Source organism: Pieris brassicae, chromosome 11 (genome assembly GCF_905147105.1).
Source record: "Pieris brassicae chromosome 11, ilPieBrab1.1, whole genome shotgun sequence".
Lineage (NCBI taxonomy): Eukaryota > Metazoa > Arthropoda > Insecta > Lepidoptera > Pieridae > Pieris > Pieris brassicae.
The window spans coordinates 2,311,139-2,414,415 of NC_059675.1; the positions used below are offsets into that span (position 1 = coordinate 2,311,139).

Consider the following 103,277-nt stretch of genomic DNA (forward strand, 5'->3'; position numbering starts at 1 on the left):
TCCTCGATCAGTCTTAACTACTGACTGACCAGCACAAAGGCCCCAGGAGCTAAGGTTGAGACTTGAGAGTAATATTTATCTTTAGTGGCTGTAATAAGTCTGTTCAGGGTATGACATCATCGCAATTAATGAAGGTGTCGCTACAGGTTCGAATAGTCTGTTATGTCAATGAGATATTTTTTATGACAGCTCGCTTACTGTATATATATGTCGCATTAAAGTAGTTAAATCAGAGAGTTAATTGAATCTCTAGACAGTTAATTAAATGTCGCTATTCTATCAAGTCGGTAGCATTATAATAAAGCAGCATCGAAAACGTTTAAATATCTGTCTGACCGAAAGCCAGCGTGTTGATTAACAATGTAAAACAAGACTCCGCCATGATTATTTCATTTGTTATTGTTATTTCGGTGTAATCGTGAAGAATTGAGAGCTTAGAAATTCCATGTTTTGCTTTATTGTATGGCTTATGGGTAGATTAGGTTAGTCTTGTTGCCTAGGAACGTTTAGGTAACTCGTTAAACGTTTCTTTCACTCACTTGTCTGACGGAATTTTACCAACTTGTTTGAATATCGATTTTTAATTAACTGTCTAGAAATTCAATTAACTCTCTGATTTAACTATTTTACTGCGTCATATATACTCTCAGGGGCGAGACTGGGTGTGACTCCCCTATTGGCATACGGGACTAGTATTTAGCAGTAACTCACGACTCTGCATCCTTCTTAGGCCGGGTTTAGTGGCAAACAAATGGAAAATACCTTATTTTATTGGGATTGACCTCGCTACTCATCTCGCAGACAAGTTTTTGGCGATCACGCGATTACGTAACGCTCCTATAACCAAATGTAATGCAATGTAACGAAATAACTCAATAAAGTATAATTTCCCTAATGGAGCGGTTTGTCGGCCAATGACATTTTTACGGTCAATTTGGTCTAATTATTGCTTTCTTACATAATAATTATTACAACTTTTCGTACTGCGTTAGATACAAAATAATTTCAGACAACACGCCTCAAATACATAATATTCAAAATACATTTTGAAGTGTCCAAGTGTCTCTAAGTGTCCTTATAATGTTTAAAGATTGATTTAAATCAATCATCGGATATTAAAAGCTGACTTCATGTAATAGAGAAAAAAAGAAACTACTAAATTTTAATTAATAACCGATTATCAATTAATTAAATAATTGTAAAAAAAAATCTGAAATTAGATCCATGTCGCGGAATTTATGGATGTTGTAAAAAAACAGATTTCTGAATTGTACACAGCGTTAATTCGAGGGAAGTTAAGGAAGCGATGATTATTAAGAATGATAATGATGCACCGGTTACATGACCGTGTCGAAACGACTGTCATTGTTACAGTTCCGACTATGTAATTGTTTCATTTGTACGTAACACTTAATATTATTATTGTTACACTCAATGTAAGGAGAACGAAAATGCAAGGAGTGACGTGCATATAGATATATAAGAAGTAATTACTTAAAACTCTAGCCAAAAATGTATATATTATATAATTGAACAATGTTATGAATCCACTTAACAATAATTTTTCTATGACTATGAGCTTTTGTGTCAAAGACACAAAGGTTGACAAAGATAATAAATCTTGATTGCAAAGTTAGTAGCGACTTTTATTTCGAAAACAAACACTTGATACCTATGCAATCCGTTTCTTGCAGAGTTTCGTTATAGATCTAAGACAATAGCATTACGGAATATTCGGACCAACATGATGGATGTTTTAAGATTTTTAATGTTTCCATTGCTATTGAAGGAAAGACTTTATTGTTATATTATTATATATGTATATAGGGGGTGAACTAAGGTGGCTTCTACCAGAGCCAGTTGAAGGACGCCTTCTCTCCGGTCACAAATGCCTGCATTCGATCAACGTTATTTAATAGGTTTTAGAATATACAGGCTGTAATAATTAGATATATTATATCAATAACCCAACGTTTTGATTGGCTACCTCGTTTACTCTTCTAGTGGCTCGTGTACGAATGCAGTAGTAACTTAAACCATCTTTTCCTCTGATGGGAAACAAAATTTTTTTCGAAGCCAGAAATTAATTTGCGTTTATATTCGTTAAAGAAGATTTTATTTAAACTCACGTTAACTAAAAAAAATATTATTGATCCGATACTCTAGATTTTTCGTCAAATGTTTGACTGACAATGGAAACGTTTCACATCATGATCGATTACGAAATGAGATTAAAGCTTGTAGCGATCTGTCTGTACGTGTGAACTTTGTTACTTAACAATTGGACTTATTTTTTAAAGAACTGGTCAGTTAGTCCCACGGCATCAAGTAATCGCGAATTGTGAACGTTATACAAAAACAAGCCAATCTCTTTTCGAATGTGTGGAATGTGGATACGTGATCTGACGCCCACACTTATGACTCAAGGAAAATTCATTTTTAAGCAGTATTTAAATTATTTTGTACTTCCACGTATATAACTTTTTGGATATATCTCAAAATATGATTCATATTAAATAATCCCTTAAAATGCAAAGGGAATTGTACGACTTCTGGTTAACTTACTTTTTTGTGTAACAGTCGGCAAACGTACAGGAGGCTTGTGATGTTGAGTAATATTTAAAACATAACATTGCCGGAAGGGTCGCAAGTGTGATGCCGGCCTAAGAACTAGTAAGGTTCAGGGGCTAGCTGTACCATATAGTGGTGGTGGGCGACAAAAGCTGCCTTAAGAAACGCTCAGTTATAAAACGGCGAACGTCAAGGCAACACGAATGGTATTGCCTTGAAGTCCGATGATAAAACTCAGTATCGGGAATTAATCCGAACAACTCCTGAACACTCATTCTCTCTTACTTATACAGATGTAGTATTTTTATAGAGTAGTTGATATTTTCGTTACAAAAGCCGGCTGTATTTATAACTTACAAAAACGTGAGAAGACAGGCCAGTTGATAGTTATCTGTCACACTCTGTCGTAACCGGTATGTTACCTAACAGTGGTCGCATCCTTTCACCTCGCCTCGACCGCTCATAGACATGGTCAGACCTATCTCCATACATTTATTTTATATGATAATTGGTCAGTTATAAGAACATGGAATTAGTTAATAATTATATCCGATTACCAATATGTGGTCTTACTGGAAGAACGTGTTTGAATTATCTCATATGCAATATTAGGGTGTTATTTCTAAGTTTAAAAAGAAAAAGAAGAAATAGAGAAAGAAAGACATAGACAAAGTCAGTTGGAAAAAGCTGGAAGTATTTTACTCGTGAAGAGGTTCCGATCGACGGTACCTGCTCAAGGGAAATATAAGAATCAAAGCTGTATATTATAATGTTTTTTGGTCATGGTTGGAAATTAAACGGGCTTTATTATTATTATTATTTATGAGTTAACTATTATAAAATATACTAATATATAAAACTGAAGCTTTACCTAAACTCTACATTTAATTAAATTAAAAAAAAATACAATGTTATTGAAATGTTTCGTCCCTTAATCAGAGTAAATTAAAATTTCGGGGATTTCAGTATAACAACTGAGTGTCTGCTCTGTGTGGTAGACAGTAACTTCATTATATGAATGCCTGAATCTACTAAGGGAGCAAAATCGATGTTACTCTTGTATTTTCGCCCGCTATGCAGCAGCGCCAGCTGTTTTGCTCATCCGAGAGAGGTAAGTCATTTTATTTTAATTAAAACTAATTTCATTTGAAAGAGTCACGAATGAGTTGCATACTTTCCTTAACAGAACCGGAATAACAAATTTAATAATAAAGAACTTTTTGACACTACGGACTGTAAAAGACAAAACCATTCAAGACAAAAATTACTGAATTAGTGTGAGTTTGTATAAGTCTTAAGTGCACTTACCACCGAAGTGGTTTTTTTTACACAAGAACAGAGACTTACTACTCTTAATAGAGATTGGAAGCCGTGTTATTGCACACTTTCTTATATTAAACATCCTTTATAGTAAATTAAGTAAGTACCGTTATTAATATTTAATAAATAATAATTAATGTATAAAAAAATAATAAAGAACACTTTAATATCGATATGATTCCTGGATTGGTTACGCACTCGAGCGCATCTAAAGCATAAAATAATGTAGTGATAACCATAACTCCGGGATTAATGACTTTAAATTATGTTTATTGACCCTTAAATAAACCAGGTGCGTCACACAAGGACGCACTTTCACCACACCTTTCGATTCGCCACGCGTCTGCCAAAGGAATTTGAATGACCGACGTGTAATGGCCATTCTGAATGAAAAATTATCACATAAAACAACGCTTTATTCGAAAGTTTGAAACCTGATTTCAATGTATAGATCGGTAAAAATGGCGCTCCTATATACTAGATAGAGTCACGGACGCCAGATAGCACAACTTGATATCTACACTTTAGACATTTCTTAATTTTTATGTTTTAAATAAATAAAATCATCACGCTTGACTACATTCGTATTTTATAACTTGTTATCTTATCATAGAATAAATGACGTATAGAGAGACACTGTAAGCAACACAAACATGACTAAACAGTTGAATTTGAATGACGTAATTACTTGAACCATAGATGTTGTATATTAATTGTAGACTGTCGAACCTAGCGAAGGACCAATAAATTATAGAGAAAAATGTTATTTTTGTAACAAGTAAACTCAAAAACTACTAAACCGATTTCAAAATTTCGTTCACCATTAGAATGCTACTTTATCCCATAGTATCGTAGGCTTATTTATTTATATTTAAAAAATGTTCAGCCCTCCGAAGCCGAGACATGCCAATAGTATGATATTCTATTTTTTTTAGGTATAATTATTTAGAAACCTTTTCGTTTTATCTTGTTTAAATTTCGAACTTAAGAATTTGTATTGGACCTTTATGCAATTTGTCCGAGTCAAAACCGCAGACAAAATTCGAATGCCCATCCACTTATGAAGACGATTACGTAACACTGAATCATAAAGATAAACGAAAAATATTTGTTATAACAACAAACAATTTGAGGTTGTAAATCCGTGATAAAGTTAGATAATGGTTAATTGCGTAAACTATCCCTTTCACAAAGCTTTTGTGGCAAACACGTAACTTCATTTGTAAAGTAAGAGCTTTTTCAATCACTCTAATCAGGTGATAATTCTTTGTAGTCTAAACATTAAAAGATGAGCTGGTACTCATTATTACAATTGAAGTGGCGTAAATGTATGTTGTTTTTATTTTTACTTACACCTATTCCCCATCACGAAAGAAGCTTTTATATAGCTTTGATATATCATTTATGTACTTTGAATTGCTGGCTATATTTCATGGGAAGCCGCACCTGGTGCCACAGAATGTTCTCATATAATATTCTCCAGGTACATTCTGTTTTCGGGATGTGTCATTATTATGCGAATTCTGATAATGACACACGCCAGAAAGTCCAACAGCATCCGTAACGATGTACTTTCGGACATCATATGTAAACTTATCCAATTTCTAAGACAAATTGGTTTTGGTAATGTGCTGTAAATAAATAAGACTTGGCTTGCCTACCATTTATAACCTAAAGAGTCCTAAATAAGCCGTAGCCAAATAATCTGCATAAATTTATTTTGTTGCAAATTATATCTACGAAGGTTCATTAAACAAAGGAATGTAAAAGTACTTCTTATCGCCCTCATCAAACGAGGTTACAAATTGCAATAGGCGAGATTAATAATTGCAAGTAGTTCACGCACGATCTCTTTTTAATATCGTGTCTATACATCACGACTTGCGAATCAACGATCGAAAGGAACTTATACATTGGTCGAATCGATTTATTAAAATACATGCATATCTCTCCACGACTTCTAATGTATTGACAATTTTGCTGCTTCCGTAACGTGTTCTAAAATGTCCTGTATTTAATAGAAAAATAAAATGTACAATTTTCCACATAAACTCACCTCCACGTTGATTTATATATATATAAAAAACAAAAAAAGCAGGTTACATAAGTTATTAGGCAACTGTCAGCCTTATCGCTAACAAGTTTCTTCCAGACAACAGGCTTCTAGTATGGAACAATAAAAAAAGAAACACCTACACCTATGTATAAGAAGTGTATAATTAATTAACAAAAAAATCATTTAACTAAAATTAAATAAAGTATAATCTAAAGAAAAAATATAAATAATATATATAAACAAAAATGTAAAAGCTAACCCAAACGTTAATTGAGTAACAATTAATATACTTATATAAGTAGTAGCTAATTATGAGGAAGAAGAAAAATGATCAAACTTCTTTTTAAATAAATTTAAAGACTGAGCTCGTCTGATATCAAGTGAGACATTCATATACGTTGCACTGTAAAGGAGTGAAAGAATTTATAATCAAAAAGGTACGTCTGTAATTCATCAATCACATGCTCCCCGATTTACATAAAAACTTTTAAGAAAAATGTCCAGTACAGTAATACAAGAACTAATAGACCAAGAATAAGCAAAGACATCCAGCCAGTTTCTAGCTGCCTTATTTACTTAAGAATATTATTCCTAAACAAACACTTTTTACATATTAACTTTCTCGAAAACTAATTAATCGTTATGAAAATGGAGTAATAGCTTTTATATTTTACACAAAGGAAGGCATCGTTTTGTTTCTTTAAATAATAACGTGAAATATTCAACACATTGCACAATCTTTTCACGAGATTGTCTCGTTTCGTTAATTTCCAAATTGTCGCTTAATCGTGGCCTAAAACGAAACTGAAGTGTTTATGCAACCTCATTTTGAAAACCTTCTTTAGTGTTTTCACTTGACATCGTTACATGGCAACATTTTCGTATTTTTTTAATAAAGTGACTTTTGTTTCTAATACGATACAAATATTGTTTGTCGGAATTCATGACTAACGTGGTTTCTACGTCCCATTCTTAAAGGACTAAGCCAGAGAAGCTATATACTTATGTCTGTTGTATATATAACATTCTGTATTTTGAAAAAAGTTTACCACATCATACATAGTACTAAATCTACGGCGTATTTTACAAAATGTTCCATCTATAGTGTATGACAATTGAAGTAAACATAAGTGTTACAAAAATAAATTTAAAACATATACAAGATAAAATAATCACACAATAAAATTGCCAGAATTTTTTGGTAAAACAGAAAAAAATATAATTTCCATCATTGGATCATAATCTGGAATGCCAACAACCTTCAATCGCATATTATAAGTAACTTATGAAATTGTAGCTAATTTTAGTGTTAATTTAACATAAAATTCGTGACGGATACAAGGTTGTTCAGCGGCTTTCCATCATTAAAATTCGTTGAACACATCTCTAATAACCAACAGAATAGTAATGTATGTTACTAAATATTTTATTAGTTATTACAAAATCTCGGTAATGTGGTATGAACGAATAACTTCGTATTCTTGCAAATATGACAATATTATTACAAGCTTCATTTAAGTTATTGTAAAAAATAATATTATCGTTTAAATTACACAAATATACAGTATTAACAATATTCTCAACATACATAGTAATCATATGATAATTCTATATACCGAGGTAGTTTTAGATTTGCCGCCAATTCACAAAAACAAATGACAAATGAATGCAATATACCACATTAGGTTACCAAAGAGTTCTAAAATTGAAATTCTATTTTTTTTTTCAGTTGTCATTAGCAAATGTTTCTAACTGGCCCGTTCTAAACATTTTCAATGTTACCCACGTATTATCTAATTCCATCCTTCAATGTATTACCCAAGCGCAAAAGCTTGACGAAGAAAGGGGAGAGTTGTGTGTTGCGCGGTGCCACTAAAACGATCTTCAGAAAAGTGTGAGACTGAAGAAGAAGAATGCAAGAATAGTAATACTTTGTATGTAGGAAATTAAACCCAACTTGAAACGCATCTAGGATATATATGAGAAATGTGATATATCGACTTTTACAAGTCTTTATTATTATAGACTATATTTTTATCTAAATAATGTTATGTCTATCTTTACTAAATCAACATCTAATCGTATGTATACTGACCATAATTGCATATATAATCGGCTTTTGACCCCGCAACATATTACAAAACTGAAAGTAGTCTGGCTGCTTCAGATAAACATAATACTTACGTCATTCGATCGGGAAGACGCAAACAATTATGTTAGTATTGGAAATATCAATATGCTGTAATGAAAATGAGGTAATATTATACAGGTAACTTTTAAATATAGCTTCATGGTGGGATGACCCATGACTTCGGTTGCGAAAATGTATGAAAACAAAGTTATATAGAAAAATTAAACCTACCTTACCTTGGTACCTTATTTATATATATCAACAAACGCCTGGATATATCTAATAACTACGAAAACGATTTTAATAAAACTGAACGTTCAGTTAGAATATTTTTATTTAAAAATTTAATTCATTATCAATATGACTTTTAACATATATATATAATTCAACTCTAAAGTCTAAATATTACCTAGTTCTAACATACACACATATTTTTGTAGTCGGTTGTAATTTTTTTGTCTGAATTTTTGTTCGTTTTTTGAAAGATACGGTTAAACTAGAAGATGACAAAGTTTAGAAATGCTGTTACTTCTAGCAAAAGATTAAAATGGACAAGACACATTATGAGAAAAGACAAAGATAAATGGACGAAAAAAGCGATGGAACCGCTTGACTGAGGTTCCTCGCCATGACAAAAGAAAACGAGGAAGACAAATAAAAAGATGGAAAGATGATATAAGTAGAGCTGCTGGCCCTATGTGGCTACGTAAAGCTAGATACTGAGAAGTGTGTAAATTCTCTATGACCAAGAACAAGCTGTAAAACAGAAAATAACTGACTTACCGATTAATTATTTTATATAGTTCACATTTTTTTGTAGTCGAATGTGTATTTTACAGCAATAAAATCTATTATTATTTAATATTTATAAAGTAATGTACTTAGCCTAGACACTTTTTTGTTAGTTTCTTTGATAAGTTGCTTCGGGCGGAAAAGACCATTAACGATTTAGCGCATTAACCGCATACAGACGTGTCTTCGCAATCCGAAAGGTATCAAACCTTGGACTGCTTATCGATACTTCACTTATGGCCAATCTCAATATCTTACTTGAAATTTTAATCTAATAAAAAGTCCAGCTTCTAAATACTAGAAAAGACTTATGAATACTAAAGTACTATTAAGTTTGTTATGGAAGAGTTGGGAACCCTAACATAGGTATTTTTACTATATGCATAATGAGTAAATAATTGTTTTATTTTTTGTTTATTAAGGTTAAAAATACTTACTATACACGATGTAAGATAGCTATTTTACTACAGCATGGCTGTCAAACTCACATACAACTTTCATATAATAAGAATATTCAAACGCTTAGCAAAAACAGTTCAAAAAGTGCACTCGTGGATTGATTCACATTTGACAATTTCAAAGTTACTAAATTTTATGGAATAAGTAAAAAAATATTGCATTTTAATTGATATATTATTATATTTTATAAATGTAACTGGAATGTCATATATTTTCTTAATCAGTTTATAGAAATAAATTTTTATTAATGACGCCAATATATTTGACTTGAACGTCGATTGCAAAGCTATTTAATACAACCCTGCTAATAGTGGTGATTATCACATCTGTATGTTCCCGCTTGAAGACGAGGTGCAAAGAGTTCCGAATAAAACCTCCATACTTTACCAGAAAAAAACTTTTGACTGCACAGATTACTCTAAAGTTAGCTTCTATAAAAGTATGTACTACTATTGTCTTTGGTGTATGCAATTCATTTAAAATTGGCTTAAAGGTCTCGTTACCAAGCCATAAAATTATTAAAAAAAAAAAAATTAAAATTGACGTATCAACGAGATTTTGACCAATGGTTGACAACGGCATACACACTTGTAACGTCAAGATGAAAATAATGTAATATATTTTTTTTATAGAACAGGGGGTAAACGGGCAGGAGCCTCACCTGATGTTAAGTGACACCGCCGCCCATGGACACCCTCAATGCCAGAGGGCTCGTGAGTGCGTTGTCGGCCTCGGGAAATACTTCAGTGGGCAACTAGTTCCACATAGCGGTGGTGTATAATTGGTCAAAACTTTATTTTGTAATTTGGTTAAAATTCTGTAAATACGAGTTTTAAAATGTAAAATAAACCCAAAACCCACAAGTTATTGAAAATTGGCTTAAAGAAATGATTAAATCTACTCCTAGCATTTTGACCTTTTCAATCTTATTTATTTGACTTGTAGTGAGTTCGTGTACATTACTCAAATGCTTGAAATTTACTCTCTTAGTCTTCTTTAAATAGTTGCAGCATATTCTCATAAACACATAAATACACAAAACAATTTATAAATAGACCGTTAACACACAATTATATTTTAATAAATTCGAAAAAACGTTTTTACTAAAAATAACGATTACGCTAATAAGTTACCAAGGCAAAATTCGTAACTCTAGTACCGTCCATCGGTGTAAATTGAGATTGGTAAAAATTACACAATAGTCCACATTATAATGTTGAAAGCATAGCTGCAATTACTCATAACGGATAATGAAATAGTGGCAAGTGAGTCCTATTGTTTTTCATTCCGAGCTCCGAGAAATAATTTACTTCAAATATTCAAAACGAGCCGAGGCACAATATAGAAAACAGTGTAACCCATATATTAATCACAAGAATAACGATTCTATAATCTTTAAGTTGTTCCAGATACTATATTCTTTACTATGGTATTAAAAATGTCAACAGTTATAAAGCAAATTATTAGTTGTTACACTTCTAAATTAATTTAAAGCGACCAACTTTTCGGTTCATTATGATCTTAATCAATAAAAAACAAGAAACTAGGGATCAGGGATCACACAGTCAAAGTTAGTATAACTTTACCTAAATAAACAATATATATGTAGTTATATAAAACCTAATGATTTACTTCTTTACATATAATATTTTCATACAATCATGAAACGCTTTTTGTCTTAATAGTTTCTTACAAAACAATATACTAACGATGAAGAAAGATATTCATGCCCCAGAGTTATAACCCCCCTAGGTTTATAATCGCAGGAAATCCGCCGTTGACGACAAAGCTTAGGACTATATAGACTTTAACGTAGGGACCTCGACAATATTATTTTGGCTTTTTTATTGTTAAGAAAAGAATTACCTTGATTTAAGCTATAGTGTATTGCATTGCAATAACGTATCTTTAGACAATTAAAATCCACTTAACGTTTCTTAACTTCAAATAATATTTAATGGATTTTTTATATACAGTACATACAACGACCACTATTTAAGCGTCGACTTGTTTAAGCTATCGCGGGACATCCTTAATATTTATTCATAATATCCATAGCGATAGCATAACCTGCATCATGAGCAACCCCCTTATACACACACTCTCGTAAATACTCTGACTTTTTACACCATCACACAACGCAGCCGGATTGGGTGTTAGGTTTTTTTTTAATGTAATATTAGGCAAACGGGCAGGAGGCTCACCTGATGTTAAGTGATATCGCCGCCCATGGACACTCACATTACCAGAAGGCTCGCAAGTGCGTTGTCGGCCTTTCAAGAATTGGTATGCTCTTTTCTTGAAGGAGTCGAATTGGTTCGGAAATACTTCAGTGGGCAGCTGGTTCCACATAGTGGTGATGCGTGGCAAAACTGCCTTAGAAAACGCTCAGTTGTGGAACGACGGACGGACGGACGGATAATGAAACTCAGCTGCGGGTACCCGAACCGACCTAGTCCGAACAACTCGTCTGAACACTCCCCATGGTAAATGCGGTAGAAAATGCATGCAAGAGACCCAACATCTCTACGCAACGCCAAGGGATCAAGCCGCACGGAAAGTTATTGGTCGCTGGTACTGATGAGCTCCCGAACAGATGTTTTTTAATAGATTTTTCCTTTCTAGGTTTCGTAAATGTTTATACGTATATTTATAAGTAATATCCATTTTTAATATAATTATGTTTTGTTATATATAATTTAAGGTAGTAGGAAATAAAATCCTTTAGCTTGGAAAATCCCATCGCAGAATGATCCTGGAAGACATCCCATTTCAAAGGAAATAATTGGTTGGTTTGTACAACATCTATACCTACATAAGGATACAAAAATGTATCTCCTTAAGTGGAAGTCAAGATTTCATTCCCTATTTTCTTAGCCAAGTTTAAAACAATATGTTTAATATATGAATGCAGTGACGGGTTACCAGCACTTGGGTTGCTTTGGTTTTCGACGTTCGGTTTCGCGGTCATTTGAAAGGAAATGTTAAATTAGCCTCCAAGCTTGGTGTGCTGTTGCCTCCATCGCAACTGTATAAAGCGCAAATTCGGCCCAACATGGAGTACTTTTCTCACCTCTGGGCGGGAGCTCCCCAGTATCAGCTCCTTCCACTTAACAATCTAATTCCAACCGTCGACAACCTGTTCTACTTTCAACTTTTCGAGCGGCTAGATCCCTTGGCGTGCGTACAGATGTGGAGCCCTGCATTTTCCACTGCATTAACCATGGAGGGCGTTGCACGGACGTCGAAGCAGATAGCGAAAAACCCGAATCACCTCGACGTCCGCCTTTCCACAAATTAGCTTTTTTCAAGACAGTTGTTGCCGCGCACATACTCATACTCTATTCTGCACACAGCCGCCAACTGTTTGCGAACCAATTGGACTTAAGGTCCTTCAAGAAAAGAGCGTACCAATTGTGTAAATGCCGGCGAAGAATTCCGAGCCCTCTGGCATTGAGTGTCCATCCTAAGGCACGACATCAGGATTGAAAGCACCATTAGGCTAAAACTTCATATTTATAACCAAAGTTAAATAACTTTTCTCTTTCCTCACTGAAAAACTTATTTATTTAATATAATTATAAGTATTTCTAAAGCTAGGTTTAATAATAATAAAATAATAACACATAGCCAAAAAGGAATACAGTACGAAAAACTAAATAAAACCATAAGACAAAAATACAGGTTTACAAAAATTATATTTTACTAAAAATTATAATTGACCACACGTTGGAGTACAGTAGTTTTTACGAAATGTTACTTATTATATTATAAACATTTACGTACGTAGAGATGGATTGTAAATAAGATTCTCTATCAGTGTATTTCGTTATACGTACTGAGGCAATCTAGAAACTACACGGCTAGATTTTGAAAGATCGTTTCTTCATTTTCATATTAGATTTCATTGAATCAATTCTCACGCGAAAAGCGACGTCTGATTAGATTTTCTTATCGGCTAATTAGACAGTTTTCGTAACGCTGTGTGAATAATTTTAATCTGTTTTTACAATTTTTAAACGACCTTATCCTATTTTCCTCTTGTGCATAGAGTACGTTTTTAGCTTTACATAATCCGAATGTGAAGGTTGGATGGAACTTTCTTTGGGGGGGAGGCTGTATGCGCACAACCACAGACGCAGTTGTAAAGAAAGCGCGCGCGATCGCGCCTGTGTCGTGCCTGTTTTTTTCTATTCCACCCCAAAGTGTATTTTTGGATACCATGAGGCTTATATTTTGGGTATGTTCGATTTTTAAATATATTATTTTATTCTCATTCTTTCTTGGCGCGTTATTGCTTTCTAGTGAAAGTTGACCAGAGCTTAGGGCTTGTTTGCAACTTGTTATTGGTTTTGGAATTTAATGGACTATAAATATTCAATAGATATTGTGACATCCGTCACTTTCTTCTGTTAAATTTATGTCTTTGTGCAAAGGTGTGTTTGATAAGCATTTATTTTTAATTTTCATCGCGTCGAAGATAGATTTTTAATAAAATAAAAAAAATATTAAAAATACATTAATAAAATTAAGAAAAAGTACGGATCAATATTTTTTTTAACATTTATTAGTATGGTAAAGTAAAAAATAAAAGAACAAAATGTATGATTGTATCGTAACTATATGAAAGGTCTTCATTTCATCAACTTTATTGGAGCCTCTTGACCGTATGCGGTTATAATAATTTAGCAGACTTATCCTTCTTAATAAAAAACATCTTAAAAGTTATCATCTTTGGAAACCATCGTAAAAGATATTCCTCTTAACGAATTGGATATTTATTAGGATTAATGCTCATTCAAAAATCATGTTCGGAACAAATTAGAGAATTTAACAATCATCTAAAAATATTACTTTTAGCGTAAAAAATAATTAATGTAATTATTATAGTATTTTAACTAAGGTAATATTTCTGTCAAGTGTTAACGCTGTAACGAAAAGATTGGTGGGGTTAAAACGTATTATATCACTTGACACTCGCTGAAAACCTGTCAATAAAATAAAAATCCTTTCAAAAAATTAACACATGCAATTTGCACGAGAGGTCGAAAGTTGAATTGCATAAACTTGCAAATATTATGACAAAAACTAGTTACCCAATATAAAAACGTCCTTTCTACGTTGCGTCAACGTGTTTGAGGAAGTGTGTCAGCGCTCAGCAGAGAATTTGCGAACGGAACTTGTATATGACCGTGTTCCACTTCGCTGGCGACGCTATAGCGATGGAGGTTGCCAAGTGCCAAAATTTACACACAAAGGTACAGTGGATTTAACACTGGGAATCGGGAACCCAATAGTTTACATAAGAGAGAACGATAAAGATGTGTCGTTACTGGGATGGTTTGTAATTTGAACTCACCTCAAAACTCATTTTTTTAAAATTCAATATGCGATTAATGACTTAATCGGCAAGATGCTTGTACAACTTAATAATCTTTTAAAGGGAAATATTTTACATATGACAGCTGGTCTTATTATAAAATTTTAACTTGCTATCAAATGTCAGTCATGTTTCTAAATTAGACGTTGCATATAAATTCGAAATACATTAGACGTGCTGATGAGGTCATTTCAAATAAATATTCAAGGAGAGGTTTTGGTTCTTTTTTTTACAGTTTTGACAGTTGACAGCTTAACTCTATGCTTCACTAAGTCTCTGGCGGCCTTATTGACCTCGAAATAGAATGGCAACATTGTTACCAAACTAATGAATGTGTTGTACAAATTAATCGTTGATATTTTGTTAGATCGCTGGACGATCACGCTTATAATCGCGATGTTTTCTCTTGTTTTCAAACTATTTGGATTTGTAATAGTAAATGATAAAACCAGAAAAAATAATTGGCTTAAAAATACTTAGTATATGCAATAGATGTAATCTAAGAATCAACTTAATATGTCATAATGAGAACATGCAACATCAATTTACATTACCTCATCTCTAAAATCGAGCTGAAATTACACTCAATTATTGTTACATCAGGCTTTGTCGAAACATTGAAATACTTGCATTCACTATGCACTTAGTGAATAAGAATGGGGTGTATGAAAACTCCATCCTATGATAGCGTAGCCTAGCGTAATAGCCACTATTAGTTCTTATTAGTTTCTTCTTACCCATATCTACTGCATATGTACTTGCAGCCGAACAGCACTCGATAAAGTGGACTTTAGACAAAAGACAAACAAATGTTATAATTATTATTATTACTTTAACTCTAAGTCCAAACTTTCTGAATTGGATTATCGTTGATTGTAATATCGAACGACTATATTGTCTTCATTTTACTCGGGTAAATCAAATTTACGTAAAAGCTTTAAGAAATATAAACGTAAACCTTTATTACGTTATTTATACACCTGGACGGTTGATTTGCATTTCAGCAAATGTGGTCCGTAGGTACTAAAATAATCCCCAATGTCTACTCTCTGATTGATAAGGATGTAGAACTTAAGCTACCAATATCGTTTTATTTTTGTTAATAATATTAAAAATAAACTATAGTAAATTGCCATTATAGTAATTTAAAAACTTTTATCAAACGAATTTTAGGTGTTATAAAAAGTTTATCAAACTACCTGCCTACCTGTTGCCGGAAGTACCAACACAGGTGCGTGATATAAATCCTTAATGGTTTTTGTGATACTTTTATGTGGAACGATTTTCAAGGAACTGAATTAGAAATTCAATTATTCATTCTTAATAGATAACGCTACTCTCAATGAATTGCCATTAAAATCAAAATATATTCAACTGGAATGTCGAAAAATTACATGCATTTATTTTGTCAATGCAAACATTACTTAGTTAATACAAGTAATAAATAATAGAAGTCGCCCACTTTGAATTTATAAAAATATCATATTAAATTCATAATACCGGGAAAACAAAGTACAATGAAGAAAGGGAGACATGAATTAGTCACGAGGCTGACTAAAACAGTTCTTGTCAATTAAGAATCTTTTACTAGATGTTAAAATCTCTAACGACGGTAGCACTGCCCAGATATACGTTTAAGCAACACGAAGAAAAGAGGAATTGGTATCGAAACCAAAATCAGATTGATACGGGCTCTAGTATTCTCTATCTTCCTCTACGGAGTAAAAACATGAACTATCCTTGCTCAAGAAAGGCAAAGGATTGGTGCCTTTGAGCTGTGCTGTGTTTTTGTGCTGGAGGCGACTGTTAAGAATACCGTACATCGTACATCGATCTTAACCAAACACCGGATTCAGACTGCTTGTGGAACGAATTATATTATATTTCGGCCATACAATGCGCAGAGGCGATGAGAACTTGGAGAAACGAATCGTGGTTGGTAACATAGATGGACCGATCAAGTGAAAGGCTCATCGTCCTCAAAACTATACGCTGTAATATGAGAGGTACTGGTCAGAAGTGGTAACAAATAGTTCACTCCAAATGTTTCCTTTCTGACTCCGCCGCTCTAACCTAATGACTGAACAGAGACTAGATGTTAAAAGGAACTATGACGTATCAAATCATTTTTAATAGACCAATACCTTATTAAAAAATATGTCCATAGTTGTATAACCAACACTCGTCGGGCGTGTTTGCTTATCTTGCCGAAGCCGCGCACAAATTATTTGAAGATGTCAATTAGGTGTGACACCCAACTATTTAATCAATTACCATCTAAAATTCGCAATATTAGCTTGTTTAACAAATTCAAAAGGGCATTAACAATACATGTCAGAGTGAATCTACTGGACTAAAATTGGAACGTGTGTCTCCCGCTCGTATATACATTTCGACATGTTAATAAAATATAGTTTTGTAATGAGAAATAAAGTTCTTTAAACATTATCTATAATCGGAATTAGGTTAATAGTGAAATAGAGTTGACAAGTTATAGAGACAGTGGGTTAATAGTACCGTTAAATTGTGATTACGTGTCATCGACTCGCTCTAGTTAGTGGACAAAGTCAAGGCCGGCAAGTTTGTTACAAAGGGTTCAATGTACGGCTTGGTAGTAGTTTACTAGTCGTTAACACCATGTAACACCATCTGATCTTCCATTTTAGGCAAAAGCTTCTTACTGTTACCATTAACTTGACTCATGTATTGAGTGAAGTTATAAAAAATCACTTATTTCCCAATAATAATTTTATAGACAATTTTCTATTTTTAGCGAATCTTCGCCATCTTTTGAGTGCGAAATGAATGCAAGTATTGTATTAATATTCAGAAAACTGACTTTCATTTCAGTCTGCATAATTAAATTAAATACAATTTTTTAAAAAACAAGTAACATTTCAATTAATTAAAAATTATTCGCTATCATTAGTAATGTTAAAATTGGGCAATAATTTGATTTCTATTAGATTATAATTAAAAAACCATATATTTCAGACTTAATGTCGAAAGCTAATCACTAAGCATTAGCATTTTTATTGAAGGAGAAAGTGATAAAAAATCTGGTTTAAATTCACGCCTAGATAAGTTATTGATTAAAAATAAATATTTAAATATGACGCAATATATTAATTATGTATTAAATACTGAAATCACGAAAGCTTCAAAGATCTCACCAATAACTATAGTAATGTGACCTCAGAACGCCCTCATCCTTACACAACATATACATATCATAAACAGCTCGTTCGATGCCATTTTTACAGAATTTTTATTTATATTGTATATCATAAACTTAGAACAAAGTAAAAACAACAACAAAAACAAAACATAAACGCTATACGAGACGCGTTCGCATTCTTTAAATAATTTATTAGCTAAATTTTTGAGTATTTTCATTTAAAATACTTTATTAACATTCTTATGAATATACTATAACTCTCGTGAACTGCCCTTATGCCCTAACTAAAGTATGACCAGCATTAAAAAAAAACAATTGTGGTAGTTTTATGAACAACCATAAATCTTACTTTGTAAAGTCTTTGCATTTAACATTAATTGCTACAAATTATGTTAAATTAAGATAACAATCATTCATCATTACAATTACATAATTTGACGTCACGAGCCTTCTGGGAAAGTAGCTCTCGCCATGACATCACATAATTGTAAATTAAGACGAATTATTATCATTATGTACCTTACGCATTTGTAATACGAGACATCCGTGGGATATCTATGGCACTTTTACTTTTTTATTAAGCGCTAACTATTCGAATATTCACTTTCGTCGTCTATTGGCTATGGTTGTGTAATTCTTACGTGTGTTCACCATACAACATGATAGACATCATTGTGATTCGGATAATCAATGTTTTGACAGGTTGAGAGCTAAATAGAAAGGTATTTCACAATTTGAACGACTTCAAAAAACCCGAAGAAGAAAATGGTTTTCATGTCTTTTTGTAAGTTCCATAACCCTCGAAAAGTACAGAAACATACATACAGAATATTTGGGTAGAGGCAAAAGGTTATGTGCCATGTAAATATTTTTCCTTAAAATAAATTTAAACAATAATAATGACAAAAACAAACTATACATACAGTGTAGATAAAATTGTTTTTATTGAATTAAAACCTAGATGTATCATTCATCATATTCATAGTGTTAAATTATCTCGTGGCTGACGCGAAAATCACTTAAACAAAAGTAGAAAGTTCATTAATTCAATGACTTTAAATGCATAATGAGATTATGAGAGGTATATTAAACAAATCATTACGATGCAGTTGTTACCTGTTATGGAGTTGTAATTAACCCCTACTTATCGCTTAGTCGTTCACTATATCGCGAGTAGCCGTGGTTGATTCATTTTGAAAGAGATACAATTCAATTAACCAAGAAAGAGTGTTTCAGCGTTTCGTTGTCCTTCAAGAAAGAGCGTTTCAGCCTTTCAAGATTCTTGAAAGGGCGGCAACGCACTTGCGAGCCTTCTGGCAATGTCCATGTCCATGGGCGGTATCATTTCACATCAGTTGAGCTTCCTACCCGTTTGCCTTCTATTACATAAAACAAAAGAAGTTCAATACGATGAGTTCGTTTTATACGTTTATTTGGTATTTAATACAGAACTAAGGAGGTACACTTCACTGGAAAAGATCTTTGTAATTACTAAAACTTTAAACCTCAAATATGTATTTAATATTTTGTTCTTATCAGTACGCTTGCTAGTGAAGTCGGCCGCGCTGTGTATTGGCTTGGAGTAAAATTCAGAGACTCACTGCAAACTATTACTTCCGTATGTTCCAATTCGTTTTTCTTATGGGAGCCAGCGTGAGAAACAGTCTACTCTTTGAGGATTGACCGCTGTTAAATATCAATCTTATTATATTAATCACGTAATATTATCGAAAGTAGGCCGTCCATCAGTAGTGATCCAAATACGTATGCAAAAGCAATTTCCGCAATTATGAAAATTGGCGATTATCGAAGTGTGTCATCTCATGGAAAATACTAAGTGACTATTAAACTGCAAGTTACTGAAGAACCTTTCTAATACATAATTTTAACAGTATTATTTTTATGATAACATTTTACATATAGATTATTAAAATTTTATTCGGGAACACGAATTTAAACATCAATTGTACTATGGTTTAAGTTAAATTTATTTATTAGTTATATGGATTCTATCAAGTATACAATGTTTACTATTAAAAGTTAAATAAACTACAATTGTTAGTTTTAGTTAAATTTAGTTGTCCACGGACAACTTATCTTGTGTACAATATCGCAATTGGATGATAGTTTGTACACGATGTTTGGTGGTCCTGATGGTGGAAGAAAAAGATGAGAAGCAAAAAACACGCAGCATGTCAAAGCCCCTCATAAATCATTCGTATGCTTTGTTATAAATATTATTAAAAGCTCACCAACCAAGCTACCTTTAAGAACCCGTAGACAATATAAAAATAATGGGATACAAATTTATTTTAAAATTAGCCCGTCAAGGAATGCATGTATGTTAGTGGGATACTATAAATATAAGTCAGAAAATACGTAAGCTTGTAAATTTTCACTCTCGCTCCAAAACGGACCGCGATCGGACTCGTCCGGCCGGAATGCAGTAGAAAGCACGCGTCGCAATGTGTACTTAGGGTTGACAGCTAAAAAAATATAGAATTTTGGTAAATAGAGCATTGGGAAAATTGCCATATGGCACCTGTTAGTCGCATTATCTGTCTTATAATTATAATCTGGATTATAATTATCCACTAGTAAGGAAAGGAAAAATGCTGTTTTCGTGTCCGCTCTATATAAAATAATTGATGGAAAAAAAGGGGGAGGCATGCTTAAAGACGCTGTAGTGTTAGTAAGTGAAATGTAAATCGAATCGAATCGAATAAAACGAATTAAAAAGTAATGAATAAAAAATTAAAGCAAATTTAAGTTTTGTCCTTGTTTGCTGCATTTCCTCGCTGTATTATACCTATTCGTTGAGCGTGGAGAGCACCAGCTCTGGGGTCACTGGTACTATTTACCAGGCGCCAACTTAAATCTTTAATTTGAGCATGAGCACTTGAGTCAAGGGCCAAGGGTATCTACTCAAAAGGGTAAAAATTCGAAGTTGGTGGAAAGACTTATATATGAGCCGTTTATTATTTTCCACCTGCAGCGTCAGCTTTTGTGCTTGTCCGAGGGAGCTAAGACGGAGCTAACGCGCAACTAGTATCCCATAACAAAGCCCGTCCCATCCTCCAAACCTAACGCGATAAAATAAATAACCTGAAGTATTATTTATATAATATCACATCACAAAAGATCTTGTCATGAAGATGATTTTTTTTCAATTTCGTTTTTCCATAATTCATTGTGAGTATGAATTGTTTCTTTAGTTGAAGGTGAACTATTTTTTATTAAAGTTTTATATTTAGAATGTGGCAACCCTACATATAGGTGTGTTTGCAGACGTGGCGACGCTAACCGAAATTGAGACCCCGTCATTGATGACGCGTTACATAATCTCGTGGTTTGTAAATAATATTGGATGAAAGTTTTTGAGGTCCTATAGCGATATATATTAGAAATATAATTTGATAATCTTAACCTATATAAGCCAGGAAATGCTGCAGTATGAAAGGTACACTGCCACAGGGACTAAACTTTTTAAAATTGTTTATATTGCTCATTATCAATTTTAAATTGTTATTATTAACATGACCTGTCGTCTAGTATTGTCTTTTATTAACATAGCTTTTACACATTAGCTATGTATTATTATTATAAACTTATAATTATTTACATAATTTTAAATTTTCCGACGTTTCGCGTGCTTTACAGCGTGCGTGGTCATTATGTAAATAATTATAAGTTTATAATAATAGTACATAGTTTTAATCCGTTTAAAAAGTGTTTTCTTTATCTGTCGTCTTTTTTCTTTTTAATTATGACTGTTTGAGTCTCAGAGCCAACGGAGAATCGCAGAATTTTTTACTAGAACATGAATTTTAATTCGACCACATTTCTCAAACCAAACTTTGTACTTGTATAGTTGCCCTCCCCAACCAACTTCATTCCGCAATATGACCATGTCAGTAGGAAGTACACTTAAACTTTGCTGTAAAAATAAGGCATTCCGAGATTAAGAATTTTAAGAGAAATCCTGTTACCCCTGAAACTAGTCTCTGAACTGAAAGTGTCGGTTGTAAACAACATGCTTAATAAAGGCATATCACCGAATATGACCGAATTCGTTAAGTTTGTCATAAGCAAAAGGACCTTTGTTTTACGCTTACATTCTGGTAAAGCTCTTATCCCTGTAACTGATAACAAAGTTCTCCACGGCTAGATAATATATTGTACGCAAGTGTAATAAAAAGATTCTCTATTCCATAACCAGTGGTGTAACTATACCATCTGGGGCCCGTGGCAATTTCTTTTGTTTAATTTAAGTTTAATTTTAATAAAATTCGAGATTTTCAGCATACTCAATTACACGTTGTATATGTCTCACTAATGCCACAATAATCACTCCTCCCTTAGGCGAGAGGGAATGGTTTGTCCACACGCTAGCCCAATGCGTATTCCATTCATCAATAGGACATAATATCTCAATGCATTTTTCATATATTCGCTAGCTTTTCGGTGAAGAAAACGTGACGAAACCTGCATACATTTACAATGAAAAAAAAAAATTGAGCGAGCGCGCGGTCCTCTTTCTTCGGGGGCCCGTGGCACTTTGCCAGCCCTGCTACCCTATTGTTATGCCACTGTTCATAACTCTCATGGGTTAAATGTAACACAACTGGACTCGTATCGCAGTACTGACAACATTACTTAATAGATGTTTTCTTTTAGTTTTATGTGATAATAGTAATTTTTTTTAACTCTTTAGTTTATACGGAATTTAAAATTAGTACTGTGAAGCAATTTTAATCAGCAAGATTAATTGACCTCTTGTGGGTTTTTGGTGTTTTCTGAACTTTTAGTTTATATATAATTTATTAAGCGATATTAAAGGAGAAAAAAAATGTAATACAAAAAAACCGCAATGGTCTTTATTACAGCCTCAGATTTGAACTCAAAACCCCATGATCTGAATGTATAGATGATAACTGCTGATGACACATACTTATTTCATTGGTGTTCTATGTGAAATCAACGGTCTACCAAGAATGTGACTCAGATCTCGTTAGAAAGTGTATCCTTCGGCGCATTTACTATATCCTCTTTGAATGATATAGGAAAAACAAAACACAGCTTTGTCTAAAATCAGAGAGAGAAGAAATTAAAAGCCTTAGGTAAAACCTTAAGGCAAATCATAATTTTGTCAATATTGTTTGCTTTATATTAAATACTGAAAAACTTATTTCACATATTGAACTTGAACAAAAACTGAATCCGTCAGATTAAAGGTCTTTAATTTGAGCTTTTACTTTTACGTTTTACCGTTTACCAATACATATTTAATTAACTTTTTTAAGGTCACCTGCGTTTCTATGAGGCTGTTCGTGTATAGAATATATTTTCCGGCTAAAATCCATGCGCTAACTTTCTCACAAGTCACACAACTCAAAACCTTATTAAACGACTATAAACATTTCAAAATGACAGCTTCATTACTTTTAAGTGGATAAATAGGTACCTTAATAATGACACAATGATACTTTCATTATAATAATAGTAATAAATTTATATTTCTATCATATCATTCTTTTTAGATATCTTTGAGCCCTTTTATGGCAAAGGCATCCTCCAAATCTCGCCTTATTGTCTGCAGTTTTTGTCCTTATGTTGCCTACCCACCTTTTAAATTTCATTCTACTTTTGCGTATATTGAAGGCTTGCGCGCCAGTTTAATTCTTTCTGGCTCCAGATTTCTGTTTATTATTACCCTTTAATTCACTTAAGTACTACTATTAAATAACAAATAAAGACATATTTAATTACCGAGTAATTATACCATTAATTCGTCTTATTTAAAGCAGTTTTCTAAGTGAGATCAAAACCTCGGAGATTTAATGTTCCATAAGATTTATACATAACTTTCTTCTAAATTCATACCCTTAAACCCAACCAAATATATATCATTGAAACGTAAAGCGGCATTTAATGCTATGAGAACAGGAATAAATAACCGTTTGTTATAAAATTATAATTGGTCTAGGGTCTAGTGATTTGAATACAAACAGGATAATGTATGGTTGGAAGAGAGAGAAGTCCAAAGGTCGTGGTATTCTTGGTTAAACTATGATATATATGTAACTATGATATGTATGATTGTAGTATATATGGTATGATATTACTACAATCAACCTACGTCAAACGTAGTCCTCTAAACTTCATTATTATACAAAAGTGTGGTGCACTGAGAACGAAACATTTAGCGTCTATTTGGGTTAGGGGAAAAAAAATTAAATATATAGACAACTCGTGTCAAGTTTGGGTAAATAAAAACAAAATTCTAAACGTCTTCCTGCTTTAGATTTTTGCCTTTAAAAGCTTTTTATGATATTTTTACGCGACGCGGATGTTATTTCGTCTAACATTGAACGATTTTGTTGTAAATATTTTGTAACCTAAACCAAACGTAGCAATGATACGGAGTATCAGTATTATTTTCATTAGCATATCAAGTTATTATTTGAAGTATGCCACAAGATTTTGGAAAGTGTCTACAAGTGTAATACAAGGTTATGCGTTCTTTTATAATTAATTTCAGTTAAGCAATATCTTTTAACGCAAGTCTTAAACATATTTATGAAATTCATATTATTTCTATATACCTAATAACGTAGACTGCTTTGATGTATATAATAATAATAAAAGCCTTTTATTTCAAATACTTTTTTCGCATTCTATTAAGGTGTCCTTTTTTGGCAATGGCTTCCTCTAAATCCCGCCATTCCTGTCGGTAAGACTTTATTATGTATTTTAAATGCACTAATATGACATGTACATACGGTTATAAATTTACATATATATAAGTTTTTTTGCAAATAAATGTAATTATTGCCCATACATATTGTTAATATTATTTAAAATGAAACGACGATTGAATGCAAACTGTACCTAGCTGGTAAATGCTTGATGTCTTCTGTCAATTGGTTGTCTTACAGATGCATTAATTTGTGTTTCATAGCTGTAGTATAAGGTCCGATATCTTTGGTCTCTAAAAAAAACTGTTCAGTTTTGACACAAATATATGTTGGTGATACGAAGTTCACCGGTTCATGTCGTCATTAATATAAATTATTTCTGGGATGTCTAAAACCGAATGGTCATAACGGAAATGGCAATTTTTACACCTTATTTACATTGACTAAGAAATGGTGAGCTAAGATAAAAGTGAATGTTTTTAATTGCAGTTAATAACTGTAACCGAGAGAACAATGGGTGTGAACCGCGGAAGTGCGGTTACAGGGGCTTTGATGTTTTGCCGTAAACCGACTTTGACTTTAGTTTTAACAGTATGAATTTAGTAATCTCAGGGATAATTTATTAAACTTTTCCCTATTCTTATAACGTCTATTTGATGACTGCATCTAAGTAATAATAATAAATAATAAATAGTTTATTTGCAAAAAAAGTGGTAAGTACATTCGGATTGATTATTTAGCCATATAAAAATAGGCATGCAAATGTCATTTTAATTATCGTATTAATTATGAATTATTTATATTATCTATTATGTTTCCCCTATCATACATCCTTCCATAGACCTTTGTATGCAGCTATGTGTATTATGTAAACCCCTAAAATCTGTCGGACTAACTCAAGGTACATAAATCACATTTAGCAAGACTTTAGTGTACTAATATGACATGTACATACGGTTATAAATTTACAAATATGTTATTTATAAACGTTGTAATATAATAAACATATAACAATAACAAACGGTAACGAAATTAGGGAATGCAATCCCGTGTAATTTTTGGGGATCAATCCCGAAGCATAATATGACGAGATCCCGTTCAAGATTGACGGGATTGGGCTGCAATGGTCAGCGATTCTACACACATCCGCTCGGGACGCTTAACGCGACATTGCACATTACATACGGTACATTGCAACGGACATTAAATGCCGGTTAGCAGATAGCACTCTTAGCACTTTGTTTTTTAAGAAGTTCCAAAATCACCCGTAACTACTTTTTAATCTCCTTGAGCTATACCTACTTTTGTTTTCTTTCAAATAATATTTTATTTTAATTAACCTCACTATCACGATTTTTTTCATCGTATTCAGTCATGTGAATTATTTTTTTTAAACTATACGAGATCCCGAAAATTTTATTTATATTTCTAATCCCGCGGGACCTCGAGTCGGGATTGCATTCCCTAAACGAAATATTCTCAAACGCTCTAAGGCACCTTAGAGAGCAGTGGTGGCGTTGCGTCAGTGTGCGCCTCTCATCCCTGAGGTCGTAAGTTCGATCTCCCGACTGCGCAACAATCGACTTTCTTTTCTTGTGCATTTAACATTCGCTCGAACGGTGAAGGAGAACATCGTTTCCATCGACTAAAAGTCCTCGGCGTGTGTCAGAGGCTCAGATCTAAAAAGGTTGTAGCGCCATTGATTTATTTTTATTTTATTTTAAAAATCAGCTTGCCGTTAATAATCCAGTGGCCGAGTAGTTATTTGGCTAAACATCGCAATGGTCATATTTCACCGTCCGTGAAGTTGTTATAGTTTTGAACGTTTTTTGTTTTTAAACGCTCCTCAAATAGTCGAATCACTGACTTGTCAGCCCGAAGGGGTCCTTTTGATGGCTGATATCGAGAGTTTTCATACCAATGCTCATTACTCACCGGTCGGAGTACTATGTTAGCATTAGGTATACCTTTGTCACAAAGCTTTTAAACAAGGTATTTTTGTAATTAAAAACAAGTTCAAAATATTTTAAAAATATGACTTGTTGCCCCTTCCAAAAGCTAGTTTCATATGGAGATGAACGGGCAAGAAACTCCATACTTGCTTTTTATAGTATTTACAATATATTGTATACAGTGATTTGATAAAATTATACGTGAACACCATGGAACAAAAACACTACTATACTAAAATAAAATCGGCGCATAATAAAAAACAATGCAGCAGATAACTAAATTATTATGTAGATACATGGTGGTCACGTATTTCTATAGAGTTTACATTATTCTTTAAAAAAAAAATAACATACAGTCAAACAGCGTAAAACGCAAGATCTTTAGAAATTATTATCTCATTACTTTAAAATCTCAACGTTCGAAAACGAAATAGTAGATCCAAGTACTAAAGCTAAACTCTAAACTGTACGACATTTGTATGTAATCAAAATTACATCAATTCAATCGTAAATAAATCACAAATATAATTGTTCTCTTGTTATGCAAACAAGGTTTTTGTTATGTGAACTAAAGTGTGGGACCACAGATTAAATAATGAGGTGAAATTTAGATATTTGCGTTCGACAACTGCCATGATACAAGCCACTAAGGTGGCATGGTATCGGATTTGATTCTCGACTGAGAGATGAAAAATGGATCAGCCCAAAAATTCTTTTTTAAGGATCCCTACTTACTACCTACGTATTAACTTAAAGGACTGGCGTCTCCCGCCTGACCCGGGCGACAACTACTCCGGAAAGACACTACGAGAAAAAAACACAAAATACCTGCGTGTAGTTTTTGTTCTAAAAAAAATTTGTGGCGCTACAACCTTTTTAGGTCTGGGCCTCACATTTCTGTATCTGTATCATGATCATTTGTTAATCTCATAGACAAGTAGGTGATCAGCTTCCCGTGCCTGACACACGGTGCCGAATTTTTATGTCTAAGGCAAACCGGATTCCTCACTATGTTTTCCTTCACCGTTCGAGCGAACGCGCACATAAAATTCCATTGGTGCAAAGTCGGCGATGGAACCTAAGACTTCAGGGATGAGACTCTCACGCTAAAGCCACTAAGCCAATACTGCTGACTAGTTTATGTTATTATATGGGTTAAATATGAGAAAACTTAAAGAACATTCAAAAGAAATCTCAGATCAAAAGAAATTCAAAAGAAAAAGAAAAAATTAAAAAATCCCACCAAAATGCTTATGAATAAAACTGGATTAATAATCACAAATTTACTATTTTTTAAAACTTATATTGCTTTCCATATCAAGTAATTGCGTATAAGACACCTATTTGATTCGACGTTTACCTATTTTGATTCTGTGTACAAAAATGCTTCTGTATCCTTATTAAGTATCCAGCACCCACCCACCCTGCATTATTAAAACCGGGTTCAAGAGGCTTATGTTTACTTTTATTGGAATTCCAACAGACTTGTGTATTGAAACTGACTATGGGTCCATAATATTTAATCATATCACAAAAGTGAAATATACTTTAAAATTTGAACTTAAATTACCGACAATAACACGGTATAACCTTAACATTTTACGATAAGTGCCGAGGCGTATGCGTTAATATTACCTTTGCTTTTCACAACACTTTCACCTTCTCTTACGCCACTGGTCACGTCAGTATTATAAATACTGTTAAATATTGACCTAACTTCACGTAACTTTTAGCTATAAATATTGTTTCTCTATTTTCAGGTTGCAGCCTTGGCTGTATTAACCCTGGCAGACGCCAAAAACTCGACAGCGAAAACGAAACCGAAAAGGCAGTTAGATAACATTCGTACACCACAAAACCTACAGTACTCCCTAGTTCTACCGCATTCCAGAGTAGCACATTTTAGATCTCTTCCCAGTACTCGAAGAGTCTCCAATGCATCGCAAAGAGCAGGAAAGCTACCGCCATATGCGGTCCAAATGGAACCGGTGGTGCAGTATTCTCAAAAGGATCCATTGTATGATCCGAGACACGATCGTACAGAAGAATCAGTCGTAAATAGAAATGATATTGCTCAATCGAAAATTCTTAACGTGAATGATCAGAGCGGTGAAGATTATGGACCACCATACGGTAGCTTACCTACAGCACCGTTATACAGTAGCGAAAGTCAACATTACTATGAAGCGCCGGAACCGATTATAGAAATTATTATCAAAGAATCTAATGAATCTCTTCCCGCACCACCTCCCCAGCCTATACTGAAGAAAAAGAAAGAACCAGTCCAGGTATTCTACGTCAAATACAGCAAAGATCCACATGCTAAAGATAAAGTTATTTATGAGAAGCCAATACCCGCAATCACGCCACCATCCAATGAAGAAGATGAACATCACGAACATTATGTAACAGTAACTCCTGAACCATACTATGCACCAACACAAACAACCACTCTCAGAGCTATTATTAAACCAGAATCGGAAATATATCATACCGATAGTAATGTCAAGGTTACTTTTGGCAATGAAGCTCGTCATTATACTTATCACAGGCGAGAAGAAAGCCCTTCAGAAAAACACGAAGAAACAGCACCGAGACCAGTCATTGCTTTACCAAATATTCAACCAACTCAAATTTCTTTAGAACGTTCGGTGTCATCAAACCCTCAGTATCAAGAACATCAGCAAAGAGCTAGTATTGCAGGTCCTCAAACGTATCACGCAGGTCATAATGCTCAAAGTCGTATTCAATTCCAACAGCCTTTCTTGAGTCAAGAACCTCAACTGCCAAGACAAAGACCACCAGTAGTTCCATTTAGACAACCAAACCAAGGTTCCTTTTCATCTGTCCCTAACCGCGCTACTTTTTCAAATTCTCCGCCTATAAACCATTTTAACTCAGGTCCGCCAATACCTGGCCCAATCGGGCCAATCCTACCGACACCTGCAAGACCCACATTTCATTCAAGACCTACAATCTCTCCTCCATTTCCTACTAGACAACATAACCCTTCAAGAACAACGTTCCATTCTGGACAACAAAGACCTCACATTCATTCACAATCACAACAACCATACTTTGATGAAGCCAAATATCTTCAGGAAAACTATCACACAATTACAACAGATCAAATAGATTCGTCAAAACAAACAATACTCCCAAATAAACAACAGTCATTCAATGTTGGATCAAAACCAAGCGCAAATCCCATTATTTTTAATGAGCAAAACCGTCCACAGCAGCTTATTCCATATAATCAACAACTGCCACAACAACGCCCGCAACAACATTTCGATACAAACAAACAAAGTTTTGGGGTAACTCCTACGAGATCTCCTTTCTTCAATTTAAAACCATCTCCCCCTCAATTAGAAGCAAACCGTCCTTTCCAACGTCAACCTCAACAACAATTTAGTTTTCATCAAGGACCCCAGACACTACGCCCTTCGGCCCAAGGCCCTTCAATTAAAAATACACATAATCAAAACGTTTTTACCAGTCAAAATGCTATTTCTCCTTCACCATCACCAATACCTCAAGCTCAATTTTTACCACAACCGTCATCCCCTCCACTATTTAGCTTCCATCCACAACCTTCGCCAACACCTCAACAAGATTTACCATCGGAAGGATCCCAGGGCCAACAAATTGCGCATGAACAAGATGTTGCTCAATTTATACCAAGAGACAGTGAATTGGTTCCAGCTATATCTAAATATGAACAGCACATAACTGTTAATGAACCTACGGGACAAACAAATTATAACAATGGATTCAGTGGATTTAACCAACCATCACCCACTCCAAATTACCAACAACAATATGTTACAAATTCACAACAACAAAACCAACAATTATATCAACGTCAGCATGATCAACAGGAACTTCGTAAACAACATGAACAAAGAGAAGAGCTGAGACATCAGCACCAACGCCAACAACAACAACAGCAGCAGCAGCAGAATCAACAGCAACAACAACGTCATCAACAGCAACAGCAAGAGCAACAGCAACAGCAAGAGCAACAGCAACAGCATCACCATCAACAACATCAACAACAACAACATCAACAACAACAACATCAACAACAACAACACCAGCAACAAGAACAAGAACAAGTACAAAATCAGCAATATTTAAATTCTGAACAGGAACAAGTGAGACAACAATTAGCTTTTAACGTACGTAAACAACAAGAAGAGATCCAACGTCTTCAAAATCAACTCATAGTTCAACAACAAAACTTGCAGCAACAACAAAGAAATCAGTATGAAGATCAGTATTCCCAACAGCAACATAGTTCACCATCACCACAATACGTCGAAGAAAGATCTCGTTCCCAGGCAAATTACGTAACAAGTACCGCCGCACCACAATATTATCAAACGAGTGCAAGAACTGTGGAAATTAAACCAACAACACAGAGGTACGTTTCCTCAACGAAAAGTCCAACACCTGAACCTAAAAAGGAGAAGAAAAAACCCACTATAGAACTTCCAGATGAAGTTCCTGACGATCTACGTCAACAACTGCTATCCTCGGGCATTTTGGATAATGCTGATATCAGTGTCCTTGATTACGACAAAGTTGGTGAAACACCTTTAGAGTCCTTACCTCCAGACCAACTTGCAAATTTCTTTAGCGCAGGAGGAGGGCAGCAAATAGCCGCAAGCGAAAACAGGCCAATTGTAGTGTCACCAAATGGAGACCGTATTGAATCAAGAATCGATGATTCTGTTGATGACGATGATCAAGATATATCCGCATCGGAAAACGTTGAAAGTGTGGTCGCCCCACCTTCCCAGAATGTTGAAATGAAAGTGGTCCACTATAATCCTGATACTGCGGAAGGTCAAAAGGTTGCAAACGATTACGTCAAAGAAGATGCAACCCAAGTAGATCCAGTTGCATTAAATGATAAGAAATATAACAGATACTTACCACTAAAAGTAAATGGGAATCAATTTCCTCTACCGGATATTGTAAAAGGGAGAAAGGTGACTTCAGTTGTAGTTCTCGCGCCAGTTCAAACAGAGGCAATAAGTATCGACCATCGTAGATCAGAACGTGCTGCAGGAGACAGTCTTAGGGGTCTAAAGTTTGTGGCTGGAGATAGTCTGCACAATCTGTTGAAGAAACCTACAAAAGATAACTTTCAGAAATGGTTTGACGTTGAAAAGAAAACTGAGACGGATCAGCAATCGGTTGTTCTCCTAGTAACTGAGTAAGTATTGTTTATTTAGTCCAGATTTAATAACGCCTACTTTAAAATGATCTTTGTAATGTTATATTAGTCAATTAAAATTGCAGTTGTACGTATATACCCTTACCCTTTCTCATCCGTTTATTGTATTAGTGTAACTGTACTGTGTACTTATATTATTGTAACGTGAAAACTGATATTATTATTGTATTAATTAATCAATACTAATTTATAATAAACTATATTAATTTGTTCATTCCTATCAATTTTACAGGAGCGAAGACCCACAAGAAGATAAAGAAATATTCATGTACGATATTTCTTCAGGCACCGTTAATAAATTAAGCGGAGAATTATCCAACGCTTTTGTTGAAGCGGCGGAAAACAATTCTCTCAGCAAAGACATTGAGCAGCTTGCCATCGAAGGAGAAGGGACACCAGAAAACTTCAAAAAAGACACAGAGTTAGCAGCAGAGGGGTCGGAAAACGTGCCATTATTTGTAGATATATCGGGATTAAGTTTAGACCAAAAGGGCGGTCAAGTCTCCATCAGTTCAGGATACAGTAAAACAAAGAAAGGAAGACATTTGAGAAGACGAATTTAACGAATCGCACGCGGCGACTGATTTATTTTGTAAATAGTTTAGGTTTAGTACTAAATTATGAAGGAGTGATGTTTTGTACTTAGTTGTAACTTTTTAATAAAAGTGATAATCAAGTTGTATTATATTAAAACAATATGATAAATGTGTTTTTTTAATAAACTCTTTATATATATTATATTATTCAGGAATATCATATTTCATATTATATAATATTCAAGTCTCGCTACCAAAATTAAACAATATATTTTATTAGTCAATAATAACGTTAAACTAAATGATAAAGCTAATTACTCAATTCAATTTCAAAGATTCTTTATTTTGTTACACAAAAATTTATAGTGTTACATATCCAATATACATTATTTCCTGGAATGTAACTTAACTTAACTTAACTTAATAATTAGACAAGTTTTGCTTTTTTAAAAACTTAAACTAAATTTAACAATGAGGTAAACTACCTACCTGGGAACTATGCAATCTTTAGATGAGATTTGCATTTTCGACATGCCTAGATTGAATAACTAAATAATATAACTTATAAATACGGTAGCACCGAGAACAAAAAGTAAAGCTAATTACTAAATACGACAAAATCTTAAGTTTCATAAAGTAAATATAAATTAATTGTAAATTGTACGACAAAATGCCTATTTGTATGAAAAACTTTCTTAAAAATCTGATAATACAATTATTAAAACTGAAAAATAAAATTAAAATCCGCTACCAGCTGCAGTCTATATAGAGTTTGTAAATAATTATCTGTGAAAGATCTAAAACACTCATCATATAGAAATGAATTGCAATATTTTTATATACCTTTAAACAGGTCAACAATCACAGGTAAAGTTAACATAATCCTGCATTTATTGACATCTGTCATCCTCAAATTTAATACGTCTTCCTTAAAAAAAGGAATATCAACGTCAACGTCAACGTTTTGTAGTTGAGCTGGTGACCCGGTGAAATATTTGTTGCAGTGTAAATTCTTCGTATTTATTTTTGATGAGTTATTTAAGTTTATTTTTGTGATAATCATGATGGAGGGTTCATTAAGCAAATGGACAAATGTTATGAAGGGGTGGCAGTATCGCTGGTTCGTCCTCGATGAAAATGCTGGTCTGCTATCCTATTATACGGTAAGTGACGTTTGTATTATCTTTTTGTGACGATTATTTCGGATTCTAGATCTTGACTTAGGTATTTGAGCCAAGAAGTTCTTAATTAATTTACGAATGAAAACCACTCAAATAATATCCGGACCGATAAATATTTTCAAAGACAAAGCGTATTAGAGCACCCAAAGCAAGAACAATGTACATCTTGAGCAACTCCCGCCCAATTTAATTTGGATTTATTTTATAACTGTTTATTCATTCGGCTCTCTTAATAGTTTAATTTTTAATATGGGTTAAGTATTTTTCAAATAATAAAACACAACATAAAAATATATAGAGATCTAAATAATAACATATATATTAATAATATATACTAACATTACTACCAAACAATAATCAATTCTATACATGTAAAATATCTATTTTCCTTGGGGTATTAATTTTTTTTTTAAATCCAACACTTACTATACATGGTTTTTAATTTTATAATTTTTTTGGAAGAATTTGTAAAACATATAATATACAAATATTACATTTGGAAAATACATAACTGTTATACCAAGTGGAGCTGGGCAACTGGGCAGGAATACTTGAGCACTATAGACTATCATGATTGTAAATTGTACCTGCAATAAATAAAGTCAGTTATCAGAATGTGGGTGTCCGTTTGACACCCACATTCTGTGTTTTTGTTAATAAAATCCTGAATAATAAATAATATGAAGTTTTCATGTGTTAAATATAACATTGAAACTTGTATTAATTGAGCACTACAATTTGCCTGTTCACTTGCTTGCCAGGCCATAATATATGTTTGGTAACAGTATCTCTCCTAATAAGATAATATCCATGATGTTTATTATATGAATGTTGTGCAACCACAATTGTTTAACTCTATATAACAACATTGAAGGGACTGTTCATTTCATGGCATTATAGAGAGCTGTAGTTAAATGGAGAGAAGTAAAACAGATAATCCATGACTTATACTTATTAGTTATGGTCAGCAACAGTCTATATGTGTAAGTAACCCCAATTTGTAAACAAAAGAATGAATTTCATAGAAAGTTTGTATGCATGATGCTGCCAGTTGTGTTTATTGCAAGCTAGCAAAGTAAAGCGACCAAAGAACGTACACAGCTTTTAGTAATTTTAGCAACTTAAAAAGTACTTTATTGCTCAATTGATTTCGACACTTTAGGGAGTTTGTCAATTAATCGAAGGATGTTACATGGAGTTTACACTGTATATCAATATAGTTTACTGGTAAAGACTAAAAGCAGTAGAAATACTTACCATTTGCATGATCGTAATCCATTTTTTATACCTAATAAGATAAGCCTTAATGTTAGGGCTTCCTTCCGATGAAAGCAAATAGTAGGTGTACATAATCACATGGACGGAATTGTTTATCATTGGTGAAAATGATGTTATACCACCTAAAAATTAATCAAATATTATCATTTTTCTGTGAAAGAAGAGAATAGCTTGTATAACTCTTTTTAATTTATTTGTTACTAGCTGACCAGGCAAACGTTGTTTTGCCATGTAATTGTTTTTAGAGAATATCTAGTGTAGAAAAAAAAAATAGCTCTTCTATCACCAATTTTTTTCTAAACTATTAAAATAATAAAGAGTAAATTTTTATCCAAAAATAAAATAAAATAATTTGGCATACCGCTTGTCACTAAGGGGTTTGAAAGATAGATATTAGCCAAGTCTCAGACTTACTGTATATACATAAAACATTTCATAAGAATGGGTCGAGTTGTTTCGGAGGAGTATGGGAACGAACATTGTGACACGAGAATTTTATATAATAGAAGATTGTATTTTAGTAAAACATGTTTTTTTAAGGAATTTTGCTCTTAGAAATACTAAAAGAATTCTTACTTGTCATTGTCTTGTATCTGAAATTATTTAGTAAGAAAAAAAATTGAGCCCGATGGATATATATTTATATATTGTATGCAAATAAAATGCAATATTTTCTAACTTTTCACACACAAAATAACTGCTTCAATTAGATCAAAATTGAATGTATATTAAGTATGATAACATATTCATATTAATTTCATCTTTATGATCGTTAACTTACGTAAAGACCGGCAAATAACATCTTTTATGGCCTGTAACGCGATAAAAATAGCGTTAATATGAAATCTGCTGTACAGTTATGACTTCAATTTGACGTAGGTAAATGTAACATTAAAAAATAATCATGGAAATTAAATAGCAATTTCCTGACCGAATTTATCATTTACCAATCATAAAAAAACTCCTGCGCCCTTTATATTGCGCGAAAAGGTCATGGCTAATTCTAATTTTGATTTAGATCGTTACACCGAATCTGTATTTAAAACATTAGTAGATCTTGTTTGTGTATTAATTTATTTAGAAGACGTCCTATAACTGTCATAGATAATATTTTTATTTATTTATTTATTTATTTACACTTCGTTACACTACAAAATAAAAATAAAAATTAACATAATTAAATCAAAAGGAGGGCAACTGGCGGCCTTATCGCTTACGAGCGATCTCTTCCAGGCAACCACTGTGAGTAAAGAAAAAAATAAATGTATTAAATAAGATAGGCAAGTAGTGCAAAATACATGTAATACACAGTTATTAAACAAAACTAAACAGGAATAAAATATTAAAGATACATTAAAGAGTAAAAAGACACATAAATCACGATAATTTAAGATAAGTCTCACGTCAGTTAGTAGTTAGTAAGAAAGTTCGGGATACGATGTGGTCAGGTAATGTTTGTACAGAAGAAATTTAAAGGAAGATAAAGAAGGAGCTAAGCGAATAGGGACGGGAAGTGAATTCCATAGCCTAACTGCGGAGACCTTAAAGGAATCGCCAAGAAAGGAGGAGTTATGAGATGGGATTTCAAGGGTATAATTTTCGGAAGAGCGTAAGCTATAGTTATGGGCTCCCAAAAAATGGAAATCATTTTTGAGATAGGAAGGCGTTTTAGGGTTGAACAGGATGGAATATAGGAGATGAAGAACATGAGCATCGCGTCGCTGACGAATTGGCAACCAGCCTAGCCGCTTACGGAACGCAGAGATATGATCGTACTTTCTTAGACCGAATATAAATCTGATACAGAAATTTTGGAGACGATCCAGTCTATTTAGCAATTCCTCGTTAAGATCGGAGGAGCAGGAATCGGCGTAGTCCAGTAAAGGCAGGAGGAGAGATTGCGCCAGTGAGGTTTTGGTACTAAAGGGAAGAAAATTACTAAGACGTCGAAGGATACTGGAGGCACCGTATAATTTTCGGCTAACTTCTTTAACATGCTGCTCCCAGGATAAATTTTGATCAAATAAAACCCCCAAATTTTTTACTGTACGGCTAAAATTTAAAATTACACCATCGATATGGATAGGGGATATCCTGGCCCAATCAATTCTCGTCGTGAAATAGGGGCTGCCAATAATTAATACCTTACTCTTTTTGGGATTGATTAGAAGACCAAATTTTTTACTCCAGTCAACTATCTTTGCCAGCTCATTGTTGGTAGATTGTATGGCTTGCGGGAGATCATCGAGACTTGATTGTACGTAGATTTGAAGATCGTCAGCGTATAAATGAAAATTAGTTGAAAGTCGGAAAGTTAAGGAGTTAATATATATAGCAAAAAGAAGAGGAGAAAGTACGCCACCTTGCGGAACGCCAGATTCAATCAAACTCCACTGAGATATGCAATCGCTTGTCTTAATACACTGGCGGCGCCCATTAAGATAATTAGAGAACCAGTTAACAGCATGAGAAGAAATATTAATAGATCTAAGCAACCCCATTAGAATTTTAAAATTAATAGTATTAAAAGCGTTGCTGAAATCTAGCAGTGTGAGAATTGTGAGTTGTTTGTGGTCCATGCCTTCGCGAATATCATCGGCTACTCTGACCAGAGCAGTAGTAGTGCTATGTCCAGGTCGAAACCCAGACTGAAGTGGATTCAGTATGGAATTTTTGTTTAGGAAATTATTTAATTGCTCATGTATGAGGCGTTCAAGTACCTTGGATAGAAATGGCAGAATCGAGATGGGTCGAAAATCAGAAAAAGTACTAGGATTAGCCTTTTTGGGGATAGGGATGATAAGTCCATCCTTCCAGCAAGAAGGAAATTCACCTATAGAAATGGAAAAATTAAAAATATGTGTGATTACAGGAAGTATAAGAGAGAGAATAGGTATGATCATAGCACGACTAATCAGGTCAGAACCAACAGCGTTGGAATGAATAGAAGAAATACTCGATTCAACTTTCTGACTAGAGAATTCATCGAAAGAGAAAGATGGAAAACTAGGACGAGGGAGAGATGATATATACTCAAGTGTTAAGTCCAGATCGATATTACTTGAAGTGGAGTGAGAGGTAAAATGGGCGTTTAGGCTGTTTACGTCGATATCGGGAGTCATGGCAGTACGTGGTGGCTTACCGATACCCAGAGATTTTAAAAATTTCCATATTTTTGAGGGATCCCCATTAGACACTGAGTCGTGAATGTGTCGTCTCTGCGCATCGCGACAACGCGTGTTGCAACGGTTGCGCAAGGTTTTGTAAAATACATGTTCCTTATCCGTTTTGGCTGTTCTCATCTTGGCCTTAGCACGGTTTTTTTGTTTAATCAAAGATTTGATTTCATCGTTGAGCCAAGGAGCAGGTAAATGCTTGATTTTAACGGGCCTCAAAGGAGCATGTATATCATAAAGATTAGTGATGGAGGCATTTAGTAAATCAACTTTACCATTGAGGGTGGGACACTCGTAAATCGTGCTAAAGTCAATTCTGGCCGCATCTATAAGCAGACGCTCGGTGTCGATCGCAGCAAAATTACGCCTAAGGACTACGGTGGGTTTTAGTTTAGGAGGTTTAAGATTGAGAGACAAATAAATGAGGTCGTGATGAGAAAAAGCAACAGCAGGAAGTTGGCCATGGTTGGTAACTAGGTCAGGAGAAGAGGTAAATATAAGGTCCAATAAGGAAGGAGTGGAGCCTGGGACTTTGTGTGTGGCATTAAGTGGCAGGTTATGAAGATTATAAGATTCGGTGATGGAGAGCAACTTTTTCGATCGGCAGTCGTCTTTGATTAAGCAGGTATTGAAATCACCCATAACTATTATGTTTTTATAGAGAGGCGAAAATTTTTCAAGAGTGTTATCAAAGCCTGCGAAATAATCGACTAAAAGAGAAGGAGAGTAAAACACTCCAAGGAGAATTTTAGTCTTACTGAGCATGACCTCGACCAGAAGATGCTCGCATTCATTAGGTGGTGGTGGTTGAGGAGACATACTGATAATAGTGTAAGGGATGTGCGATCGTAGGTAAATAGCGACGCCACCTCCACGCATTCCAACTCGATCATTTCTTATTAGGTTGAAGCCGGGGATAGAATAGCTGAGGGAGGACAGGGTTGGACACAGCCAAGATTCTGATATAAGGATAGCGTGAATTTCGTTGGATACAAATGTTGTCAACAAGTCCAAATGGTGAGCAGGAACGCTTTGAATGCTCTAATTAATGCTAATATGGATGACATTCAAGTGTCGCGATTGGTCTTTAAATAAAGCTGTGAGGATACTATGCAAGGGAGGGGGAGATATCTCAGCGCTATGGAATGATTCGAAATCCGACGAAGAGACCGATGCAAATTCAAGAGCTTCACTATCGTGATTCATGTGTTAGCCAATAATATTTATGTATAAGTCTACTAAGTATATAAATTTTTAATTTATGTACAAAAATGATCCTGTGTTCACACTCAATCGCTAATATTAGTGAACAGAAAATATAGTCACACACTTTAAGAAAACAAAAACAAATTAACTTAAAGGGGTTCAATAAACTAATTGTAACTATTTCCAAAAAAAAAAAAAAAAACAATTTAACAAGGGAATTTATATATAGTTTGCAGTGATAAATTACTGTAAAAGCTTATTATAAGAGAATAATTTTATGAACTGTGGAAATAGATACAATCTATCATTAATTGACAATCACAACTTTTGACAGTGTCACATCACTTGCTAGTTATTAGTTATAATCTGTCAGTGGGGTCTTTAAAAACACTAAGTAAACAAAAGTTAAAGTTATGAGATACTAAATAATCATATTTTAAAACAAAAAAGAACTGTTTAACACTTAAAATTAATGACATCAAACCAGTTGACAACAAAGTTGATTATAACCATGGAACACCGACACTGAAGTTAATGACCCTTCCTTGGAACCTTCTTATTACGGGTCATGTCTCTTGTTCGCTTTGCATCATCAGCTGCGGACGATGACGGGATGCTGCCCGGGACTGAACCAAGTTCCTTCAACGAAGAGATGCGGCGAAGTTTCCCATCAGCCCCAATCACTTGTACACGTCCATCCTGGGTCCAACATTTTGAGACACCAAACCGCTTTCTCGCCTCCATAAATAGTGAGTGCCTTGTTTTTGTTAGGAACTCAGACAAGGTTATACCAGTGCCTTTAAGGCTAGTCTTGGCAGCCCAGATCCTTAACTTATCGGCATGTTCACGAAACTTTAATAATATAGGCCTAGGCTTTTCATTGGATCTTAATCCTACTCGATGGCAACGGGTAAGGCACTGCTCCGTGACATTTGGACACTTTAAAAGGATGGATATCATATTTGCAATGGAGGCCGGGCTTTCATCCTTCGCTTCATTTACTCCATGCAGCAACAGACACTTTCGCCTACTACGCATCTCTTGCTCATCCTGCACTCTAAACAGAATCGCCATCTGAGACTGGAGATTCTCTAGGCAGAATAGAACAGAACTTTTAAATGTTTCAAACTCCCTAGCAAGTGGAGTTTGTTCCAGCGATGGGGACCTATTCTGAGCTGCAATAAGGCGCTGCTGGAACTCCTCCATTCTGGTAGACACCATTTCGGATACATCCCTTAAAGACTTTTTAAGATCCTCCATAATAAGGTGCAAGTGAAAAATTAATAGTTCAAATGAAGGTACTTGAAGAAGTGATTATCAAACTTTAAGTTAATTTTAGTTAAATAAAGGATATTATTAAGGAAAAATTGCGATTAATGTGTTGTGGAACATTAATTCATCAATGGAACTGTAAGTAACAAGGTTCAAACCCAAATACTATTTTATTTTAGTACAAATCACAAGACACACCAATACACGTTGCACTACCCACTTGTTTTAATATATATTTATTGTAAGTTTGTGTATTAATTTGATATGATCGTAAAATCCCCTTTATACTAAGCTTATTTATCTTTCAATAAACTTCATAATCTACACCGATCCTGTCCTTTGTGGATATACAATTTAAATAGTATGTATTTATATATACATACGTTAATCACAGCGGAGGTTTTTTATATTTAACTTATGAGGGTAACACAATTTTTTCTATCAAACTAATCGAAATATTAGGAAAATACGTAAGAATACTTTAACAATGATTATTTAATTATTTTCAAACAACGTTTAACGGTTATAAACGCGAATTTATTGCATGTTTATCTAAAATTATTTTATTATTTGTCGCTTGTATCGTATAACGTACGAGTGACCGAAACATAGATAGAAAACAAGACACAGGAAACAAAATACATATCTGTTTATTAAGTTATTATTAAGCATAACTGACCACCCAGCTACAAATGTCCTATGTTTAGGTAGCCACTCCCTTACTATATCAATTTACAAAGTATTCTGGTTTCCTGCAAGCCTAACTAATAACAAGATTTTATTTATGAATATTCCCTTTGGGAGGAAATCGGCTATTAGAGATTTATGTAAACATAGTTCTAACTGGAAACCTCCAGTTGAAGCGATGCCTTTCACGAATGGTTACGATTTATTTATTCAGCACGTTTCGTCATATATTGCAGAACGCGCTTCACTTGTTTTAGGCCTGACGTCAGTGTTTAACTCGCCTATTGTAGTGTGAATAAACAATACTTTTTTGCTGATGACTTGCTTTGTTTTAAGTTATGTGTACGCTGATTAAGCTAATTGTTGACGTCGTTTTATTTAATTTAGAATTTATATTAATAAACGGTAGGTGTCCAAAAATGTTTTGTCTCGTTTTTAATATTTGCTATTAAACCTTATTTTATAAGCGCAAAACGTTACCAAATGAAGGCTAATATAGGAATTATTTGTAGAAAGCATATACTATGAAATAATTACTAATATACGTGGAATCTGATGATATTATGAGTAATATTATGTACCCTATTATGTTGTATAGGAACAGTGTAAACTGTAAAGGGATTGTGCATTTTCTAGCATATAGGAATCGTCGTATCGTAAGGAATACAACTTGCATTATATGGATTACAAGGAAAACTTACCTTGGCAAATTTCGACCTATTTTGAAATTGGAACTGTTACAGTCTGTATAAAATGATTTGTCTGCGTCATGCTTCTGTATAAACACGTCATAATAAGCAATTTATTTAAAACATTGCCATCGGTTTAACGTTATTAAAGTATAATCAAGGCTTCATAAATTAGCCTTGTTCTATTTAAAACTGTTCAGTTTTAACGAGTATAATAACTTGTTTTGCGTGAAATTGCTTTTCAGCTGTTTCATTTATGAGTTACGTGTTCTGCATTAACTTAACTGGTTATAACGTTACGTCTTTTGCTAACGCCCGCGATTATTTTTATCGCAAGTCGTTTTTTTTGAGTGTAATCTATCGGATTGATGGCACTCTTAGGCCTATAAAAGACCACCTCTAACTCAGATATCAAAGATTTCTACTGAACTTGAACAACATAATTGGTATACAAAATTAAACCGATCTAGTGAAATGGAATAATGAGCATATGATTATTGTACCCAGGTATCAACATCTGAAGCGGAAAAAGATCAAAAACTACTATCTCGATAAAAGTTAAAATGTTCCCCAAGTTGGTACATACAACATTAAAATTAAATTAGTGAATCAACACACACCAATTCAATTTAGAATACATAAACTTCATAAAGTGCAGGATCAGGTGAAAGAAATCATATATATATATATATATATATATATATATATGGAAATAAATACAACCATTTGTTTCAGTAAAATTTGGCAACAGATTAAAAAAAAAAGTATTTTAAGTATCTTAGTTATAAATATTAATTCAAATTCAATCCTGATGTTTTATTTACAAACGTATAAGTGTAATTACTTCTGTGTAAACCATATCTAGAATAATTTTCTAACTGTTACACTCACTTAGGAAGAAAAAATATTTTCTTGTCTGAAGCACATATAAAAAGAAATACAAGCACAATCTCTATAATCAAAATATACACAACTGAGCTTTAAGTTGCCGTCACCAACAACACTGATTTTCTGTGGACCCATGCTATCTTGGAGTGACAGCTTTACACTGAACAAAACAAAAATGTTAACAAACATAATATTGACCAAAATATTATACTACAAATATCGTAAAAATTACTTGTGGTGACTGGTAGGACTTGAACTCGTGTATTCGGCGATGTTAATTATTTCGACTATGTAATTGCGTGTTGTTTTTACAAAAATGTAAGGTCATACTCCTATTTCACCATGCACACTGTTGATGGAGGACAATTCGTTGTTTTTTTATTAATTACTTAAAGATGTCATGTGGAACATGGTGTAATGGTTGCAGCTCTTTACAAACATTATGTAAAACCAAAAAACTTGCCGATTAACAAAAGTGGCGGAGAGTTTAGTTCCAGTTCTTCTCGTCCGTTATACGCCCTTGATTTGAGAACTGGCAGTAAATGTATTTTTTCATTGACGTTCATAAGTGTACATTGTGTTACCAACTGAATAAATGATTTTGAAATTTTGTTACATTGCGTGGCTCAACTCCATATAACCAGTTGAAATATTTAGACTTACCTCCAACATATTTAACGCCTGACCAAATAATAATGAGTGTACTGATGTGGTGGTATATGTGCAGAAAGGATGCCTGACGTCCCTTTCTCCTAAGAATAAAAAACACTGTCTCCAGTAACTCTACAATCTTTAGGAAAATTGTACACCAAAGGTAATGCAGCATTCTTAAAGCTTCAGGGTTCATTGAATAGTCGGGTAACATACACCCAAAGTGGTATGTCGTGGTCCAGCCTGATGTCATTATCTGAAAAGGTTTTTTTAAAAGGGCTGTATAATAATAATCATAATAGCATGGCAAAACAGTTAGTAAAAAAATGTATAATCCTAATAAATTTGTGTTTAATTGTTTTGTTATTTGACATACTTCCAACGTTTAAAAATAAAATACATTCATCGTATAATGTAATATCCGTCATCTTTTGGAATGTTACATAGCGAATGCCTTAATTGTAATTTTATCATCATCTCGAGCTTAAAGCCTTTAGACAAGTTCACTGAATCGAGGAAATTATCTTAACGGTTTTATGTTTAAAACATGATAGTATTTTCATTTATCCAAGATAACGTTGTTTTATGATAAATAATAATAATTATTGTTTATTCATAAAAGCTAGATTAATCCACTTGACGCTGTTTTGCCAACTTTAGTTAAAAAAAGAAAGAAAAACTTTATTATACTCAATATAAAGGATATTTAGGTAAATTAAAGTGCACGAATTTATATTTAAACTATTTATGCAGTTTATGACCGATTATTTATATCTGGATAAAAATAAATACTAATGATAAGTATAAGCACTATTGCTAGACGCTTGACTCTCAATACTAAAGTCGTGCGTTTGTATAACGCGCCAATTGACATTTCTATGTACGCAATGCTCAGGAAAACACTGAAAAAACATGCCTTAAATGTGTCAGGTGCAGAAGGTTTATCGCCTACTTGTCTATTCAAAATATAATAATAAAAAGCCCTTTATTCTCTGTCAATTTTCACTTAATGCTATTCTTAGAAAATAGTCGTATACTTAAATCTAATGCACGTAGCAAAATAATAAATTGATTATGAACCACTTTGGTCAGGTTGTCTGTCGACATAGGCCTCTCCCAATTGTTTCCACGTCTCTCTAGCCAAGGATTCAAAATGGGTTTGGTTTGAAGTAATAATTGAAATTATTCCTCTAGTCTCCAACATGGCTTTTATCAGACAAAATTAAATCACGTTTAAACTAACCAAGCCGTTTATATAAAATCTGTATTGATTGTTTTGACATACCTCTGTGTCTATTTTAATCGTATTCTCGGAAAGAAATATTGGGTTAATTTTTAACGCTATAAGATTCTTGAAGTTTTGATATACGAATATAGTTTATACTTACCCCCCAAGTAGCTATTGCATTGCCGATTATTTGGACCACATTGTACCACTTTATAACCGTTCTAAGATTGAAAGCCTCTCTGTTTGTCATGTATATCGGTAAAAGCACTTTTATAATCGTCAAGTAAGTGCATATTATGAGAAATAGTGGCCATGGAGATGTCATTAAGAACCAGTCCTTGACTCGAGCGTCTGAAAGGGAATGCTTAGAAATTGATACCTATTGTATTTAAAATATTTCATGAAAGCCTCTTTATGTAACCGGTCAAAAGGCTGTCTAACTCTAAATATAAGTGTCCTTGACCGTGGCATTTGTAATTTATTCCTTTCATTGGAAGTAATTAAATGGAACGTAAATATTCGTGTATTTTTGGAGATTTTGACAGAAGTAGAGAAAAATAGTAGTTGCAGAGTGTGATTCCACTAATTTAATCCAATTTGTGTACAACAGTTAAAACGAATAAAAATACGCTTTTTTGCATAGATATAAGGGACCTCCTGATGTAGTCAGCGTTTATAATTGAAGTTAAGTGATTCCATATCTGCTTCGTAATAATTTATTTTTCGTAATTGACAAGTATGTCAGCAGCCTTTTGTGCCTGACACTCGCTGTCGATTGTTTTGTCGAGCGTCGAGCGAGTGTTAAAAGCGCACACAGCCAGAAAGTCAGTTGGTCACACACAGCCAGGGATCGACGTCAGGAATGAGAGTCACACGCTGAAACCACTAGGCCAACACTGCTCACCATAATACCCATAAGAAGAATCCGAATATTTTCAGGCTATAAGTGTTTCATGAAAGTTCTGCAATAGCCCTTGGGTGTTTCAGTGGTGTGTATTTTTTATCTTTATTTGATACAAAATTGGCAACTTTCCACAAAAGCTCTTTATACCATTTTCAACGGTAAATGTACTTTCAAGGGAACATTTCTATTCTCTTTATCTCGGCTCTCTTGGTATTATTACTTAATACAATTATAAGTGTAGAGGCTTAACTACGTTCCTCTCCATGTGAATGCATTCGATTGACTTATCGACGAATCGATTGGAAGAGTTTCGTATCGTGACTGAAACAATAGGCATTAACTCTTCTGGTAACAATGAAGCAAGCACATCTCGGATGGCTACGAGATCTGTCCAATTGACAACTGAAAATTGCTTCGATATCTTTCTACATTTTTATTGGGTGTTTGTATTTTCTCTTCGTTTCCAGATCGCTTAAATGTTCGGTGGGTGTTTGCATTGAAGGGTGTCCGATGCAACTCTCAGGTCTGTCATTTGTTTTTTTTAGGAAAGAAATTGCTTTATATTTCACCTGTCAAATATTAAGCAATTGAATAAATATTTCAATGGTTTGAGATTTCTTAATTCATAAGCTTCTGAACTTCAATTTTTATCATCGTTACAACGTGACAGAGCGAAAACTGACAAACCATTAAATAATTTTCAGGTAAAACCGTTATTTTTGCATCTATTTAGCCCTTGTGACTCTCATCCCTTTGTACGTAAGACACGTTTGATCCCCGGATTGACCGTTGGACTTTCTGTCTATGTGCGTATTTAACATTCGCTAGAACGGTTAAGGAAAACGTCGCGGGTCCTGACGATAGCGGCTTGCCTTAGATCCGAAAAGCATTTATCAGGCACAGAAGGCCTGGCCTTCATCACCAACTTGCCTGCTAGATTGATAAATGATACCGATAAAGAGATCTAAAGCCCTAAATAAAGATTGTGGAGCCACTGCTTTTTGAAATTTAATATATAGTAATATTTCATGAGAGGCAAATATTTATATTTCTTAATAGCATTTTAATCCAAATGTTATAATCACTGTAATTACCTGCTCTTTCATAGAATAATGCGTTATAGGCTCCCTTGATGGCGTCCATTGTGTAACACGAAACTGACCGACAGCACGCCCTTATCGTTGAATATTGATCACGTATGCAGATTGTAAGCCTATGTGCCCACATCCAGCGAGCTGAGACTCCAATTATCGCCGTATGTGTTGATCAGGGGGCAAGAATCGGTTCTAGGTGTACCTTATTAAAAGTACTTGTCTGAACTTTCCTACACTTCTCTCGTTATCTGCCAATAATGAAGTGTGGCAAACAATTAATGTCATTCGATTAATCAAATAATGATGGTAAAGTTGTACGCACAACTAACACAACGTGTAAAAAGTTCTGGTCCTTCGAGCGAGATCTTTAAAGGAGACACAAGAATTTGAATAAAATCGTAATAGATACGAACCATCTATTTTTATATGGTTGACGAAAAAAGAGTGGGCAGGCCAGAAAGACGGTGGTTATGACTTTATAGAAATAGCAGGAAAAGATTGAAGGAGGCATTTACCTAAGAGGAGTCCAAAGGCGACTAACATTTCGCTATAAGAAAATACTAACAATTTGAAATGTAAATTAAGGTTATGGATTAACAACAAATTTATTATTATTATTAATTAAATGTTTTGCTATCCTCCTTTACCTAACCTAACTTAAATCTGTAATCAGTGTAGTTATTAGCAGTCGACCGGTAAATATCCAAGTTAAAAAATAATTGACGACTTCAATAGTGGATGCCGTATATACCTTATGAAGCGATATTACAAGTACACAATGTGTAATGTCTTAACTTGTTACAAATGCATTATGGATTAATATATTCAGACGACCTTATGCTACAAGTACTGAATGTTCCTTAATACAATTCGTGTGTTATTTACATTAAAATTTTACTTTTTTCCTTTTTCTAGATTACAAAGTGTAGTGTGTAAATTATTTCATGATTTTTGACTTAACCACAATTTTCAATATTTGTTATGTAAAAACTTCGGGGTAGATATGAGGTTGTAGTATACATTCATTAGGCCGTTGGAAGCCCCGTATAACATAGATCATACATTTGTTGACTACAGTTCTTCCGATGTTTTGTTCGTTTTTAAAAGAAAATACGCGGTTAGTATTTTGTGTTTACTTTTTTTAAATTATTTACCGCAGCAAGTGGACAGCCATTTTGTCAGAGGAGGCGTTTTGCCCAAAGTATTGATGTGTCAAGTTATTAAGGTATAATTGAACCGTTACGCAAATGGGGAGTGTTCGTTCGAGTGTAAACTCGTCTGAAAATCCAGGTAATGCTATTATAACTATGTCATTTCAAAGGCAATTCTTGTGAGTAACTGGGTTTATAATACTTTTAAGTATTCTATAAAACACCGGAAATACGCACGAATTCGGGCAGAAAGTCTCCGAGAGCCGTCGTAAACTTTGACATCAGTTACCCGTTTTTATACAGAAGTATCTCAATTTTTTGCTGTACACTCGCAAAGGCGTGCCTAAGGGTAATGAGTGACGTTCACGTCCAGTTATTACATAACGGTACGGGGTTGGTTCTCTTAGGTGAGGCCTGGGGCTCGAGTTCCGGGTTTATATGTCCGGTAATTTTAAACTTTGAATATATAAATTCCAGTCGAAAGAGAAAATGACGCGTGGAGTACGACGCGGCTGCGTGCGGCTTCGAGCTGCCGTCATTGGGATTGATGATGAAGACGATTCCACATTCACCATCACCGTTGACCACAAGACCTTCCATTTTCAGGTAATTTTTTTTAAACTAAATATATTTATTAGCTAAATATAGATTATTGAAATTTATGGGGCAATGAGTTGGGCATTACTGTGTCTGCTCATCATTGAAGATTATCGAAAAAAAGTTTCGATAAATCGAATTCAAATTATGAATGTACTTTAGCCACTAGGCCACTAAGACAACCCTTTAGGTCTAGGCCTCAGATTTATGTATCTATTGATCTGTGATCATTTCTTGAAGGCAATTAGGTGATCAACCTCCTGTGCCTGACACACACCGTCGACTTTTTGGGTCTAACGCATGCCTCACGATGTTTTCCTTCACCGTACGAGCGTGTGTTAAATGCGCACATAGACAGTAAGTCCATTGGTGCACAGCCGGGGATCGAACGTACGACCCCTGGAATGAGAGTCATACGTTGAAACCTTTATGCCTCTGCTTGTATATATATAGAAATTAAGCCAATAAAAACCCCCGCGAAGAATAAAATAATCTTAATGCATCGTGACGGATTTTTGATGAAGGAAGGTATGTGGGCGGTAATTTTTGACCCCACAAGAGGTGATCGTGCCCTTTCTCTCGAATAAACTGGATACGTGTATAAATAATATAGGTCGAAGTTTGCCCAGGTTGTTAGTTTCAACACATAAAAACACAACATTTCTCGAGTGAGTCTCGCTGTCTAGTATTTATTAATACCACGCGTATAGCTTTTATCATAATGTAGCGTAAATAGAGCCGTCAAGAGATTTGAGGCCGCAATGTTAAATTCTCTTCATTGCTATGTTGACTACACTGGTACGGCATTGTACATAATTTTGATTTTAAAAGTACTATATGATTTAGGTGATCACGGGGACGCTGTAAGAATTTTATTATTAGGTTCTTACATATGAAATTGGCGTATTTCGTACTGGCCACTTTAATCACGATGTTCTCCTCTTTGGTAAGGAATTCCAAATTCAAATTTGTACAGCTATTTACTCATGTATTTGTGCTTCGATGACCGTCATTCATTTGTTTTTTTTTCTGTTTGCGTCACTCATTTTACAAAATGGAAAACTTAAAGTATCGCATTATTTACGAGTACGAGTTCCGCCGTGGCACTAGTGCTGCGAAAACGACTCGAAGGGTGAATGGTGTGTATGGCGGTCATGTTGCAAAAGAAAACACAGTTCGTTTTTGGTTCCAACGTTTTCGTTCTGGAAATTTCGACCTGCAGAACAAGCCCCGTGGACGGCCTGAGACCCAAGTTGATAATGAAGTATTGAAGGCTATTGTGGAAGCGGATCCATCGCAAACCACGTCCGAGTTAGCTGCAGGCTGCGGTGTTAGTGATAAAACTGTTTTAATTCACTTGAAGCAAATTGGGAAGATTAAAAAGCTTGAAAGGTGGTTCCGAATCATTACCTGTGAAGAAAAATGCATTCTTTACGATAATCGGAAGCGCTCAGCGCAATGGTTGTATCCTGGCCAGCCAGCCAAATCCTGCCCCAAGCGAAAATTAACCCCAAAAAAGTTACTTGTAAGCATTTGGTGGACTAGTGCCGGTATTGTTCATTGCAGTTTTCTCAAATCTGGCCAGACTATTACGGCTGATGTCTATTGTCAGCAATTGCAAACCATGATGGAAAAGCTAGCGGCTAAACAACCTAGGCTGGTCAATCGCTTCACGCCACTGCTGCTTCACGACAACGCTAGACCACACACTGCACAACAGACGGCTACCAAATTAGAAGAGCTTCAATTGGAATGTCTAAGACATCCTCCGTACTCCCCGGACCTTGCTCCAACAGATTACCATTTTTTTCGAAATCTGGACAACTTGAAAGGGAAAAAATTTAACTCTGATGGGGCAGTCCAAATCGCCTTCACAGATTTTATTGATTCCCGTCCGACTGGTCTTTTTAGTAAAGGGATCAATGAACTACCTATAAGGTGGCAAAAGCTCATAGAAAACAATGGTTCATACTTTGATTAATTAAAAATATTTGACTTTTTGTACCTCCCATACAAAGCGCCAATTTCATATGTAAGGAGGATGTATATGATTCGGCACAGACTCTGTGAGTGTTTGCAAATCAAAAACAATATAGCATAGCTATGAATAAATCACCTCTATGAAATTCTAATAATTAATTCCATGTTTGATTTTGATATCGTATGGAGTATATAACTGAATTATGTGTAAAACTTCTATGAGAATTTCTAGATAAAAATGTCATAAGGCTTTATTTCCGTCGAGGTTTTGCGACTTTTTCCGCTCGAACGAAGCCTACTTTCGAGATTTCGATCTCTTTGATCATCCGATCTCATTTCAACGGGTAAGAAATTAAAGAACTTTTTTTTAATATTGCTGATACTATGCTTACACTGAACCGTTATATCACTATTTTAGACAACCCTTTACACATAAAGAACTGTATTGCACTCTCGTTTCAGTAGTGTAACTCATTCGTCACGTTTTCTCAAATTGTGGTTATACGGTGATGAAAAGAGACAGATAGACTTCAGTTAATACTGTGGAATCTAAGGTTCGGTATTCAGAAACGTTCGAAACATATTATGTTCATATTACTGTGAGACTAGTTTTATCTTCCTTTGTTTTTGTTTCGCCTCATCTATATGACTAGGGTTGTTTATTTAATGATATACTTAATGCGTGTTGTTTTGCGTATGGTTAATTAGCTTCGAGTCCACACAAATCTTTTAACCTAAGTGTCATCACTTATCATTATCACCACTATGTGGAACCAGCTGCCCACTGAAGTATTTCCGAACCAATTCGGTACCAATTCTTGAAAGGTCGGCAACGCACTTGCGAGCCTTCTGGCAATGTAAGTGTCCATGGGTGGCGGTATCGCTTCACACCAGGTGAGCCTCTTGCCCGTTTGCCTGCTATTACATAAAAAATTTTAAATAATATTTTACCGACGTTTCTCGTGCTTTTCAGCGAGCGTGGTCACGGTGACTGAAGACAAATGGTGTTAAATGTCAAAAGTATCACAGCTGCAGAGAAAGTTGTTTTATCTGTATTTATTGCCCCGAAGTTTAAAATTTAAAATTTAGAATTATGTAAATAATTATAAGTTTTAATAATAATACATAGCTGTAATCCGTTCAAAAAGTGTTTTTCTTAAGGTTATTATTAAGCTAAGGAAGCTAACATTTGAAAGTGTATGTGAGAGACTGGTCTCTGTAACAGGAGACCTGAGTGACAGATTGCCTCTTCACCACCGGACCGGAACACGTACAATCAGGTCATTGTCATAAGATACAATAGAAGAAAAGAAGTAAGTGCTAAAAGAGACTAAATGATCTGGCCGACGTGTTGGTCCTTTTCTAAACCTACTATCGAATGATTGAATGACCCGTATTAATTAATTTAGCTACAGGGAAAGTTGATTGTCTTGAGTTACTAAGTAAGGTGTGTCTCCCGTGTGTATAATATTGTTTAGTTTAGTGTTAGGGCGGCGGATAACAATTTAACGGTTAATATTGATCTGTTCGCCGTAAGTGTGGTGTCAGCAAGGAAAGCTCTGACATCTGATTTCCTCAATGGGATTAATAATGTATCATTTTTTTTGAGTGCATAACTTATATTAACACAAGTGTTTTTCGGTTAATTTTAGTTAGTTTATTGCTTTCTTTGATCGATGATGATTTTATTTTTACCAGTCCATTTAATTATTATGTACTTAATTGTATGTAAAGATTTGTTTAATGTCGTAAAAATAACATTATATTTGGGTGTAAATCTTTCTGAATAAATAAAATAAAATTTATTATCAGTTCATTTTCGTAATTCCTAAGTATTCTGTGTAATATTTGTTGTTTACTGCAGCAGTTGATATTAATTAGATAGCGTTGTGTGGCTTATATTTGTGTTTGTTTTGTTAAGTACATTTTATCATTATGTGTGATCTGTTTATTTAGGTACATAACAAATACTATTGATTTGTCTTATTTATTTATACACTGCACTTAAAATAAACTATATTTAACAATAAACGGCCATTTCGCTGCTATGCGATCAATCTCTACAGATCATTCAATATGTAAGCTTGGAACGAGAAATATAAAATCCCAAGACAAACAATCCGCGAAAATAGAGGACACCGTGAGTCATTTCTGCAAAAACCTGTCATCTTTAAGTGGATATCAACTCCGGGGAAATAAATACAGATAATATAACTTTCTCAACAGCTGTGATACTTTTTGACATTCAACACCTTTTGTCTTCAGTTACCTTAACCACGCACGCTGTAAAGCACGCGAAACGTCAGAAAAAAATTTATTAAAATAATTATAAGTTTATAATACATCACTTCATTCTGTTGAAAAAGTGTTTTCTTTAAATGTGTAAAAGTTATTTTCTCCTCCTTGAATTTTATATATTTTTAAATTAAAAAACTCACGAGGTGATACGTATAGTATTTCGTATTATATCTGCCTCGATGTCCGATGTTGAAATTCATAAATGGAACATACAGTACTTCCACCAAATGCTTTTCAGCCTTATAAAATAAATACATTTATCTAGTAAAATAAAAAACATGAAAGTCAAAGAGGCGACTAAAATTATTCAGCTGTTTTATAAATTTATAATATAATTGACGTTACAGGCCCGTGATGGCTCCGAACGCGAACGCTGGGTTCGTGCGTTGGAAGACACGATAGCCCGTCACGGTCGACGCGAGCGATGGTCGCGCTGCGTTCCCGCTCCTGCGCATCGACACGGCGATTTGGAACGACGTATATCTGAGGCGGACGCGTACCTACAGATTATGATTGACCTTGTTAATGTAAGTATTAAGGCACACTGAGACGAAATTTATTTATTTATAAAGATACAAACGCTATCCTTACAGTACTAAGCCAATACGATAATGTCGAATAAAATATATAATATACATGAGATACACAATATCGAGATGAAGAATAAAGATGTCGATAGTGTCAGAGGCAAACTTAGCACAAATAGCATTCAGTAGGCAAACTTTGTTTACGAGGATTTGTGCACCAGACTGGTGGGCTTTGGTATTGCAAATAACTTTCTTATTTCAATTAGGCCTATTAAAAAGTCTAAATTACATGTTCATAATATTTAAAAAAAAGTTACTCGTTGCCACTTCCAAAAGGTAGGTTCATATAGAGTATGAGCTAGAAGCCATACTTAAACAATATTTTGTATACATTGATTTAATAATTATATCCATTTGGTACAAAGAAACCGAGTTGTTGAAGAACACTCAGGTTGCTCACCACCCCCACTAGTCCCCCATCTTTGTAGATCACCATCTATAAGACAAATATCGTTGGGTACATTCATGGATAGTAAGGATGCCATACAGTCTGGAATATAGAAAACGTGTACATTTATTTTGTAGCCGCTCCAACATAAGACAGTTACCGTAAATTGATGCCATGACTCATGCCCTAGTGTAGTATCGTTCCATCTGAATCATTTTGTACTCTAAATACTGCTGGCTATCGTTTAAAGAATTAGGAAAAAATGTATTAGTTTTTAAACGAATCCGGTAATGGCCAACTTCCATAACAGTGTTGTTATTCAAGCCGTCAAATGTCTTACAATTATTGTGCAATTAAATTTTGTTATATAGAATTTAGACATTATAATTTGCCTAGAGCGGTTGGCTTCAGCGTACGACTCTCCCTGAGGTTGTAGGTTAGATCCCGGCTGAACGCCAATGGACATTGTCTATGTGCCCATTTAACATTTACTCTAAACGGTGTAGAAACTGGCTTGTCTATAAGATTGACAAATGACATGAAACAGATACAAAAATCTGATTTATTTATTAATTAATTGCCATACAAAATGCCCTAATGAAGTCATCTAATAATGAAAAGCAGATTTAATTATAACATGTATGTGTATTGTCTTTTGTTAACATAGCTTTTACACATTAAGAGTGTGTAAAATGTATGTGTATTGTTAAAAATGATAAACTATATTTAGATTATTTTTTGTTAACTGTTAAAAAATGATTTATTTATATTTATGCGATTTTTCGTTTCTGAATATTTTGCGAGAAATTAAGTGGAAAATAATATTTATATGTATGTACACTACATTATCTTTTTTGTTTACAGAAATTAAATTTAAAAGTATCCGAAATTACGGACCCTAACGAAAAGAGCAGAGGCCAGGTTATATTGGACCACTCTAACGTATGTTATGTATATTAATTTATTAAATTTGTATATAAATTAAATATATTTTGTTAAGAAAGCTAAATAAATTTGTTCTATGGTTAGAAGCGTTAACCATAGTATTTTCCACATACCACAAACACATCTAAATATCATAAAATACTGAAAAACTAAATGTATTTGTACAAAATAGCTAAATGCTAGTCCTTCCAGCGTGCGACTCAACCATGAGGTCGTAGGTTCGAGACCGGCTGTGCACCAATGAACTTTCTATGTACGCATTTAACCATCGTACGGTGAAGGATAACATTGTGAGGAAACCTATGTGACAGGCACAGAAGGCTGATCACCTGCTTGCCTATTAAAAAAAAAACAAGAAATTTGGCCCGGATCTACAGCCTAGCCAAAGTTTAATAAGTGATGCCATCTACGTAATTATTATCTTATCATAATTTTATTTGTTGCAGGCTATGTTGGAGAATTTCAAACATTCCATAGTACTATTACAAATTGCAAAGGTAATTGTTTTATATTTAATTATAAATGTTTTTTTCGTAATACATACATCTATGTTTAATTTTTATCATTCATACAAAGTTGCTGTTTACGGTTTCAATTCAAAGTTTTTTTCCTAGTCTAATTCTTAACTAAGAAATAATAAATAAAGTTTAATCTTGCTCGTAATAAAAACCTGTGTTTTGTTAAAAGGAAAAGTACACTAGACTAGGATTCCCTGTGTCGTAGGCAAATCTCCTCCATTTGACATATTAATGCTTGACGTAATTCTTACGTGTGTGTGTGTGTGTACTAGTGTACACACGTTAGTAGTGAAACTTCTTTATGACCTTATTTTTCGAAAAATGATCTACTATAGGCAACTTTACAGAAATTGGTTAAATATAGGTAAATTAGATAAAGTTTAACAAAAGGCTTTTATTATCATAGACCTTATTTTTCGAAAAATTATCTACTATAGGCAACTTTACAGAAATTGGTTAAATATAGGTAAATTAGATAAAGTTTAACAAAAGGCTTTTATTATCATAGAATTTATTTTTCGAAAAATGATCTACTATAGGCAACTTTACAGAAATTGGTTAAATATAGGTAAATTAGATAAAGTTTAACAAAAGGCTTTTATTATCATAGACCTTATTTTTCGAAAAATTATCTACTATAGGCAACTTTACAGAAATTGGTTAAATATAGGTAAATTAGATAAAGTTTAACAAAAGGCTTTTATTATCATAGAATTTATTTTTCGAAAAATGATCTACTATAGGCAACTTTACAGAAATTGGTTAAATATAGGTAAATTAGATAAAGTTTAACAAAAGGCTTTTATTATCATAGACCTTATTTTTCGAAAAATTATCTACTATAGGCAACTTTACAGAAATTGGTTAAATATAGGTAAATTAGATAAAGTTTAACAAAAGGCTTTTATTATCATAGAATTTATTTTTCGAAAAATGATCTACTATAGGCAACTTTACAGAAATTGGTTAAATATAGGTAAATTAGATAAAGTTTAACAAAAGGCTTTTATTATCATAGACCTTATTTTTCGAAAAATTATCTACTATAGGCAACTTTACAGAAATTGGTTAAATATAGGTAAATTAGATAAAGTTTAACAAAAGGCTTTTATTATCATAGAATTTATTTTTCGAAAAATGATCTACTATAGGCAACTTTACAGAAATTGGTTAAATATAGGTAAATTAGATAAAGTTTAACAAAAGGCTTTTATTATCATAGACCTTATTTTTCGAAAAATTATCTACTATAGGCAACTTTACAGAAATTGGTTAAATATAGGTAAATTAGATAAAGTTTAACAAAAGGCTTTTATTATCATAGAATTTATTTTTCGAAAAATGATCTACTATAGGCAACTTTACAGAAATTGGTTAAATATAGGTAAATTAGATAAAGTTTAACAAAAGGCTTTTATTATCATAGACATAATTACTACTAAGATTATTACAGAATTTTATTAATTGTAATAGAATTATTACTATCATTGTTATCGTTATTATATTTTTTTGTTATTAATGGCTTCCAATCTTTTCGAATTAATCGTGGTACGGGCAAGAAAAAGATGGCGCGTAACGGAATAATGTGACGCGTAACGGAATAATGTGACGCGTAAGCGAAAAATGTGACGGTATTTTTTTTACAACGCCGATAAAGACATTTCGCTTCAATAAATTAATGTTTATTTAATTATTAACACTTCGTTGCATTACAATATAAAAAAATACATAATTAAATGAAAAGAAGGCAACATGCGGCCTTATCGCTTTCGAGCGATCTCTTTCAGGCAACCACTGTGAGAAAAAAATGTTAATAATTAAATGCTATGATAATAGCGAAAAAAATCACTCATCTTAAATTAGATTTTATCTAAGTATGTGATGCTTGAATTAAAAACTCTGTAATTGCAGTGATTGCCTAAAATTAAAAACATAATAGAATAAAAATTCCATGATACAAGAAGCAATCACTTTACCTAATCTCGTTTTAATTCAATCATGGCGAGTATGACGGAGCCAAAAAATGATTTAATTACAGCACATTAGTATGGCCGAGAGCTGTTACAAGCGATTTCATTGAATATTGTATATTTTTCGAGTTATTTAAGTAAAAAGCATTTGGCGTTTACTTCATTTTTGTTCCGCGAAACACTGTATCGTATGTCTCACCTCACGCGAACTTCAGGCATACGTTTGTTTCACTAGCCACTTGAGCCGGCGAAGGGAGAGAAGTGAAATGAATAGAGCAAGTTAAATGCGCGCTTTTTAAATGCTGTAGAATTTCTAATAACTTTTACTGAGTCCACAAACTCACAAAGTTTAATCTGCGCAGAATACGAAGCGTTTCTTTTCGTGTAACCTTCATGACGCCGAGCTTCTTTACTATTGGCTTTAATATAAAGGTATTTCGATCTTAAATATTATGAAATTTATTAATAATTGAAACCGTAAAGCACAATTTATACGCAATTTTGTTATAGTAATATTTATCGATTGCGATTATCTGTCCGCGGGGAGCGTTCATGTGTTAGGTCGCGCATTTTTTGGAGATTCTTAAACCCCCCCCCCCCCCCCATGAAACGCGCCGTAACGTTTCTGTATCCAATAGTAAACGTTTCGTGACCAACCCCAGTGACTCTTTATACCTTAACGTAAACGTAAAGTACTGGAAAGTGTAAAATAATATTAATAATAACGCGTAATTCAATCCCCGCCCCGCATCGTAACGTTTTACAAGAGGACCCCCCCCCCCAAATTCGTTACGTAAAACTTGAACGCTCCCACGAGCAATGTGTCGAAGGTGCTTATTAAGAGTCTGTAAGGGAACTGTCGTGGGATTTTTTGTTGTCATTATAGTACGACAGTTATCTTGATAGGTACTTAATATATGTTCTCTTTCCGAATAAACTGTATGGAAAATAATAACCATCTTGAAAAGATACGTGATGGAGATGAAAATTTTACTGGAAAAACACAAAATGACACAACATAAAGACTTAGATATAATCGGCATTTACGGGTTTAGGTAAAACAAACTACGAGTTAAGAAGTATCAATAAAAATCTATTGTAATTTCTTTGTTATTTTAGAACACAGTCAATCCAGTTAACGGCGTGTATCAAGGGCCAACGAACCTTTCACAGACACATATCAAAGAAGGTAATCTTTTAGTTCTTATTCTAGTTACAGAATCTGTCAAAACGATTCAGGATTAACATATTTTGATAGTTGATATTGTAACTTCACATACATTCTTAGCAACACGGGCCTTCAAGGGAGTTACTAATCTATCTAAGGCATACAACTGATAAGCATGGCATATATTCAATCATCGCAAGTATTGTGGAGCCAAAAATAATTGAATTACATGACATTCGTTTGGCCGAGAGCGTTTACTGGCGATTTTATTAAATTTTGTATGTTTTACGAGTTAAATAGTACTTTGGCCTTTACTTCATTTTTGTTCGACGAAACACTGTATCGTTTGGTTAGTCGTGACCATCAGTGACTGTACAGTCGCTTATGGGCTTTAGTTTCTCTGTGTATCTTTCGGTATCCATCTCGTGCCAATTTCGAATACCCATCCTTCCGAGGTTCTTTCCTCCATCTCACCAAAGCAGTCTTGGTCTACTGGGTTTTCTCTTGCCACCAGGTTCTGAGTTCAGTTCAGGCCGTGCACGTGTCCCAACCATTTGAGCCAGTTACATTTTAGAAGTTGGTGGATGTTGGTGCGGTCAAGGATTTTATGAAGTTCTTCATTGCAAATACGCAGTCGTCGCAATAACAGGATTCCAATTATTAATAAAACACTTTGCCCTTCAACTCACGATACTTTTTCAGACGTATACAAACAAATGAAATAATCATGGCGGAGTCACGTTTTACCATCTTGTTTTACATTGTTAATCAACACGCTGGCTTTCGGTCAGACGGATGGTTAAACGTTTTCGACGCTGCTTTATTAAAATCAAAATGCTCGCGACTTGATTGAATATCGACATTTAATTAACTGTCTAGAGATTCAATTAACTCCCTGATTTAACTACTTTACTGCGACATATACATAACTTAGATGCATTGACTATGTCACATATAAATACATAGTATTTTTTCCTGGCAGATTTATCACCACGCGTTGAATTGGGATCAGAATGTCGTGAACTAGCGTCACCAACACTGCCACTCACACCATTGGATGCCATGGATGCGCCTCGTATGTACTTGTTTTTTTTTTTCTATTTCGTCTTTGCACGTAGGCTTTGTACGTTTAAAACGTACAGCCTCAATTATAGAGAGGATCTTCGTTCTTAAATTTTGCCATTGCAAGATGTAGCCTGGCTACAATCAAAGTATAGAAATAAACTATATATAAGTGACATAGTATTAAAGATGCTGGTGACCAATACTTTCTCTTCTTTGGTGTTATTTAATGGACTTTTAGGCGGTTTGATAATTTGTATGTCAGATGAAATTTTAATTTTTTTTTAATGTATGATCCGAATGAAATTAGATGAAATGAAAATTGAAGATTTGTAGTGGAGTCAGCGATCTCAAAGATGGCAGGTTCGAATCGCTCGTATGGTGAAGGAAAACCGGCATACCTTAGACCTATGTTTTCCAACTTGGCCCACGCCCCTAAGGGGGCAATTTGATTGTTAAGCTTTTCGAGAATTATTTGGAATGAATTTCAGTTTTTCATTATGTTTTGAAAAATTATTTACTGTGTCCTATGAACCTATCATTTAACAAGTGATTGAGTAAGACTATCTTTAGAGAACAATTATGTATGTCACATGGGGGAGAAGATTTTTTAAAATGAAGTGAGGTTGGGAAACACTGCCTTAGATCGAAAAAGTCGACAGCCTGTGTCAGGCACAGAAGGCTGTTCATTAGCCAAATGACTTTAGACATTAGCCATGTGACTTACCAATTAGAAAAGACAAATGATCACGAAACAACATAGAAAGCTCAGACCTAAACGGTAGGCTCTAGATTTCAATGAACTTGAAGATTTGCTTGTTTTAGGACAAGCGATGTCCCTCCTAGTACCAGACACGTCCTATTCATCTTCTGAAGGCGAAGACGACTTCTACGACGCCGACGAAGAACCGTTACCAGCCGTAGCTCCTGGTCCCAGGTTAGTGATTACTGAAGACCTATCTACAAACACTTAGTTCTTTACTAAATTTGTCGTTACGTATTTATTATATAATTATTGATTTAAGATGTAATTCCGAACCGTTACTTAGGGGCGTTCAAGGAATGAGCTTACTTATTCCCTCAAAGGTCGGCAACACACCAGTAAACGCCCCGGCGTTTGATGGACGGCGCTTAGCATTATACTTTAAGTGCTGCTTAATAGTTTGAAATATTTTTCTGTACATTAGAATATTGGTACCAAAGAATTTATCTATTAAGTATATAGTATTGTCTTTAATTAACATAACTTTTACACATTTAAAGAACACACTGTTTGAACGGATTGAAGCTTTATATAAACTTATAATTATTTTACATAATTTAAAAAAAAACTGTTCCCGACGTTTCGCGTGCTTTACAGCGTGCGTGGTCATGGTGACTGAAGGCAAAAGGTCTTAAATGTCAAGAAGTATCACAGCTGTAGAGAAAGTTATATTATCTGTATTTATTTCCCCGAAGTTGATATCGACTAAAGATTAAGGGTTTTTGCAGAAACTACTCACGGTGTCCTATATAAAATAATTATAAGTTTATAACAATACATAGCTTCAATCCGTTATAAAGGTGTTTTCTTTAAAAGTATATATTTTTAAATAATATCTGAAAATTAAAATTGTAGAAACCAAATCTAGTACCATTGTTTTATCGCGTATCTACTGTACCTCTCCGGGTTTATCTATATTCCCACTTCATAGATTTTGCAATTTCCTCGAATATTATAAACAACGCGTAAAAAAACTTGTGTGTTTTGTTACTCTGATTGATAATAGTCGATGTCGAGTGAGACAAGCAATTGACAATGCTTTTATTAATACCAAGACAAACACTTGGAGAATAAACACAAATTTCATTGTATAAACGAACGGCAAGCAGTGGCTTTAGGCGACTACCCTCATCGCTGCGGACGTACGTTCGAATCACGGCTGTGCGCCAATGGATATTTATTTCTATGTGCACAATTAGCACTTGCTCCTAGGCAAACATGGTGAGGAAACCGGATAGATAGATAGATATCTATGTGCCAGACACAGAAGGCTAATCACCCACTTGTCTATAAAATAAAAATGATCAAATAGGCAATCTAAGGCATTGATCTTCTTATCAGTACAAGCGCAACATTTAATACGCCATTTCATATAAAGCGGATATTATGTTACCAAATAAAAGTTTATATGTGCTTTTTAAGCTCCAAACCTCGCGAAATACGAGCTCATAAAAGTGCTGTGAAGGGTCGAAACCTAAGGGCGGGTGCATAAGAACATTGAATCCGTAGATTTTTAACGTCTTAAAATTTTTATATTGAAAAAACTTGAATTTTTTATCTAATGACTTCTGGTATTTTCATTCCACCATGATTGGTAATTCTTGTAACATTATCTAGGATTATATCAAATTCTGCGTAATTAAACATTAAACTTAATTCTTATGCCTTTTTAACATGCCGGAGTATGCCACAAAAATCGCTACCGCTACTTTAAGGAAAATACTTGTATTTTTATCTAATCAGTTGCAAATTCTGGTATCATCTTTCCACCATGATTGGTAATTCTTGTAACATTATCTAGGATTATATCAAATTATGCGTAATTAAACATTAAACTTAATTCTTATGCCTTTTTAACATGCCGGAGTATGCCACAAAAATCGCTACCGCTACTTTAAGGAAAATACTTGTATTTTTATCTAATCAGTTGCAAATTCTGGTAACATCTTTCCACCATGATTGGTAATTCTTGTAACATTAGCTAGGATTATATCAAATTCTGCGTAATTAAACATTAAACTTAATTCTTATGCCTTTTTAACATGCCGGAGTATGCCACAAAAATCGCTACCGCTACTTTAAGGAAAATATTTGTATTTTTATCTAATCAGTTGCAAATTCTGGTAACATCTTTCCACCATGATTGGTAATTCTTGTAACATTAGCTAGGATTATATCAAATTCTGCGTAATTAAACATTAAACTTAATTCTTATGCCTTTTTAACATGCCGGAGTATGCCACAAAAATCGCTACCGCTACTTTAAGGAAAATACTTGTATTTTTATCTAATCAGTTGCAAATTCTCGTGTTATCTTTCCACACTGATTGGTAACACTATCTGGGATTGTAGAAAATAATAAAAATTACACGTTGACAATTCTTTATGCCACAACTCGCTGCCGCTCCTTAACATCACAACCTAAAAGGTCGGTGACAGACAAACCGGTCAAAGCCTTCCCCTTAATATAATTGATTTTCTAACCAAAAGGATTATTTGGAGTTGATAAGTATTTTTATTATCACCTGATAAGATCTGTCTTCAACTTATTTGTATATAATTATTGCTAAACGAAGTTCCATGGGACGAAACGTCACCAAAATCCTAGTTGGCTATAAAATTGGATAAAAGAACAAACATTTCTCAATCTCTCAAGAAATAATTATGACCTGCAACGGAAGCGGCAAAGGTAAATTTGAAAGAGCGTTAACCAGTTACAATGAATGATACGTTGAGAATTATCAATTATAGTGTCTAATATAAGTTTGATATCAATTTCTAACATGACTTGCTAATTGAGGAATATAACAAGATTATATAGATCGTTCGTATTTGATTGGGAATTCTCTGAAATATGCAGGATTTGGTCCATCGTAGGCTGTATTGAATTTATTTCTGAATGTCTGAAATAGTTCAGCATTGATTGCTCTAGTTATAGCTTCGCAATCAAATTAGGCTTACACTAAAATAGGGAATTGCAGACATTAACACTCTCCATTAATATCATTCCATCTGTCATCCTTCAGTTAATGTTACTATAGTCGAACCAAAATTATCCGTTATATATAAAAATATTATATAACCGTCGAATAATTAAGAAATATTTTGTTTTGTTAAGCCGGTGGGCGAAACCGATATAGCGCCTTTATAAAAAAAAAATATCCAGTTACACATACTAAGTAAAACTAGTCAAATTCTGCTTACTTCAGGCAGAGGTTCGGACGTAGCTTCAGCGGCATCTTTAATCAAAGTTAGACAAACCAAGTAAAATTATACCACAAACGTAAATATTATCTTGAGAGACGTGTACAATAAGCGAAATATGTTTTATTTTATTTATGTTTACGTCTATTGTTTACTTATAGATACTCCACTACAAAGAATTTGTTGTTGTTGTGACGTATTTATGGTCTTGGCTCCTGTGTGCGCCTCACACTTGGTTGAGGCTTAATAAATGGTACATTATTTAGAAAAAAAACTATTGTTCTAAATTTACTGTCATTTCCAAAGCCAAGGGCTGAGAGAGAATTGAGAACAAGAGAAAAACTGGCAGAGTCTCCGTGGCTCTTATAAATCGCTTTTTACAAGATTTATAAACAAATTTTTTAAAACATTATTTAACGATTACATCATGCAACTCAATAACAGGAGCGTGCTTACATTACTGTAGGGTTTTTTGAGCATAATATTACAATGTATAATATTGCCACAAGCAATACTTTTTGATATATTCCGACCTTTTTCCGTCTTATATCATGTTTTCCTTTGTCCTTGAACGTTTCGCGTCCTCGGAGTTCAAGGACACTTTAATGGCAACGTTTCATGGCCAACAGAAGTCGCTGGTAATTACTCGTCGAGGACACGTTTTGGCTAAGTCCTAACATCAATCTGAAATAAAGAACATTGTCACATTTTTTTTATTAATGTGGGGTGTTTTTTGGTTTTCTTTTTTATTCTAAGTGATGTTGATGTTTGAGTGTGTTTTGTTTTTTTCTTTTGTTTAGTTTTATACGTTTATACGATAGTAGTCATTTGTTTAGACCAGAAAAAAACCAGTGGTAGTTTCATCTGGTGACATGCAATAAATAGTAACGACTATATGACACAGCCAGTAGGCGTAATTTATTTCAGTTTGATTTATATGAAATATGTCGTAGCAAAGTTGTATTACGGAAAATGAAATCGCTAATTTAAAAAAAATCTAATTAAAAACTAACGTTATGAATTTAGTGACATAACTCCGTATCATAGGTATGGCATAAACACATTTCCTATGTGACATCTCTTTGAAGAATTATTATTATTTGGCCGAGTATTAAACCCAGGACACTTATATCTTACAGGAGAAATAAATTAGTTCCTAACGAATTTTAGGTCGACTTAAATAGATGTATGATTTTTTTTATAAACATATAATCTATACCCAATCTCTAGTATCTATTGTTCCTGCATGATTTTATTAAGTCTATATTCTAATAAATTTAATGTCAAAACGAAGCTTTTTTCTAGAAGTATGCGGCAGTTCTCAACTCTCCGGCTTCGATAGTCACCTATATATATTTAAAATACACTAAAAATAATACATATAACTAATACAGTACATTCGTAAGACCGGACATGCCAGAAGATCATATAATACATGAACCTTATATCGATGCAATAAATATAATAATTTTATTTATAAACAATACACGAATATTTGTTCGCTGTTTCAGCGCAGCGCCGCAGTGGTCAGCACTTAGCAGACAGCGTAATACTTTCCTTTCATCAAAGAGTATCATATACGTAGATGCGGTATTGATTACTTTTAAACATTAAGTTAGAGAGGATAAGTAACGTAATTCACGAATTAATGAAACGTTTGTTACACGGTTTAAATAAAATGCAAGTATTCATTTTTATGAAGCTACTATTAATACCATAGAAAGTAAATTCAACTAACAGAAACCTAAAAACGTAAAAGAAACATTAAAATTATGTTGTCTCACTGATAAAATAAGCTAATCTTTGTTAACTGACCTTTAAATTAAACGAATAAATACAAAAAAAATGTAAAAAATGCATAAATAATCATAAAAATTTTAAAAACACATTCTGTTTAAAGATTATATAACTGAACTATCACTGCTTGGCAATGCTCCTCTAATGCATATAACATTTTAAGAAGTTTTTAATCGGCCATACATACTTTTGCGTCTGTTTGAATTATATTTTTAGCCAAATTGGTGATCAGACTTGCTCTGCGTGTTACACGTAGATCTTTAACGTGTCAGTTACCTCACAATATGTTCCTCGTATGAGCAACTGCAAATTATGTACGTAACAGGAAAAATCCATTGGTGGAATTCCACATATCACTATGACACAAGTAAATCTCACAACCTTATCCTTGAAATATTCTAAAGACCGCGTATCACCCTTAATTTGGTTGCGCATCTGTTCTAATCTTTGACCCATATACAGCTTAGCTCAGTGCGCCGCCGGTAGCGGTCCGAGACGCACGCTTTTGTGTCGCGGTCTCTGAAACCGATCAATAGTCGTCCTAGTACATACGTATATTTCTTTGTTTTCGTGTGCCACTGGTGAATGTTTACAGTTGGTTTTGGTGAAGCAAACAACTCTGTGATTAGAACTTTGTTCACATATATAGCGATATTTGCGTGATTCGTTATAGAAAGTATTAGTGCATATCACATTTGCATGTTCCCAAAATATCGGGGTCAATTTCGTTGATTTTAAGCAAGTATTGTAGACATTTATGTAAATGGGTTTTTTGGCACTATTGTGCCAAATCTAACGGAGAAACAGTTTCATTTACGTTAGAATTGCGTTTCCGGCGATCTTTATATTTCCATACAACTTCAGTCGCTTAGCTGTTATTAGGTTTGATTTATCACGTCATATAAGGACACTGTAAGAAAATATAAATTAGAAAACCCATGACCTCTGACTTGACACTTTAATATCGGTCTATCTGGTCTGGTCTGGTCTATTATTATTAAGCGTACAGACCGCTTTATAGCTGCCGCTTTAAAGTTATTTGGAACCGAGAGTTGTTACCGAATTCCTTAAAGAAGTTTGCTTCATAACAGAACCGTCTTGAAATCACTTACGAAATGTTTGGGTTATCTATACTTTTGCGGTTGTAATGTTTGTATGACGTATATTGCCTCTGGTACAATTGTCTTCAATAAAATTGAGTCAACCAATCTTTGCCGCCGATTATCCACTTAATACGTAGAACTTTAACTGGTATATAGTGTTTGGTTTCAACACTATTGATTTTTTTTTTAACTGAGAAGTAATTAGTAGATGGGGTGGGTTAAGATTAGCGGTTTCAAAATAATTCCAGATTCTATTTTAGTCACTAACTCAGTTACACCGTGCAGTCTCCCGTTGGGAGCTTACACAATTTCACGCGAAGTAAACAAGACATGGAAACTTAAACTTTCTATATATCAATAGAGAAGAATTTTTATTCGTAATTACAGAGATTTAGGTTTTGTTCGTAATTACAATGATATAAATGGCAATGATGTTGTTCTAGCTTCAGCGTGCTGCTTTCATTTCATCATCGACTGTGGTCGTTTGGAACTCCTGTGCACCAATGGACTTTCTATATGGCCATTTATCGTGCATATAAATAATAGTAATAAAGCCGCTTTAATTCCTTGCTATAAAAATTACAAATTGGATGGGTGTTAGTTTTAATTACACTTAGTCTACGTTAATTATTGTAATTTTCATTACTTCGTGTTTTGCAGTATGAGCCCCTTTTGGGTAAAGCCCTCCTCGTGAACTTTCCATTTGGATCTGTTCTTTGCTTCCTCCATTAATTTCTCCCCAGAAATTTTCATGATGTCGTCAGCACACCGCTTTTGTGGTCTTCCTACGTTTCTTTTTCCCGGAGGTACCATCCATCGGGTGGCTTCGGCGTTCCCATTTCCATGACAGCTGTAAGGCGTGGACTAGCGTGTCTGCTATCTCAGTTTTCGCCCTGAAACCTAATTAAAAATAAAAACTTCGTATTTCGTGAATGTTTTTTGTTCATAGGACACTCGCTCATACGGAAGCAAAACACCACCTGCATAATAGAAAAAAACAAACGATCACGAAGCAGATACAGACATCTCAGATCCAGACACCGCAAATTTGATTGAACTTCAAATAATAAACTAAAATTTGGACCACGGGTGATTGTCAGCCTTTTGTAACCATGACGTCTTCGTCGTCATTTATCAAAGAAAATTTCGCAAAGATTCTGGGCTAGTTTTAATTTTATGTTGATAGGTATCTAAGGTAATAGTTGTGAGGCTTCCTTGATAGCGAATAAATTAATTGGGGTCAAGCAACTAAGCCCGGGCGTGGTATGTAGAAAACCCTCCGCGAAATACATGTTTAATAAAGTTGATTAGATATATAAAGAAGCGACCCTCTGGTTTCGCACGTAACCATCGTGACTGTGACCGGCAAAGCTTGAAATGTGATATACCTAAACCTTAAAACGCCGGCAACGCAGTCGGGAGCCCTCTGACATTGAGTCCATGGGCGACGACATCATGAGCTTCATGTTTCAAATCATTCTTGATTGGTGACATCCGCAACAAATCCGGTTTATTCACAGCCCGGAGATACAACGACCATAGTGGTCGTGGTTAAATCTGTGCTGTCGCGGAATATGCTTAAAGTATTAAGAATATCCATAGCGCTAAATCCTGCATCATGACCTACCCCACATACACACCTTCACGTAATTTTTTTTTATAAACCAGAGGCCAAATGGGCAGGAGGCTCACCTGATGTTAAGTGATACCGCCGCCCATGGACACTCAATGTCAGGGGGCTCGCGAGTGCGTTGCCGGCCTTTTAAGAATTGGTACCCTCTTTTCTTGAAGGACCCTAAGTCGAATTGGTTCGGAAATACATACCCTCACTTTTACACCATCACACAACACATCCGAATAAGGTATTACGTATTTAATATTTTTTATTGATATTGCATTTCGTTAATATTAGAATATTTTTGTATATATTACAATACCTAGAAACGTAAAAGTAACGGGCCGTTTCGCTTTCACTATTAAATCACTCGACCGTTACAATGAAATAAGGACATAAAAGAACTGCCTTTGACGATTGTTCTGGAAAAAATATGAATAACATGCAGTAATTGATATTCTAAACGATCAAAGTTTTTACAAAAAGCGTTATAATTCAAACAAAGCAAGGAATAAAAATTACATTACTGTATAGTTTAAAGAAAAACAATTGGTAGTCGATAAGTGTTTCAAGTTCTTGTTTGTTTTTTTTTTTCGTCTATAAAGTTCACTTTTACACTCATTTCATTTTCATGATCATTTGTTAATCGAATAGGCAAGTAGGTGATCAGCCTTCTGTGCCTGACGCACGCCGTCGACTTTTTGGATCTAAGGCAAGCCGGTTTCCTCACGATGTTTTCATTCACCGTCTGAGCTAATGTTTAATGCGCACATAGAAAGAAAAACCATTGGTGCACACCCGGGAATCGAACCTACGACCTTAGGGATGAGAGTCGCACGCTGAAGCCACTAGGCCAACAGCTCAATAATAAATAAATATAACATTTACATAATATACATCGTAGAAGAAGTTACCGCAGTCTATATCCGAAACGAATAATAGAAGTTTTCTTCTTCGTGTGCTTAGAATATATTGTACTGACACGTTATTAATTCTCAAGCTGCATTACTAATTATGCTTGCGCTCAGAATTCTTCACGTCCATGGTTAGTCAGGTATTCAAGTCTTTATAAAAGTTTCGGAATTGCATATAATAATCCCTCATACTTTTGTATCTAGTTCGTGATCATTTATTTCTTTATTGTCAAGTTGATTGTCAGTCCTTCGCGCCTGACAGACACCGTTGATTTTTTGCGTCTAAGGCATGATTCACTATGATTTCCTTCACCGTACGAGCGAAAATAGACAGAAAATCCATTTGTGACAGCCGTCGATCTCGAGGATAACAGTTGTACGCTGAAGCCTACATTGCTCTTATAATCTTCGAAAATGCCATAGTGTTTGCTTATAAGCCTTTTAATTCGTTTTATTAATTTACGCATTTATTATAAATGATAACAAATTATATTGCGTATATAAACTACAAACATTTACGGCTAAAAGACGTGATTGGAGAGTCGCAATCAAAAGGTTTTTTTATTTCGTAACTAAATGTTCCATTTTTGAAATATGCTTAAAGCTTTTCTGTCGCCGGAAATGTCGATTGCGCAGCACGTAATGTCAGAATTGTTGAGTGAAATTGGGGCATGAAGATGCAGATAGGGACTGTTTGACATAGAAATCTCATTGAAATTGTTGAGAATTAATAATGGTGCTAGATTGTGCCGATTTTCCGCTCTTAATAAATTGATACTCTTAGTAGAATTAATACAATTCTCGCAAAATTTGGCTTTGTACTACATAATACAGATTATATACAAAATGGGAAGCATTTTAGCTAGCGTGGAGCTTTAATTAATAATAATTATTACGTGTAGCGCGCATCTAAGTTCGCTTCTTTAACAACTACATACATATATCACTCTTAAGACATCTTCCCGAAACCGACCTTTACATCGCAGCCGAAAATAGAAACTTAGTGTTACCTCACACGATGTACTATAAATACTGTGTCATTGAACTTGAATCATTGTGACTCAGCGTGAACCTGTGATTATGTAGAAATATTGGAAGGATGATCCGAGCATTGACATCCAGGCGGTGGTCGTTGAGAAGAGACAGCGAGAGGTGAGTGTTTTTAAAGGAAAATCTTCGAATACGCTCCGCAATCGGGTGTTTTCAGTCGAAGGTCAAGAGGAAGCTGAAGTAGATACATAGGATGTATGAGTGGTTTAGAACAAGCAAAAACGTTGTCTTTACTGTAAAACATATAATCATAGTGACAATTTAGATATATTAAGCAATAAAAATTAATTTTGGGAATTATTTAAAAAAAGTTGGTTTGACTCTACGAGGCCCCTAGTGCTGCCTGGAGAAGATCGCTTGTTAGAGGCCGCCCGTTGCATCCCTTATAATTTTTATGTGTTATGTTGGTTTACTATAAATGTAACGGAGTGTAAATAAATATTTTTTTGGAAATAAAAACTGCTTGTTTCCAAAATACATATTTCCACTAGTTTACATACAGATAGCCGTTTTCCCAAGAATGAAGACACTATGATATAGCCTGCCTAGATCAGCAGAACTACCTTCACTACGACAAAAAAGCTTTCCATTCTAGTGAATTCTAAAAGCTTTCATGTGTTTAATGTAATTTCAATGTTTTATACATTTTGTATTGACGATCATGTAACTCCACAGATCTGTATCATATAATTTTTATATAAGCATTTCTATATTTGTTCGTAAACATTGCACCACTGCCAAATGGGATCTAGCGATTTCGCTGTGACGTCACATTAATCTTTAGTACACAATAAATCTTGTCGAATATTGCATTGGGAAGTAATCTATTTAATGAATCCGTATTCGTAGTTTTTATTACTGAAGGTCGTGTCTGTCTTGCAAAGCCCTATCCGATACTGTGATACCTCAACACTCTATTTGTGATATGTGTATATATTACAGAGTTACGCGGTGTGGAGCAGCTTGTCTCAATGCAATAGGGATGTTAAGACCCATAATAATTGTCTTTAATTGGTCAGACCAACGGGTAGGAGATTGACCATATTGATTCACATTAAAGTAGAGATATTCTTTTGAAAATAGATTTTAGATTTGTGTCAATCACTCCGCCAGCTTATGCTTTTCACTTAAATTTAACTAAATTTTGCCTGTCCAAACGTGTCAAGTGATTAGCCACGCCCACCAACTTAACCGAAAAATAGACAAAATTCTATTCTACTTTGTTTACTTGCAACTTCTTACTAAATTCACTATTTACACGGGTTAAGTCATTTAAAATTAAGTTAAAATTTAGTAAATTTTTAGTCTACTTGATACGTGTAAATCAGCCTTTACGCTTAAATACTACTGAATTATCTGTATAAGGTTTCAGTCACGTAAGCTAAGGGTGCAATATACTCTGTGTGTGAAAAACGTTCTGAATTTAAATTTATTTCCAAGTTTGACCTCTACACGCCCTTCGACCTTACAGCTGATTGCTATCAGTGACCTCGATCGTGACCATCGATAATTTTATAGATATTAAAGTTCTATGCAATAGTGTGATCGAAGATTTGTATAGTTGATATTTGTACGGATTTATTCTCATTATAGTACTGTTAGTATGGTTATTATAAAAATCCTTTACCAATATTATGTTAACCATAAGGAGAAAGTTAATTGGTATCAATATTAAATCAAATGTTCACAGATATTACTGTATGTTATTGTCGAATTGAGTTCGCATAATGGCGGATATTATATCATTTCAATAATATGTATTGAATAAATAAATAGCTTTTTATAAAGCTGTGGTCATAGATCAGACAATGTTAAGTACATTTTTGGTCAGTAAGACTTATCATATTGTTAGCGGTAGTTGATTTAGTTCTTAGGGTAGGAAATTAAACGATTAACGGACGGGTGGGTGGTCGAGTCAATTCGTAACAACTCATAAACAACCGAACGAGTCAAATGAATAACTATTGCACATGCGCACTTGTAGCAAGATTCTTAAGAATATGTTTCATAAAAATGTTTAGAATTTAATTAAATAAATATTAGAAGCTAACAATATTGTGACCTATGGCTACAGTAATATTTTTTTCTTACAAGCATATTAAGACAACATTTCTTGATAAGGCCGGCCTTCTTGACTAACTTGCGAGCCTTCTGACAATGACAAAACTTGGAAATAAATGTCCATGGGCGGTATCACTTAACAAAGATGAGCCTCTTGCCCGTTTGCCACTTATTACATTTAAAAAAAACATTTGTTTAGTATTGAAAAGAAAACAATTTTTTTAACCGAATTAAAGCTATTTGTATTATTATAAACTTATAATTATTTTACATAATTTTATTTTTTTATGTATAAGTTTCAATGTGTAAAAGCTATGTTAACCAAAGACAATACTATTTGTTTATTATTTTTAATTTCGTAGACTGCTCTTTGTATTCTTTTCGCTTCCATCACAGTTTGCTCTCTTGGCAATAATTTTGAATAAGACAAATTCCCTCGTCACATTTAAACTCCTGTCTGACCTGGAAGTGAGCAGAGAAGTGGGCAGTGTGATTATGTTAATAGGTCGCTTACGCTCGTCACGCCGCTGTTGTTGTGTAAAAAAGCAAAGAGCTGAGTAAGAACACTCACTGGCGCTGATATTTGCAAAAGAAGTATTTAGGCCCGATAGCGACAGGAACTACTGGCTGAGTGTGTGTACGACCCAAGGCTGTACGTGTGTACGACCCAAGGCTGTACATTTTGCACACTCGGGCCTTGTTAGTTTTCTACGCGTGCCGATTTCCTAAATCGTCGGAGTTACACCCCGAAAGTATAGTAATTTAGACAGTATACACTCTTCGACTGTTGCATTCATTCGTTACATAATTTAATTTTCATTATTTCGCTTATAAACTGTTGTTGTACGCGAGACGTTAATATAGAGTAAAATTAAAATCCTCTGTTATTTATGCCCGATGTACTGTGTGAATGTGGTATTTGTCATAAGGTCTACTTAAGCAAGTGTTATTATTTAATTATATAGGTTATTTATTATGATTTTGTATAGAATAAAATGACAATAATGAGAATTAAGCCTCATTTATTTATTGAAATATGCATCTATATTTACAATACCCTTCATATTTTATACAAAAAAAAATATATATATATATATTTTTTTTTTTTTCATTTTTCTCCCAATCTTCCCAATCTTTGAGCTCGTAAGGCACAGTACAGTACAGCAAGATGTTGACGTCTCTTTCCTATACCTGGTGGCCCTTTCCACCGTATTAACTTTTTGTTTATGCGAGCTGTGTAGCCCTGCCATTACCACTTAAGGTTTTTTGCAATGGGATAGTGTATCAATAATTCCATTTGGACTAACATAAAATATTAAAGTTTCGTAATGCGTAAGCGTAGAAAATCATTTTCGCATACTGTAAAATGATTTTAATAACGACTGTTCCAGCTAAGGTAGAATCGCTGAACAGTGTAACGTTAATTAATGTTAAATAGACCGTGCGATAATAAAAATTGCTATTCAAGGTTGATCGCGAAACAAGTCAGTCCTTGTCTACTGAGTGCTTATGAAAATGGTTTTAAAATTGCAATACTACTACTCATAATGAAGAAGAATTTAACCCATTTTGTAAAGACTAGCATCACGAACATGATAAACCTTTCAATAATACAGCTTGTTTAAATTGATTTCTATGCTCAGCTATGCTATGATTTGTCTCGAAAATCAATTGTTCATATATTCATTGGAATTTGTAAATACACTGAAAAAAATGTTCTACATAATGGGATTCCAGCATTGTTAGTCATCCCACGCATCACTCATCTTTTGTTGACCTTTGGGTTTTGTTTTAAAATACTACATCTTGAGTTCCTACGGATATTTCAGAATATTCAGTTACGACTAGTATGGAAATTAATATGATTTCGCGCTTATGTACGAGTGTGTTGCAATTCAGATAATTTAATAGTGTTTGCCTATAAGTGCTTGTAATATTAAATCTTGTATTTTATTTTTCTTGAGTTTAAATTACCATTAATTAACGACAAAAATCTTTAATCGTATTACATATTAGTTTTTGTGAATACATTATATGCAGGTAGAAAATAATAATAATACAGTAAAACCCGCTTTAGACGATTTCTCAGGGACCCTAACAAAAACGCGTCTTAAGCGAGAAAGCGTATTATACGGGATATTGAAAATAATACGTACTACATATTATTATGTTCCAATTTTGGTATATATAGGTATTAAATTATACATTTATAAATTACATTAAAACGTAGTGTAATTAAATTATTTAAAATAATCATTTATTTGACGGAAAGATTTAAATTCATTAGCCATTTAAAAAAAACATAATTCAACTTTTGCATCGCGTCTTCGCTTTTATCCAAAGAAGCTACATAGTGTCTTGATCATTAACAGCTGATAATGCCTGGGCGTTTGACAAAACAGGAGTTGACCCATCTTCGCCTTTATCATTATCACTTAGGGCCTCGTTTTGTGATTGAATTTCGTACGGTGCTACATTGTCATCAATGGAAGAATATCCAGGAAAAGCCTGCACTATCTCGAGTTCTTCATGAGCGGGCGGGGAGGGTCTTTCTGGGGGCTCTCGTTAGAGCGCTCGGTTAGACCTCTCGGCTCGGGCTCGGGCGTATTAAACGGGATGACGAATCGTATTAAGCGTTAAGAAATGTATGGAATAAGTCAAGTTCCAGAAACTGGCGTAAAGTATTATGCGAGAAATCGTATTAAGTGTGATCGTCTTAAACGGTTTCTACTGTATTAGCATAACATCTACGACACATGGACCTGCAAACTATTCCTTACTATCAAAAGCTTTTCGTCGGATTTAATTAATTTAATTGTTTCAGTGCAAGTCGTACATGCGCGACGGAGGGTGCATCCGAGTCAGAGGCTTCGCCCTCTGTCGACCTTCCTAGGACCAGAGACGGCGAAATTGACTATGATGGTAATACCTTTTTATCATGATCTCTCCTTCAGTCGCGCTCTTCATTTCTGAAGGTCATCTTAGGCGCCGCACAACTTCCTGGAGTGCCTAAGTAATGGTGAGACCTGTAAGGGCCTTTATCGGTCCAGCGAATAGGGCCTAAGTTATTTTAAACTTTCTGGATCTCATGTATGTTATATGGCTCGTGTTTATAATTTTAATTTGATTTGGACAGTATTCCAATAACTAACATGCCTCTCAACGATATTTTAATTTATTTAATTAACATAGAATCAGGATTAGGCTATGACCAATTTGGGAGGTATACTGCGTAATATTTTTCTTAAAAAAAACAAAATATGCTTATTACTTAATCGCGATCGTGAAATATGATTCTTTGTAAAAATAAACGTAGAAATGACGCACGCGCATAACCAGAATGCACGTGACAGGAATTGCTTTTAATGTTTTCTAATGAATTGAGTAAGCGATAACATTGTTTATCTTCATGTTTAAAAACTTTAAATATTTAAAAATGCAGAGCTGACCGAAATTTGATCAATTTTTAAGAGGATTGAATGTGGACTTGATAGAAGCTGCACGCCGTGTGAATTTTTCGATGTGTCTTCGAAATTATTAGTGTTTTTAGTTTCAGTATAGGTCTGAGAAATATTTCATTAAAAGAAACTAAAGTTTTATGTTACTCTTTCACATAGAGGACTCTTTCGTCTCTTTCTGTCGTATCGTGTTCACGCTGTGATCAAAAGGGACAGATGAATACGCTTTTAAAACGGAGCAATTGGTCTGTGTTATGTTTTTTTTATTTTATTTATTGTGTATTTACTGTTGATTTAACACCAAATTTTTACCAGACTGTTGAAAGTTTTCTCTACTTTAAGCTCTTTACGAAGATGACTCGGACAGCGATCTGGGCTCCATGGAGAACCATGGCTCCGTGGTCACACATCTCCTCTCACAAGTCAAAATTGGCATGGATCTCACAAAGGTATACAAAATTTTATAGTTTCCGAAACAATTCGGCTTAGGGTCGAAATAAGAGCGTACCAATTCTGCCGGCAACGCACTCGCGAGTCCTCTGGCATTAAGTGTGTCCTTGGGCGGCATCACTCAACATCAGGTTAGCCTCCTGTCAGTTTGCATACTATACAAAATAAAATTCTTTGTCCTAGATTTTAAATATTCGAATCGAAATCAGTGAAACGTACAAATTAATCTAACATTAACGTATCACTATAATCTAACTTTAAAATTGTCCGCCTGTGTCTCAATCAATTAAATAATTTATAAAAATTATAAATTTTCTTTACTCACAGTGGTTGCCTGGAAGAGATCGCTCGTAAGCGATAAGGCCGCCAGTTGCCCTCCTTTTGATTTAATTATGTTAATTTTTATTTTTATTTTGTAGTGTAACGAAGTGTAAATAAATAAATAAATAAAGTAACCATTCTTCGACATTTGAAGGCCTTTTAGTTCTTCTATTTCAGACAAATCGATGTCTCTAACTTTATATATCCATTGAATGTTTTCAAAATACTTTTTATATTCGATAAAATTTGTTAAAACAAACATTATTGTTCTCGCGAATCCTGACATTGTTTGTTGTTTATTGTACAGTTGTTTTAAACAACAGTAACATAGAAACAGGCCACTCGTACAAAAATGTATTTTTTGAAACTTAACTATAAATAAATTGTAAATATAGTTTTTAATCTATTTCTTAACAATTACTCTTATTTTAGATTTTATTTTATTTAAACAAGACTTAATTCAAGGAGTCGTAAAAGTTACCTTTGACTACTTTTATTATTATTTTTTTCTACTAATTACAATATCTACTCCTGGGCCAATTGCAACCACAGCATGTAACACGCATCACACACTTAAAACTTAGCTTGTTATTAAACAAAAAATTCTTATCATTTTTTTTTATATTATGGTAATAGTTTTAACTTTAGCCCAGTTTTTTTGTCTTTGATTATTGTGATTTTGTGAGTATCTGTGTGTGTGTTAGTAATAAATGTTATATCTATGTCTATAGTAATTGCTAATTGCTTAGCTTCTTCTCTATCTTCCTTTAATTATCTACTGTAGTAGCATTACCTGTCCACGTCGTATCCCTAACGTTCGTACTGATATAAAATCATATAGTCCTACTACTGATATCAAACATATGTCTTAATAGCTTTGTTTTATACTTTTTGTCTAAGTAAATATATATACTCTCTTTTTTATTTTGTCATCTATTTATCTTCTTGCTTGCTATCTTCTTGCTTGCTATCTTCTTGCTTCCTATCTTCTTGCTTCCTATCTTCTCGCTTCCTATCTTCTCGCTTCCTATCTTCTTGCTTCCTATCTTCTTGCTTGCTATCTTCTTGCTTCCTATCTTCTTGCTTCCTATCTTCTTGCTTGCTAAGTTGCTCTCGTTTTCATTCAATAATTTTATATGTACTGTATTTCTCCATTACTGCAAATATATATAAATCAAACGTATTTCTGTAAATTTCAGGTTGTTCTTCCTACATTTATTCTGGAGAGGCGATCGCTACTCGAAATGTACGCGGACTCGTTCGCACATCCAGACCAATTCGTTAAGTAAGTACAACATACATACAGTATGTACCTGTACACTTGTTAGCCGCGCCTTGTTTATCCTTAAATCTTAACACCCTACGAGGGTAGCTTTTCGCATTTCTTATGTCTGGGATGTGATTCCTTGGCTCCATAAATTTAAGATAGATGTGTAAGAACTTTTTTTTCTCTGTTTGTTGTAATGTTTTCGTATAGTTTTTGTATCTCTTAAGGAGTTTAAAACTTGTATTGTGGTGAGGCTAAACCCCTTTTTGGTGTTTTCTACTGTTAGTTTATATATTATTGATTTAAAAAAAAAAATTTAAATTCTTGAATCTTTTGTGGACTGATTGTCACCTCAAATCAACGATTCCAACAGTGTAATAAATCATCAGAATGCACATTCAGTAACTTCCGATAGCGGTCCCAATTTTAATGTTTTTTTTTTTGTGTGCGATCCCGCAGCTCAACATTTAAGGGATGATAAAATAATAATAAAATTGATTATAATAATTTTAGGATAGTGGATATGCCGACACCCAGGGAACGCATGGTACAAGTGGTACGGTGGTACCTAAGCTCGTACCATGCGGGGCGAAAATCACAAGTCGCGAAGAAACCATACAATCCCATACTTGGAGAGGTGTTCAGGTGTCATTGGGATCTGGATGGGGTTGAGCCACCTAATAATGGAGACAAGGTAAACACATTTTAACCCAGAACCCCAGCTCCCTGCACCAGCAAATACCGTCTACGAGCAAATTTGACTACACAGTCAGTAACAACGCAATTGTGAGCTTTGTAATGTGAGTGTCAATGGGCAGCGGTATCACTTAACATCAGGTGAGCCTTCTGACTATTGCCACCTGTTAAAAAAACTGATATTATTTAATTTATTGGATACACGTGAAAGTTAAGCTTATCGCTATATTAGGTAATAATGGCTCTGTATATGTACACTAGCTGCCCCCGCAAACCTCGTTTCACCTTAGTATAGTACTTAGCCTACGTTTTTAGAACATACCAACATGGCACATTTTGCTATGCTACCCTATGATACTATGATATTGTTGAAAACGGAATGAAAACTTTTGAAGTTTTTCTGTGAATATTTCTCTATATAAACCTGAGTTCAAGTCATAATTATTTTATCCAAAAACAAAAAAATCCTCAGGGTGAACAACCGTTGGGAGCGTTCAAGTATTACGTCACGCAATTTTTTGGAGATTTGGTAACGTTTTCTGTATCCAATAGTAAAACGTTTCGTGACCACCCCCCCGTGACTCTTTATACCTAAAACTTGCCATTATGTGGTGTAAAGTACTGGAAAGTGGATAATAATATTAACAATAACGCCTAATTCAATCCCCGCCCCCGTTTTACAAGAGGACAAGCCCCCCCCCCCCCCTCCAATTCATTACGTAATACTTCAACGCTCTCTTATCACGGTCGAGGCGTTTCGGAGGAGTATGGGAACGAACATTGTAATACGAGAATGTTATATATTAGATTAACTAAGGTTATAATTTATAAGTCACGTCATGGCCGTACAATAAAGTTTCATTAGATGTCACATTGACAACACGAGGATATAAATCTTTGTTTTGTAATTTATTTTATTATTAATGGACATGGTGTAATGGTTGCAGCGACACAAACAGTGTGTAAAACGAAAGCCTTGGTGATTAAAAGAGCGGTTTTTCCCAGTTCTTGCTTGATTTGAGAACTGGCAGTAAATGTAAAATTAGAACCATTTTATATTTATTTATTTTTTGACGTTCACAAGTCTACATTATATGAATAAATGAATTTGAATCTGACATTGAGCTGTCAGGTGTCAGCGATGACGGGCCGAATTGTAACAAAATGACAACTGACACTAGTGCGCTGTTTTATTCAGAGTGTTTTTTACATGTGTTGACGCGCTACCGACTGTTGATCCTTATGATTGTTTGTGTCAAGGTGGACGGAGAAATTATAGGTAAATCGTACAAAAATTTTCAGATAGAAGTAGGCGACGGCCCTGTTCCGTGGTGTTCGCCGGAACAATTATCCTTCGTAGCCGAACAAGTCTCCCATCATCCGCCTATATCAGCCTTTTATGCGGAACACGTCAGCAAACGCATCCAATTCGAGGCCTGGGTTTGGACGAAGAGCAAGTTTCTGGGTCTCTCCATCGGTGTTCATAATATCGGCAAAGGATTGGTTACGCTCCTGGATTTGGGAGAAGAGTATACCCTAACATTTCCCAATGGTTATGGCAGGTTAGTAAATGTATATGTCGCTGTAAAGTAGTTAAATCAGAGAGTTAATTGAATCTCTAGACAGTTATTGTTGATATTCAAAAAAAGTTCCTTCAGACAAGTGAGTGAACGATACGTTTAACGAGTTTCCTAAACGTTCCTAGGCAACAAGACTAACATAGGATTATTGATTGGGGAGGGGGGGGGGAGAGAGGAAATGCCTTTTCGCATTAAAGTATGTATGAACTTGTAATAAAATCTCTTTAGCTATGCTATTTGTAGCTGGCTGGGTGATGGAAAACATCGTGAGGAACAAGGCAAGACGGTGCCTTAGACCCAAAAAGTCGGTGTGCGTCAGGCACAGGAGGCTGATCACCTACTTGCCGAAACAGATACAGAGATCTGAGGCCCACACTTAAAATTATTTTTATTTTACTTATATAACTAGAAATCATAAAAATAACAGAGTTTTCCTTATTATGTTTTTCAGGTCAATATTAACGATCCCCTGGATAGAACTAGGCGGTTCTGTAGTAATAGAATGCGTGCAAACTGGTCATAAGGCGAACGTGGAGTTTCTTACAAAACCCTTTTATGGAGGCAAGAAACATAGAGTCACGTGTGAAGTGTTCGCTGGAACTGAGAAGAAACCGTATTATACTGCACAAGGGGAATGGAATTCAAGGATGGATGGACGGTGGACTGATTCTGGGGTGAGATTTTAATTTAACTTTGTCAGGTATTCGGTCTTAAACTTGGTCCTGGGAATCTTCACAGTCCAGGCTTAGTTCAAGCATTACGTCACGCAATTTTTGACCGCTTTGAGCGCTATATGCACTGGAAAAAAAAACTTGTTACGATAGCCATTTTTTAAAAGAATTACTTAATATCGTGGTGACAATAACAAACACAACAGAAAAGTAATTAGCGTAATCGGTCCAGTTGTTCACGCGTGATGTCTTGACCAAGGGAAATGGGGTTTCATTAATATATATATATGTCGCAGATTCAACGCGATTAATAATTGCAAAATTGGTGTTACTACCGTCGTCCGACATTATAACACAGTCAGTGCGCACGTCCGGCGCAGGCGACGTTCGAAACTCAAGTGACTAAACAAATCACTTACTGCCACGAAACAGTCGCGCCACTGACATTTGGTTGATCACACAGACTAGGCATTGTCAATTGTCAACGTTGACAGTCTACCTTACCATACCACTACTAACTTCAGAGTGGCGGGAATTTTAAAATATTCATTCTCCGACATATATATAGATTTTGACATATATAATTTTTGTAATCGTAACAAATATTACATAAATTTATAATTGTGCCTATTTTATGTAGCCCATATTACAATGTAAACTTAATAAATTCGTTATTGTTTAATTTAATTGAAGTAGGAGAGCCTGATATATACTAAAACACTCACTCAACAACTCTTTGTGGATAGTAGTTTTCACTAAATAAATAAAAAATCAGCATAATAAACAATGATTTTACGAGAGGATAGGGGATAGCATCAAATTATTAACAATAAACAATTCAATATTAAACTAATATATATTAGGTCCTTACATATGAAATTGGCGTTTTGTATGGGAGGAACAAAAAGTCGAATATTTTTAAATATAATATATTTAAATAATCAAAGTATGAACCATTGTTTTCTATGCACTTTTGCCATCTCTTAGGCTCAGGCATCTTCATTGATCCCTTTACTAAAAAAACAGTCGGACGGGAATCAATAAAATCTGTGAAGTCGATTTGGACTGCCCCATCAGAGTTAAATTTTTTCAATTGCAAGAAGTTGTCCAAATTTCGAAAAAAATGGTAATCTGTTGGAGCAAGGTCCGGAGAGTACGGAGGATGTCTTAGACATTCCAATTGAAGCTCTTCTAATTTGGTAGCCGTCTGTTGTGCAGTGTGTGGTCTAGCGTTGTCGTGAAGTAGCAGTGGCGTGGAGCGATTGACCAGCCTAGGTTATTTAGCCGCTAGCTTTTCCATCATGGTTTGCAATTGCTGACAATAGACATCAGCCGTAATAGTCTGGCCAGATTTGAGAAAACTGCAATGAACAATACCGGCACTAATTTTCGCTTGGGGCAGGTTTTGGCTGGCTGGCCAGGATCCAATCATTGCGCTGAGCGCTTCCGATTATCGTAAAGAATCCATTTTTCATCACAGGTAATGATTCGGTTTAAAATACCTTCATTATTGTGCCGGTTCAGTAATGTAACGCAGCAGTCGACGCGCGTTTGCCGGTTTGCTTCAGTCAATTCGTGAGGTTTCAAGCTTTTTAATCTTCCCAATTTGCTTCAAGTGAATTAAAACAGTTTTATCACTAACACCGCAGCCTGCAGCTAACTCGGACGTAGTTTGCGATGGATCCGCTTCCACAATAGCCTTCAATACTTGATTATCAACTTGGGTCTCAGGCCGTCCACGGGGCTTGTTCTACAGGTCGAAATTTCCAGAATGAAAACGTTGGAACCAAAAACGAACTGTGTTTTCTTTTGCAACATGACCGCCATACACATCATTCACCCTTCGAGTCGTTTCCACAGCACTATTGCCACGGCGGAACTCGTACTCGTAAATAATGCGATACTTTGAGTTTTCCATTTTGTAAAATGAGTGACGCAAACAGAAAAATACAGAAGAAAAAAACAAATGAATGACGGTCATCGAAGCACAAATACCTGAGTAAATAGCTGTACAAATTTGAATTTGGAATTCCTTACCAAAGAGGAGAACATCGTGATTAAAGTGGCCAGTACGAAATACGCCAATTTCATATGTAAGGACCTAATATTAGTTAGATAGTTGCCTGCGACATATATATTGTTACGAGCTAGGGGATCGGATAGAATATGCCGTAGATTTCTTCAAGGGCTTATTCTTAAATAAATCAATGAGGAATTTATAACCACAAATTACTCGCAGAAGTACACTAATTTCACACAAAAAATACAGGCTACATACAGCATACAGTAAATATAATTACTTTAATTACGCACATTTCACACACACACTTTATCCCTTGTCTTCACTTTGTTCGCACTTTCGCTTCGGTGTTTATTTGTTGTTGCGTTTCGGCTCGCTTATATATATATATCCCTGGGAATAATCTTGAACAATATTCGAGAACTCTCTAGGCGGGATTGCTACGTACGTACGGCGTTCTAGAGTGCTCAGTCTAGCTACGAGAAGGTTCCGATATTCCGTGTATCGCGTATCATTGTCCATCCTTGTCCCACACCTAGAAAATTCGGTCTAGAATATTCCTTTATCTAAGGGGTATACTAGGCCTGAAAACGCCTAAATTTCCTGAAAACTTTACTCGACTATGCATGTTCTGAAACAGCCTGAATGTGTCATTCTCCTGAAAACTAGGTAACCATAAGCAAATGTGATTGATCGTCTCCTGAAACGGTCAGAAATCACATTTCAGCCTGCTGGAAAGTTCTCTAACTAGTGGAAAAATCTAGAAACATTGCAGTCAACCCGTTTTCTTAACAATATGAAATTGCAACAACAATGTCTAAAATTTTAGTCGCTGTTTTTGTAGAGCAGGGGGGCAAACGGGCAGAATGCTCACTTCTTGTTAAGTGAAACCCGCCGCCCATGAACACTCCATGTGAGACGGCATTGCCGGCTTTTTAACAATTGGTACGCTCTTATGTAAAGTCTAATTGGTTCGGAAATACTTCACGGGGCCGCTGGTCCAACACAGTGCTGGTGCGCGGCAGAAAATGCCTTTTTTTTTTAGGTTAGGTTAATTTGAGGTTGAGGCAGACCGTTAATATAAATATTAATAAGCAGTCATTGTGCCAACAGCGTAACGAAGTTGTGTTCGACGTGTCGACGATGAAGACGTGTCGCAAACGAGTCGCACCGATCAGTCGCCAGTCGCCGCAGGAGTCGCGTCGCGTTTGGAGGTACGTCACGGCCGCCTTGAGAGCCGCGGATACGGACGCCGCGACTGCAGCTAAAAGGCTGTTGGAGCAGACGCAGAGAGATGCCGCTAAGAAGCGCGCTGACAGTGACGAGGCCTGGGTCACACAGGTAAGTCGCAATTGTTCGTAGTGTATTTTTAACCGACTTCAAAAAAGCGGGTTATATGTCACCGAACCGGTGCTTTCATGTATGTATTTCCCAAATTTTTGGATACTGATAGTCTTATCAAAATTATACGTTCGTTTAAAAACGGTATACGCTTATAAGCAGTCCTATTGAAATCGTTTTTTTTAGTTTTTGCGATATGTATGACTTATTTTTCCCTCATTGACGGGGTTTTTAAAATTTTATACCATTTCAGTTGTTCAGCCCAAAATCGGACGAAGGCTGGGAATACAATATGCCTTTAAAGAAACGTATCGAAGGGAAATCATCTCCACAACTCAGTCCCACGCAACGAGACAACTCTGATACAAGATAATATGGACTCTAAAACTATAGAATAAGGTAGATATTCCTACTGTCGAATTGATTAGAATAGTGACGCTAATAACTTCATTGATAGGTCAATGACCTTAATATTTTTTAATTATTTAATAGCGAAACGAAATATTTAAAATATAAAACCATGAGTTGTATGGAGACTATATTGTCATAGATTTTTCTAGAGATTTTTTGTGTACAATAAGTGATTTCGTAGTTTGTATAGGCCCGGTTTTAATATGAAAATGACAGTTGTAAAACGAGTCGTAGTTTAGAAAATATGTTAGTTATACTATTTATTTATATGCCCGGTTTCGATATTATACTGTTGAGTTAGCATTTTGTATCTGGACCCGGTTTTAATATGAAAATAACAGAATCATACATTTATTGTGGAACAAAAATTGTTTCTTTAGAAAAATCTAGAAGTTCAAGCAAACTATATTTTTAGTAACTGGTCACACTTTTGGGTACTTGATCAATTTAAAAGCTTACCTATTAAATGTAGAAAATGCTAATTAATTGCCCTATCAATGAAGTTTGCGATAGTTAATTTTTGACGCACGTTAAGCGCTTAGTTGCATTAGGAAATCCGAGTTAGCTTATGACATTAATAATGTCATTATTGTCAAATATATTTACGAGAAATGTCATATGTAAAATTTATCTCTTGAAATAGGGAAAAAAGTTAGAACTGACAGTTTAAATATCAAAGTCGACTTTAATCGAATTTAATTTGACAACCGCATTTGAACGTTTTATGAATTCCCGTTATTATTTTATTCCCTTGTGTTAAAGTGTGTATACACAAAAATGTCAGAATCTTTTTCGTTCTAAGTTTGTCCAGTACTTGAATTGTTTTTGAGAGAAGATTTTATCGACGTTAATGGTAAATCCATTGTGATATGTATTTTAAAGTTTTATTGATTCCAATATGGAATTAGACAATTATAAGCCATGAATATTGTATGAAATTCGAATACATTAACGCACACTTCGATCCAGCAATTACTCCTTTATTATGGACAGGAATACTTTCTGAGGCGAAAGCTTCGTTTGTTCTTCGTCGTTTTCTTATGACGCAAATAAAAAATGATTACCTACTCAATATCATGCAATATATGTACATCAAGAAAGATTCGCTGTAAATCAATCGATATTAATAAAATTCTCTTAATCTTAAAATGGCCTATCTGTAAATAGAACCGCTATGCAATCGTTAACATCGAATCATAAATATACTAAATTCGTTTATTTAAAGTTTAATTCGTTAAGAGAATCAATCAATATTTACATTATTGAGGACAAACTACTACTTCTGAAGCGTACCTGCATCAGAATTTCCATCCATTATGCTCTTAGTTTGAAGGCAAGAGGGAACCGATGCCGGGTTCCTCATGCGTCCCAAACCCAAAAATCGATGTGTAGTTCAGACAAGGCTGATCACCTGAAGATAAAATAATAATCGGTAAAGCAATCTGAGGCCATAAACCATTTATGATGTAACGCCACTTTTATAATCGCGTGAAATTTAAATAGGTCATCCTCCCATAGCCTCGGTACTTTAGATTTCACTTTGATTGTTTCTATGGTCTATGGCTGAAGCTGTTTTTACTGTCAACTGTCACCTTGACATCGAGCAATTCATATTCGAAAATAATATCAGTACGATATACTACTTCGATCCTTATTCCTGTACCTTGCTAAAATATTAATAAGATTTTTTTTCATATATGTTACGTATATCATTCCATATTCCAATTCGTAACTCAAACCACGCCTAGGGCGCTGTCAAATATGTCAAACAAACAGAAACTGTTTGACAGCTCTTTTGTAGCTGGGTTTAAGTTTGACGGTCTAGAATATGGATTTGGAGTAAGTGATAAGTAGTTTTTATATCGTTCTCTTGTACTTAATTGTTGTTGGTCGTAGTCAAGAAAATTGAGCGGGCTTTCTGTTCCCACCAGTTACGGTTTTTTCTAGCGCCACTGTTTCAGGGGCGATGTCTATCACTTGATCAGTCCATCTGTTCTCTATGTTCTCATCGCTTTAGTTTCGATGTAATCTTCAGTCATGTAAATATTGATAACGCACGGCTTATGACTTTAATAAAGAACTTTTGGTTTACGATGTGTATTCTGGAAAGTTCCATTTTCAACAAATACAATATATGTATATGAAATGACTTTTTTTACTATAAAAGTTTAATATTGCTTTATAGCGAGATTGATAAAAATGTATTCTCTTAAATACGATGTAATAAGATTTTGCATTAATGTATCAAACTTGCCATAAAGCCTCTTTTAATAATGTATACCAATTAATCAATTTAAAAAAAACAAATTGTGTCGTTATTGTATTATTATTTTACGATTTTATTTTATGCGCTTTACGCATCACATTCACACTATAAATTTATAATCTTAAAATATTTTCTTAACACAGAAATCTATGAAAAATATGCACTTACAGTTTTTACAATTCCATCTTTCTCGTACTAATTTCACACGAAACCGATACGATTTTTGTTCCTAGGACCCAGACATTTGGGACCTTATAAAATAGCACTTGTATCAAACCAAATTAAATCGCACTATCGTATCGGAGTCGTTTGAATATTTTGATTCGCAAAGTGACCTACCCTCTAGTGAAAAAGACTGAAACATACGTGCTGCGGACGCATTCGGAAGATTCACATGGACCTGTATAGCTAAGGCTACCATGTTGTACATTAAAATAAAATACAATTTAATTATTTATATTTGTTTTATTTTTGTGGTTTAAAAAACCTATAAAATTGCGAAATATAATGATACAGTAAATGAATTTAAATTTCGAATCAAATTAACATTTCGATTTTGGTCTTTTAATCAAGCTGAAAGCTCTATCCATGGTAGTCATCTTTTCGCAAGCAGTGCCCTGTATTAGCTTGGATGTCGGGGCAGAGAGAACCCTAAAGTTAACCTCATTATTGTCCATAGAGTCGTAGAGGAAACGAGATTGTCTATTGCTAAGTATCCAAAGAGTACCTTCTTGGTCTACCTGTAAAATTGTATTGCAATTTTGCTATTATAAAAGGCTGGTCTGAAACGATTACATTTATCGAAGAGCTGTGTAGATATACAGTAATTATGTATAAAACTTTCTAATCAAATCAATTTATAAACTAGCGGGATACATTATTATAATAAATAAAATGTGGACATAAAACCTTTAAGTCGTTTGGAAACTCCAACACAGTACAGTCGCTCAGAATAAGTGGCACGTTGTCTTCGGTAAGTGGTTTCTCTGTGTTCCAACAACTTATACCATTTCTGTTCAACTGTAAAAAAAAACACCCTAATATTTATCAAAAATATATTTTATAGATTTTTTTTAATTGTCATCATAATTTATTTAAATCAACATTTATAGTGTCTAAAGATAAATAGGAAATTACTAACTGACCCGGCAAACTTCGTTTTGCCATGTATATTATTCATATGAAAAAAAAATCTAGTTCAATAAAAATAACTATCTACTATAATAAAAAATAGGGATTGGTCGTAAAGGGGGTATGTATTTTTGTATGTTCAAATTATCACTTAGGGGTTTGAAATATATATAGTAGCGTTTCGGATGAGTATGGGAACAAACATTGTGACACAAGAATTTTATATATAAAGAGATAAATGAGGATTTTTTAGATCCAAAAGTCGATAACTACATGTACCAGCAACTAATTTTTGTTTTTTTATTTTGATATATGGTTAGAGCTTTACAATTCGATGAGTTCTATTGTTTCCAACTGTAGTACTGTTGTACCTTTGTTTATAGGGTTAAAGAGAGAGAGAATAATCTTAAGTAGTTAATCTAGATGGTGGGAAATACTTATTTATTTGCCTTCAGATATCTGGTTCTCACCTGAGCGTAAAATATTACATTATTCAGAGGGTCAAAATCAGTCGCTGTTGCCTGCGAAAGGGGACCTCTATCTCCTACAACCTAAATGAAGAAACAAGAACAATAAAATCACCTAATTTATTTAAATTAGTTTTACTATTTATGAAATCTTAGCCATCCAAAATTGTTGTATGTTAAATTTATTCTTGACGTAAGGGAGTCGCGACCGTGTATCTGACCCTAAAGGCTACCACTGACGATACGTCAATTAATCCGAATGGAGTAGTCGTCGTCCAAAATCGTCCCATAAATTTTAAAAAAATATTCCATTTGGATGGACGTCAGGCAGCTCTGGATTTCCAAACGGATTGAAATCCATGCGTCCAGGCCAAATGGATGTCATCCGCGGCCATCCGTCAATGTCAGAAAAGTGCGCCACGCCATATGGAAGCAGTCCGAATTGTCCGTGAATGGGCGAAATGGCGTCCATTTTTTTGAGGTTATTGTTTCAGTTTATGTTTTGATGTCGATGGTGGTGCATGTGCTGTGTATTTGTCAAGCGTTATAATTTTTTTATTTTATTATGTCTTTGTGCGCGCGTGACTTTGTGTTGGAAGTAATAGAAAAATATAAATCATATCCATGTTTATGGCATGTAAAACATCCTGATTATCACAACAGAGAAAAGAGAAATGCAGCGATGAATGCTTTGTTGGAATTGTTTTTGGTTTTTTTTTAGTCTTTTTAATAAAATACACACAACTGCTGCCACCAGTAAAGTATTGTTATCCATAGTATTATTTATTTACATTCCGTACGATTGCAAAGTTCGAAGTGACGCCATGCATCCAAATGGAAGTATTGTGAATGGTACCGTATCTCGATAAATTTCCATTTGGAGTGCATCCAAAAGAAAGTCTACTAAATGGACGTATCGTCAGTGGTAGCTTTAAGGCATTTGCTTATTGCTTGGTGGGATGCTGACAAGGCTACGCTGTTAGCGTCCTGCCTCGGGTGATTACTGGTGGCGCCGTGGGGTTTTAGTGGGTATGGAGGAAAGACAGTCGTGTTCCGTGATGCGTAAAGCATTTCCCAAAAAAATGCACTTGCTATGTGCTCTGTGACCATTGTGGCCTATTATTAACAAATAAAGTTTCCTTTTTTTAATGGTGAAGGAAAACAAGCCTACCTTCACATATTTAATATAAAAAAATTGAATTGTTCACTTTAAGGAACTTAAATTATAGGAAGAAATCACAAAAAAAATTGTTAGCGAAACTAAGTCAATTTTAATAACATATAATGTAAAGCTTAAAATCAAATTCTATATAATTTTAATAAATTTTGGAATAACAGCCTTAATAATCATATTATCCCCTTGTGAGACAAATGTCTACAGCGGGTGTCAGATAGAGAAGGCTGATCACCTGCTTGTCTATTAGAAAAAACAAATAATCGCGACACAGGTTCACAAGTGAAGCCCAGACTTAAAAGGTTGTAGCGCTAATATACTGAAATTCTTACTTCTGCTGCACTGAATATGTATTCTTTTGGAACGTATTTGTCTTTCAAAAACTTGGTGGATATTCTAAATTGTTTAGTACTCGATGTCGGGTGGAAATATAAGTCCCGATGCCTAGAATAATAAAATATTGTTCATGCTGGTGCTTGAGGCAAAATCTGTTTGCAGCAGACGTGACCCACTATCGCCAAACGACTTTGTATTGAAATAATCACGTGACAAAGCGTAGGCTAACGTCATTCTCATTCAAATGTCTTTGACGATAGTGGGTCACGCCTGTCGAAGACATTATTTCAAGACTCTTGAACGATTAACGTTGCACTTTCTCCTAGACATAATTCCGGGCTGAAACATGTCAAGTCCTTGAATTCTGTGCAGATGAACTTCATCGTATTGCACAACTGAGAGATTTTTAAGGCATTTTTTTAACCATTAACAAAACAGAAACGAGCGTACCAATATTACATATTACAAAAAAAATACTTATTCACTTATTAGGAACCCAAAAGCCTAACAACCTTTTTTTTAATTAATCTTCCCCAAACCAAATATGTCAAGCTCTGAATAGCGTTTATTTTGTTTTCGCGAAGAATTTGAATTTATAGTTCCAAATATTTATCGGTTTATTTATGTATGATTATTACCTACCCAGATTTCTTCGAAGGCGATAGCACTGCTGAAGACACACCATCATTCCAAAAGAACTCGATTCCCCCCACTCGATACACGTTTGAGAGTGGGTCAAAGTGAAAAAATGGACATTCCACTCGCCACGCGTCCTCTTTACTTAAACTGAAGATCAATAGAGCATTTGAACCCATATCGGGGATATACGCGAAAGCGTCGCAGTTTTTGCCTACTACTTCTACCTCCTGAAATTTAATTTATAATAATAAAAATAATAAGACAAAACAACAACGAAAAATTCGAATCAATTATCAGAATTCTACAACTAAATTTTCTTTAGATACTTAATTCTTGAATTAAATATAACATAACAGTAAAGTAAGATATACAACGAATCTATATTCTTTTAAACTCATTGTGTATTTGCGAATTTAATATTAACAAACGGTATCGAGTACTTTTTAGCAATCATCGCCAGCAAGACTACTTCTTGATTGAGCCAGCTCGAGGCCATTTCGGATTCAAATTAGGTAATCTTACAGGTTCTTTAAGAAGTTTTATAAATATACAAACGTACAAAAATAGTGAAATATAATCAGTTCATATATTTATATCTCAGAACAACAAACTGACAAATATGACACACAGTAATTAGTTTCGGTGTAATATTTAATGAACCAATAGCCAAGATGCATCCTATGTTTATCCGGACTCGTATTACAGTAATACGAAATTTCCGGCCTACCTCCAGCCTTGTTACGGTGAGAACAAATCTTGCAGTGCCTTTTTGTACCTTTTAGCATAATGTCTGCCGTTTAGTCGGATTTCATCGGAATGTGACGTAGACTTGGTCTCATTGCTGGATATTACACTCACAATTGTTCAACAAGTGTTCTTAGAAATCGTTAATGGCTATGGCTTTTCTAATTAACACAAAAGGTATGAATTGACCAAGAAAATTTGCATGCCCAAAAAAAAGCATCGTTCACACTTGGTACAAGTGTGATGCTTCAATTAGGCCGCTCCACTATCGTGGACTAATATGAACAAAAACGTTAAACGTACACACCACACTAGTCAATACCGACGAATCCCTTAGCTCCTCGTCTTTAAACTCGTAACGATGCAGCAGTTGATCGGTGTTCAAGTCAAAAATTAAAAGTGCTGGAGGAGCAATCTGCTTTACTCCACCTAAAATTAAAAAGAAACAAATAATAATTACCTCGATTGGATTTAGTAGAATCCATGTCAGCAATGTTTTAATTTGTTACTTCTATTCTAATACTATTGATACCCAACAATACTTACCTAGTTTTAAAATATAAATGTGGAAGTAAGAAATGTGGCTTTCTTACAAAATAATTGAGAGATTTCCTATTAATAACAATAAGTTATCCAATTTCGAAACCATATTGACCTGACTGTATTCAACGAAGAGTGGTTCGAATCGTCGTCGACCCCTTCCGAGCGGTTTGATCCCTTGGCGATGCCTAGAGATATGGATCTCTCTCAATATTCTACCGCCTTTACCACGGAGAAAGTTCAGAGGTTGTTCGGATTGATATCTGCAGCTGAGTTTGATCATCGGATGTCGAGGCAGAATACGAAATTCCATTTGATTCACCTCGACCTCCGTCTGTCCACCACTGAGTGTTATTAAGGTCAGTTTTGCCAACTATCACCACTATGAGGAACCTGCTACTTTCTAAAATATTTCTGAACCAATTCGACATAGGGTCCTTCAAAAAATGCGCGTACCATTCCTTAAAAGGACGGCAAGGCACTCGCGAGCCATGTGGTATTGAGTTTCTATGGGCGCCGGTATCACTTAACATCAGGTCTCTCAGGTAACAACGGTATCTCCAGCCCGTTTGCCTCCTGTTCTATTAAAAAATATATCTAGACACTACACACTATACGTCAAAACATACTCGACATATCTGCAACTCCATTGTCAACAACCCATAGTCTATCACATTTATCCACTTGAACTCGGAAGGCAGACACAACTGTTTTGTTGGAAGCCACACAGCATGCCTTGTTTGATACGAAGGCATCCTCCCAGCTCGGGTAAGGATTTAGGGTCTGGGTTTGGTTGCCGTTTATATTTATATAATTTAACGACGCTGGTACTCCTAAAATGATTGTATATTTACAATAGGTATCACAAATTTCGATCTTAATCAAATCTACGTCTTAATGACAAATATGATATGAACTATTTTAATATAAAACTTGCTTTTAATATCAAATATATTTATATTTTTAAGCATTATCCTTTATAATAAAATCTCCCTATCTATGGATATATGGTCTAATGTATAGTCAAACTATCCAAATATAAACTCACAAAACACATATAAATTCCGCTAGCCGAATTTTATTTCGATTCTGCAGCCTTACTACGTATTATAAATGTTTTATACGACTTGTGTTTGATTAGTTGTAACACTAAGAGTACTTTTCTTCAAAAACTTCCTTTAAACATGCACCATGTACCTACCACGGAATAATTGTAATCTAGTTACCCTGAGATATCGCAAAAGAGCAGAATAGCAGACGACCAAAGTAGAGGACGTTATAAAGAAAATGCAATTAAAATGGCGCTGGACCGGGCACATGACAATAGATAGCAGGTTGCAATGGACAAAAATTATTACAGAATAGCAGACGACATGGAAAAATGAAAAAAGGAAGACAGAGCAAGAGATGCATGGGCAGACGATATAAAGAGAATAAGTTGCAGAACTTGGATAAGAAGACCTAACATTAGAAAAGGATGAAAGCAGCTGGTCACAGAGCACGCTGATGACCAAAACCGGCACATCTTATGTATTAGATTAAGTTATGTAAAACAGATGTTCTTATATTATACTGGGTGTCAGCAATAAATGCTTAATAATAATGTACCACGCAATAACCGTCATCTAGTTACCCACAACACAGGTCACACCTTATTTATGTCATGAATAACGTATTTATTTATTATTTTATATACGAGATGTAGAAATAAAGTATGTTTTTATTATTATTATTATGTATATAAACACACAAGCAGCTTAATAAGCCGATGCGCGCGTATTTGGAGATTTGGAGAAACTATCCAACCCATTTTTAAGAGTTCAAAGAGGGTGCACAAATTACACTTTCCGGAAGCCTATTCCAGTCGGCCACTACTCGGGTTGGAAGAAAGTTCTTTAGGAAATTTGTGTTATATTGAGTGGTCTTTAGTTTTAAAGAACTACCCCTCAAATGTGTATTTTCACTATGAAGAGCTCCTCAATTCCTGGAACATTATAGTGGCCAGTGAGGATTTTATAGGTTTCAATGAGATTTCCTCTTAATCGCCTACTTCCTAAATCAGTAAGGTCGAGTGCTTTCAGACGCTCATTAGAAGATTTGTTCCTAAGTGACCTGATCATTTTCGTGGCTTTTCTTTGAACCCTTTCAAGCAAACGAATATCCTTTATGAAATTAGGATCCCAAATGCTGTAGGCATACTCTAATAGTTGTCTAATGTAACATTTATATATATTTAGGAGAGTTCTAGGAGAAAGGCATTTGAATGATTTTCTCATTAAATAGAGTATAGAATTAGCCCTTTTTACAACATTCATTCTCATTTTAAGTCACAACCGATAGTAACACCCAAGTCTTGTTAAGTTTTTTTAAGTTTGCGTACAAGTTACAAGCCACCGTTACTGCTTCAAAGTCTACAGCCTTACCTTTTTTCCATCTTGGAATAGTTATAAAAAGTTTGTTTTTCCATCGCGCTATGCCCGCTGGCATATTATTTTCGGATACATAAGCGCCTGTAGATATAGCTGCGTTGCGGGCGGATTCATCCCATGAAAAATCTACAACTTTCCATTGAAATGATGGAGGCAACAAACATCTAACAACTTGAAAGCATATACACAAAGCCAATAAAACTACGACTCTCATGTCTGAACTAATCTATAACAAAAGTTTGTGTTTTATTATTCAAAAATGTACTATAATTTCCTTATATGTTTATTTCATGTTTTGCTTAGTTTTGCTATTTTTGAAATTCGAGTCTTTTCTTGGTTGATTAATGTCTATTGACAAACAGTCAATATGACGTAACTTTACCACAGCAGAATATATAAAAGAAAAATCATAATGTGTTATTGAATAGCTTTATCAGAAATTTATACATTATTTTATTTAAATATTCACGCCTCTTACACGAGGGTGTAGGCAGAGACCGCGGGTCTCCACTTGCTACAGTCCTGTCATACTTCTCTCGCTACATCCACTTCATCGCATTCACTACGCATGCTCATCGGTCAGAAGTTGTAAGTTGTCCCTCCTCTAGTAGTAGTAGTAGGTATACAAGGCCTAGTCAACCCGAGTTCACCGTCCACGGTTGCCTGGCACACCCTATCTTACTTCTCATTCATCCGCATGGCCGAACCACGTAAGCATTACCTTTAGTATCATTGTCATTACGTCCTCTATTAACCTACGCATCCAATCATGCTTACACACACATACTCCTTACCGCTCTCATTGCCTCGGCATTTATTCTTTTTTCATTATGTCTTTGCTGCACCCAACATTCACTCCCGTACATGAATTCCTTGGGACCTCGGAGCCTCGGAGGGTTGGTATTCATTTGAGCCTTATTTGATATTTCATGACTAGACATAAAGGAATGCAACGCCCCATTTACGTCATACTTTCATACGATGTAAATATACATCCTGTACCTGACACCACTTTATTGCACTTTTTATCCATCTATATAATATTAGATACAGTCCTATTTGCACCCTTTGTTTATCCTATATTCACTTTCCTCTTATCGCTAAACATAAACTTAGAAAGATAAACTTTATTATACACAATATACAGGATATTTAGGTAAAGTAAAGTGCAATGGCCCCCACTAGGATTCTCTGTATTGTGAGCAGCCAGACTCTTCCTTTTAACATATAAACTGTATTGACCTTTATAAATTAAATTTATATATAACTATTTTTGCACAATAAGAATATTTTCTGTATCAGAACAGGACAGGTTTACAAGATATTATTTGAGATTTTTAGTAAGTACATGTAATGTTATGAAATGTTAGTGATAATTTTAAAGGGCCTCGGAAGAAGAGAAAGTGTTGAGCGAAGAAAGTGCGTTTTTGGGTTACTTATATATAGGTTTGCGTTGTGTTTGATGTGGTATGTTGGGTGTTTGTTTCCAAAAAACGTCTGCATATTGCTATTATGTATAATTGTCTAACAGTTAAAAGCTTTGTTTATTTGAACAATTTTGAAGTTAAGTAGCGGATACGTTTTCTATACGATATCTTAAGAATGGTGCGTTGGGTGCGCTCAATTTTCAGAATTGAAGACAATGCCGAATACCCATCAACTCGAACCCTCTGCTTTCTATTGGATAAATAGGACTGAAACCAACGGAGGATATTTCCACGAATTCCTTGTCTTTCAAATTTTTCGAGTAGTCGTGGCCTGGAAACAGTGTCGAATGCTTCGGCTAGATCAAGAAAAACACCGATACACCTTTGTCCTTCATCTAATTTCGAACTTATTTATTACTCATAGCGTTTTTTATAACTGCTACCAGATCCTGCAATTCCTCCACCGAATGGGCCAATTTCACGTGGTAAGTAGCGAATAGGAAACGATTCACTAGTGAATGGCTCATTGTTATTTCCCGTTCAACAACTTTCATATCTTTCAGGCAGTTGTCCATGATTAAGTTAAACAGCCCGGAGAGGAGAGGAAACCAACCCGTGCAATCTCCGTTGATTCTGACAAATGTCATAGAGTCCCTATATAGGGATTCCAACTCTTGAATCAAATGGTTACTCATACCGTGCATAGACGATGCCGATCATAATTCATTATTCGCAATGATGCCTGCACCCTCATTGCGCTGACTGAATACTCCTGACCTCCACTTCATTCGCACATAATAGGTGGATATTTTCCATCGTTTTGCAAACCTCATATATTTTCTTATATTTATTAAAAGTTTCAAAACGGCTCTCCATGTGCCGCCTCTCACCCATTCGTGAAACGCGAATGTCGTTAATAGATAACACAAGCTATACGTATAATGAAATTCTGAAAAATTACACGGTTATATATGAAGCTTTATAAGGAGTTAATAAGTTATAAGAGTTAATTTTATAGCAACAACTAAATTGCAACACTCTTTATATTATTACCATAAAATACAACTGTCAACAAGTAAGTAATATTGCATACTTAGTTTCGGCTAACGTAAGCGTATCCAGGTGATGTAAATAAATTTAATAAAAACTTAAGGTTTAAAAGGCTGACTTGATCTTCTATCTAAAGATTTAGAGGCTTTGACTGATAAGTGCAATAAAGTGCAAAATAATGTATCGTAGTAACGTAGTTGTAGGAACTAAAACGAATGCAGCGCTAACTTAGCGCCATAAACATAGATGAAGGCGTGAATGATTACTGTATTATTAGTCAGTTGTCAGCCAACGAAGTGATTATATTATTCTTGTTGTCAGTTGTCACTTTTCGTTTCTTTAAATTCGACTTCTTGATGTTCATTGATGTTCAATGAAATCAATTAATTGAGAGTTCAGACTTCTTGTTCGATTGGTCCAAACAACCTTGAATTGCTTAACTGTGCGGTCATTACTAATTACGTGTTAAATAGATATGATCCTTTAACAATGTCGAAAGATGCTGCTGCTGGACCTGATGAATCTGCTTCAGCTATCGAACAAATAACTGAAAAACGTGTTGGTTGTGCCCATTACAAACGTCGAGCAAAATTCGTGGTGAGTATCTTAGTAGTATAGCGTTGCTTTATTATATTAATAAGTTGTACCACTTACCGTGTTGAAAATACAGTGTCTATATTTATCGAAAAAAACAGATAAGTTTCGAGTCATGGTCTTTATGATACGCAGTCTGCAGTCGGCACTACGCAGATTTACAAAACAAAGCAAAGTCATTGAACTTGAACCTTTGAAGAATGAGATTATATCCATTAATAACATCAACCTAATTTGCTAATGTACTTTTTATGTTTAAATTAAAATACACTTGTTAGGTTTAATTTAACCCATGCACAATAATTATAAATATAAGCATAACATGTTTTCTGCTTGTAGTAACAAAGAATTTGTTTAGTCTTAACTAACAATGTGTAGATGCTATGAACCTTTTAACTTCTATGCCTTATCTCTTTCTGTTAAGCATTGATGAGTTTAATAATTATTAATTGTGTATGATATAACCTCTTAATATTAATACACTAGAGATGTATATTATGGCATCTGTTCCAGACACCCTGCTGCAATAAGTTGTACATGTGCCGTTATTGCCACGATGAGAATGAGGAACACTACTTCAACCGTAAGTCAGTTACTGAACTGATCTGCATTGAGTGTGACACTCGGCAGAAAGTCCAGGCTGAATGTGAAAATTGTGGTGTACGCTTTGGAAAGGTATATAAATTTGAATATTTTAAAATTTAGTGATTTTTCATTGCTAAACTTTAAAGAAAATAAATTTTGTGTTCTTAAAGATCTCTCTATAAACTTGAGTAGGCATGATATTTTAAGCTGCAAACAATACAGTGTTTATTTATGTTTTTTCTCTCTATTGTATAATGTCATATGGATCTGTGCCACCTCATACATATAAATTTCAGTATACATGCCTCATTTGCAATTTGTTTGATGATGAAGACAAGAAGCAGTACCACTGTGATGGCTGTGGAATTTGCCGTGTTGGTGGCAGGGACCGATTCTTTCATTGTGAGAGATGCAATATGTGTTTACCAGTGCAGTTGCAAGAAGTTGGTCATAGAGTAAGTACTCCAGCCTATTTAAGATCTCAATTATTTTTTCCAAATCAATGCAACCTCTAGACCAATGGTGGGCAAACTTTTTTAATGGTGAGGCACAAAGTTAAAAAATTCTAGAGGAAGGCCACAAATATAAAAAAATGCATTGTTGTTAAAGCTCTTAATTATAATAGTATAAAAACAATACAAAAAGAATCTACTTTTTATTCACGACTGTCAAAATGGAATTACAATGGGCCACATACTATCCATGCTGATGGACCCTCTTCGGGCCGGATTAAATACTTTCGCGGGACGTACTTTGTGCATCACTGCTTTAACCCATGCATTAAAGAGATTAATTATAGTGCTGGATATTGTTTATGAGGTCAATATCTTTAGACAATGTATAGATTCCAGATATTTAAAATCATTTTTATTTCAGTGTGTAGAAAATGTGTCTCGTGCAAACTGTCCAGTGTGTCTTGAAGATATTCACACATCTCGGATACCATGCCACATACCAGATTGTGGACATCTGCTGCACCGACCATGCTTTGAGGAAATGTTGAAGTCTGGTCATTATGCTTGCCCTACGTGCCAGACTAGCATGATTGACATGTCGACAGTGAGTATTTTATCATTTTTCAATGAAATTAAAATACAATAACTGTATCTTGGCTTAGAGCTTAATGAATTTCTCTCAGGGATACCTGTAAGAAAAAGGCATGTCTATACAAGCCTCACAAAAGAAATGGTCAATGTAAGAAACCCAGATATGGGTCTAATCTGTTTAAATTCTAAACAGTTTTATATAATTTAAATAAAAAAAAATTATTATTACATATGAAATAATGATTTCAGTTATGGAAGTATCTGGATTCTGAAGTGGCAGCCACACCTATGCCTCCAGAATATGCAGATTACAAAACAACTATACTCTGCAAGGATTGTCATAAGGTACAGACTACTTATTTAAAGCCATTTTTACTGGTTTCATTGGATATAAAAACTTTACTTGCACTAAGATTGTAGTTACTTGATGTGGCTTATTCTGTATAGAATCATATTAATTTTGTTCAATTTTGTTTACTTTCTTCGCTATTCTAATTTACTAAAAGCATAATGCTTTGAAAAGTATTTCTCTTGACTGAACTTAACCCAATATTATTTCTTATTACAGTTATCAACTGTAAAGTTCCATGTGGTGGGGCTCAAGTGTCAACACTGCGGTGCATATAATACTTGCCAGACTAATGGTTTTCACAAGTAAGTTGTTTGTTTAAGCCTGAAATAGATTTCCCTAATTAAATTTCTTGAAATTCACCAAAATTACTTACTCTGATAATTTCAAATAAATCTATATTACATGGATGTTTGTTTGAAAAAAAACAACAATTATTTTCCCTCTTCAATGAAATATTAAATGGTCTACTCAAGGAGAATCCAGATTTATAGTTCTAGTATTTTCTGATAGTATGTTCTAGAATTTTTAAGTTAAAAGTTTGCTTACATACTACCAGACATTTTTTTACCTATTAATTTATACAGCAAAAGGTATGTAAGGTGTAAATATCATTACTCAAAATGATTTTGGTTAATCAGAGATGCGGGTACATCCGAGCAAGTAGACTCTGCCACTTCATCTACGAGCCGCAGTACTTCAACATCGACACCGACTAGTCGACGTGGTTCCTCGTCCTTCGAGCACGAGTCTGATGATAATGAACTGCCTCGAGCGAATCCTATGGATGAACCCCCGCAAGCCTGACCCAGGATTCCACCTCGCACCGATCTCATCGGGGCAAGGCTGAGAGAGAGTAGCCATAGGGAACTGATTGGAATTCGAGAACAATATAGCAATTATGAATGGGTGGACGCTTGTGAGGAAATTGGTATAGCTGGGCCGAGTGGGTGTACATGGCAAACTGGAAACAAAGGTGAACAAGGCGGAGCCACAGCTGGTTATAGTAGAGCTGCATGTGTACAAAGTAATACTATAGGACCTAGTGGAAGCTCAATTGTTTGTAGCGAACCTGCAAGTGGTCACAGTAGAACCACAGCCGGCTACAGTAATACCAGATGTGAACAAAATGAAACGAGCCGTGAATGTACTGAAACAACAAGTGGACACAGTGGAACCACCCCTGAACATAGTGAAGCCGCAGCAGGCTATAGTGGAACCTCATGTGAACGCAACGGAGCAATAAGTAAATCTGGAAAAAAGGAAACCACATGCACAGACAGCGAAACTCAGCTAGATCCAAGCCCTACGAAAGACAAGAACGGAACTACCAAATAACTACTGTTGCCGTCTCTTTTGGTCAAGTAGAGAATAAAAGAGAAAACAAACCATTTTTACATACTTACATAATAATTGGTATTGTTTTGTATTTCACGTAACATAAATTATTTAGGCTATAAATTATTTTACATAAAAATTTTAACATATAGTACACTCATGATATTATTTAGTTTTTAGATAATCTGTTGTTTTTACAGCGAAATTAAAATTTGGAACCTTTATCGTCTCATATTTATAACATAACTGTACACATCGCATAAAAAAGAAAACTTTAAACGTTGTGAACAATAGCCATCTTTTGTATATGTTAAATAGATCCTAACATACTCCGCTGGTGTATTAACCAAAAGTACTTCCTTGCCAATCAGCACTTGGAGCTTGCAAAGGTCGTTCTTCATAGCGTCTTTCGACAGCTCGGCGGCTTGTCTGTATGCTGAGATACGCTTTTTTAAAACTCCGTTCTTCTCCCGTTCTCTTAAGGTGACCACTCCATCGGAGTCTTTCGACTTTCGTTTCATCAATTATGTTTGGTTTGCCTATCTGGTCTTTCTCTTTGTTTTTCTGATTCTCAAGCTTCCATCCTCATGTTTGTTTGGGCCTAGAATCTTCTAGAAAGCAGAACTTTTTTTTCGGCTAATAATAACTTCTCTTCTCGTCCAAGTCTCATCCGTACAATAGTATGCGTCTTATAATCTTTTTGTAAATACGGAGTTTGGTCCTTCTGGTACGTCCAACGTTCGGATTTTGTAAACTACACTACAACGAAGTTCACTTTGAATCCGGATGATCAGTCTTCCCCTAGGTTTGTGTTTGTTACAGTACTATGCGCAGATGTCCGCCTTAAACCCTAAGATAGCTGGGGGGTAAATGCCCCCCCATCCATGAAAAATGGGTAGTTTTTCAACTCCTTAATAATTCATCCGTCTACTTGATGAAATGTAAATCTTTGGAGTTGAAGCTTTATCAGTTCCTGATACGAGTTGTTCACAATATGTTATAAATTTAAAAACTACATTATTGTAAAAAATATTATAATAGCTGCGATTTTGGACCATCAGAATGAAAGGTGCAATTGTGCATTTGTCCATATTTGACGTAGATTTTCTACAGTTTTTATGCTAGGTAATTATGAAAGTACTAAGCTGTGATCGTTGCGTAAGATATTTACGACGCTAAATTTATCTATACGAATATTAAAATATGTATTTTTACACGAAATCAATGTCTCAATAGTAACCAATATTGTTGACCAAATAAATATATGTTAGGAATAAAAGTATAACCTCTTATTGTATTTTATTTACGTGATGAAACGTATTAAGTAGATTTTAAATATGTTCAATGAACTTCATAGATTTGCCCGTTTTTTTTTAAATCTGATTGGTCAAACGGACTACATATGCTGTTGACTGTTGGTTTATCTTTTAACTAATTATAAAATTATGATAAACGCTTTTTCTAAAAGTATATTCATTTTTAAATGTATGATTTGACAACAAGTTTTTGTTAATGGCTTCTCTCGGCTATTTTTTGGAACTAAATTTCTGCATATATAGCAATATATATTATTTTTACTGCTATTTTGCAATATATTTAGTTATCCAAATGTACTTTTAACTAATAAATAAAAAGTGCTCATTGTATAAATATACTAATGTACATAGTCTTAATTTTTACGTAAGTGGAATATCTTTAAAAGTACCCTCATATAATCTAAATCAGTCTTGAGATTAAACACAATTTGAAATAAACAATAAACAACCTTAGTTAAATGTCATAAGACTGGTTTAGTTGAAGAATACTGGGATTTTATTGAAGTACTAATTTGTAATAAAACTTTGTTGATATGTTTAACAAATTAATTGTTAATTTTTTATTGTAATAGGTCATGAAGTACAATTTAAGACAATAGCTGGAAATTATAGAGTAATTGAAACCACAGTTGCCTGAAAACACATACACATTTTTTTTGCGGCTAATTCATCTAAATTTTAGTTATTTATTCGGAATATTAAAATGTAAACTGTCGTATCAGAGTGAGATATTGGTACAGTGATAGCCAACCTTTTAGTTTTTAAATGATTTACCTGTTTATGTTAAATGTATTTTATACAAAAAACTATTGTTACTAAAACAAAATGTTTTGTTTAGATTCAGGATTTTCTTCAATTCACATTAGAGATTAACAAATGTTATATTACGTTAGTTAACAATTCCTTACCTATATTATAAGGTTGTTGTACGTTTTTATTAATAAATGTCTTTAAACTAATTTTGGTTTCCATTGCGAGTCTAAGATATGCCATTTTGTAGCGCATAGCAGAGTTACGCTGCGCATTTAGATTAGTCATTCCCGATCCCTGTGGCATCATGACATATTTGTGTTTTATTCGAATAAAATATAAACCAGTTTTATTTCATAGATCATACGTTCTTTAAAAGCAAGTTTATTTCAGAGCTGTGTCCGACACGTCCATCGCCGATTTTTGAATTAATAACACCGTTTTACATTTTCAAAATACGTTTTTTTTATATTCTCCTTATACATTTGTAGTGTAAAAGAAAAAATAAGTCTACACTATTTCACATTTCAATTGCGCAGATAGATTATATTAATTCTTTAATTTCATCAATGTAAGCTTTTCAGCAATTTTGTTATTTTTTTGTTCTGAATTAAACGAACTATTGGGAGATCAAATTAAAAAAAAATATGTATTCATAACGCTTTATTGGAAATATACAAATCCACCATAGGACTGGGAATGCCAAACATGGAATACATATGCAACACTAGCGCCAATCACGATAAAACTTTAATATCTAAGTACGTTAAGCTTAAAAATAACTAACAAGTCTATAAAACATTTGAAAGTATAATAGAATAAGAATATTCAATTTATAAATTAAATAAATCAATAAAAATGTTAGGTAAATTAAAAAGGAACATAATTGAAGATTAATACTGTTCTAAAAACATTATATTTACAACAGAATACAACTGAATTCTTTAAAGGTTGGTACTACAATGAGCTTACAGTGAGCAAATGTTACGTTTGAGCTCGAATTTCAGCCAATTGGTCCAGAAGTATGCTTCATATTTCAACTGCAGAGTTACTCTTAAACACTGGTTTTACTATTATCTAATTACGTAGTACTAATGCAAATTGGTATTGCGTGGTACGATAACTAATATTGGGATCG

At 34.5% G+C, this 103,277-nt stretch overlaps 5 protein-coding genes across 6 annotated transcripts; 3 read left to right on the top strand and 2 right to left on the bottom strand.

Moving 5' to 3' along the window:
* The first annotated feature begins 13,382 nt into the window (after positions 1-13,382).
* Positions 13,383-32,407, top strand: LOC123716710 (nuclear receptor coactivator 6-like). Its single transcript, XM_045672570.1, has 3 exons — positions 13,383-13,569; positions 28,298-31,761; positions 32,015-32,407. Exons 1-3 carry the CDS (start codon positions 13,450-13,452, stop codon positions 32,343-32,345), a joined length of 3,915 nt encoding a protein of 1,304 aa, XP_045528526.1. The 5' UTR covers positions 13,383-13,449; the 3' UTR covers positions 32,346-32,407.
* An 847-nt stretch (positions 32,408-33,254) lies between these two features.
* Positions 33,255-85,077, top strand: LOC123716370 (oxysterol-binding protein-related protein 9). The gene is made up of 16 exons (XM_045672082.1): positions 33,255-33,481; positions 48,201-48,329; positions 52,946-53,125; positions 54,438-54,515; positions 54,965-55,015; positions 58,126-58,195; positions 59,157-59,249; positions 60,062-60,173; positions 74,568-74,665; positions 75,544-75,650; positions 77,172-77,257; positions 77,753-77,933; positions 79,238-79,497; positions 79,967-80,189; positions 83,320-83,547; positions 83,801-85,077. Exons 1-16 carry the CDS (start codon positions 33,380-33,382, stop codon positions 83,918-83,920), a joined length of 2,118 nt encoding a protein of 705 aa, XP_045528038.1. The 5' UTR covers positions 33,255-33,379; the 3' UTR covers positions 83,921-85,077.
* On the bottom strand, positions 33,803-46,621 carry LOC123716372 (elongation of very long chain fatty acids protein AAEL008004-like). Its single transcript, XM_045672084.1, has 5 exons — positions 46,573-46,621; positions 44,735-44,925; positions 43,359-43,602; positions 34,757-34,899; positions 33,803-34,086 (listed from the first exon to the last, which is right to left on the bottom strand). The coding sequence occupies exons 1-5, from the start codon at positions 46,619-46,621 to the stop codon at positions 33,925-33,927; spliced, it is 789 nt and encodes a 262-aa protein (XP_045528040.1). The 3' UTR covers positions 33,803-33,924.
* A 1,595-nt stretch (positions 85,078-86,672) lies between the features above and the next one.
* Positions 86,673-94,013, bottom strand: LOC123716371 (L-dopachrome tautomerase yellow-f-like). Its single transcript, XM_045672083.1, has 8 exons — positions 93,679-94,013; positions 91,885-92,088; positions 91,023-91,144; positions 89,975-90,198; positions 89,329-89,440; positions 87,826-87,906; positions 87,134-87,244; positions 86,673-86,964 (listed from the first exon to the last, which is right to left on the bottom strand). The coding sequence occupies exons 1-8, from the start codon at positions 93,896-93,898 to the stop codon at positions 86,767-86,769; spliced, it is 1,272 nt and encodes a 423-aa protein (XP_045528039.1). The 5' UTR covers positions 93,899-94,013; the 3' UTR covers positions 86,673-86,766.
* A 2,470-nt stretch (positions 94,014-96,483) lies between these two features.
* On the top strand, positions 96,484-102,471 carry LOC123716237 (RING finger and CHY zinc finger domain-containing protein 1). 2 transcript variants are annotated; one of them, XM_045671879.1, is made up of 7 exons: positions 96,484-96,758; positions 97,263-97,430; positions 97,637-97,795; positions 98,217-98,399; positions 98,636-98,731; positions 98,955-99,040; positions 99,377-102,471. In XM_045671879.1, the coding sequence occupies exons 1-7, from the start codon at positions 96,651-96,653 to the stop codon at positions 99,540-99,542; spliced, it is 966 nt and encodes a 321-aa protein (XP_045527835.1). In that variant the 5' UTR covers positions 96,484-96,650; the 3' UTR covers positions 99,543-102,471. The 2 variants fall into 2 exon arrangements, with proteins under 2 accessions (XP_045527835.1, XP_045527836.1); XM_045671880.1 differs by having other exon boundaries at positions 96,486-96,758; positions 97,269-97,430; positions 99,377-102,469.
* Positions 102,472-103,277: the final 806 nt, after the last annotated feature.

What these genes read in the sequence shown, in the direction of transcription:
- LOC123716710 (XM_045672570.1), top strand. Translation starts at nt 13,450, where the DNA reads ATGCGCACAACCACAGACGCAGTTGTAAAGAAAGCGCGCGCGATCGCG. An exon ending in CCATGAGGCTTATATTTTGG is followed by an intron (nt 13,570 to 28,297) that starts GTATGTTCGATT and finishes CTCTATTTTCAG; the next exon opens with GTTGCAGCCTTGGCTGTATT. An exon ending in GTTGTTCTCCTAGTAACTGA is followed by an intron (nt 31,762 to 32,014) that starts GTAAGTATTGTT and finishes TCAATTTTACAG; the next exon opens with GAGCGAAGACCCACAAGAAG.
- LOC123716372 (XM_045672084.1), bottom strand. Translation starts at nt 46,621, where the DNA reads ATGGACGCCATCAAGGGAGCCTATAACGCATTATTCTATGAAAGAGCA. An exon ending in ATTATTCTATGAAAGAGCAG is followed by an intron (nt 44,926 to 46,572) that starts GTAATTACAGTG and finishes ATTCCCTTTCAG; the next exon opens with ACGCTCGAGTCAAGGACTGG. An exon ending in AGGCGTTAAATATGTTGGAG is followed by an intron (nt 34,900 to 43,358) that starts GTAAGTCTAAAT and finishes ATTAATTTTTAG; the next exon opens with GTGGTATAACATCATTTTCA.
- LOC123716371 (XM_045672083.1), bottom strand. Translation starts at nt 93,898, where the DNA reads ATGAGAGTCGTAGTTTTATTGGCTTTGTGTATATGCTTTCAAGTTGTT. An exon ending in CGTCGGTATTGACTAGTGTG is followed by an intron (nt 90,199 to 91,022) that starts GTGTGTACGTTT and finishes ATTAAATTTCAG; the next exon opens with GAGGTAGAAGTAGTAGGCAA. An exon ending in ATGTAATATTTTACGCTCAG is followed by an intron (nt 87,245 to 87,825) that starts GTGAGAACCAGA and finishes TTTTTTTTACAG; the next exon opens with TTGAACAGAAATGGTATAAG.
- LOC123716370 (XM_045672082.1), top strand. Translation starts at nt 33,380, where the DNA reads ATGATGGAGGGTTCATTAAGCAAATGGACAAATGTTATGAAGGGGTGG. An exon ending in CATCCAGACCAATTCGTTAA is followed by an intron (nt 77,258 to 77,752) that starts GTAAGTACAACA and finishes TAATAATTTTAG; the next exon opens with GATAGTGGATATGCCGACAC. An exon ending in CACCTAATAATGGAGACAAG is followed by an intron (nt 77,934 to 79,237) that starts GTAAACACATTT and finishes AAAAATTTTCAG; the next exon opens with ATAGAAGTAGGCGACGGCCC.
- LOC123716237 (XM_045671879.1), top strand. Translation starts at nt 96,651, where the DNA reads ATGTCGAAAGATGCTGCTGCTGGACCTGATGAATCTGCTTCAGCTATC. An exon ending in TGCAAGAAGTTGGTCATAGA is followed by an intron (nt 97,796 to 98,216) that starts GTAAGTACTCCA and finishes TTTTTATTTCAG; the next exon opens with TGTGTAGAAAATGTGTCTCG. An exon ending in TCTGCAAGGATTGTCATAAG is followed by an intron (nt 98,732 to 98,954) that starts GTACAGACTACT and finishes TTCTTATTACAG; the next exon opens with TTATCAACTGTAAAGTTCCA.